The sequence below is a fragment of the Botryllus schlosseri genome, chromosome 2 (assembly GCF_051294905.1).
Source record: "Botryllus schlosseri isolate E-star chromosome 2, Bs_hap1, whole genome shotgun sequence".
Taxonomy (NCBI): domain Eukaryota; kingdom Metazoa; phylum Chordata; class Ascidiacea; order Stolidobranchia; family Styelidae; genus Botryllus; species Botryllus schlosseri.
This window is the reverse complement of record NC_137237.1, coordinates 22,342,151-22,486,329: the sequence shown is the minus strand read 5'-3', so window position 1 is coordinate 22,486,329 and position 144,179 is coordinate 22,342,151. Positions and strand designations below refer to the sequence as shown.

General features: G+C 41.1%; 7 protein-coding genes and 1 long non-coding RNA gene across 17 annotated transcripts; 5 read left to right on the top strand and 3 right to left on the bottom strand.

The window, feature by feature from the left end:
- Window positions 1–6,794: 6,794 nt before the first annotated feature.
- On the bottom strand, window positions 6,795–7,541 carry LOC145434191 (uncharacterized). Its single transcript, XR_013913288.1, has 2 exons — window positions 7,440–7,541; window positions 6,795–7,183 (listed from the first exon to the last, which is right to left on the bottom strand). It is a non-coding gene; the product is annotated as an uncharacterized LOC145434191 (long non-coding RNA).
- Window positions 7,542–7,599: 58 nt separating this feature from the next.
- On the top strand, window positions 7,600–21,510 carry LOC145434185 (monocarboxylate transporter 2-like). 4 transcript variants are annotated; one of them, XM_080311512.1, is made up of 9 exons: window positions 7,600–7,877; window positions 10,147–10,289; window positions 10,351–10,525; window positions 10,591–10,712; window positions 13,184–13,408; window positions 19,092–19,288; window positions 19,350–19,575; window positions 19,644–19,760; window positions 20,610–21,510. In XM_080311512.1, exons 1-9 carry the CDS (start codon window positions 7,600–7,602, stop codon window positions 20,960–20,962), a joined length of 1,836 nt encoding a protein of 611 aa, XP_080167638.1. In that variant the 3' UTR covers window positions 20,963–21,510. The 4 variants fall into 4 exon arrangements, with proteins under 4 accessions (XP_080167638.1, XP_080167637.1, XP_080167636.1 ...); XM_080311511.1 differs by having other exon boundaries at window positions 19,029–19,288; XM_080311510.1 differs by having other exon boundaries at window positions 19,026–19,288.
- Window positions 21,511–25,960: 4,450 nt separating this feature from the next.
- Window positions 25,961–28,288, top strand: LOC145434190 (uncharacterized). Its single transcript, XM_080311520.1, has 2 exons — window positions 25,961–26,084; window positions 26,143–28,288. Exon 2 carries the CDS (start codon window positions 26,905–26,907, stop codon window positions 27,547–27,549), a length of 645 nt encoding a protein of 214 aa, XP_080167646.1. The 5' UTR covers window positions 25,961–26,084; window positions 26,143–26,904; the 3' UTR covers window positions 27,550–28,288.
- A 13,568-nt stretch (window positions 28,289–41,856) lies between these two features.
- LOC145434182 (uncharacterized) lies at window positions 41,857–56,270 on the top strand. 2 transcript variants are annotated; one of them, XM_080311506.1, is made up of 21 exons: window positions 41,857–42,427; window positions 42,716–42,803; window positions 43,645–43,722; window positions 43,811–43,922; window positions 44,522–44,558; window positions 44,627–44,830; window positions 44,894–44,977; window positions 46,699–46,828; window positions 47,023–47,081; window positions 47,392–47,521; window positions 47,581–47,687; window positions 47,903–47,977; window positions 48,446–48,567; window positions 48,718–48,808; window positions 49,031–49,119; window positions 51,216–51,284; window positions 51,351–51,642; window positions 52,203–52,327; window positions 52,389–52,523; window positions 53,102–53,282; window positions 54,476–56,270. In XM_080311506.1, exons 1-21 carry the CDS (start codon window positions 42,376–42,378, stop codon window positions 54,754–54,756), a joined length of 2,541 nt encoding a protein of 846 aa, XP_080167632.1. In that variant the 5' UTR covers window positions 41,857–42,375; the 3' UTR covers window positions 54,757–56,270. The 2 variants fall into 2 exon arrangements, with proteins under 2 accessions (XP_080167632.1, XP_080167633.1); XM_080311507.1 differs by having other exon boundaries at window positions 41,859–42,427; window positions 47,395–47,521.
- A 1,770-nt stretch (window positions 56,271–58,040) lies between these two features.
- On the bottom strand, window positions 58,041–73,321 carry LOC145434179 (uncharacterized). 3 transcript variants are annotated; one of them, XM_080311494.1, is made up of 10 exons: window positions 72,348–73,321; window positions 70,527–70,586; window positions 70,344–70,439; window positions 68,086–68,820; window positions 64,881–64,988; window positions 64,559–64,752; window positions 61,995–63,236; window positions 61,212–61,420; window positions 60,201–60,319; window positions 58,041–59,848 (listed from the first exon to the last, which is right to left on the bottom strand). In XM_080311494.1, the coding sequence occupies exons 1-10, from the start codon at window positions 72,490–72,492 to the stop codon at window positions 59,037–59,039; spliced, it is 3,720 nt and encodes a 1,239-aa protein (XP_080167620.1). In that variant the 5' UTR covers window positions 72,493–73,321; the 3' UTR covers window positions 58,041–59,036. The 3 variants fall into 3 exon arrangements, with proteins under 3 accessions (XP_080167620.1, XP_080167619.1, XP_080167621.1); XM_080311493.1 differs by having other exon boundaries at window positions 64,881–64,994; window positions 72,348–73,311; XM_080311495.1 differs by having other exon boundaries at window positions 60,228–60,319; window positions 64,881–64,994; window positions 72,348–73,175.
- Window positions 73,322–76,385: 3,064 nt separating this feature from the next.
- LOC145434188 (tripartite motif-containing protein 54-like) lies at window positions 76,386–87,268 on the bottom strand. The gene is made up of 7 exons (XM_080311518.1): window positions 86,763–87,268; window positions 83,466–83,659; window positions 83,304–83,399; window positions 81,523–81,675; window positions 80,422–80,586; window positions 78,484–78,624; window positions 76,386–76,946 (listed from the first exon to the last, which is right to left on the bottom strand). The coding sequence occupies exons 1-7, from the start codon at window positions 86,797–86,799 to the stop codon at window positions 76,821–76,823; spliced, it is 912 nt and encodes a 303-aa protein (XP_080167644.1). The 5' UTR covers window positions 86,800–87,268; the 3' UTR covers window positions 76,386–76,820.
- Window positions 87,269–93,314: 6,046 nt separating this feature from the next.
- LOC145434152 (trafficking protein particle complex subunit 10-like) lies at window positions 93,315–124,677 on the top strand. 4 transcript variants are annotated; one of them, XM_080311465.1, is made up of 26 exons: window positions 93,317–93,652; window positions 94,316–94,536; window positions 95,076–95,278; window positions 96,000–96,195; window positions 97,431–97,542; window positions 99,400–99,647; window positions 100,740–100,931; window positions 101,628–101,765; window positions 102,450–102,592; window positions 103,489–103,629; window positions 104,028–104,174; window positions 104,870–105,080; window positions 105,404–105,485; window positions 106,004–106,113; window positions 106,747–106,842; window positions 108,250–108,444; window positions 109,236–109,378; window positions 110,326–110,480; window positions 110,537–110,677; window positions 112,570–113,015; window positions 115,098–115,211; window positions 116,572–116,829; window positions 119,237–119,398; window positions 120,153–120,306; window positions 121,174–121,374; window positions 124,444–124,677. In XM_080311465.1, the coding sequence occupies exons 1-26, from the start codon at window positions 93,628–93,630 to the stop codon at window positions 124,611–124,613; spliced, it is 4,404 nt and encodes a 1,467-aa protein (XP_080167591.1). In that variant the 5' UTR covers window positions 93,317–93,627; the 3' UTR covers window positions 124,614–124,677. The 4 variants fall into 4 exon arrangements, with proteins under 4 accessions (XP_080167595.1, XP_080167591.1, XP_080167594.1 ...); XM_080311466.1 differs by having other exon boundaries at window positions 93,318–93,652; window positions 120,156–120,306; XM_080311469.1 differs by lacking the exon at window positions 121,174–121,374 and having other exon boundaries at window positions 93,315–93,652.
- Window positions 124,678–137,228: 12,551 nt separating this feature from the next.
- Window positions 137,229–143,816, top strand: LOC145434151 (eukaryotic translation initiation factor 5A-1-like). Its single transcript, XM_080311464.1, has 5 exons — window positions 137,229–137,363; window positions 137,600–137,787; window positions 142,963–143,067; window positions 143,138–143,269; window positions 143,334–143,816. Exons 2-5 carry the CDS (start codon window positions 137,602–137,604, stop codon window positions 143,394–143,396), a joined length of 486 nt encoding a protein of 161 aa, XP_080167590.1. The 5' UTR covers window positions 137,229–137,363; window positions 137,600–137,601; the 3' UTR covers window positions 143,397–143,816.
- Window positions 143,817–144,179: the final 363 nt, after the last annotated feature.

The following is a 144,179-nucleotide window of genomic DNA, read 5'->3' as shown; positions in this document are numbered from 1 at the left end:
TTATTCACTATGCATGAAGTATTGCCTTTCTAAATTTCCTTCATTTTTTCATATTTCATCAGTTTTCGTAACATGGACTCTCTAATAACCTAATATGTATGAATAATTCGAACATGACATGCATCCCTTTCTGTATAATTAAAATGTAGATAAAACAATCGAAGTGTTGCTCTTGTGTATGATTCAGCCACTAATACAGAGATGCATCGTACTAATTTTCTCATTACACACTGTACTGCAGGGGTGTCAAACTCGAATTGTGTCGCGTGCCGGATTCAAACCCTCTTATGGCTCGCGGGCCGGACCATTCAAATGATTGAAATTCCATACCCTTGTTTTTTGCTTGAATACTAAATTATTAGGCCTACACAATTATATATTACATTATAACTAAGGCGATTTTTATACCAAAAAAACGGAAGATTTTGACCTAAAAAATCTAAATTTTCATTTACGCACATAATGTTAAAATTATACTTCTTATCTTCATTTCTGGTTGGAACTGTCTGTCCTTACAAAGTAGATTGGCCTGAAAAAACGTTTTTGGCTCAAAAACTGACAAATTTTTACATGAAAAAACTAGTATTTTAACGAAATCTGGCCCTATGAAGAATTCCAGTAGTTACATTACGTATTATGGTGGAAATAATTGAAATTTGTTGTAGTACAACGAAAGATGCTTTCCTACATTCTCGGGTAGAATGTGTCTGTCCTTACTAAGTATCTTGCCCAGAATGGAGAAAGAACGTTCAACAGCAGCAGTTGTTGACTGACAACACTGAAGTTGTGTGCACACTGCTGGTGACACACCGTGTTGCTTCATTCTGACAATGTTGTCTATATCACAATTTTTCAGCTTGCGCTTCTTGATATAAGAACCATGCAATGTCCAAGCAGTATTGCTTCAGTGAGGATATTGCGTTACGTTGACGATAAAACCATGTCACTATTTGTTTCATTTGACCGTTTATGATTCACAATGAGCAGCCGATGGGCCGTTTACAACGGTAGGCCTATAAAGTAGGCTACAAGCTGTAAAATATCAAATGATAAATTCACCGACAGTGATAAATCTACGATACAAACAAAATGCAGACGTCAAATTTTTGACAGCGCAATATCTACGATACAAACGAAATGCAGAGGTCAAAACATGTTTGACTTTGTAAACAATTTTGACAAATTTTGACCTAACGCTACAATTTTGACCTAATTTTGACTTTTTTTGACATGTCAAAAAAAATCGCCCTAACACGTTTATTAGCGAACAATGGAATCACCTAAATCAAGTATATGGCTGGTTACATATGGTAATATAAACTGCGAAAAGAGTAGTTTCAAGGACGATATACCTCATCTGTATGCGATGAAGAATACGAGAGATATATTGAAGTTGGCTCATTACTATTATATCGCGATTCTGGCTTCTACGTATGCAGGTTCTGTTAAGTCATAAGCGAAATTGGAAGTGCGTCCACAGATATTTGAATTCTATTTTTGTGTAACAATTATATTCTCCATGTAGCCTGCAAATACCGGTTTCTCACTATGGCGGTTTCAGTGCTGTGAATAACTTCATTTTGGTCCATTTTCCGTAAAACTCTAAATTGAGTGTGCATTTTTTGCATTCTCGGAATTGGACGCAAATGAAGCCTTTTTCTTGCTGATGGTGACTAGAGTGAAACCACAACACCACTGTCGGGTGCTCATAATGGACCTATGAACAATTGCACATATAATCGTCTTTTGCTATCTTGAGGGATAATGTGATGATGAAATTTCGTACAAAAAATCTCAACATTTGTAAGAAATATGCCGGATAATACCGCCATTTTTCAAAATAGCTTCGCGGGCCGGATGAAATGGTCTGGCGGGCCGGATGCGGCCCGCGGGCCGGATGTTTGACACCCCTGCTGTACTGATTACAAGCACACACCCTCACTACTAGTAGCCATTGGTCATAAACGAAATTTAGGAGGTAGTCAAATGGCATATGTCTAGTCTACTTGAACTCAGTCAAGTATTCAAGGACAAGGACTTGCATTCTTTCTAAATCATTTGTTCACCCAAGCAGCTAAACTACACCACAAATATTTTTAATTTTGTCGAGTGGGAAGGAGCGTTTGGTTGTATTTACATCAATATTACAACCAGACGATATATTTGCTCTGTCACAATATCATGGTATAATTCCAAAGATTGCATCAATTTGTGACTGCATCGCGAAGATGCATATTGCTTCATTCTTCCTATATGCAACTGAATTGTATTTTGCAAATAATGTTCAATTCTATATATGTCAGGGGTGGCCAACCTTTTCGGCTAAAGGCTGCATGAGATTTTCGAACCATAGTGCGGGAAACTTGAATGTTGATAACCTTTTTTTAGTCGCCCGATAGCAATGAACCGAATTCAGTAACATTGAAAACAAGACTTATATGACTACGTTTTAAAATTATGTCATGAAAACTCAGTGGGCAACTGTACGGTGTGCGTGCAGTCATGCCCTGGTCACGCGAAGCACGAAATATTTCAAAGGTAATGAATGAATTCGAACAATAAATATATCACTTGCACATATTGGGGGTCGCCTCTGTATAGCAATGGGCTCATTTGGCTAGGAATGTTTTATTTGGCGTTTAGAACATAGCAATATCGACGGTTTCGGTGAACATGGTTCTGTCATTTTACGCTAATGTTTCATCGCCAACGATCTCGCTTCGAGCGCACAAGCAAAGTCCCGTGTTCGACGACACGTTATCTCCTAATTGCGAGTATGGTTGGACTCGATTCCGTAAATTACGCGTATCTAATTTCTAGGAGGGTTTCCAATACTAAATGCAAGAAATGTGACAATAAATCATGCGAAGTGCTATGAAAAATTTAAAGTCAATAAATCTGCTACGGAATATTCTACTTTATGATCATATATGAAGAACTGCGCTGAATGTGGCTGGCCCCTGGTTACGCCGTGCGTCGAAAGTGATGTATTAGTCATCATCAAATTTCACGGTTAGGCTAATCAAATTTTGGTTGGCCTTGCAATTTTACCTGATGTTATATATAATTTCGAGAATTACCTCGCAGGCAACACAAAACCTTCTCGCGGGCCACATTTGGACTGCGGGGCACGGTCTGGCCGCCTCTGATCTGTATCGTTACCAATAACAGTAATTGATAGTACATAATAATCCTATTATTAGTAATTTAAAAGATATCTTTGAAAAGAAATTGTTTACGTGGTGAAGAAGTTGGAGTCGGAGTCGAAGTCGGGGTCATTTTCACTAACTCCGACTCCGACTCCAGTTAGTATTTTTCCCACGACCCAGGCTCCGACTCCATCCACCGCAGTTTTCATGACTCCGACTCCATCAAGCGAAAATTAGCCAAACTCCGACTCCGACTCCACCGACTCCGACTCCGACTCCACATGTTAAATGTCCGGAATGTCGAAGGCTAGAAGGAAGCTCAAAATTAATGCTTCTTGAAATATTTCTTTGCACTGCGCACGATTTAGTGTCGCATATATATTTTTACTATGGGTACCCCCGCCCTCGCAAAAAAATGCACTCAAAAATCTATAGCACTATATCCATCATTTACTGAAAATAGTCTAATTGTAAGAGAACGGTATGTTCCTAGTCTCGGTTAAGACCGTTAGTATGCTATGCTGGTGACGTCATATTTTGTGATTCGATTGTTGATATTCATTATAGAATGTTCTTTTTAATTCACTTTACTAGTTGGTGACGATTACCCCTGACGAGTCCCAGCCGAAAATATTCGGGTTCATTGCAATATGAATACATACTATTCAAATGTATATTGAAGTTCTATACCTCCAATTGAATAGTGTATTCATATGGAAATGAGCCCGAATAATTTCGGCTGACACTCGTCCGGGGCAATCGTCAGCAACTAGTAGAGAATGGAAAAGAACATCGTACATCAACAATCGTATCACAAAAATTGACGTCACCAGCATAGTATTCTGAAGATTACGTTAGGTGTCGGCACAGGGCAATTAACCCGTAGGTAATAATGATTTGCTCTGTCTACTGCCTTGCACTTCTGTCGGACCAGTACTGACCTCAGCTGGTGCAGATTTTGACATCTGCCCTGGGCTGTAACCAAGCGCCGAAACCGGGTCTGCAGGGTACCCCGCGCTCTAAAAACTGGTGTGCAACACAGAAAAAGTTAGAAATGACGATTTGGTGGAGAATTTAGCACCATCACAAGCGTCTAGCGAATTTCTTTCGGGGTTTTCAGCGCAATACGTTAAGTTTAAGTTAATAACACAGGCATATTTCTAGAAGTCATATTTCTGCATTTTTTCACTTTCACGCTGGCCTACCCTAAACAAATACAGGTATATTTTAAAAAGATTGACTTCGTGACAACATATAGACTCTTACCTTTACAGTATTGCTAAGCACGAAAAAATGTATGAGCGAACAGAACAAGGTCTACCTCGATTGCGCAACATTCCTGCCATCACTTCGTAGTTCGCCACAATTCCAACAGCTGCTGAATGCTAGTTCTGACATCAGGTACGTTCAGAATGAATAGCAATATCCGTGGCTTCAATTCCAATATGTTTATCTTTGCCACACAGTTGTGATTTCTCCTACTGTACTACGGACGGTTGCAACTGGGATGTGGCAGGCCGGGATGTAACGGATATAATGACTACAAGCGCTGGGTTCACATTGCTAACACCATACCTTGAACTGTTGCTCTTTGTAACAACTAGTTATATGTTTGTATCAATGTAATCAATCATGAATTTAACCACATCAAGCGCAATGATGATCAGTATGTATCGTAGTGCGATGGCCAGTAGTCTCTTCAAGTGCAATTAATGACTTTAGTAATTCCCTCTCGTGAAAGCTGCACCTTCGAGAGTTATCTTGTTATGTGTGGTCAAGTGGTTGTCCGTCTGAAGCAATGTATGGCTTTTTCCTCTCGGCTTGGACATAGTTCGAACTAGTCACTCATTGTTAAATATGAATGGTTTCCGCTATGCTCGTCAGCTGTTTCGGTAAGTTAATACCTTCTATGCGGGTGCAGTTTGAAACAATTGCGAAGTGAAGTCTCGTGGATGAAAGGGTTATTGATTTTTCTGTACTGCCGTTTCATATTGTTATTGCAGTCATGATTACATTGCAGAGTAAGGGGTCCTTGAATACGCCGAATTTACCATCGCGAAGGAAAGTTATTTGATGCGGCGCGAACGCGCGTTAAGACAAATTATACGTGAGGTGGACTTTGGACTCTAGGAATGTTACTGATTTTGCAGCATTCTAGGTGCCTATCCGCCCAATAATAAGTCGCGAAATGGCCCGAGGTGTCGCAGTACTTTTTATCATGCGATGAAAAATCTATAAAACGGTGTCATAAAATACCAACGAAGGTGTTCTGATTATTCATTGATAGTCGGAGAATAGAACTTACAGCGATTGCAGAGACTAGAACGTACACTAGCGAAGACATTTCGAACCGACCCTTGCGTTGGTGATTATGAGATAGAGAAATGATCGACAATTTCATAGGCCGTGTCTATCGTTTCGTTGTGCCTATTATTGACAGATGTCATCGGAATATATGTGTAGACATTCTTTCTCGCATTCGAAAAGCGCTAGGTATACCAGTTTACCCTAATAACGCCACTCATGGACAGCCAGTGGAAGCAAAACACTCACGACTCTCACACTTGTTCGAAATTTGAACGTTGAAACATTGTGCAGTCCTCTCACAGGTTACGTCACAATGTAAGACATTATGTTGTGATCAGCTGAGTTTTGTTGAAAGAATTTTGCCGCCTTCAAATTTTCGTCACGGGACTGATTCAAACTTTTAGCTCTTGTAAAACTGCACTGTGTGCTTTGAGTTCTGTGCTGCCTGCTGAGCATGTCGTCGGATTACATGAGACTGAGTAATACTTGCAGGATTCAACCATTTCCTGTGTGTAAATTACAATGCTTTGTTTTCGGCTACCAGGCTAGTTTTCCCTACTAGTGTAAGCTATGTGTATTATAGTTTCACTCCATTCCCATTCCATATGCTTGGCTGGAGTTTATCGAGCATCTCATTACATGGCTCTACCGGGGCCTACGATACTACCCTGGCAGTGTCAATACTCCTATTCTTCGCTGCGCCGTTGTTTACTATTCCGGTACATCGGGAGAGTGCATCGCCTTTTACGTGAGCGGGCTTGTGCCGATTGTATTCAAGGCAGTAAACAATGTGTGAGATATTCAACAGCATATTTACAATGCCATATACCGCCCATTTCTAACACGATCTATGCATACTTTTACGGGTCTATAAATCACCCGGACCAGATTACCACGACAACCATTTCCAACGGAACAGACCCAACAGTCGAGCGATGAACAACGGCAGTAAGAACCCAGCTGATGCCAGTCAGCTGTATCAAAAACAAGTTACGTCATGCAAAATTCATCGCAAAACAGCCGTTCGCCTTACGCCTGTGCCGATATCAGTTCGTCTCTTTGTTTTTGGCAACCGATATATGGCGGCAATGCCGATAGTTGTTCCTTGGATTGTTTTATTCGTTCAAGTATTCTGGACAGAACTATGCAAGGATAGGCATTTTCAGGAATAGAACCACATGCTCGCTTTAGTTAATATTAAAGTAATTGTTGGAAGGTGTCTTGAGGACTACGGCGTAGTAGAGGATAAGTTTGAAAGTTTCATTTTACTGATTGTCAGCCCGTGATGTTAAATCTGCAGTTGTATAGAGGGCTCAGATGCTAACTACTGTAAACATGTTTACTGGTAGCGCTTCGAAATATATTTGACTACAAAATGCTGTTTCTACAATCTAAAAAGTTCTTTTGACGCTTAAAATGATACAATAAATTGCTGTAAAACGGTGGGGAAGAGGGCAAAATTATGCATCACTACAACTACACGATGATTTTCAGTCAGGTACATTGCCTCCCGATTGCGGAGGCGGCCGGCGTGGAAGTCCGAGTACGGTATTGAGAAATTCCGCCCATTCGGTAGATTCGTGTGCTTGTGATGGTGCTCTGTAGGAGCCGATGTGTCAGGTGTGAATGATTGTCGATCGATTTCGTCATATTGCGCAACTGTGTTTCATATACACTCTCCTTCAGTCAATGTTTCGTAACCCGGCGATTCGTTGGGTGATTGTCAGCTAATATATAAACCGTATGGTGTGGGTATTATTATTTCAGCATGTGTGTAATAGAATTGATGGATGACTACAGCTTGTTATGGGTATTTTTTAACCAGTTAGATGATCTCACTATTCCCAGCTAGCTATGCGAGTTTACTATGGGCTCAATTGCGCTGGTATTTGATATCTGTCTGAGATTTATTATTACCGAACAAATATTTATCTCGTAAAGCGAACTCCCGTCATATGTAAATATTTACCATATAAAACTTACGCTGCCTTCACAAGGCGATCCCGAAATAATTTGCGGCATTAGCCAATTGCGCAACTGCAACCCGGCATATCACTCCGCTAGCTTTGAACCATCTTGGATATGAGGATGACTTGTTTTTCACTTTAGAATAATTGTTTTGTGATGTAATAATATATCTGCAATGAATGAGTCAGATCACGAGGTCCTGCAGGCAGATCAGCAAAAATCCGAGGTCAACGGCGCTGCGCCGATGGCGGAAGCTCAACACATCGATGAATCGGTAGCGACAGATTCCGAAAAAAGTAATTCAGAGACAAACGCCGTTGCGACTAACGAAACATCGAATGCTTCACATACTCAAGATGAATTACATAACCATGTGACATTCAACGTTGACACTGGCAATGTAGAAAAAGAAGAAGACAAGCTACTACATCAATCAGAGCCTGCAAGGAAAAGGTGCGAAAATTCATATAGAATAAGTGGTCTCTAGGTAAAACAGGACTTTAACCGTCCGTGTACGTACGTCGTACATGCGTCAGAATGAGTAATATAAATTCGGTTTGTACTACAGTACTACATATATCTCTGTTGGTATACAATGTGATTACCCTATATACGCGCACGCGCATATGCAACGTTTGGTGCACAATTTCTTCCGGCCATGCGGATTGTAAGTGGTTACGGTTATTGCCGCCAATGCCGCGTCTGATTTGTTGACGTGATCGCAAATGTCATTGCAGATTCGACGGTGGTAAATATGACTCAAACGTAAGTATCACACCCCCAACCTCGAGCGTTTCTTCGTGTGCAAATATATACATACCTAATGCTGCACAGGCACCATGCGCAATGTGCAAGTGCTCGCACTGCCAATAATATCCAATTAGCAGCATGATAGTGCACATTATCGTGTCATAATGCATATGTATAAATATTTCTTTATTTGTCAACGTTCTCAATTAGGTTTGGTTACAAGAAATCGCCCTAACTGGGTACGGTACTTGGGTAAAATATTTGCTGTAAGTTCAAATATGTATCGTGCAGACTGTGCCATAGTGACGCTGTAATTATATTATGCTACAATACCCGAAATTGATTGTAATATCGTACTTTCTTCCGCCGATCACAAGGGTAATCACGAGTCATATACTCTCCTTCCATTACACACGCGGTGCTATAGCCACGTATATTGGGGGTTGCATCCTACCTAAAATACTTGATTGTATATCATTTCATGGTGTAACGAAATCATATTCATTAGGCGGATGATAGATACTATAGAATCCTGCAAGGATTCCAAAATGAATTGAAGATTAACGGGAAAGCCCATCTTCTGAAAAGCTGATTAACATTTCAATATTTTGGTGTAGTCTATGCCTATTGCCTATACTGTACGAGCAAGGGAATCATCCAGTGACATTCATATATTGACATTTTGGACAGTCGATGCCGAGATATCACGGAATTACGAAAATTTCGATGTTGTGCAATGCCTTTTGGTGAAAATTTCATAGCAACCAAATAAATCATACACTATCGGCCAATAGTTTGGCGATTAGATCATCCTATGACGAAGATTATTATCGCGTAATAATATACTGGCGCTCCCTTGCACGGATTAGCCCTATCGTTTTATACGAATTGCTCAAATGCTTTACGTTGAAATTATATGTTATCGCGAAATGATCCATTTATTCCGAACGCGTATACATCCACACTGCGCCTTTATCGCAGCAGAAATTACACGTTAACCTCATTATGCTACCTTAACAATGGTATAAACATTGGAGTGTATACACTAAAAACGAAAATCGTGTGTTTTGCCGATTTCCACCATTGCTTAGGTACGTGTTCACTGTTTACCCATTGAAATGCGCCTGAAAGCGAAATTTGATGCCAGAAAGTGCCGATGACCTAATTTGCCGCCTGACCCTTCGGTGTAAGTCTGGTAAATACACATATTCTACGCCAGGTGTCACCAACACGCGACCCGCGAGGTCACGTTTTGCGGCCCGCGATCTGATTTGAGATTTCGGAAGAACGCTAAGTAAAACATTTTCAAATGCTGAAATTGATTTCAATTACAAAATATTGTTGTTGTTGTTTCAAAATAAGCTATTCGCCTGTGCCCAACATCACTATTTCCCACGAGCCGAAACGGCTTCGGCGATGGCAACAGCATTCCATCGAGGGAGAGTCAGCTGATGTGAATGGGCAGTGGGCAATTGGGCATATTGCCTTGACGTGCAATTACACAGACACTGCCAAGACTGAGACGGTTAGAAAACGGCTTATGGCTTCCTCACAAGATCAATCTCTAGTATAAGACATTGTTTCAGCTAATAACGTGTCTCGCTATCCCCAATATCGATTCCTTAGTCGCTGAAAAGCGTTGTCGGGTATCATGCACAACTCAAAGTTCAAAATATAACGAAGTTAGTGATCATGAATTCATGACATTTCCTGTTGTATCTTTACTTCTTCATTAAAATATTACTTCTTTTGAGAAAACGATGCACCCATCGCCCATGTTACAGAGCACAGTGTTGTATCCAAAGTTCAACTGTGTGGCCTGCAGGTATATTTTGTCGCGATATTGTATTCATGCTGCACGCACGAAATTTGAAAAGTGGCCCTCGGCCAGTTTTGTGTTGGCGACTCCTGTTCTACACCCACGTATTCACGGTGCAGTGTCAAAGAATAAAAAATTAGTACTCATTTTAAGGGGATGTGTTCAAAACGTTCGCGGGTGGCTTGTGGTTATTGCCAGTTGGATTATTATGATACCTGTGGCGGGGACGCTGTCAAGTTTTGGCGTTCTTGTTGAATCGCTAACGGAAGAGTTTAACGCGACAAAACTAGAAAGCGGTACGTACTGGTCATTTCCACGCGCTTTCCGATTTGACAATGCAACTTTTTTGCTTTGTAGGCTGGATTGCGTCGTTGGCGTTTGGTTTCACTGTGGGAACATGTCCTATCAGTACGCCATTAATCACGATATTCGGAGCGCGGAAGCTCGCCGGATTCGGTGTGATATCCGGAACCGCAAGTCTAATCGCAACGTCATTCGCTCCTGTCATTTATCTTTTTTTTTTAACGTACAGGTGGGAGAGTGATTTTGTACACGGTTGAAAGTGGCTGGGATAGTAACAGACTCGTTTGCTTTCAGTGCGATGTTCGGAATTTCTGCTAATTTCATGTATAACTCTGCCATGACGTTGACCGGTCAGTACTTTCCTTCCAAACATCAGGCCCTGGCGACATGTCTGGCATCTGCTGGAATATCATTCGGTACGTGTCATTTTATGACTGACAACGAAATCAGACGTGACCTTTTGCGTCTGTATGCCGGCTTACGTGCAGTAAAGCGAGTGTCTTGTAATAATACACGCGCGGTTTAACGTGGAGCTCTGGTTTGACCATCGTACTATGACCAATCGGCGGGCATATGCGCAGTATTGAATTTCCTAACCGCATCCAGCGTATGATTTTGCGGAAATGAGCGGCATAATAGGATTTGGCTGAATGACGTCATTTCAATAACAATTGTAAACTGCCGTATCCTGTAAACACATTGTACAGCATGACGGATATTTTGCAGCGAACCAGCCATACACTCGCGTGGGTTGGCCATACTTATTTTGTTTCTAAATAAAGGCTGCTAACAGTCCGTATATTTGTACGTTTATGAAACATTAACATTGCAACATTATCACTGATCCTTGGTAGCGAGCGTGTGAGTATGCTAATTCAAACAGATACCCACTCACTGTTATGTACTAACTTGAGACTTTATTCATGCGAACTTAACAAAAGGTCCTGACGTGCAGGGCAACAGAAACGAATGACCATCGTCGTTTACTCGACGCAGAACAACACAATTCAGTAATTGTAATCAAGTAATAATAATGTCCAATCACGATACACATCACTCACCGTATATTTATGCCGTTTCTATTTGAGAGTTATATGCCGATTACTGTCAATCATACGATTCATGGATATTGCGCTTAGTCAGTAAATGTACCAATCGTTTTCGCAAACGGGTGAGGCTCGCATTTTATAGTCAACTCGTGTTGAAATTAAAGCTTTACTGTCGTAGTGGGTTTTGAAAACACCAACGTTCCAAACCAATCCAATGTTTTATATCAGTAAACAGTCATCTGCTATAACTTGAGGTTGAAGGGCGGTGTCGTATATTTTCTAGAGGTCATCAATATTATCTCTGTACGGTCAAGAGTCTCAGAGATTTGCTTAATTCAAATTCCATCACCTCTGTTAGGTAGGCCTACGTAGCTGGCGATTTTGAATTAGGAAATAGCGCTCAACGTTAGTCAAAACGTGACTGTATTTCGTAGGGAGATACTTAGCAATGGAAATCCCTCCTATGTTTTTGTGCATTTTACATCGAATTCTCAACGGCGGCCTTATGCCGAACGGCTTACAAACTCCTCATTTTATTGTACTGAATAGGTTGTCAGGGCTGCTCAAACTAAACGCCGAACTCGAGTACAAGCCCAGCCCTGATATGAATGCAAAGTTACTCATTGCATTGCGAAGCATACTCATTTTGTTGAAATCTAATATTGAATTTTCGGTAAATCTCTTCAAGAAACCGTAGGGTTTGGGAACGCAACCCATCAGTAACGGTGCGGAAATCTCAATTCCTTCAATAAATATATGCCCGTATCATTAATCAAGTGTTTTGGAAATCAATCGTGTCCGCCAGTTAGCTCATTTAATAAAGGCGAAGAATACAATACTCTATCAATTCGTAACATTGGCATAATCTAGGCCTATGAAAATATCGTATGATATTTTATTCCTTGTATGTTGTTACTGATGGTGTCAATTGAACTACACAGCATTGGTTATTGGTTATTAGGGCTGGGCATAATGATTTGAGTACTCGAATCTGAATCGAGTATTTATGTTAATGATCCGAGTCGAGTAATAAAAGACGATTTTTTCGAGTACTAAAATTAACCACTGAAAGTTAATTTATCAACGAGAAATTTATTTTTCGATACTAATTTTCACTGATGAAGCCTTGAAACCTTAATTGGCGGTATCGTAGCTTACGAAACATATGGTACAAACCTACGAAGGTTACTGGACGTAGCACATTTCCGATGTCACGATTATTCCACAACTGTCACCAAGTGAAATGAAGTCGGTCGCGTCCAAAAAATATCTAAGTATCTTTTATGAGATGGATAACTGGCATTATATTCTTCGTGGTGGCATTATAGAGATACACAATCTCTATAATGGCATAAACGGTACACAATTGAACTTTGAAGTATTACATTCTGTTATGACGCCATAATGAGTGATACTCGATTACTCGACTCGACTCGAAGCATATTACGTGATTCAGAATCGAATCACTCAGGAACTCGATTTGCCCAGCCCTATTGGTTATGCAGCAAACACAACACAAACAGTCACTTGTTAACCGCTTATCGTGCATATATAATACAATGCATTAGTTGAACATGTTGGAACAAGTCGTCTTAGCACATGACAGCCGTGATCTTTGAACAATGCGACCCTCGTAACGGAAGGGAGGGTCCATTGTGATTCAGGCCTGAACCTCATGATGTCGCGTAAGCATTATTGCCATTCGCGCCGTGTTCATCACGCTCAGCACTTTCTTATTGACATGTTAGTCACGCGTCTAGTAACATTTCCTCCCGAATAGCAGCCTACATGACGCGTGAGATATAGTGATTGTGAAAACATCTTGTATTATTGCAAAGGTACATTATTGATGAATCCCTTCTCCGAATATATGGTCAACGAGGTGGGCTGGCGGAACACGTATCGTATCCTATCCGGAATGGTGCTCGTGGTCGGACTGATCTGCATTTGTGCGTTCCGTCCCATCAAGACTCCGGAACAAAAAGTAGCCACGAAAGTAAAGCACGCGTCGCCGAAAAACAGGGATCAAGTGCTGGAGCGGGCGTTGGGCTCCAATAGGGACTGTGAGTATCGTATAACTGTGTTAGAGAAATATGAATTGCTTGGCCGCACCAATTGCAGTCGACACTCACGACACAATTACTTCGTTTCCATGTGCGGCCGACGGACGGCCGAAAGGCCATGGCGCATGCGTTGTACACGTGCCGGCCGTGTTTCCATGATCAGGCGTAATCCGACCGTGACTTGGCCGAACTAGGTGGGCGAAACATTCGCGATGACGTTTTTGGCTTGCTTACTAATAATTTCATAATCATCACGAGATTGCGATAAAATGACTCGGTAGGAATGAGCCGATACGACTTGTAGCGGTCATTCAATCAAACAACCCGCTTTGACCTGGAACACGTAGGCTTAAATCCAACATATAAAATGGTCATGATGAACCACTTTGCTTAAAACTAACAGAAGATAAAATAAGATGGAAAAAAGATGAAAATTAGGTGCTATATCTTAGTATGTGGGCGATATAGATTACAAGATATGGAATGACGCGGCCCGATCATTTCGAGCGCAGACTAGGAACTTTTTGTCTAGTCTACCGCTACTACTGTTTCGTCGTCGTGATTCAGACGTGGACTACCAAGTGTCTTGTTTATGACTTGCTTACCAGGGAAATGTGAATAAGTTCACCTAGTTTGTGGTCAAACCGTAGTTTTTGTCCATGTAACAGAACACAAACCCTCGAAATGTGGTAGCAGCGTATATGAGCAGATCACGAAGAAGATTTCAGTAGCCTAGGGCTGATTCACAGCATTACCGGTAGTCCGGTACTACTAACTTCCGTTCTTCCGTTGCAATCATAATTAAATTCCTGGTTTCTCAATGCGTCTAAGATCCGTCCGGAGCGTCAGCCATCGTTAATTTGATATGAAAAGTGTATTGTAAGTAACACATAGCAATCAGCTGGTCGAAGATACAGCGCAAGGATGGCGGAACGACCTAGCCGAATTATTCACTCGATGGCCGACAAGTCGGGCGACGTTGGTGTGCTGCGCAACAAAAATTCTCCTGTTCGTCGGCCGACTCTCTCGAAAATGGGTCCGTCGGCCGTGCATGGAAACGCAGTAAATAACCCTACCACAGAGATCCACCGGTATATAAATTCTAGACTTCTCTTTTCTGCCTTAGCCTAGCACTAAGCCGTACTGTGCAATAAGTCAGCATTACTGGAATTTAATGAAATAAGCACATGGGCCTGGCGGAAATTCCCTCAGTATTTGTGAAAGCATGAACGACCAACAAACATCATCCTATTATGACACCCGTGGGTATCGTAGCGCCAGCGCAGCATTTCGGCACTCTACAAATATGATAATATAATGCATCGGTGAATCGGCCGTGTAAAGTTGGTGGGCGGGCGCTGTAAAACACTTTTGACTTGAGAAATAAGCTGTTCTTGTTCACAGTGGAAGATATGCGATCGGTTCGCGTTAAGGTCATAAAGTGCATATTCGAGAGTTGCCTCTCAAGCCTTTCATCCTTAGCTCCCGGCACTGAGGACAGATTGCTGAAAGTTAGGTAATAAAATCTCGTAATAACAATCTGACTATAGAATGTAAGCATTCTATAATCCTGATCCTCGTAACGTACTAAATCCCGTTGAAACAGTAATGATCACGTTCATCTTGGGTTTCTGTGTGGACATTTACTTCCCTTTTGTAGGCACACGGCATATATTGGTCGTACGTCCTACATTGACAAGAGATAATGTAAAAATTATGTGAAGCTTTGTTTTCTAAAGGATTGATAGTAGCTCAACCTATACGGTAAGGATCTTTTGCGTACACTTGCGTAAACCTTCAACTCGCTCCATCACTGGTATATATAGACCAGGGGTTCTCAGCCATTTTTTGGCTTTGGCCCATCTTCCGGTTTGTGGCCCACCTCTTTTCAAGTCATGGTGCATTTCAATGTGTGGTAGGTTAATCGCCGCCGATATGGCTATTTCTCTATAATATACGCATTTTTCTTTTATTACTGTTCAGTGTTCATACTTAAATGTCGATCTGAGGGAACGTGAAATCGCGCGAAGCAACAGACAACCAACGAGATAATTATTACCAACTTAGAGCTCTCCCAATTGTGGGTTAGGGGTGCGAAAGTTACGGCCCTTAAATATCGTAAACTCTTGCGTACATCTTCTGTTCCACACAAGTCACGAAACCCAATGATCCGATCCCCGCATTCACTGTCTGATTGGGGCTTTAATTCCACTCTGGTGGAGAGTATTATACCCATTCTGGGCCCGCTTCAAACAATTCTTTGATGAATGGGATACCAGAGAGAAGTGAAGAATACAATGTTGTCCTAATCAGGACCGTAACTGCCGCACCCCAAACTCCCCAATTGGGGGGGGGGCGAGCTCGAAGGGGGCCCAAAATTATTTCGTGAATTAGCATAAATTATAGAGTATTTTTTGAAAATTTATGCAACTTTATCAAAAACTTTTCGCGCTACGCGCGATTTCAAGTTGCCAAGTATCTTGATTTTTGGGTGCTCTTCCCCCAAGAAGTAATACACAAGATTTATAGAAATGGGCGTATCGGCGTTGGCCATTACCTGGCCACGATATACCAAGACATATAGAGTTTTAGGCCATGTAACATGCGACTCCAAGGAGTGTGCCAGATCGATTGACAGCGAGAAACCTTGGCCTAAAAGGACTGCCCTTATGATGACCGAAAACTTCGTTATATATACAAAATACACATAGGTTTAATTAGGCGCCTAAATGACTGACGCCAAATGTTCCTGTCATGGCAATCTGAACCTCACAAGACAAATACCATCCCACAGGGAAAATTATATGCCAGTGAAGAGATACCAATTGGAAATCGCGTGCGTCTTTTAGTTTAGTAGCATACGTTTGGGCGATTCTATATTTTTGATATAGCGGACAGGAGGTCACGAAATAATATCATAACAACGGTCTCTATAGTTTCCTTAAACACCTCACTCAGCTCTACCGGTAAATATGATTACGTGAGCAGAGAGGACAAGAAATGCAATTCCCGATCTTATTACCCGATTTTATCATGAATTATCGAAAATATTCGCGCTTGGCGCTGGCTCACTAAACCGTACGAATAATTAGGTGGCAAAAGCGAACACCGTGATTGGGGGTAGGTTTATTACCCTATGGGAGCCCAAGACCCAAGTTTTTTTGGGGGGCCTGACGAAGTGCTCTTTCGTTCCTGCCAACGGGTAGATGCCCGAAGATGTTTAATTATTATTGATGGGCCTACCTTTTCAAACACACCTCACTTACCTCTACCTGTAAATCTGATTACGTGAGCAGAGAGAGGATAACAATTGATAGCAATGTGTATTTCCGATCATACTGACCGATTCAATCATGCATTGTATAATTTTTCGCGCTTCGCGCGTGCAGGCGAGAAAAGCTGTTTCAGCTAACGGCCCCCCAGAAGTTCGATTTATCATCATATGGGGGCCCAAGAGCAACGTTTTTTTTGGGGGGGGGTGACAAAGTGCTATTACGGCCCTGGTCCTACTCAATACAGGTCCTGTACCTTTTGAAGTTACGATGTAATAACATTAAATCCAATATTACCACCAATTCATGTGACTCTTACATTATGTACAATGATTTCAAGGCCGGACCTTTTTAGACCGACTCCGAAGATTAATGTGCTGTGCCAACTCCTCAATTCATTATGACCCAGCCGGAATACTTGGATATTTCAGCATCAACTTTCAGTTATTATATAATCGAAATTATTTTCGTTGCTGTTGGCCGGAGGTTGTCATAGCTGGGGGTTCAAAAGCCGCCGTATCCCCATCCATTTCGACTTGTATATTCGTGACTCCATACGTACCATTAAGTCTCATCAGAGACGAATGAAAAGCTTTATGTAGCGTACGTATAATTCGATAACATCAATATTTTTTTTTAATATATGAACAAAAGAAAAATGCAACTAATCTTCACGAATCCTACAATATTCCAAATACCTCTGTGGCCCACCCAAATTACTCCTGTGGCCCACCCTTTGAGAACCCCTGATATAGACACTAATGACTGAGCGTTCGTTAGTCAGTTCTTAAGCTTTCCTTTGTTGATTGAAACATCTGTGTTTCAAGGTGCATCCGAATCGTGAATCGGTTAATCTAAGTGTATTCCAGACATGCGATAACGTAGTGCTGACCCGAGGGTGACGAAGTACTTCTATTTTTTCCGAGTATTTAAGTATACTATAGGTTATCACTACTCGTACTGTACTCAAGTGGCTATGTTTTAGGCTACGTCCACTTCTAGTTTTCAGTTAATTTAAGGCGAAACTACTTACTTATTGCACGTTGGGTTTCGTAAACTAAAAAGTGCTTTTGGGATGTGCTTTCATCGCTTTTATGAGTGAAATCATAGGACACTACGGCGAAATCATCATGGGCGGAAAGGCCCCTGTATCATGACAACTGAATATATTTTCGGAAGATTCCACCTATTCGTAGTGTCATCAGTAGGGCAAGTTTTTTCAAATTTTTTACGGCTTCCGACAGCTTCCTAAATACTCCGAATTTGTGTAGCATGATATTTTAAGATGTTTGTAGGATTTTTATCGCAACTTTTTCTATTTTTCATGCAACTTTTTACTGCAACTTCTATCAAGTGATGCGCAAAATGTATAGGAGTGTTTTAAATAACATGCTATAAAACTACTTCAAGTGCGGTTTTATTCTCTTTTATTTGCATAACAAAGAGCTTTGTGCTGCTTCTCAATGTTATATATGACGCAATGGCTGGTAAGCTCGATGTTCAACAGCGCCAACCAAGCACGACAGGGCTCGAACTATATGTAAATTGATCGCCTAATTAAATCTCTGTCGTTTAAATTTGAGTTAGTTTCATTTTATGGACGACGCGGCGAGACCGTCGACAATTACATTTTAACTAGGTTACCTTTTTTCAAGCTATTGATTTTGTTAAAGTCGCCAACACTGAGTTTTGCTGCAGTGGGTCGAGCTTTCAGACCTATGGGGTTTGTGTGTGGTATTTGACTTGTTTGGGGGAAGGGAGGGGGAAATTATCGCTTTGTTGTTTGACTTTTTGCGGGTATTTAATTCCGCATTGTGTTATTTTCTTGCTCCGTACCGGCAAAAAACGTAATTTTCGGCTGCCTCGCCTGTGACCGTTTGTGAAACGGGAAAGTACCAAAGTTGACAGCGACATGCTGTCACGTGGGTTACAAACCTAAAGTACAGTGATGTTTATCATGATCGATTGAGTATAGCCAAGCAAGAAATGGAACAGGCAAATCTTAAACTGTTAGGTTATACAACTTTCGAGTATCTCATTATAAATACAACATTTCACTGCAACTTTTTTAAAATTGAGTGCAACCTTCTCACGATTTTAGTGCAACAAAAACTTAGGCAATATAGTCTTTTGTGTTGGTCGCGAAGGCGCGTCTTGCTAATTGGAAAGTGTCCAGGTCCGCCTTCGATTAACCGCTTGAAGTATGCGACCCGTCGGCTGAATGTATTTTTTGAAACTACTTACTTGATTAGTTTTCTACATCTACTTGAAGTAGTTTAGACTACTTGCTAATTCTCCTTGTAACGGAGTAGAAATGCACGGCGTTACTTCTGCTTCTACCCCAGTAGCAACGTCAACAACGTTGACCACATCTGACGCCGACAACCCGACAATGCCCTCTTTCCTCGCAGTGGACAAGCACGCAATCAACGAATCTCTCCAAAACTGCACGGAGAGCAAGATCAGCCTCGCGGCGCAAGAGATCAAGAAGAACGTCTTCGACAAACGCATGTACGACTGTTCTGTGTGCTCCGATTTCTCGTTTATACTGTGGATGCTCGGCACTTTGTTCTGGAGCGTTTCTTTTCTGTTCCCGCTTATATTTTTAGTAAGTTACCGCTGACATGCGATTCCGACTGCGTAATACCGATCAGGTATGTTATTTACAGATCGACTACATGGGCACTATCGGTATCGACACGCAGAGTGGCGCTATAGTCATGACGGCGTACGGTATTTCGGAGTTTCTGGGTCGTTTGCTGTGCGCTACAGTGGCAGACAGACTACCTTTCGGGCTGTCTTACGTCTACGCTGTAAGCGGAGTGCTGATGGGTATCGCTAACATTCTGGCGCCGCAAGGGCAAAGTCTGGCGACCATGTACATATACGCGATAGGTATCGATTCGGCGCCCTTATCATCGATTTCGTCGCGTTTCGTGACGTGGCGCGTGTTTTGTTTACAGCCATCGGCGTGAACGCCGGGATCCTGAATTCGCTGATGTTCGCGACGACTATGCAACTGTTCGGGTTGGAGAAAGGTCGACACGTTTGGGGCTACATCAACGTGATGCTGGCTCTAGGTATATCTTTTCTGCCCTCTCTTTTTTCGTGCTTCGCCGAATGAGCATGCGACATAATGACATAATTGTAACAGTTACTTTATCTTATATAATTGAAGTCGGTTGCGGTCTGCGGACTGTTACATTAATATAATTCTTCTTCAGCGGTCTTGTTGCTAACACGTCGCTCTTCCAGTAGTCATCATACTTTTATAGCATTTATTGAACGGTTAACAATATTTAACTCGCTCTAAACGAAAATAATATAAACAAATTAAAGACAATACTTCGAGAACCGCCCATTTCCCGGGACCGTCACCGAAAACATGTGCGGGGAAAACCCCGGCACGTGACTGCAGTTATTCACCCGTTACAATAATAGCAGAGGTGGTCAGTGACGAAGTATACTTCTATTTTTTTCAGATAAAAGTAGGTTTTGGATACTTGCACCGCATACTCAAGTGTTAGTTTCTTTATACTTCTTCCACTTCTACTTTTAACAGTTTCCAGTTTTTGGGCAAAGCTAGGCCGAGAATACTTCAATTTGTACTTGGATAGAAATTTACGATGTTATGCTTGAGTATAAACGATGATTACTTTAACCACCTCTGGACATAATAGCATGTGACGCTTCAGCGTGTGGGTTAAAGATAGCATGAGGGTCTGGTTATGATTAAATTAGGGTTTAGGGTCTGGGTAAGGATTAATTTTGAGGTTAGGGTTGGCGTTATGAAGTCACATGCTCAAGCGTCTCATGGCAAAGTGTCGCATACTCCACTGTCGTTTTTCATTATGTCGCATATTCAATAGCTCAACTGTCGATCAACCAAATTTGGTGCCCCTTGTATTTTTAACACGTTTTTTCTTTAGGTATGGTCGTCGGTCCCGTGGTGGCCGGTCTCATATTCGACGCCACTCAATCTTACCAAGTAGCGTTTTACGTCGGAGGCGGTATGTTCATGGTCTCCGCCGTGACCATGTTTCTCTTGCCCGCTGCCAGGCGATTTTGCCCGGTCAAGGAAAGGGAAGCGGTCGGCAAGCGAGAACAAGAAATACCGCTCACGAAAAAGTCGGGCGGTCCCAGAAACTCTCTTCGCACGGCACTGTTTGCGAAGGACATGACGAAACGCCAGCACTCCTCAACAAAGCCTATTTGGAAGCCCGGTGCTGCTAATGAGGTCAGGGAGTTGAATGAGTTACACGAAGAATTGGGCCCTGTGTAGCATTCCTGTGCCATGTGCTTACAATATCCTTGGGAATATATCTCGTTCGTGCTGGAGGAAGATGGCTACTATGTTAGGGTTACCATACGTCCTCTTTTAAGAGGATTTGTCCTCTTTTTTGGCTTTTTTTAAAGTGTCCTCGGAGGACGCCTAAATGTCCTCTTTTTTGTAAATTGTGGTTAAATACATGGCTAAATCGACTTTGAGACAGTAAATCAGCACCCAAGTAATGCCCGGCGTGTATTTCGGGAGCTGGGCCAGTAAGTTGATCTTTTTTTCTTTTTAGTCAACCGTCCACGAGATCGAAAAAATTTACCTCTTTACAGATTTCCAAAATATTTCCAAAATATGGTAACCCCATACTATGTCCTTATACCATGCTTGTCTTTTCGACGAATGTGTGGCGTGAATTTTCCAGCTTCCGTTCTACCGAGCTCCGTTTTCGATTTTGCGTACAATTGGCTATATGTCATATGATGATGTTCTACACAAATACGATGCTACTATTTTTTCTTTGAAGTCGGAATTTAAATTCTTTTGGATTGCGATGAAGCGTTGTGGGTTTGGGATAGTGTCAGGCAATAGGTCGGTAATCGAAAGGATTAGCAAGTTATGATTACACGCGGGCGGCATCAGCTTCCTTTCCTGATGAATATGTGTTGCATGACCCAGTACAGTCATCAATTCAGCACATAGGCACTGGAACTCGCGATTATCGAATGCAGGTTCAATATTAAACGCTTGCCGTCATAACGGAAATAACATGTCCGCTCACGGCGGAACTTTTGCGGATGCGCTTGCACGATGCAGCTGTTGTGTGAGCCGTCGGAATGCGTCGTGATTATACTATTATAGGTGACCATTATATTATAATAAATAGGGCTGGACAAAATCGAGTAGGCTACCTACCTCAGTGATTCTAGTCTAAATCTAGTATTAGACGTCAAGTATTACTCATTGACACTAAGACATTATAAGAATAGGAATCGTGTGGAATGTTCAAATATACACATTTTATGTGACCACCAGGAATATAATGCCAGTTCTACATCGCGCTAAAGGTAATTTGGTGTTTTTCTACTAGTCCTTGTAATTACTTTTCGTTACAGTTGCTGCGGCTTGAACAAGATTTCGCATGCATCTCATTTGTACTATTACATACGTTGTGTGCTGCAACTATGGGTTGCATTTAAAACAAACGGTGTTTTAAAACACTTTGTTTAAAACATGTTTTAAACAAAGGCCTTTTAAAAAAAACATTGTGTTTTTTTACGTTGTAAAATTATGCCATAATTGTGTAAATGCTTTCCAAAAAACATGTTGTATGAGCCTACGGACATTTATACCACCCGATATAGCTGACGTATATCGATATGAGATGGTTGGAACTCTCAAAATAATCGGTTCAACATTAATAGTACAGATATTTTGTCAAATGAGCTATATTTACCCTATATTTTCAATTGTTAATATCAATCCACTATGACGTCACAATTGGATATTGGTGACGTCATGGCTTAAAAAAAATTAAAAACATGTTTTAAATTAGGGCCTTGTTTTAAACATGTTTGTTTTAAATTGATTTTATTTAAATACGACCCTAGCTGCAACACGACGAATCTAGGTTTTAAGACTTCCACAGTGTAAGATTATATCGAAACGATAAAAACTATCAAAGGGTGATATTAGAATAGATATTAGGATAGCCTACTATACCGACAAACCAGTATGTCAGTGATGAGCCCAGGGATGTCTAGAGTTCTAGATATCCCTGAATGAACCAGTGTATTTAGTTCGTATACAATAACTTATTGACTGGCTAACGTTGTGATAATTATTACGCTATTTTGTACACGACTTTGACACAAAGATAATAATTGTAATTGACTCATATCTAGAGGCAGTGACTTTATTTATCAGTCATGCATGGATGGATGAATTACCCAAAACTTGCTGAGACGGTATTTCCGAAATTCACAGTCATACATGCCCAGGACCGCAAACTAAGCAAGTTCTATGCTTCCAAAGTACAGTTAGTTTGACTTCAAATGCCTTGAAACTGAAATTACCTCCTTTCCTGTGGAACACACAATCATAAAACGGGATTCTGAATAATTACAGGCAAAAATGCTATTAGCATTAAAGCGGCATATGCGCTCTAAATATGATGTGGTCAAAAATTAAGGAGAATTAGTGTGAAATTTTTTTGGCAGCAACCATTTTCCTTAAAAGCCACCGCATTCAAACTGCATCAGTGTTCCTTTGCACTCTAGCTTATATCTGTGGCATCGAGGTCACCCCATAGGCCTACCTAAAAGAAAGCAATCATTGACTATAGTTTGCGATTAGAAGGCAGGCGTGCTTATCAGCTGTCATCTCAACAAATCATGTCGTGCAGCCCAAGTCATGTACGGTGATAAATGCGGATGTGCTAATATTGTCCTTTCTGTCATATCTGTGGACGTAGCGCCATTGCACCAAGGCTGATAAAATATACTATGACTTGTGGGGAAATTAATACGCCCATTATCTTCTTCGTCTGAGGGCAAGAAACTTGGCTGATTTGAGCCGTGCCCCATAGAAATGTTGTCGTGATATATTCTTCGTTTTCGTGATCCAGTTATATCAACTCCCGCGAGTAGCATTGATAGACGACTAAATGGCTTATGAAGACCCCTTATCCAACCCACAGTGCAGTACAACGGGTTCTCGAATCTGCCGCTAGATGAATGAGTTGTAGATCAATATCGCCACGAATAACGTCACAATGGATTGACATTTACAATTGAAAAATAGGGTAAATAATAAATATTGCTCCTTTGACGCAAAAGGCTTCCGACCCCAACAGAAAAAATATCTTTAACCAGGACTACATCGTTATGCAGCATTTTTACGGTCGGCGGTCATCATCATCACAACATCCATTCCTTACCGACTATACCAATGATCTGTTAAACCGACGACGATTTCGAGAGTTCTATTCATTCTATATTGTATATACGTTGACCATATAAGGTGCAAATCGTCTGTATGTTCATAATACAGGTTTTTCGAAAGTATTTACCCAATTATGGCAGAATTCTACAATTTTTGATAAAAAAAACAATTTAAGATTGTCATTCGAGAAGTATACATTTCTGAAAAGTTACTGTAGCCATGAAACATGCTGAATTGATGATAAGAATTAAAAACCCTTCGTCAGTGAATATGTGGTACAGAGTTGCGCAATATTGTAGATGATTCGAAATGATTATAAGTTACGCAATAGCTCTTCTGTTGAGTCGCTCTGTTATACGTTCATTTTTGCGCAAGTGCGCTTGATAACTAGGCTATTTTAACATTAGCACTTGATCACAGGATGTTGTTTCACGTTTTGGCGCTTTGTCGTTCTTTCTTATTAGACAGTAACATTTTTGATATTCACACCGCACAGCTCGTGTGGTAGATGCACTCAGGCAATAAGTGGTAATTGATCAAGTTAAGTGTTAATTAATAAATTGCTAGACCAATTCATACATATAATAATATTTCTGTCAACTCAAAACACCACAAGATTACGACACAAGGATGAAATACGATTACTTGGTATAACGACGTACGGCGAAAGTCTGTCGATCAAACAGACAAACATCTACTTTAGTCTACAGATGGTAATTAAAACATTTTATAGTCACTGGGCGTAGATGTTGATGTCGACCGCCCTAATAGCCTATGACTGACAATACGAATAGCACCATGGTCATGGTCATGGCCAGCCACCAGCTCCTGGTCAGGTCGAGACTTCAGCACAACTCGTCAGATCAGAATTCGGTCTTTTCACCGACTGTTCCAAGCCAAGTCATTCAAAAATACGACTCGAGTTCTCGCATACGGCCGATTAGCGCAAACTGATGGATGTCGAATTGTCGATGCTAGCCATTCAATTATTTCAAAGCAGGGGCTAATTATGACATCTCACCCCATCGTCTGTGGTGCAATACGATTACGGATTTCTCGAAAGTAGCGCCTTTAGTTGAAGAGTGCATTGTTGAGTGAAGTTTGTATATGCTGTCGTTTAACCGCAATTTTAATTAGTAAGGCTAATATTCAGTTTTGTTTCTATTCGTTGCCCCAGAGGTACTGCAACAATTACCGGCGAGACATTGAGTGGTCTCAGAACAAGGGGTGACGGGGTAGTCGTGGAAAGCGATACATCCAGGTGATCCTGAATCGCAGAATTGGTCCAAGTGGAGCGAGATCCGACAGGATTATAACATAATAGGCATCACGAATCCTGGCTATGTCATACCGACACCGACTCGAGCTAATCGTGGATAATTGCAAATTCAACCTTGAGGTGGTATAGGGTCACCCTTGTCGCTTGCCTCGGTATTTGTGCATTTACTATGGGTCGGATTCCTTGTTGCCAATCATGATGATTTTACGATACGACTAGTGTTCTCGATTCAATTTCTTGCAATCTGTTAATCTATTGTATATACTCATTTTACAAGACAGCTGGTGGATAAGAGCTATACTGTGAAATTATGATGCCAGTGATACTGTCGCATACATGCAGCAATGATAGCAGAACCTTGCACACTGCCTTAGCCAGAGGGCGAGCAAGGAGCCCTTGCCCCCTCAGAATGAAAATACAGAGTGCGTCTATGATGGCGTTGCCATATCTCCGGAATTTCCCGGTCATGTCCGGAATTTCACAGTTTAAACCGCGTACGGGCGGTAATGCTGAAATATGCCCAAATGTCCGGAATTTTGAAGGATTGAAGGAATCGCGAGCTGAAATTTTTTTTCGTTAATCAACATAAACAATATCTCGTTTTGGTAAGATTTATGCTACTTGAAATTTCTTTTTTTAAATATTTAGTGTGACTTTTATTGACTATAATGTGGGTGTAACCCTTTATCGCAAAAACTACAAAAAAACATAAATTAAAATAACTATCTTTACTGTAATAGGACTATAATGGCAATCGCAATTTTAAGAGAACCATGTATTCATAGTGTCGGTAAAGCCGTTTGGATGCTGTAGTCGAACATAGGGGTTCTTCGGCTTGGGGTCGTTCACCCTTTTCTGGAGATCGCGGAGTTGTTGGACTTGATCAGCTTCCAACACAGGCCGTGAGTAAGTGTGGGCAACGGTACTTACCATTGGTTTAGTAATCAGTTTACCGAATTTTAAGGTGGGCAACGAAACATTTTCAAATTGGAAATGGAGTCGCGACCGTAAAAGGTTGGAAACCACCGGATGTGCAACCTGCCGGTGCGGGCCGGCATTTCGGCTCATAAATAGACCTATCCGTGTGATATGAACATGACTTAGCGACGTACAAATATACCGTCCTTGCATTTTCAAAGTCATCTTCACCAGCTTTACAGCTAACTTTGATCAGGTGGACTGAGAGAGGGTAAAGATTTTATAGTGATACGCGGACGAACCAATATTATTGACAGAATCCAGTCACGCAATCGTGTGGTACTCATTTGTAAATCGGTACTTGCCCACATCACAATTCCATCCGGCCCGAGAAGAAGTCTGTTGCAGACCAAATTAGAATACCAACCCTACAATTAACATGAAGCTCAAATTCAAGATGGCCCAATAGTCAGTGAATTCACGACCTATGTTATAAAATCGACCCCTGTATGCAATTGACAGACGAAGCATTGTCGGTGTGACTTCATATGTGTTCATACCTCCTTTTGTAACCCGCTAGGAGGCGTTAACGATTCTCCGGAATTTGTGTCACGAAAATATGGTAAGCCTAGTCTACGACCGTATACGTCTATGGTCTTTTTTGTTTTTGATTGTTTCACTAAAAGCTACAGTACACATTGAAGTTTTACAAATATCAATGCAGTCGTTTATAGGTTACTGCTGTGTAGGCCCTATCGTTTGGTTGGTTTGAGCGTCATTTTTGAGCTTACAGTCACAAACAACCGATATGAATAAGGCTATGTCCAATCTGAACCTTGATGAAGAACCGAAGCGAAGAGATTATCATGAAAAACCGTCGCTGAAGACGGTTTGTCACGTGCCACATGTAATTGGCGAGAGCGAGCGTCAGCGAAGTCTTTTGTTTTCCGATTGCATCGAAGTAATCTGCTGTGATCGCGCACCAGGCAGTCTGCGCCTAGGATGTCTTGTGTACTTGACGCTAGCCATCACAGAAGAGCCGCGAGAGTATTTGCGGGCACTATCTAAAGAGAATTGTCTCGAGATATATGAAGTGGATGTGGAACCAAGACTAGTCGACGGCCCAAGGCTCACGAGTGCCAGAGAAACCGCAGAGGAACGAGTATTCGTCGACGCAATAACAGCAATGAAGGGTAAGGTCTTCAAAGTGCCGTACGATGAACGCCCATTGGGATTTAAACTGATTAAGATGTTATGGATGCAAATCATCATCTGCCTCAACTGTACCTCATCACCCGTGGAAGCACGGGCGAATGAAATCCGACGGTTGATTACACGCAAACACGAGTCTAACGACATCAGTGGTGCTGCTGCTATGGCAGAAGAGGCACTTGGTGAGATCGTTTCTATCGGACTCTCGCGATGGGCGAAAAGTCATCGTTCATATGTTTAATAAAATGGCCACTCTGAAGATCTGCGAGAATGGAGTTCGATCGACAATACTGGAGGGCGCCGAGTTATGCAAGAACAATGGTATTACGGACTTTCTGCTCACGGTGAGGCACATACTGGATGGCAGTTACAAGGAGGTGGAGGATGACATTTACAAAGCCGAGCGTGCATGTCTTATCTCTCTCAAACACTACTTGGATTCTCTCGGCGAAACGGGTCACTACATAGGGCTTGTAGGTCCCGAAGAAGTAATCAAGTTCAGCACTGGAAAATACAAGCTTCTATTCTCCTTTGCTTTGGGAGTCGCCAGGACACTAGAATCGTCGAGGGCCAGTTATCAGATGGATAAGAGCAATATTAACCAATTATTATACCAGCGAGGAGTCGAGGCAGCACAACGCCGGACCACGGGAGAAGCCACATCCTAGCAACCTCGGCTCTTCATTTTGTGTTCGTTCTTTAATCAATATATAGCATCTGATGGGCGAAAATTAGGAACAATTGCTCATCAATGCTCCCAATTGAAATAAAATATACATCAGGAGTATTCAAATTCATTAGTGGGTGGGAACAAGTAACAGTAACAGGGTATTTAAACAACGGCCACTTATATTGATATGATGGACATAACCATTAACCATAATTATATATTCATAAAATATGTCATCGTGTAGCTTGTGCTATGAATATCATTAGGCATCTGATGTCTCGTAACGTTGTTAATACAAAGTTATAATTTGTCCCTGGCTTGAATCTGTGATCACTGCCCAAGTGCCCATGCCGTAGTAGTGTCATGTTTCGTAATCGGGGTGTCGGTGTTAATCGTTATAGGTTACACCAAACGAGGTGTATCTCGGCGGGCTGGATTAAATCTTTCACGCAGCACATCGGCATAATAGTTTCATTATTATGCCCTGACACTGAGAGCAACGATACTTCATATGTTCCCAAATAGTTCAACGAATCGTGACGACTATGCTAGAAATAGAGCGATCGTACTGAGTCAAATCCGACATGTCCTGCCCAGTCTTGATGCCTTTTTATGAAGTCGTAGTGACGGTGGAAACACCTGGTAGGCCGGAACTTTGCCTGGTAGGTTATACATAGCTTGATGGCCTGAAAGCAGAAGCATAGTTAGCAGAACCGTAACTGCCGCATCCAAATCCCCAATCGGGGTGAGGGGGGGGGCGAGCTCAAAGGGGGGCCAAAATTATTTCGTGAATTAGCGTAAATTATATAGCGTTTGTTTGAAAATCATGCAACTTATTGAAATTTTTTTCACGATTTGCGCGGTTTAATGTTGCCGAGTGTCTTGACTCTTGATTCTTCGGCATACCCTTCTCCCAAGAAGAAATACGCATGATTTATAGAAATGGGCATTTCGACGTCGGCCATTACCGCGCCACGACGCACCAAGAGATATGAAGTTCTAGCTCACGTAACATGCGACTCCGAGAAGTGTGTCAGACGAGCGGCAGCAAGAAAACCTTGGCCAATAATGACTGCCCTTATGCCGATCGTAAACTTCGATATGTTTGAGTGTCCATTGGCGCCTAAATGGCTGGCGCCGAATGTTCCTGTCCAGGCAATCGAAACCCCGCCTGACAAATGCCACCCGCAGAGAAAGATAATTTTCCAGTGAATAAGTACCAATATGAAATCGTGTGCGTCTGTTAGTTAGGTACTTTTGGACGATTTCAATATATCTTTTGGTTAACAGACAGGAGGTCACGAAATAACATCATAAAACGAAGTCAGTAAACCAACGGGTCCGCCCGAATAAGTTTAATTTATTATTTACGAGTCCTACATTTTCCAAGAGAGAGAGGATAAAAATTGATTGCAATATATATGTAATTCCCGGTTATATTGATCGATTCAATCATGGATTAAATCAGTGGTTCCCAACGTGGGCGATATCGCCCCCAGGGGGCGATTTAGCTGTCTAGGGGGGCGAAAATACCGAAGGGGGTGATAGGGGGGGCGAAAACGGACGAAGGGGGCGAAAACAACGAAGGGGGCGATAGGGGGGCGATTTCGCGATAAAACGGCTATATTGGAGTCTGGACCGTAACTGCTGCACCCCAAACCCCCAATTGTTGGACCGAACTCGAAGAGAGCCTAAAATTATTTCGTGAATTAACATAAAATATTTTAGAAATTCATGCAACTTTCACAAAAAATTTTCGTGCTGCGCGCGATTTCATATTGTCATATATCTTGATTTTGGGGTACGCTACCCTTCCCTCAACAAAAATACGCATGATTTGTGGAAATGGAGACTCCGGCGTCGGCCATTACTGCGCCACGACGCACCAAGACATATGAAGTTATAGGTCATGTAACATGCAAAGAAGTGTGCCAGGACGATCAGTAGCGAGAAAAACTTGGCCGAAAAAGAATGCTCTTGTGCTGACCGAGAACTCCGAAATATATGTACATATGTAAGTGTTTAATTGTCCATAGGCGCCTTAGGGTATAGCCGATATGTAGCGACGTAAAGCCCACTGGCTGAGGGGTTTGAGGTTTGGTTTATCTCCCTATGGGGGCCCAAGACCAACGTTTTTATTGAGGGGGGGCTGACGAAGTGCTGTTACGGTCCTGATGGGAGTCAAGTCGGAGAAATAGCCTTTTTCTAGTCAACTCACGAAAATTTAGCTGTAAAAGTGTAATTTCGAGGTCGAGCCGGAAAGTTGACCTTTTTTTATTAGTCCACTCGCCGGTGACCCAAGTTTGTATGCCCATCTTTCGGTTCCCAATATTTGGGGGGCGATGATCGGTGTGGAGCTTCAATAGGGGGCGATGAGTCGAAAAAGGTTGGGAACCACTGGATTAAAGAAAGTTTTCGCGCTTCGCGCGCTTAAGCGGAACAAGCTGTCTCGCTAAACAGTACAACTAATCCCACTGATAAGTAGCGGGAAAAACGCATAGCGTTATGGGAAGTCTGGAAGCCCCCTGAGGTTTGGTTTATCACCTTATGTGGGCCGAAGACCAACTTTTTTTGGGGGGACTGACGAAGTGCTGTTTCAGTCCTGATAATTAGCCTATGGGTCTGTTTCCCAATCTAGAAGGAATGCTGGATAATTAACTTTACCTACTAGCATCGCCGTCCAGAACTTCATTCGATTCATTTTAGAGTAGAATTATCTCTCCAGTCAATACTTTAGTAGTCGTTGTCCAGTTTATGGAACCTAGATTTTCGGGATGGGGTTTACATGGTTCGATAAAATCAATACCGACCAATGAGGTTGAAGCAGGATATAAAGTATAGGCTAATAGAAGCTTATGCAAGCTTAATATGAGCTCCTACGAAAATAGGTACCATATAGTTCACTAACTTTGTCTTATATCTACTTTGAAGCCTTTATCCTACCATAAAAACATCGTGAATATAAGGAACAGTATACTATATAACTACTCTACCATATGCTACCATAGATAAGAATATTCAGATTACCTATATGCCCATTATTCAAATGCCAGAGGTTCAAATGAAATTACGTAATTATCACGGACACGGTTCCTTCATTTTTAAACGTAAACCTGGTGTTTTTTGGATTCGAAGCGCGGGGCTGCGGAATACAGAGGGGGTGAAAGTAGTCCATAATAAAGCTATTCAAGTAGAATTTGAAGCAGCGGCGCGAAAATCAACTCAAGTACTAGTACAAGTAGTACTTTTAATGTTGGGTTGCCATACGTCCGGAATTTCCCGGACATGTCCGGAATTTCACTGCTCAAGCTAGCGTCCGGGAGGAATTTCTAAGATATGCCAAATGTCCGGAATTTTCAAGACTTGACGTAGGCTCATAATTTTTTCGTAAATCAACATAAAAACCTTATTTTTGGGACTATTTATGCTTATGCATGATATTTTTCTTCGCGCTACGCGCGATTTAATATCACATTTATTGATTTGAATATGGAGACTACCAGTCTCGCAAAAACTGCAATAAAATACAAATAAAAACAACCCTCATTTACTGGAATAAGCCTAATTGTAATCGCAATTATAGGAGAACGGTATATTCCTAGAGATCGTTAAGGTCGTTTAAGTGCTTTATTCAAAGATAGTGATTTCAAGCGTGTGGGTCGTTTGCCTTTATTCTGGGGTTTGCGAATATGTTGAACGTAATCAGCTTCCGAAATAGCCCGTGAGTAGGCTAAGTCTGGGCAAAGGTGCTGACTTCTTTTAGTAATCAGCTCGTCAAATTTTGATCTGGGCCACGGAACCTTTTCAAATTGGAGATGGAGTCGCGACCATAAAAGGTTAGAAACTACTGGATCTAGGGTGTTTATGAAGCTCCGTGGTGCGCACCGGCATAAGGCTGATAATTAATCTTATCGGCAGGACATGAACATGACTTAACGATGTACAATTAAGCTTCCTGTATTTTCGAACTCATCATCCTCCACCAGCTCTACCGCTAACTCTGATCATGTGGGCGGAGAGTAGTATCGCTATAGTAATATATGGAACAACCAATATTATTGACAGAATTCATTCAAAAAATTTAACGACCAGATGCATATAGAAAGCACCCCTGCCCATAATTAAGTTGCATCGATTACCCCATAGTGTGGACTAAAAATCATTGTTTATTTGGGTGGGAAGGGGCTGAAAACATGTGCTTTCGATCCCGGGTAGACAACACACAGTCTGCATAATTACTCCTGAACCGGATCGTGACCACCTCTGGTCTGTGAGCAAAGCTTTGCTATTGTGACGTCATAACTCATTTTGAAATCCACTAGTGGGCGCTGAAGAGTGTCCGGAATTTGGGTCGCAGAAATATGGTAACCCTATTTTTAATGGCAACCTAAAACTACTTCAAGTAGAAGTATAATTGGCTGGCTTTGAATCTCTACTCAGGTAAATAAGTACGTAGCTGTGAAAAGCAGTCATAAATACCCTGTCATGGACTTTCTAAAGCGGGAAACCGAGCTACGTGGACGGTGCAGAGTACTGGCTTCGTGCTGCTGCATCCTCGGAGGCAGAAACTTTCAAATGCCTAAGAATTCGACCACATCATGGATACAAATGACAGCTTATTGCCGTGGAACAGCGGTTTTTAACTTTTGTTTGCCCGCTCAATCTCACCTTGTTGCAGAAAATGTCACGGAATGATGCCCCTTGAATTATTGGGCTCCTAGGCTCCTAGACGAAGAGCGTTACGGGGAAGTATCGGATACTACATTACTCAAACTCATCTTCGAACGTTTAGCAGGTTACCTAAAAATATGATAGATCGAAAAATGTAATTTACATTTAACTTTAAACTTTGGGAAATAGAGGCAACACTGCACAGTTTTGAACTTCAACATGCATGGGCTCCATGCAAAATACAGTTTTTTGAAAGTGTAAAATATATTTCGTGTCTTTTGTCCAGAAAATATTTAATGGTGGTCTAACAGGGTCTAATTCTCAAAAGTCAAGGACCACTTCTACCAGATAAGGATATACCATGTGCTTCTATTACGATACCTGTATAGTGTATAGTTCCAAATATCATGCTGAGCTGTATTTACTGTGAAAATACTTGTCATATGGGTGACAATGCGGTGTGAAAGGGACCACGCAACCTGCTACATAAATTGTATTGACCGATACTTTTCCAGAAATAGATTTATTACAACACATCTATTCCGCAAAAAAACGCGACGAGGAAAATTCTGGACTTAGCTTGAATTGTAAAAATTTATTTATTATTATTATTATTGTTGGTAGTCCTTGGTGGTACCTTTTCGCCAGTAGTCGGATTCAAATTTCTTCCACCGATCCCATCCGAAAAGTCATACCTTCGGCCGGTTCTGTTAGGCTACATAACGTCATTAAAGGGGCACTGCGCTCTAAAAATGACGTGGTCTCAAATTGAAGGGCAAAACGAAAGAAAAATTTTGGCCGCAGCCGTTTTCTTCAGAACGCCACCGTAATGGACAGGGATATCTAGAAGTTCTAGATATCCCTGGTAATGGAGCTGTAATGTATTGAAATTTCCAGAGTTGCATCACGCTCCAGCAGTCACGCAGAGATCAAACTTTATATAGTTGTCATAACATAACATAACATAAGGAAATAGAATACACTAGGCCCGATTTTGACATAAATCTCCTGACTGGACATCTTCCGTTGAACGCGGTATCTAAACCACCTTGGCGTGTACGACATATTTCCATCATAACATCGGCTGACAACTATATAAAGTTTGATCTCTGCGTGACTGCTGGAGCGTGCTGCAACTCTGGAAATTTCAATACATTACAGCTCCATTACGGTGGCGTTCTGGAAAGAACGGCTGCGGCCAAAATTTTTCTTTCGTTTTGCCCTTCAATTTGAGACCACATCATTTTTAGAGCGCAGTGCCCCTTTAATAGTAACCACAGTCAGTACTGCTAGCCACTTGGCTGGTCTCAGTAAAGCAAAGGCCACCAACTCAAAATGAGTCGCGGGCCACTTTCTGAACTCGATAGACACCGCGGGCCGATCGATTTTAATATCGACACCCAATATTTGCCACCTGATTAGCTCTTAGCAACGCTGAAAAGGCACAAAATCAATGTAACGTATTGTTGTATAACACGCGTTGTATACTTATTGGTAAAAGTGGTTTACCATATTTTGGAATCTAGAAAGGAGTACATTTTACCCAATCAGAAAAGTTAGTTGATTAAGACCGAAAACAGCCGATTTCGCTATTTTTGCTATGAAATTTTGTGAGTTGACTAAAAAAGGTCATCACTTTGATCCGACCCTCAGTTTACCCACTTTTTATATAAATTTTGTGGGGTTGGCTAAAAAATAAGGTCGACACTTTCAATCGAACCCCGAATTACCCGCGCGAACGTCCGTCTTCGCTGGTTGGCGTCACGGACGTATGGTAACCCTAGGTAAAAGGAATGTATATGTATTGATGATGTCCTGGCATGATTGTCATGTCATGTCTGTTGTAGATCCCGCACCCGATATCTGGCTGCTCTTTGCTGCGACTGTGCGCTGATAAGTGATAAGTAGGGCAAGTTTTTGCTGCCCTAAAATTTCGAGAAAGTTGCATTTATTTTTAACAAAAGTTGCATTTATAATTTTTGTTGAATTATTAGGGTATGAGATACTTGAAAGGTTCTGTTGTATAACCTAGTTCCTGCAAAGCTGTCATTTTTGTGACTTTGTTGCCATTTAACGCACGGTCTGGCGAAACCGCCAAAAATTACGTTTTTTACCGGCACATAGCGATAAAACTCCGCAATGCGGGAATAATTTCCCCAAAAAAGCCAAACAGCATAGCTATAGCCCACTCTCCCTAAAACAAGTCAAATACCCCACCCCGAATCCCCTAGGTCTGCAAACTTGACCAAAGGCGTTGCAGAGAAACTCACTCTTGGCGACTGTAACAAAATCTATACCCTGAATAATGTGACCCAGCTTAAATGTAATTTTCAGTGGTCCCGTCTGGACGTTTGTGAAATGTGAAACTACCTCAAATTTAAACGACAGCACCAATAAAGCGATCTATTTACATATTGTTCGAACACGGTCGTGCTTGGCGGAGTAGTTGAACTATTGGCTTGCAAGCCATTGTGTCATAGATAACATAGTGAGATGCAGCTAACTCATCATATAACTCTTTTTTATGCAAATTAAAGAGAATAGAACCATACTAGAAATAGCGTATAGCAAGTTTTTAAATCACTCCTTTACATTTTGACGCAATATTTGATAAAAGTTGCAGTAAAAATTGGTATGAAAAATAGAGAAAAGTTGCAAAAAGTTGCACTGTAAATCCCTCCAAACAGCTTAACCTTAAACCATCATATTACATAGATTCTGAGTATTATTATTATTATTATTATTACAAACATGAGTGGTGCTTTTCGCCATTTATGGCCTTGTGCGCCACGGTCATCAGGAAATTCAAATCAAGCAGTAACTAAATGAACATATTACAACTTATCACGAACTCAGCGACGGCGGTGGACAATTGCGATGACGAGAGTAGGTTGCGTATGGTGAACGGTATATGTAACTGATTGCAATAGGTTATTGTATTCTGAGTATCTAGGAAGCTGTAGGAAGCTGTAAAAAAAAGTTGCAAAAGTTGCAAAAACTTGCCCTAATGATAAGTCTTTGATTTGCAGGTGTCAAGACCGCTTGGAGATGCTCTGTCAGTCGCGAGCGTAACTCGGACCCATTATGATGACCATGACTTGCTGATTGCCTGTATGTCATCATCATCATCATTGGTTTATTAGCAATTTTTATCAGTTCAATACACCACAAAAAATGCGATACAATGAAAAGACAGGGAGGTGTCGAAGCGACAAGGAGCAGTCTATGGAATCTGACACCCACCTTGGCCTAGGCGATGTAAAGAGGAGGCATGCACACTGAATGAAAGTAAAGAAGATAGTATAGAAAAAGAAAGCGACAATAAATAGGGCGGCATGTCATGGGAAGCGAGATCGATAGGTCAGTCGTGGTCCGGTAATCTTGAGGATGGATTTAGTAGTAATTGCTTGTATTTCGACTTGAATGTGGACATGCTCGTCGACTGTCGGATGGCCGGCGGGATACTGTTCCACACATCAGGTCCGGCATATTTGATAGAGCGATGATCTTTTCGGTCGATCATATGATATTTGGACGACGTGGACGCGCGTGTGTTGTACTTGTGCGCTTTTGATTCCGAGGTAAAGAAGTCATTGAAATATTCGGGGCAACGACCGCAGTGGAACTGATACATAAACTTGGCGATTTCTAGTTTCCGCATATCTTCTATGTTTAGGACGCCGAATCTCTTCAGCAGCGACTTGTTGGATGGGCAGCCAGGCCCCTTTGGGGCCCTAGCTATGATTAGGGCTGGGCAAAATCGAGTACCTGAGTGATTCGATTCTGAATCACGTAATATGCTTCGAGTCGAGTCGAGTAATCGAGTATCACTCATTATGACGTCACAACAGAATGTACTAGGTCGAAGTCCAAATATGTACCTTTTATGCGACCACAAAGAACGTAATGCCTGTTGTCCGTCACATTAAAGATACGTTGGTATTTTTTAGACCATACCGATTTCATTACACTTCCTAACAATGTTATGGGATGATCATGACTTCGGAAATGTGTTTTTTCCAGTAACGTTCGTAGCTTTGTAATGTGCCTGATATTCTGAGACACGGCCAATCGAGATTCCAAGGCTTCCTCAGTGGAAAATAGTATCAAAACTTTAATTCTCGTCAGTAAATTAACTTTCAGTTGCGAGGACCGTATAATTTCAGTACTCGAAAAAATCGTCTTTTACTACTCGACTCGAATCATTAAAATTACTACTCGATTCAGATTCGAGTACTCGAATCATTGTGCCCAGCCCTAGCTATGATTCGGAGTACTTTATGTTGTAGTTTTTGCAGTGGCTTGAGTGCAGTTTTACTGGCAGCCCCCCAACAGAGGATGCCATAGTGTAACTTCGATTGGATTAAGGATTTAAAGAGTATCAGAAGAACCCATGCTGGCATGAAGCGCCTAAGGCTGTAGAACAGGCCGCACTTCGCTAATAATTTAGTTTCTAGGGACTGAATATGACTCTTCCAGGACATGTTCGAGTCCAGTAAAACCCCGAGATATTTGGCATTATCTGTGTTGGAAACGGGCTGACCAGCAATATTAACGGTTAGGTTATTTTTTGAATTTACTGTCAGCAATTGCGATTTCGAGGCGTTTATGCAGAGGTTGTTCTGGGCCGTCCACTCATGGACTTTGGGCATTTGGTCACCAGTCAGGGCATCCAGCTCTGCCGTCGAAGATGCTGAAGAGAGGAGGTGAGTATCATCAGCGAAAAGTGTGGTGTTCAATGAAGAGGTTTCAAAAATGTCGTTGACATATAGGGTGAAAAGGACTGGTCCAAGTACTGAGCCTTGGGGCACACCACAGGTCACCAGGTGAGGAGAGGACAAGGTGTCTGAGATCGCAACCATTTGTTGGCGTCCAGTGAGGTAACTTTTCATGAGCTCAAGTTGTGGGCCCCGAAGTCCGTAGCGCGCCAATTTCGAGATGAGAATTTTATGATCCACGCAGTCAAACGCTTTTTTTAGATCGAGAAAAATGCTACATCCCACATTTCGCTTCTCTGAGATATCATAATACTGTTCGGCCACTGTTAGGAGGGCATGTGCGGTTTGGTGTTTGTTTCGGAAGCCAAATTGTTGAGGGGAAATGACAGACATTTTGGCGAGGAATGAGGACAGGCGGGAGAGGAGCAACTTTTCGAATACAACCCCGATGCATGGGAGAACGGATATCGGACGGTAGTTGGTGACATTACTTCTATCCCCAGCTTTGTGTACAGGGACTACTCTGGCTTTTTTTAGATAGCTTGGGTAGACTCCATTTTCTATCATGAAGTTGAAAAAATGGGCCATATATTGACCGATATGCATGCTTATCATTTTTAAAAACCATGATGGGATTTGGTCATAGCCGTCGGCCTTGTGCGATTTCAGTTTGTGGATGGCTACTTCTACTTCGTATTTGGTCGTAGGTTCAAGCACAATTGACTGGGATATCGATCTCACCTCTGACCTGGCCGACACAGGTTTTGTAATAGAAGAAGCAATATTTGGGCCTACGTTACAAAAATATTCATTGAAGTGATTCGCGATGGCCGCCGGGTCTGAAAGTTTGTTTCCGGTATCCGAATTCACAATTTCCGAAACAGACTTATGGCCTTTTTTTGATGTAGGAGAGAGTTAAGTCCTGACCATGTTTTTCGAGTGTCCTTTATGTGTCTGTTGAAAAATCTCTCATTGTACTTTGCTTTTGCCTTGGAAATGAGATGCACGGTGCGATTCCTGAAACGTCGAAATCTTTCTCGTTCATGTTCTGGGCAGTTCTTGGTGTCTAATCGGTTATGCCACCGGTTACGTTTACGGATAAGTTGAATCAGCTTTGTGGTCATCCACGGATTTCGCTTCAATTTTCTTTGACTTCTCGAAAGGCGCTGTAGAGGTGCAAATTGTTCCAGCAGTGATTTGATAGCAGACATAAACTCTACAAATTTTTCGTCAAAGTTGTTTATCGAGATGTGGGGGATGGCTGATGTTTTAAATTGATTGAATGCGGCATCATCGAGCGCTTCTTCGTCCACTAACTCTCGTCGTCTGCAGAGGTGATATGTTTCAGGGGGCGTCCTTTGTTGTTCTTGTGATAGAAAACCAATATGGTTGTGGTCACTGATTTTTGCCGAAATGACAAATGGAATGATTTCCATGTCGCGCGAGTTGCAGTTGGATATAGTCTCACCGGCTTGTCGTATTTTGCGAGCACGCTGTTAGTAACGTCAACGACATTTTATAGCGAAAAAGGGTAATATTGGAAGCGTGGGATAAATATTTGCGATAACGATTCGGATTTTTGAAATATAGTATTTCAAGCTATCAGAAGACACAATAATCATACATAGTTTACAAAATCCGAAACGAGGTCACGGGACAAAAAATAATACCTGGCGGGCCGTATATGGCCCGTGGGCCGCGTGTTGGTGACCCCTTCACTAAAGCTAGGAGCCAAAAGAACCGGGGCCAGCTGAATTCGACGATTGCTATCGCGCCAGTCCTCTGGCTGCGACACTTATCAATGTCTCATTTTTTATTGGCAATGTCTTCGTCCAAAGTCTATGATAGTGCCTATCAGATAGGCCCATCTCCATATTCAAACGTGCGAAAAAACATCACTTTCCCTTCCACCATGACTGGGATACTATGTTTTGCCATTTCAAAATGTCGAAATTTGCCGCCGGAATTGGATAGTACAATGTTGGATATACAGATGTGGTCAAAGTAGTCAAGAAAGCTACTCAAGTAGAAGTAGAAGTAGCGACGCAAGAATCTACTCAAGTACGAGTAGAAGTATTCCTTTTAAAAGCATCTTAAAACTACTTGAAGTAGAAGTAGAATTGATTCAGTTTAAATATACTCAAGTAAGTAGTTGTGAAAACGATCGTAATTCGTTCGCATAGGATAGATTGTCAAAAGCTGCAAATTGAGCTATGCGAAAAGTGCAGAGCTTGATTCATATTGATGCATCCTAGGAGGTATCTATTTTCGGCAGCATAAGCATTCGTCCGCATCATGGGATGAAAATGATAGGATTGATATGGGAATGCGATACTAATCCTCCGTTTACTCGAACACCCCGATTTAGAAAACATCATGGTATGGCGCCCTCCTACATAATATGGAGGCCCGTAGTTCGAAGATTAACACGGAGAAGGGGTGTCGGATATGGTGTTAAAACACTTTAGGCAATTATTAAACGTTAATAAAAAATATGACTGATCGTAATAATGCCATATAGTGTAGCTATATTTTCGGAAAATAGAGGCACTACTATATGCACTTGCATTTATACTTCAACATGTATGTTCTCAAAAACTGAAACTAATTTGAACTCAAAGTATGATGTTGGGAATTGAAAGAGAAATAAAAATACTACTTTTAAAAAGCGTAAAATATATTTCATGTCTTTTGTCCAGTAAGTTTCAACAGTGGTCTGCTAAAACAGGTGCAAAGCTAAGAAAAAGTCAGAGTCCACTTTTCCAGATTAGGACACGCCATGGGCTGCTAGATTACGATAAGATAGGTAAATGCTAAATTCCAAAATGGTAGTTTCAAACGCTATGATGGGTCATATTTACTGTGATAAAATATTTCATATGGGCGACAATGCCGTTTGAACGGAACCACGCAACCCGCTACCTAAATTATATTCACCGATACGTTCGTGAAATCATATTAGTCTACTGTGCGCAAAACACGACAAAACTTCTGGGCTTTACTCAACTTTTTTATGAAAATTAAATGTTGGTACGCCTACTTCGTGAAAACAGCCCCGAAATTCCTCTGGCTACCTTTCTGATTAGAGGATTAAACTACTTCTACTTGGCAAACGGAAAATAGCGAAAAGTAAGTAAATAGATCCCAAAATATTACGAAGTGGAAGTAGAACTAACGAGAAATGATATCTACTTGAGTAGGCCTAAGTACCCAAGTAGCGGATAACTACTTGGGTACTTCAAAAAAGTAGAAGTACTCCGTTACTGACCACCTCTGTGGATATGTAGGCTACTATTATTCAAGAAACTAGTCGAATTTTCAATTTGGACATTCACATCTTCCGGTCGTTTGAATTGAGTTAAATTTGTTGGCACAGTTTTTTAGGGAAACCAAACAATTTAATCACCGAACCAGTGAAATTTGTAATAACGTTTTTGAACAGTCCGAGAGCGCATAGAAGGCCTCATTAGTCATAATCGGTGGTTCTATTATTTTAATCTGCTCAGACACACAATGTATAACAATTGTACAATGTAATAGCCTACACAAGACACATTGTGAATTGAACATATATAGGAGGAAGTTGAAACGACCAAAGTATGGCGTCTGAATCCGACATCCCCGTCTGCCTAAACGCTAGATGTTAGGCTGTCTTTTTTAGACACTTTTCCTTGCCGTTTTCATTCGTCTTTGACAGGGTCTTCCTCTGTTTCTTTTAGTAAAGAGGCCACTGGAACAGTGTCGTATTGGGTATACACTTGTGAAGTAAACCAATATGGTTCTTGGTCATGGTCACAAATGCAAATCCCGTTTGAAAAGTGATCCTAAACATCCTTATCCATCAATTTTAACCCCTTGCCATTGTAAAAAATGCAACGTTCAAGGCAGTGTGAGGGATGATGACATAATATAAATGATTATTTATTACTAGAAGACGGAATCGAAGTGCTCGGATAGTCCGTATACCAAAACGAACTCATCCAAACATCGGTGACCCGTATTCTGAACTCGCTATGCACTTGGAATTTGAATAAGGGCAAGTAGGGACATGTCCGAATGTCCGTGTTAAGGTCAGTGAGTTCACTGCCACGATCACTTCAAGCACAGCAGGACTTCGGTTTTTGAAATATCAAAATGTAATTACGGTAATGTGTGAAGTTTAAGCAAAATCCGTTCGCTACCGAGACGACATCACGTCACTTAATAAACATTAACCCCATATAATATCGCCTCTTGATTAAATGATTTATTTGTACTAGAAAGGCAGATACTAGTGCAGTACTTTCACTGCTACTACAGATAAATCAGCCAAATTATGTTATTACTGTACGAAGCATTTCGATTGGAGAATTTATAGCGATATTATGACGTCATAGATGTGAATGACGAAATTTTAAGTGTTGTTCGAGATAATTACCGGGGTTATCTCGCGTTGCTAGGTGCAAATATCGACGTGGTCGCTATTCGGGTTCTCATGAATTAATGTTTTTCTTATTCCAATGCTAAATAGGGAAGCATGAACAATGTGTTTATCAGAATTAGTAGAATAATGTCCAATAATACGATTACCAGTATTATATATATACTTCAATGAAATCATTTTCCGGCTAAGCCTGTGAATTGATTCGGATGTGGAATTAGTCAGATTTGCGATGTAGGTTGGATTTTCAAAGTGACTGCGACGTCTGCGATAATGGGTTGCTGCAGGGCTACTCGTCATACAACTACCAGTAGTTCGCTTTAAAATACTGGTATCCGTTATTGAAACTAAGAACCTGTATATTGGTTCTCGGTTGGGCTAGTTTCACTCGGCACAACGTATAAGCAAATTTACTGTGTCTATACGTAAGTCCCGCCTACCCAGCACTATTGTTTGATGAATGCTGGTATTGGGTTGCTATGTATGATGTTTACCTTTGGTACCTATTTTTGCCCAGAGCCTACACACAACTTATACTCGTTATATTGGCCTTCCTATAACTGTGTGTAGCACCCCACCCCTGGGAAAATGTCAGTATCTTTGACTCTTCCAGATGAAGGGAGAAATTTGGAGATATTCGGTAAGTTAAACAGTCTATTGCTTTTGTATCCTTTTCTTGAGAGGCCTGCCAGTTTGAGTGATGCGCCATAGGTAATATTATGCCTTACCACATTTTTTGTTTACTTATCAAATATACAGCGCTTGCAGTTTCATAATTTTTTGATATTTCCATGGATTATTCCACATTACTGTAATGATGATGTATAGAATCTCCCAGCATTGCAACTATACCGTATTCTCATCTTTCACTTACTCGACTGATACATGCTTGTGGTGTTCACATGAATACTATTTTCTGCATGTTTAGATGCTCTCAATTCTGATCATGCTAGAGCAGCATATTCAAGATGGTCAACAGCATCAAGTGCTGAGGAAACAATTGAATCAGCAAGCAGGTGAACTGTCTGCATGGAATAGGTGTCCTGTGCTCACACTATGTTTTATTTTTTAATTATTTTTTATTAAATTACTTTAACTAGAAAAATCATCGCTTCTCACCTGATATATGAGGCAAAATGGCCGGCGATCCCAGTCAGGGTGAACTGTAGTAGTAGGCTATGATTACCAGTATTATATGTTTAGTTCAATGAAATCATTTTTTCAACTAAGCTGCGGCCTTTGAATTGATTCAAATGTGGAGCAACTATCGTCCGTCAATGCATAATAATAGAGTTGAGGCGGTCATAAAATTGATTGCCACGATTGAATACTATACCGTTCATGACGTAATGAAGTGATTATGTTTCAAAATTGGTCTAGCTTCAAATCTAGCAAAGTAACCAAACTAATTTTTGCAAAGTTCATTCAGATTGAGTGTTTTGAGAATTTTAGTGATTCACAAACATGTATGACTAATCTATGATTTTTGACTTTCATAGGATATTTGATGTGTAATAAATTATTTTACGCATACATTAGTAATAGCTGGTAAATAATAGAATGACCTTGTGGCTGTGGTTATATCTGTAAAGATGAGTAATCTCCTTTTGTTGCAATCATAGTTGTTTATGGAATTATTAGCAAATGACTTCAATGATATTGTAATCTCAACACCCATGATCAGGAGTAAGTCAAGAGTCTGAAAATGTTTGTATCTGTAGTTTGTGTAAATTCCTGTCTGAATCTCTCATATTAATAAATTAATCCAACATATTAATATTGGCACTAGATGACTAGACGAATTCTTATGTTGAGAAATAACATATTCTTAATATTGCCAATGCATTCTTGCAACAGTCAATCAGACAAAAGTGATCTGCAAGATCTGGTTGCGAGCATTCTCAGAGAGTCACCAGCAAGTCCACGGAACAGCAGGTGAAATTTCTACTGCAAGATAGGATAAGATGAAATATCGATCCAATTATCCAACAGGAAACTGTTTGTAACCCGTGTTACTTTGTAGGGAAGATTCGGTGAAGTCTCTTAGTTGGCAACAACTCGCACAAAGGCAGCTACCAAAGCCATACAGAACTCCAACTCATAGCTACGCTGCTAACAGGAATGGAAATCAAGAGGTAAGATTTAGTTTATATTACCATACTGTACATTGAGAGAGTGTCGAACTATAGTCGTTGATGATGCTCAAGTTCAAGTTCAAATAATGCTAATTTGTGCTAATAATGCTAAAATATAAATTTGTACTCAATTACAAGTACTAGTTACAATTTTCAAGTCTTATCATAACTATTGAAGTACCGGTATAAGTAGGACAGGTCTCAACATACTTGTTCAAATTATATAGGCTACTTTATCAGTTTTACTTGACCTTACATTCCCATCTTCTCGGTCAATCACCAATTTTCTATGTTGTAACATGACTAACATCTTTCATTGTGATACAGTTTCATTACTGATTGTTTGGACAATTTTAATCAAAGGAAGTAAAAATATATCTATAAATTACTTTCTACTTGTCAGTACGTAACTTGAAAAGTAATTAGGTGGGCTGTAAAGAATGTAGAAGAGTAGAAGACAGCTTAAGTGTATAGTGCAAGTAGAGAAAATCTTCTTGATTGCTCTAAAAAAACAGAAGTACTTCGTTAAACTGACCACCTTGGTAATTTCCTGACTGATTACTTTGGTTGTCTACTGATACATTCGATTCATTTTTCAGAAGCAAAATACCCAGCAGTTCTCGGATTTCAGAAACGGTAGGCCTGTCCGTGACAATGCTGTGTAGCCTACTGTCTTAAAATTTCTCGATTTATTCCATTTCCAGACAATTTCACATCTCCCATGAAAAACAACTATGCCTTACCCCAGAAAGTACAATCTCCAAATGGACCAAAGTATAATTCTGACTTGTTTGGATTGCAAAACAACTCTGCAAACGTCCTGTCTCAACGTTCATTCAATGAGACCCAATTATCAAATAATGATGCGGCTCAAATCTTTCTGAATTCGGTTAGACAGCGCACTACAAGTACGTTTCTATACAATTTTTGATATATAATTTACTGTAACTTAACGCATTCCATTATTTCAGATCAAGAGCTTATTAACCGAGGAGCGGCCGATGTCAATGAATTAGATGGGGATACTTTTCATAAACTGATTGCCATGGCAACTGGTGTGTATGCTAGGGTCAAGAACTTTTGTAGAATTAAATGGGGATCAATCTGAGGATCATTTAACATTGAAATACAATATGGAGTTTACATATTTAATCTTGGATGTCAGTTAGATTTGGGCATATTATGGTCTTGTCCCATTTCTCATATAGGCTATGATTCAAATTACTGTCGAATAGCTTGTGCTATTCCAAGGGATTTTATCATTCTATTTAGCATCAATTCATGCTACAATTTGTGTAAGGAAAATTATTGGATACGGGTTTGTCAAACAGGCAACGTAATCACATCGAATCTGTGCCATTGTCGCCATTGAGAAATTCTCAATGATACAAAGTGTCAGAACGGACCATGTATGACAACAATGAAACTTTATTACCTTTGAGTGACACAAATGGCGTATGGTGGCTCCGCCATGCGTTTGGTATAACATGTGCACTAGGGTGGAGTGAAAAATGGAAAATTTTGAATTTCAAAACGGACACCTGATATGTGGTGCCAAATTTCAAAAAAAATAATATCTATAATAATTTTGAGCTCGTGCACCCTCTAGTGGTCGTGCAATTTCACCGCATCCGGAAAATGTTTTTTTTCTGGGAATGCTCAGTGATGATGATGAAGGCCTCAGAAGACTCGCAGTTAACAAGATTACAACTATGAGCAGATCAAACAGAATACCAGACTCCAATTGGCGAATTTGAAGGAGGATATGATAATGAACCGAAACCTAAAAACAACGTTGGCACTAGAATCAGATTGTTTAAAATCCCAATTATAAACATCAAGGCCAAATCATGCTACCAAATTGTCAACTTGAATCTAAAAGATGTGGAACAGCCACCAGCAATCAAAAACTTATCAGATCTCGAGATGGAAAATCTAAGGTCATCACCATTAAGGCTCAATCATCCTTGGCACAACCAGGCAGTGGAAAGAGACGTTAAAATGGTGACCGAAGCATCTGCCCATGTGTCGAGATTTAAACGTAGAGATGACCTCATCAGACAAAAACTGAAGTCTCGAAAGCAGATGAGATCCTTTAATACGAAACAAGATTTTAAAGTTTATGTAGACTGATACTCTGGTAGTGAAACGAACTTCAAAATATATTTTTTTTTCAATATAGAATCGGTGTTTTTGTGTTTTCAATATGGATTTGCAATTTATGTGCTTTCAATATGGAGTTGTCAGTCATAGGATCAATCACTACACACTTTTGGCATCATATCCACTGCTTCAGTGCCTAATTTTACCTAAAAACAGCCAAAAATCAATAATTTGCTTGTAACTTTTTTCTGTTCATTTTTAAGACAAAGTTCTGTGGAAGTGAGCTAGAAACTTGTTGCTTCCGCATCTTTTAAGCCCAAAATCAGCTTTCTAGCATAAGCGGTCATCAATATATAGCGAAATTAGCTATTTTGGGCTCGTTCGGTGAAATTGCACGACCACTAGAGGGTGCACGATCCCAAAATTATTATAGAAATTATCTTTTTGATATTTGGCACCACATATCAAGTGTCCGTTTTGAAATTCAAAATTTTCCATTTTTCACTCCATCCTAATGTGCACATTGATGAACAAAAATGAATCAAGAAATGTTTCTATAAAAAAAATACACACTGAAGTAAATCTGATTAGAAACTCCTGGTGCATGGATCTCAGTGTCATATTTTTTAAACGATTTTATGATACCGTGATGTTTCCTTTTTGTGTGTTACAGATGGTCTTCAAGATTTTGTGTATGACAAAAAAATCCAACCCCCTTCTGCAGCCAATGGTGATCAAACGGAAGGAGTACAGCAGTATGCAAAGTTGACCGATTCTATGGCCGAGGAATTTACGAGATATCGGTATGTACGTACCACCAAGTGAAACTCAATTACTGCAGAATGACCTATAACTCCAACTCCAAGTTTTCTAAATAAAAATTGAAGTTGGAATTGACATCTGATGAAATTACGTAGTTGTGATGCTCAATATGGTCTGTCATCATTACTGAATTGTAGAGATATGTTATTTTAATCTTAATATTCAATGATTTTAGACAAGCAATCCTTCAGAACAACTTGAGATCGCCTGGAGCATTGTATCCATTGCAACAAGGTCGGTATAGAAAAGCTTTGTATGACTACAATAGCAGACATTTATATTTACATTTGCGCGTCCATTTTATTGCGATTAATCTGTCCACCTTCTCAAGCAGTGTAAACTCAATATTGCAATTGCAATTCTCTCCCAAAATGATTGGTTTATTAATGGACTTCATGAAGTAAATACAGCACAGTGCACACTTCTGTTGATAGTGTTGGAATATTGTGTTGCTTTGGAATAAATTTTCTGTATTAATGTAATCTACCCTATGTTCATGCGTATTGAAACCATATTCCGTGCAACATACTGTCGTATCCGTTAGCAGACATTCATCATCAGAGCCAACATCAGACCAAGCTTCCTTATCCAATGCAGTTTCATCCCAACACTCCCGTGCAGCAACAGTTATTGGCAAGCCAGCAACGTCACGTCTTGCAAAACACGCTGCAAAAGTAAATCTCCGCTAACTGTGCAGCTGTGCATTTGTGTAGTAACCATTTCTTTCTATTAGTTCGATTGCGCAAGAACAGATGATTCAAGCCAAATTTCGTGAATTGGGCATCGGGAACGGAACTCCACCACCATGTCAGCAAATCAACTGGGCCATGACCAATCAAAGTATTCTTATCTTATCTGCTATTGCTAAAGTCATTTAGGTTTAGTGGGTCACATGCCCTGTCTAGAGCTAGACACAAGCACAAGTATTGTATCGTTGCTGATACTTGTATACTTGCAAATATGGTTCTTGTTACTTTGTCACCAACAACATCATACATAGCAAATCATTAATGATTGTGCCGTAACATTGATTTTTTTATTTGCATATTTTCCAGGCCCTGACATTCTTCAATTGCGTAGCCTTGATCCGTCAAAGCAACTGAACACACCAAAGAAGATGATTCATCCAGGTCTGCATTCTTGCAAACATGAAATTCATTCACAAATTCTGCCAAATTACTTGCCTGCTTGACCGTCGCAATATTTGAGGAACATCATTGTTATATAAAATTGTGATATCATTGTACGTGTAGCTAAACAAATGCTAAACAAATCAAAATGACCCAAACCCATATAACAAGATATAATATGATAATTTTGTTGCATGTTTCAGTTGGTTATTATTTTTGCTCGACCATCCGCTTCTATTTAGGTTCAGAAGACTATGATGCTTATCTTAATAATCATTTTCATTAGATGTCATTATGTTGCTATATTTTGCTATCCAACATTGCAGTACCATGGGTATTATGTTGTTCTTGTATCAATGTTTATAATATAACGTTATTTAGGAGTGCATAGTAGTGTTAACCAGGTCATACAAACTACAGAGCGATATAATACAACAACAAAAATGCTTATATATGTGATTTCTCTAGGCATGAACAACATGAATGCTTACAATCAATCACCATCGGTGGGAGACCACATTCCTACCTTGGACGGTAGCCACGCTTTTCAGCCACCCAAAGTGCAGCAGGATTCCAAATTTTTATTCCGTGTAAGTAGGTAAACTAGGTTTGGCAAAATGGATGAGATGTGGGTCAAAGTGAAGGAAATATTAGTTGCAGCCGACACCAACTGAGCTGTCTTTATGTAGTGGTCAGGTAAGGAACCTATAGTGAATTGAACTTGATACAATTTTTTTCAGCACATGGATTCTCCATGGAGTGAGCCGACAACTCCGAGTACCGATACTGGAATCGCGAGCTGTAATTCTGCAGCAGGCATCCTCTCCCCTGGTAAGATTCAGGATTTGCCCATTCATCTATCCATCTATATTTGAGGCATTAAATCTCAAGGGTGGATGGATGCCTCGCACACACCCTTCTGGTTACGTCACTGCCGCTATAAATACATTGCTAGATGACCTTTCTTTATACACTGTCCGTTCTCGCCTTCTTATCTTAATCAGAAAGGTGACAGACGATTTCCAATGATTTAATAGCTTGTTTGTATTGCAGCGTCTTTGGATACAGACAAATTCGGTAGAGAGGTTTCACCACCGTTCAGACCTATTTCTTCGCAAGGCACGTTGAGCTCTCCGTCTGAGGTATTATGTTGTTATAGCTGCGTGCTGCTATGAAATATCATGCCCTGCATATGCAATGTGTATATTAATTGGGAACTGGTTCGCAATCGACCAATATGAGTTTGCAAAGGTTGCCCGACATATGAGCATGCGACACAATGGAAAGCAACAGTTGAGCATGGGACACTTTAGCATGCGCCACTTCAGCATGTGACTTGTGACATGTGGCGGGGTTGGTTAGGCGTTGACATTCTGAATCCAACGATATATTACTTGTTGGTTTGATCCCATTGAGGTCATGTTTTACAAACTTGAAAAGTGAAGCAAAATTTTTCAGAGAAACACGCCGGTGCCAGCATCATCATCATTGGTTTATTAGCAATTTTATCAGTTCAATACACCACAAAAAATGCGATACAATGAAAAGACAGGAAGGTGTCGAAGCGACAAGGAGCAGTCTATGGAATCTGACACCCACCTTGGCCTAGGCGATGTAAAGCAGGTTAATCGTTTGGCACCGGCGTGTCTATTTTTTGACATGCCGGTACGAGAGAAGGGTACCGTAATTGAAACCACGATATATTACATATTAATAGTGCTAGGTCGTTGCTGTTCATTTCTGTGAATAGATATTGTTCGTACAAGTTCATTGATACCTTGTTATTTGATATTTATTATACCGAAGACGTCAAAATCGTATATCAAACACCGCAGATAAATATGTTGCAAAATACACTGTGTTGTCAATTCGCGCGTCATTGACCACTCTCAGATAACGTTCTGTATGTTTCGTTCTAGCCATCTTAGGGCATAGTTGTTTCATTATGTGAATAGCTAGTGTCCATACAAGTCCACACGTATCTTGATATCTGATAATAGTTACGCTGATCAAAAGCTATGTGATATGCCGCGTGACAAAAATATCCGCCGAAGCATCATTTCGCAGACACGCGCGTTCCTCATACCCGCCGTATACACTGTCGTTTATTTGGTTTTATTCGTCATAACCAGCTGTAGTTTGTTGCTATGAATAGCAATTGTCAGCTTCTGTTTTTATTTTGCCAAAGCAACTATACTAGTTAGTTCTATACCGCTCAAGGTTTCATTTGAAAATCGGGAAGCGAATTCCGTAAGACTACCGTACCAGCTTCAAGCAGATGGCTGAATACCCGTCACATAACGTGAAATATATGGTGTTCTAATAGCCATAGACCTTCATAGATTGTGTCTGTGAATTGTTGTTGCCTATATGATTCTAAATAACGACTAATGGTCAAGTACAATTCGGAATACATACAATATTACTCAGCGATTATACCTACCCAAAAGCGTGCGTCTTGGTATACAAAGAGCTGTCGTACATCGATATATATCTTACGTTGTAGTAATGATAAGCATTTGCAGTATATCATTATGGTAAGGACTGTATAATATCCATCTACGAATACTAAAATGACTGATTTAAGTTCACAACAATTTGAGTTATAAGCCTTAGAAGTTACCATACGTGCGCATCTCTCGGCGGCCTGCCGCGAGCTGACTAAAATGGTCGGTATTGTTTTGATTAAAAATTATCGCCTGCTAGACGGAGACCGTCGACTCGGGCTCTCTAGAACGATGAATTCTGTGCCTATACAATACACCAGATTGTATCGCCGTCGAATACCTATACTAAGGTTCATAAAGTACGCAATTTAGCGTGTCTGTTCCCAACCAACGTTTTCTCGGCTTGCTCTTCATATAAGTAATCAGACACGGCGTCGGTTTCGATTTGAATGGCGCAATCGGCTGCGCGTTGAAATTTTGAATCGAACGATACCTTGGTTACAGTGTTCGAATCCCAGGAAGGTACCATTTTTCGATTTTGAAAAATGAAGTAAAATTTTTCGAAAATGGCAGCCGGTGCCAATCGGTTAAGCAGCTTTGCTCTCACAACTTTGATACTGCCCTGTAATTTCTCGATTAACCATTTATCATTATACAAGATGCATATTGTAATCGTGAGATCAATCCGGAATCTAATCTTAGATTCTACTCTTAGTTGATTGATATAATCTTGCCAGCCGAATTGGACGAAAATAGGCATTCTTACCAAGACATAATGCTTGATATTGCAGAATGAAAAGTCTGACGAACAAGACGCCGGATACCAAAGCGGCTCCAAGAAAACTCGGATGCACTCCCAGGTACAATGTTCTCCTGCGAAAAGATCTGACATACGGTAACGATGGCGTTGTCGGCTTCACTTACAGGAACCTTCCGACGTCCAGCTGCTGTTGAACCCGGCAAACACCGGATCAAAGAATACCGCTGGCGGCTTTGCGGCCCCGGGTTATCCTGTGTCGTTTGCAAACACGCTTTCTCCGTTTCCGCGCTTGAAACTGCCTCACAACATAAACGTGACGCGTCCGGTGATCTGCTCGCCTAACTCGTCTTTATCGTATTCTCCTCTGCCGCGTACTTTCGTGCCGTTTCTGACCGAGAAAGGATGGGTTATGATGCCGGCGGATCAAGTCGGCAGCCCCATGCCGCCCAGCGCTAAAGGTACGGGCGGATGTTTCGACTTGGACTCTTCCGTGTCCTTGCGATCAGGGGCGGACATAATGACTCGAGTACTCGAATCCGAATCAAATAATAATTATTAATTGTAAGGATTCTAGTCAAGAAGTGACAGAATACATATTTTTAGTACTGCAATAATATGTCCCTTGCCATTGCGAGTTTATTGTATCAACGAGAATGATAGTTTCAACACGTTCTTCTCGCCGTGGAAGCCTGGCAGACAAATTATCAAGCACACGAGCGAAGGCACTGTTGTCATTAAAGCACTATGAAATTAATATGATCGAAAAATACGAAATTATCTTCAATATATTATAACTTGCATTGTATTATTTCTGGCAGGATAAAAGTCATACCGGTATATTAGAATTTTCAAAACCATTCATACTGCCATGATAGCTGGTAGGCTGCTCGACTTGACTTACAGGCTAATACTCGATTCGGAATCGAAAGCTACTCTCTTATGTACTCATTTTGCCTAGCCCTACTCTTGATTATTAGCGACCATGCTACTTTCGGTGCAGCGAGTCATTTTTTTTAAGCTGGAGAAAGCGTATCGCACGCGGAATGGCTGACAATGCAGAGGAACGTCCCCAGGTACAAACTCTACCTGTGCATGGACGAATGCTTCGAGCAAGTGAAGGCGTTGGAAAGAGAACGTAGAATGGTACGTGAATCCTTGAGACAGGTAGTGGTGGGACGCTAACGAATACGATAATGTAACGCAGGCCGAGTCTGAGCTGGCTCAGCATTTCCCCGGGCGCCGCGTGACTGGTTGTAACAACACGCCTCTGCCGCGTTTGCCCGCCAATCCATCTAAAGCTGATAAACTCATCGTCGACCAGTTGAGGGAACATAGCAGGGTAAGGAAAGTCATTTCGCTGTCGTTTTGCTTTGCGTTTGCCTCGACGAATGACAGGCGTTGTTCTCGACGGCGAGATATGAAAGGTTGCACGTCGGCATTGCTGTGGGTTGACTTGCCAATACATTTCAACTGGCCCGGTACAAATTGCAGAAATGCGATTGTCACTCGATATGGTGTGCGGCGCTTGCGTTATGACCATAATTAGCCAACTACTTGCAGAGGTGGCCAGTAACCAAGCTCTTCTACCGTTTTAAAGTACTTCAGGAGGTTTTGCCTATTTGCACTACTTGGTTAAGTGAAAATGTTTTTAGACTGCCGTGTATCGCGGCAACTGAACATATTTTCGAAAATTACTCCTGTTTTGTAGAGTCATTATACATATACCGTCGGTCATGAAAATGCGCCCTGTGATTTCAAACCTCCAACTGAATCTTCCTATCATCTATGCCTAAGAGGTTGTCGTCGCGTATTCTGTAATTTTTTCGTGTGTCCTTACCCGTCACTACTGCGAGATCTTCCCCGTGTATTTACGCCTTTTTTTCCGCAAGATAAACTCGTTCTTCCTTTGACGCCTAGGTGATGACTCTCATCGATCGCATGGAACATCTGATCGAGGGCCCGCTGCACGCAAACATCGCCGGCTGCCTGGAACGCCATTATCAGGCATTGAAGGAAGTGGAGGCGAAGCGTCGGGACGAGATGAACTCGAAACACGCGACGCCTGCTTCGCCCAGCACCCATCAGGACGGCGATAATGGTAAGTCCGATTTTACGCTTGCTGTAGCTACCGCCTATACCCGACATTTGTTAGCTTGAATCTTGCAATTTCGAAAGAAGCCACCTCCGACGAACTGCTAAAAGCATGCGAGCAAATCTGCTTTTTGAAGCTACTTACTCTAGTTGGCATTTCGTTGTCTACTTCCATTTGAAGTAAATTTAGCATGTCGTGGGAATTGCTACTTCTACTTGTTAGTAAGTGGAAATTTACGATGTTACTTATGCTTTTAGTAGCAATGCTCACTTCATTGAGTACCTCTGTATTTTATCCGAGAGATTAGAAATCACTCATTCTAGCCCAGTGGTTCCCAACCTTTTTGTCTTCATTCACCACTTCAGATTTACTCCGAGCCTTCATTCCCCACTACCCAAAATTTCTGTGATTACGGAGCAGCTATATTGCCTTGCTTGAGTACACAAGACACACAACTACACCAGTACGCAATACAATCGCCTCTAACTGCAACATAAAACGTATGGTGAACCGATACTGCTAACCCTCCAAATTTTGCAAAAGCGTTATTTCACGTCATACTGGTCGTGCTAGATGCGTTTGTGACGCCAAGATACGTTACCCGGACTTAAAAAATGAGATTTTGTCACCAACACGCAATGAAATTTTCTATATATACATTCCAGAGCAGTTAACTGGTAACGGTAGTTGCGCATGTGTCTCCGTAAATATGTAGACTGTCCTGTATATAGAGTTCAACAAATGGGTCTATTCCCCACCAAAAACCATTGTATTCCCCACCAGTGGGTAATTCCCCACCGTTTGGGAATCACTGTTCTAGCCCAACCTCAAATATATAGCGTAATGGTGGAGCATCGGGCTTCTTGATCGGTAGGCAGTGGGTTCAATCCCCGGCCTAGTCAGCGCAAAGACCTGATTAGTAACACTAGTTTCCATGACTTCTCCCCGCTTGGCGCCCAGCATTACAGCGATAGCCTAGGCGGGGTGATGCAAGACTTGGAAAGCCTTACAAGGATATTTCTGCACCTTCCTTGTCCACCGACATATGCACATCATGCACTCGTGTCTCATGGTATGCATAGGGACGGATTGTGCATGTGTATGTGTCACAAAAACATCAAGGACAAAATTATACAATATCCTATTCCTATTCAAACACTGTACCTCGCTTAGCTCAGTTCTCTGTATATTTGCCGTAGATGACATCACGAAAGCGTTAGCAGACAGTCTGGAGCGTCTGGTCGTGACGACGAGAAAATCGAGGACGGCCGTCTGGTGCGCTTTGCAAGTGACGATCGCGGCCAACAAGATAGGCGACATGGATTTTGAGGTCGCTTTGGCCATGAACGCGATCACGGAGAGCGGGAAAAATGCAGCGGCAGACGCGGATGCAGGTTGTAGAAAGGATAATGCCCGCCAGCCAAGCATGGTGGCTGTAATGGAGTTGTACGAGGAGCTAGCGACCAAAACAGCCCAGTAGAAGTGACATCCAACTCGGCACAGTCTTACCGGACTTCACGAGTCTATCTGTTCCAATGCTTGATTTATATTTGATTTTTTATTAGTTCTTAATTGTTCTTTTTCCGATTTTGAGCACAGCAGTTTCCCCGTGTCCACTTTGACATTCATGGTATTTTAGCAATTCTATTTGAGCACGCTGCTATAATATCGCAAGTGAGTGATTGTTTTCAATGTTTTACGAAATATGTATGCGAATGTCCTATTTATACTTGACGTTGGTAATGTCTGCTCCTACAACACCCGTTCTTCCTGCAGATAGTTTCTATAATGCCCCGGTGAATTATATGTTGTGCGCCCGTATTCATGACCAGTGTCGTGTCATTTATCATCATTACCATTCCATAGTTTTGACACGACGTGCTCGGTAGAATGTCTCACTGTGAGATTTAGCGTCGGTTTTTCAACATTATCCGTTACCTACAAGATCAGGGAGAATCACCTTTTGAGCAGAGGATGTGATAGCGTGTTTTATGTATTATGTACTGGCACTGTTAAGTCTTACGATATTCCTGTATGGTGGATGAACGGGCAGCTCACAGTGGTTCCAACTCTTGATAAATTCTTGCTTGCGCTGTCTGCGAAAGTTGTCTCTCGTGTCTTCATGTGAACAATCGTGTAGTCTTTAAATTTTTGAGAGAGAGAATATATATTTTATATGGAAAATTTTATAGCTTATATGTGTTCCGGATCGATTTATCGCAATAAAATTTTTGTGATACGCTTTGTAGACTCGCAGGTAATTATGTATGTGCTGTTTCTCTTGCCAGTCGTTTTATGTTTTGCTTGTACTTACATTCTTCGATACTAGGCGGACGGGTTATGCATTTGATAATTTATTATCTAATATCGGGCGTGATATTTTGCCGGCGAATTTTATGTTTGTGTTTGACCAGTGTTGGAAACTTGATCAGGATAGTCTGGTCGGCGTGGTTTTCATCTACGTGTGTGATTTTGGATTCGAAATGACCAGTCTTATTCGGTACATTCCTGAATTCATCATTCCATGGCGCGCGATTTTGATAACCTTCATTTTTATACATACAGTTCTTAATTAGATTTATCTTGTTGTTACCAAGGGAAACTTTAGAAAAATTGTTGCATTATCCCATATTGCCACTTCATTACTGCTTTGCTCACAGTTCTTTCTATTTTATCCGATCTACTTTTTTTTTAGCGTATCACTGAAAGGACGATTTTAATGATATCTCCGTGTCGATAGTTGAGTTTAAAAAAACGAAAAAAAAAGTTCAAACGCAAATGAGCGAGTGGTCCGTTTGGTTGGATATATTATGAATGCGAGTCCGGTTGGGATGTTATCACGAATGATTCACGTCGGGGCAACCATTGTGGGTGTTTTTTCTGTACTTTTCAATTTCGTTTAGGTAGTCTCGTTACTTTGGTTATTCTTCCTCGTACTTGCTGTGCTGTTATGTTGCACACTTTACTATAAATATATTGTTTGCGTTCTGGAAATGCGTGTCTTGTTTATGAGAATGGGTAGCAGTGCAGCGGGATACCGAAGTAGGCTTCGCTGGGAAATAGCCACACATCGGGTCGTAGGCCGTGTAGCTTGCTTCAACAACTAATTTTTTAGTGAGCATTCTAACATTGTCATCTTTGGTTAATACCGATGTAAAAAACTATGTATCGTCGAAATTTTCTGCGATTCCAAGTCACATGGATGCAACCGTGGGTTCGCATTCGGCAATCTTATAACCGGCGGTCACCACGCAATCGAATAAAACTGGTTTTATTCAAAATGGCCCTGCTTAGGGTTACATTTAAAACAAAAATCAATTCAGAACAAACATGATTTTTATTGTATTTTTTTAAGTCATGACGTCAAGTATATCGATTGTGACGCCATAGTGGATTGACATTGAAAACAGCAAATATATGGTAAATATAGCTCACTTGACGAAATATCTTCGTAGGCCTACTCAAACTGTTGAACCGACTATTTTGAGAGTTTCCACCATATCGTATACGTCGGCTATATCGGGTGGTAATTGTCCGTAGGCTCATACAACATGGTTTTTGGAAAGTATTTACACAATTATGGCATAATTTTACTACTTGAAAAAACGCAATTTTTTAAAGGCCTGTGCTTTTGGTGTGAAAGCCTCTAAAGCGGGCGCGGAGCTGCGGTCAACTGAAAAATTTTTCGCACTCATGGCGCGATTTACCTCGAATTCATAGTTGTGTATAATCCGGAATTCATATTATAAAATTCTCTCATCAACATTCATAACCTTCAATGTCATCAAAATTTCCGTTGGGATCGCCAGCATTACGGATGAATTCAGGATGCATGATGGCGTGAAATTTTTTCGTATCATAAAGGGGGCATCTCTAAAAAGATTTCAGAACCAATGGATTAGGGCTTCCTAATACGATCAAGCTTTGCATGGAGGTGGTCTTTCAGCTAGTAGCGTATCTCGCTAGCCCTTAAAAGCGTTTCCAGGTATCCTCCACAGCTCAGAAATCAAAATAAAATGAAATTGATGAGAGTGATCCTTTGTTGTATTTTTATTCCTTTAATGAAATATTACTTCTTTTGTGGTCACTATACCCATCGCCTATATGTTAGGTAGCACAGCGCTGTACTGACTGAGTTTTGAAACGTGGTTGCCTCTATACCGATATTGAATTCATGCGGCCCGCGGCCACTACAAGATTTGAAAAGTGGCCCTCGACCCGTTTTGAGTTGGCGACCCCTGCTCTAAGTGATGTTACAACAACATTCTAACAATTTGTAAAATGTGCAGATTAGCTATTAAATCTACGATGAAGATAAATCCGGCAGGAAAATTTGTCCATATGAACACATTTATCGGATGTGTGCGCTTTGGACCCCTAAAATTCTGGGACTAGAGACTTGTGATTGCTGATCAATTTGTTTCATCACTGTTCATGTGTGACGTCACTTTTATGTAGAATTTGTGCCCACTCCGAATTTGCATTCTGGATACACCTCCATGATTGCACCTGTCTTCGTCCACTTACAGACAGTCGGACACTGGCAGAACTGCAAAAATATTGGCGTTCGTTCGCTGCTTTCACCTGCTTGCTGATGATGACAACTTTCACTTGCAGTTTCCTTCGAGCTTAAGCAGTAGGCTACCTGCATGAATCACGAATACAACTATATACCAGTGCATAGATACGCGTAACTAAGTAATTGATTCTTACTTGACCTCGCAAAGGATCGTAGCATGAATCATCTACTAAAACAACGACAAATTCACGATCGCTCAAAGTAATAGGTATATCCTGCACTTTGAGTATTTTGGTGACGAATATACAGTAACACATCGTTAAGCGCGTACTATATTATCCCTTGAAAACTCAACGTTAACATCGAAACGTAAAGTATACAAAATCAAATTCGACTTCTCTGTCAAACATTATAAAAGGTAAGTTGTGAAATAGCGTCACATTCTACTAAGCGCGGTAATATAAGACGGTCGGAGCATATATAGTTATATGTGTAATTTGAAAACGGATTGAACAACTAATCTCAATTTATATGAAATAGTATCACGTAGGATTGAATTCTACGTTAGCATATCACAGTATATGTATAGTAGGCCTACGCTGTGGACGAAAATCGTGAGCGTCGCCGATTTCCACCGTAGCGTGCAGGGTTACCAGATTATGTAATCGGGAAAGGACGACACTTTTACAAAATCATAAAAGTTAGTTGACCGAAATTGAAAACAACTGATTTTGTAATGTTTACTGGAAATCTTGTGGTGTTAACTAAAAAAGGTCATCACTTTCATTTGTCTCACGAATAACCCGCTCGAACGTCCGTATTAGGTACCCATTTCACGTCATTTATACCGATTTTCAGTTAATTCTGTCCGTTAACCTACCTGTAAAAGATGTGTGCGAGGACGAATTGCCAAAAAGGAGGACGTATGGTAACCCTAGGTAAACGGACCCCTCTAATGCAAAATTTTGCTTTCACACCCGTTCCAGTGGGTGAAAAGACTCAAATAAACCCTTTTGTGGAGATATGTCCCAGAGAATGAGTCGTAGTACCCCCGCTGGGATATATATCTATAAGAATTGGTGTACGGTATTGAACTCGTCCACACCAGTGGGAATGGGAATGGCAATGTCGATGATCTAATTTCACACTACGCTATGGTGGAAATCTGGTGAATACATCTATTTTCATCCGTGTAGTTACAGTTTATACCCTAAAATCGATACAGGCAGCGTATCCCCGGGTCAGTTCCGTGCCTTGTCGTCGGATAAGGTACTGTTAATCGCGTCTCGCACGACAGGGTTACGATGATGTCGCGACGGCGAGGCCGGCGATTTCTTCCTGTAGTCAAATTTCGGTCTCTCCCCGTCACTCTTGCTCACCGCGCTACCAGACGAGTCGCTAGAGCTAATGCGCGCGTCGCCAGCAAACGAAACGCTCGGTTTCACGACATCGTCCTCGCGCAACTTCCATTTGCTGTGCGCCGCCTCGCTCGCGGGCGACTTACTTCGGCTCGTACCGGATTTTGGCCGCTTGTTCAAGCCCGTGTCGACCTGTTTCTTGCTCGCCAGTATGTTGTCTATCCGCCGCTTCGCGAGGCTGGATATGAGCTCGTTGTCCGCGTGGTTGTGAGCGGGCAGGCGCTTTGCTTTTTTGGTTTTCTTCGACTTCTTTTTGGTTCCCGGCGGAGACGAACGGACCCAGCGATTGTAGTCGGCTCTGTCTCCGTTTTTCGATGACTCGTCGTCGACCAACGATATTTTATTCTCCCGGGAGACATTTTTACTATTTCTCTTCTTGTTTTTCCCGTCTTCTTCCAGAAACTTTTTCAAGAAACCCTGCTCGGGTTGAGAACTGTCTGGCTGACCGCGCGTTTGAGACGGGTTGGCGGACTTTGGTCGGCGTTTCACTTCGAAATCGGCGCTTATGGAAATTCCGCTTACGTTTGCAGATTTGGGCCGCGCTTTGCGCTGTGTCGATTTTACTTCCGCCGTCGCGGGTCGAGCGGAAGAACTGCGTAATTCGGAAAACGTAGAATTGTGGTGTGAGTAATTACCTGAAATGGAACGGCTCGGTTTAGGGTGAGGATTAAGCTGGACATTGTGGCGCGGTGATCACATGCTCGATGACGGGCCGGATTGCATAGTCCACCACCAAATGATCACAACAAATAACACGTTTCGCTTACCGATATGCTGCTAATATACAATGCCTGTAAATAATGCTACGAGTTGATATAGCAATATGTAGCCTACTGTAGCGGATGTGGTAAATTCACTTACTAAATTAATCTAAATCTGATTGGGCATCTAACTCAATAACGGGTTCAGCGATTTTGTTAACGTCCGGGAATATTTGTATGCGTATCTTATGTTGAAACCGATAAATTATCTCTCTTATATTTTTACCTGGCGAACTAAAACATAAATTATTACCGCTGCGCGGGTGAGATGATCGTTCCTGGCTGATTCCGAACGATGCAGAATTCGCCTCCTTAGCTTCTTTCCGTCGTCGGAGGAGAATTTCCCTGTTCGGAAATAGCTTATGGTCATCAGATAGCCTATATGTGTAGAAATCTGATTAGGCTGAATTCGATAACACTGTGGACTTCAAATCCGGAAAATGGCATTCGGTCCCAGCACTCTGTTTCGAGCGTTTACGTTCGAAGCACCAGGATTTGGGTTTTCCTCATACTGACGTATCCGTGACGTTATTTTATCGTTGAAAATTTTTACCAGCACGTTTTCATTTCGGATACGCCCCTGCCGACTGTGCGGAAATTACTAACTTGACACAAAGCATATGATGGCAAAGAGTTATGCAAAGGGAACACGCCATTGATTGGTTGTTTTTAGTAATCATGGAATTTCGACTACTTTGGTCATTTTACGCCAGGTCGATATTATTATTATTATTACAAATATGAGTGGTGCTTTTCGCCATTTATGGCCTTGTGCGCCACGGTCGTAAGGAAATTCAAATCAAGCAGTAACTAAATGAACTTATTACAACTTATAACGAACTCAGCGACGGCGGTGGACAATTGCGATGACGAGAGTAAGTTGCGTACGGTGAATGGTACTGCAATGGGCAACAGGTCGATATTCTAAATTATCATCCCTGAGCTGCCGACTTTCGTCCTAGGCTTTTGTACGCGGTTCGATGGCGACGAGGAGCTTCTGCGACACGTAGATACATATAGTAACTATGAAGTCGACCTTTGACGCTCGCGAATCAATGAATCCAATAGCCATCGCGAAATATTCAGCTCGTAGGAGCGGTATGATTACTAAAGATGTTGCCCGCCACCAATTGACAGCGACATTGCTACCTTTGCACCTATTACGTTAAGGCGAGCAACATGTCCCAGCCGAATTCTTTGATGTGTAAATTCCCGCGATTCAGTTATGGCCCGTTACCTGTCTTTGTTCTTCTTCCATAACTCGTATTGCTTCAACGCTCGCTCGTGTTTATCCTCCAGTTCGTTCTGCTCGTCGATGAGTTTGGCGGTTTTCCGGCGATGCTGACGTACCTCGTTCTGTCGCCGCGCGCGCATCTGCGCGTCTTTGTGCCGCAGCCAGTTCAGAACCGCCGGGTTGTCGGTGTTCTTCAGCTGATGATCCGAGCCCTGAAGGAGACGCAAAGTGTAACAATTTTTTCCGTTAATAATATTTGGTTCGACGTATAGGCGTTCATTTCATCTCCCGGCGTTATTATATTTGACGTATTTAGACTCTAGAGAGGTGCTGGTCAGTAATGAAGTACTTCTACTATTTTGGAGTACTCAAGCAGGTTTTGTCTGCTGACACTGCTGACTTAAGTCGTTATGCTTTTCTGCTATTCCCGCTATTTACTTAACAGTAAACACTTTGAAGGCAAAGCTACTCACTTCTTCCACTTGGGATTTTGTAAATAGTAAAGTAGATTTGGCATTTGTTTTCATCACGTGTACGAGTGGAATTGTCATAAAGAGTGGTAGAAATAGCACTGTATCATGGTAACCAAATGCATTTTCCGATTTTATCTTTAATTTGAGACCACAGCATATTTAGAACGCAGTGCCCCTTTAATCATCCGAAAGTAGCGCCGTACGCTCCTCCGTCTCGACCAAATGCACTATTCACTTGAGTACTTCTCAGACCACTTTCAATAATTTTGTCTTGATTTCAAGATAAAGCGCACATCGCACGCGTCAACCTCACCCCGAACTTCGGCTTCTCCTCGCTGTGCGCCTTCCACGAGCATTTGATGGGGCCCGACCCGGGTCTAATCCGCGGATGGCTCGCAGACTGCGGGCTGTCGCTTCTCGAAGACGACGAACTGCTGTCGCGGGAAGCAGGTTTCTCAGTCGCTTCGCTTTGAGTAATCACGCTTTTTGTCTTTTTCCGCCGAGGTTTTTGCGGGGGACGAGGCTGAGCTCTAGCCGATGAGACAGGCGCGGATCGCAGTCTTCCCTGTCGCTTGGAATGGGATTTCCAAGCAGGCGGGCGCTTTACCGGGGCCGGTAGCAACACGTACTCCGTGTTTTCGTAGTTCTTTCTGCCCCTTCTCGACTGGGTCGACAGCAGCTGGGCTAGGTAGTATTGCGGGAACGCGTGGCCTGGTACGTTCGGGTCTTTGTAGAAGCTGTAATCGTCGCGCGGCGCACCGTGCTTCGCGGACGCCGGCGGGGCGGTCGCGGGCGGCTTTTCTCGCGTTTCCTCGCGACTTAAATTCTTCTTTTTCGGCGTCCTTTCATTTTTGATGTTATTCGCCAAATTTTTCTCTTTCCTTCTCAATTTCTTCTCGAACTCTTCCGTAAACAAAACCCTCTCCAGCGCCTTGTCGCCTTTGTTAGATCTACTTCCACTTCTGCTGGTGCGGCCCGATTCGCGGGACTTGCTCCGGATTTTTCCACTTTCCGTACTGGAGTTCCGCTTTTTCTCGTTTTTATTCCGTGACGCGTCGTTTGACGAACGGCTCGTCGAAGAAACGCTGCGCAGTTTTGATTTGGCCGTTTTTGGCCTTCTGACGGCTGATTTCGGGTGGGCCGGTTGATTTTGTCGCTCCGCGGCTGATTTATTTGATGATCTCTTTGGGGAATTCCGACTGCTAGACCTGCTTCCGCTACGGGACTCGGTTCGGGATGATTTACTGGAGCCTCGAGATCTTTTCGAGCTGTCTCTGCTCGACAGCGAACTTCTCCTGGATTCCCTGCTTGAGCTTCTGCTGCGGTGTTTGTTTTTCGCCTTCCTCGCACCCTTGTCTCCTTTGCGACCGGCGCCTTTTTCGAACGACACGGACCGCTTCGACCGCTCGCTAGATTTCGAGCTGCGTTCCATCGATCTGGAAGCGCTTCTGGTTTTCTGCGTGCCGACTTTGTTGCGGCTGTCGCCTTTGTCTCTCCCCAGGAGCATTCCCATGCTATCCTGGTTGAGGCTGAACAGCTTGCCGTCCAGGTAGATCTGGAATAACGGGATTCCGTCACGGAAGGTATTTTAGGGTATAGCTTGTGCTGTAGATTAATGTGCAACTTATTATCTGACATCTGATTTTACTATGCATGTCGTTAGGAAAATGTAAAGGGTGTAGAAAATATCTGTTAGCAAGAGTTGTAACCGCTCAATGCGGCGAGACATGTAGGTAGGCTATCAATTTCAATCATAATATAAAGTGTTTCATTTTCGAAACTATACCCGCCATGAAAGCTTTGTATACCAAGCTGCATTATATTTCTGTACCCCAATGAGTTTTTTTCCAGCATCTGGTCCGTGAACCAGTTCCGGCATTGTCAATGTTCGCATATGTGTCAATAGAATATATTATTATTAATATTAAAGTAAGTTTTATTACGTAAGAGGTTATAGGCTTTTCTATTAATTAGAGAAATGAAATTTAGAACGTAATTGATCTGCTCGTTTCGACTTATCCTCTTATGCGTCACGATGATGCATGACAAGCCTGAGGTCACTCTTTCAAGACCATTGTTATGTGAAAGGGTAGCATACTTTTGAAAGAAAATTTTACGAAATTCGACCATACATTACATCGACATTTTACTTTGTACTAGAATACAGCAAACAACGAAGTCGCATTTCTTTCGAAAGAAGCACCAGGGTCAAAATCGAGTTGGTGATTTTCATAGGACTTTGACTTGCACAGACTTCAGCGGAATTCTCAGTAAATTAAAGCTCCAATTCTTCCGTTTTCAATTGCATACAGTTGATACATACGGTTGATTTTGATTATTGAAAGTTTGCCGGCCCGCAAATTTTTTTTTTTAAATCCGCGATCTGAGAAGGTTGAGAGTCATTGGATTATATGATTAATACAATGCCGGTAGCTGTAAGTGCAATCCACAGCTGTAAACAAATAATTGATTCGGATTGGCAAGTTGACAGACTATCGCGTCGATCTTGCAACTATTTGTTAGTTGGTTTTTGGGGTATTCATGGTGTTTGTCCACTATACAATGGTCATTTACACCAGGCCGATTTTCTGAATTTTTGATTCCGTATCCGACTTGTAGCACGGGCCACTTCTGGGCTTTTTGTAAGACAACGCTGACGCGGATGAGATGGCGAGGAGGAGTCTAGATAAACCTCCAACATTTAGGTAGGAATTCTAGAATCGACCTCAGTCGGACTCGAACCCGCAACCCATTGGTGATGCAGCCGTGGATAATACCACTGCGCTATCTCGCCACATCTTCTAACTGTGATGTATACGCTAAAAATTACAACAGGCCTCTCTATTCTCGCCAAATTCATCAGGCGTTACTACTTACCCACGAAGCGTCACGTTCTTTATATTTGCGGATTTGTTTTGCCGAGAGTGGCCTTACACCTCGGTCGTATCGCTTGAATTTCGCGCCCGCCTTTTTCAATTCTAACTCGAGATGTCGCTGTAGGTACTCTTGAGCAAGAAGATTTTTCAATTTTCTCCTGTGGTAGGTGATAAGCTTTCTCAATTCCGCGTCGCCTTTTAAACATGGAAAGTTTTGTTACATATCAGCGTTTGTATAATCGTGATATTATTTTCAGTGCACTCAAAGTAAGTTATCGGCAATCATAAGTATATAGGAATAGTGAGCAATTGTCAAAACTAACCGCAGTCTTCGTTGTATGGCCACCAAAATCCGGGCTCTTTCGGCCAGTTACTTCTCGATTCTGCGGCAGGTTCGGAGTATTTCCAGAGCACTTCAGCGGTTTTTTTCTCTGTAACTAATTGCATTTGTGATTTGCGGCGCGATACAGTTGATATGCAAATAAATATTAATATCTTTTTAATCCCAATTGTAGGCTAAAATCTATATTTGTATACGGTTATTCTCATGAGTAAAATCCTAATTGAATGCTTCTCCTGACTGCAATGCAGAGAGAAGCCGCTTTTCTGCCCACCATAAGTATCTAGACCCGTACGCTGCAGTACAGTGTCATTATAGGGTTGCATTTAAAACGAATGGTTGTTTGAAACAAAGGCCTCTCTAAAGAAAACAAATTGTTTTTTTTTAAGTTGCAGGCCTATAACGATGCCATAATTGTGTAAATATTTCCAAAAACATGCTGCATGAGCCTACGGACGATTACCACCCGATATAGCCGGCGTATACGATATGGGATGATTGGAACCCTCAAAATAGTCGGTTCAACAGCTATATATATTTCGTCAAAGGAGCTATATTTACCCTATATTTTCAATGTCAATCCACTATGACGTCATAATTGAATATCGTGACGTCATGGCTTGAAAAAACATGTTTTATCCAAGTGCCTTGTTTCAAACATGTTTGTTTGAATTTATTTTTGTTTTAAATGCAACCCTAAGTGTCAATAACTTCAAATGAAACAATGCCCTGTTTTCTGCGGGTAAAAGTTTCAGAATATCGGAATCACGCCTCTCGTTTCACCGAATGCTTTCGTCCATTTCACACCCCAGTTTCCATAAAATAAATATTGAGATGTGTAGGGCGATTTCATAGACTACCTCTCGCATCGGCATCGTAATGGACAGAGGTATAGTCAAAGTAGTCAACGTCGTTATACTCAAATAGATGTAGAAATAACGCTACATATAAATACTCAATTACAATTATATGTAGAAATTTCCAAGACATGTGAAAACTGCTGCCAGTGCAAGTCCAAAATTACCGGTCTGAAAAGTAAGTAGTTTGAACTTCCGGGGTCCCATACATTTAGCAGTTCATCGGACGTTGTTACTTTCGAAATACCAAGATGTAGTATTCGCGACTAACTAAAATGGGGGCGCCGTGGTAGCGCAATGGTATATAATCCACAGCTGCAACACCAATGGGTTGTGGGTTCGAGTCCGACCGAGGTCGACTCCAGAATTCCTATCCAAGTGTTGGAGGTTTCTCTAGGCCCCTCCTCGCCACCACAACCGTGTAAGCGGTGTCTTATAAAGCCCAGAAGTGAGCCTTGCTGCAGATCGGCAGCTATACGGAATATGAACTAAGAAAATTGGCCTGGTGTAAATGACCATAGTTGTCGACGAACACCATGATTAGTGAATACCACTAGCAACAACAACGACTAACTAAAACGGCTAACGACGCTACAAATAGGAAGAATGTTCGAAAATATACAATTCAGTTCCGGAACACAGGGACAATTTCACGCCGTTCTCGCGACTATTCGACTCAAAAAGTAACGCAATGCAATCTTATCCCATGACTGCTTACTATTTTTGAAAATCCGTATTATTAAAAGTACTCTCTTAGCGAAAAGGGTGTGTATTCACACCCAAAGGTCTGAAAAAGGTGGTACACCGATAACGCTTAAAGAACCTAACCCAGAATTATATCGTGGTCATAAATATTACCTGACGACGTGCAGTATCTGCATCAGTTTAATAATATTTTCATCATTTCAAAACACCACAAAACTGCGATACAATGAAAAGATAGGAAGGTGTCGAAACGACTTGGAGTAGTCTTTGATATCAGATACCCACCTGGGCCTAGGCCAGTGGTTCCCAACCTTTTTTCACCCACGTACCATTTCGAGGTTTTATGCAGTGCTCGCGTACCACCTACATAAGTTACGCGCGCCGAAGGCGGCCAAAAATTTTGCTGTAATTTATGACGTCATAATCACGTATTTGACCTATGCGAAGCGTAATAGCAAATGCTATTAAACTAGGCATTATCAGCCAGGGTTGATGGGACGCATGGAATTGTTTTTTCACCACCAGTCACAAGAAGAACAACATAATAATAATAATGAAATAACAGCAAACTACAAACGTTAATTTTTTTTATGCGATGGCTGCATTTGTTTATTTTCCACTAGCTCAGCGATTCTTCAACATTTTTAGACACGCCCAATTTTACGATAGAGAAAAACACCCCCCCCCCCCCCTTATCGTCACATCACAAAATGCAACCAGAATGCTAGCAATCACAGCGAATAATGGTGGGTTATGATAGTTAATAAGATGTTCTCAAACATGCAATTAGGACTATACAGAAGGCAAAAACAATGAGATGGAGGTAAATCACGCCGAGCGCGAAAAATTTTTTCAGTTGGCCGCAGCTTCGCGCCCCCTTCCGATGCTTTCATGCCCCCAAGGGGAGGGAGGGGCAGTTGGAGAAACACTGCACTAGCTGGTCGATGCGTTGCATATGTTTGCTCAAAGCGCATCGAAAGTCATGCATTGGCGCAACAAGTCGGTTTCGTTTCTTCGACTTGGTAGTCATCAGAGATGAAAATCCTTGCTCGCACTCCCACGTAGAAGGTAAAATTAGCAGCTGGGGAATGGCTTGAGAAGCTAGAGTCGAGTACGAGGAGGTCATGCTAAGCCTGATGTTTATTGGAGAACAATCTTTGTGTTCAACCCCACCTGAACTAATAACTCCCTTCGATCGAAAAAAAAACAGAATCTGCTCGCGTACCACCTGGAAGACCTTCGCGTACCACTAGTGGTACGCGTACCACAGGTTGGGAACCACTGGCCTAGGCGATGTAAAGAAGAGGCATGCACACTTGTGCATACCTTCCTACGTCCTTGCATGCATGCAAAGTTTGTATTCAAATGTTGTGCACGATTTATACCGTGGTATAAGTCTGTGGCAGGTTCTAGTTTCATGTGGGTGTATATTTACACCCGTGTATCAGGGGTGGTACACGGGTGGAAATATACACTATTTCGCTAATATTGGAAGTAGTCCTCAATCAGAACCATGAACATGAGTTAGTAATGCATGTAGACAAAACTTATACTTGAGTGCTCCCAAATAATAGAGGTACTTCCGTACTGATACCTCTGGTAACGGGATATTTGAAAGAAATGTACCTGGCTTTGATCTGGTCGCAGGCCTTCCCACTCTCGTACTTTGTCTCGGATCTCGCCCGCGTCTGGTCACTGGCCTTTCCGGAGTCGCAGGCGCGCGCGGAATATGATACGGCTGCCGCCCGCGCGATATTCCCGCTGAGTCTTCCCGCGATCCGGGTTTTCGCTTCGATTTTATCGCCTGAGAGGGAACTAGCTCTTCGCTGATTAAAGTTGACGCCGACGACGAATTTGAGGACGTCGAGGCCCGACGGATATCCGACGGTTTCTGTACCGGTTCCGAGTCTGAACTCGCGGAAGTAGACGTGGAATGCTGCGGCGTACGTTTCTGCCTGCTGTCGTGACTTGAAGAGCTGGTCGATAGCTTTTTTAGCCTTGATGCCGCGCGGTTTGATGAAGTATTGCTTTTTATAGTCGAGGAATCCGACGAATCCGATGCCTTGTCGCTGTCTTTATTGCTACCGCGCGACGGAACTTTCTGCACCGTTTCCGGTTCCACCTCCTTCTTGTACTTGAGCTTCGCGCTTTTCGGCCGGTATCGCCTGTTCGCTTGCTGTTCGCGAAATCGTTGCAGCAATTCGTCGTCGGTGGAGGAGGCCCCGTCTTTCGGCGAGGTGACCTCGATGTCTGTGAGGACTCTGTCGCTGGACGAATCGCTTAGGATGCTCCTGAGAAGCTCTTTGCCCGATTCTGTTGTTATCGACGACTCATAACTCTTCTTGTCGATCTGGGGAGAATCTGTCGAGGAATAACGGGCCAATGGTGGTGAAAGTAGTCGGCGTTCGTAGTCGGTTAGAAGTAGAAGGAAAGTCGTACATTATTACTCAATTACAAGTATAAGCATAGCGATTCCCGAGATAATGTAGAAAATGAAGATATGAAAAGTGCTCAAGTAAGCAGTTTGAAGAAATAGACTTGATCGAGAGGTCGCATGATTTTAGCTGCTGGTCGGAGGTAGCTTATTTCGAAATTTCTGGTTGGATTTTCGTGATTGGCACGAAATGACTATAATGACTAGGGCGATTTTTTTACAGGTCAAAAAACTTCAAAAATTTTGTCATGATTGTAGCTTCAAGTCAAGAAACTGTCAAGGTTGTTTACAAAGTCAAAATTTTTGCAACCTGCATTTCGTCTGTATCGTAGATGTTTGCACTGTCGGTGAACTTATCATGGGACATTTAACATCTTGTAGCCTACATTACAGGCCTACCGTTGTAGACACATTGTCTGCTCATTGTGATGTTGACAACATTGTCAGAATGAAACAACACGGTGTGTCACCAATCACCAGCAGTGTACGCACTACTTCAGTGTTGCCAGCAGGCAACAACTGTTGCTGTTTAACGTTCTTTCTCCTTTCTTGGCAAACTATTTAGTAAGGACAGACACTTTCTACCCGAGAATGTAGTAAAGTATCTTTCGTTGTAGCCGACTACAACAAATTTTAATTATTTCTAACATAATGCGTGGAATACTGGAATACTGGAATACTGGAATACTGGAATTCTTCATAGGTCCAGAGAATAAAGTTTTTTCATCTAAAAATTTGTCAGTTTCTATGTCAAAAAGTTTGTTCAGGCCAAACTACTTCGCAAGGATATAGACAGTTCTAACCAGAAATGAAGATTAGTACATTGTGTGCGAAAACGCCTAATTTACATATACATGCGGGCAAAATTTTGTCATAATTAATTTTTAAGGTCAAAATCTTCCGTTTCTTTGGTAAAAAAAAACGCCCTACCAATGACACTAAAAAGGTTGGCAATCTTTGGAAATATATTCACTGACATACATACAGGGGCTACGTCGCAAGCTGTTGTGACGATTTCGTCCATCCCTAGATTCGAGACCTCTACGAAATCAGTCTGGGTCATTTCTTCATTAATTTCATACCGCGTTAGAATCACACCACTATGAATGCACACAATGTTCCTACAGCATGCTCAACTGACCATTGAAAATATTGCTCTAAAAGCCTGAAACAACTCATCAAACTTCAGTATCATGTCACTTTCAAACGTTACGATCCGGTGGAACATCTGGTATTACGTCACTTTGCCTATTCATGATGACAAAACATGGCACGTTGACTAAATTGAATATCCCAATTGATGCTGCGGCCCGCGGCGTCATCAAAAACTAGGAAATTGGCCCGCGAGCACATTTGAGTTTGAGTCCCCTTGTGTAGAGAATGAGCAACATTGTCGACTCAGCGGAGTAATCACACTGTAAGTGACCCTTTCAGATTCAGAGGCATGTACCTTGGTTCGAGTGCCTCGGAGACGCGCTGTGCTTTTGGTAGCCTTCGACTTCCTCGTAAACTGATGATTGCGTCGAGCTTGATGAGGAAGATCTGTCTGAAGAAGAGAGTCGCATTATTGTTCGACGGATTGGAAATCGACTGGAGACAACATTTGGTAACGATGATGCATATGTATATCTACCTCGGTCGTTCGGTTCCTTCGTAGTTATTGCTTGCAATTCTTCCGGAGGTGTCGTGATACCTGTGATGTGTAGAAGAGAGATTCTCGCATGTGAACATTCACGAGATGTAAGACTACCGATATTTGGCTGGCGTCTGGCTGCGTGCAAATGATCAAATGATTTTGACGCCACACTAAGTTTGGAACGTTTCGATACTAATACACGCCCAGCAAAGAACATTTATATGATCCCCATTTGAAGAGACTGCTGTATATTTTGGCCCCATGTCGCCACCCCAGTCACACACAGGTTCAAGGCTACGTTACCGACACACATTGAAGTCATTCAGTCGCGCTAGCGACAGGCTACACTGGTCATTGTCGCGATTTATTGCGATTTTGTGGTTATTCCAGTCACGCCATCCGGATTATTATTAATTCACCATAAAAACAACTCCTTCGCATAGTATCCCCGCATAAGCATGCGGTATATGCATTGGATCATATAATCAGTTACAGCCGCTTCACAGCGTATTGATTGCTCTCACACCTTATTTACACTGCTAAGTATGACGTTTGAAGTAGGTAACAGATATTCGACATTCCGTCGTCACTTTTAGTTTAGAATTTGATCAGTCCAAAACGGCACAAGATTGCGATACAATGAAAAGATAGGAATTAGTCGAAAATACTTAGAGTTGTCTTTCAGTAAACACCCACTTGGCCTGCAGATAACAAGTTAACTACATATACATATTATACAGACACAGATTTTTCGACTTAACCATATACAGTCTCTTCTCGAATGAAATTGGAATTCCGTAATGGCAATCCATGGGGTGCAATGAAGATCGTGCAATTTTACGGCTCAGCAAATGGCTATATATAAGCCGTGTACGTAAAAGTGACATTGCGCACTGTACGAGTGATTTCTTGTACGTTGCACTGATAGTATTGATGGGTAGCCGTTAAAAACGTGAGCCATCTGACTACTGGTCTTATTGTGTAAAATCCAAAGTCAAATATTAGCGAATACAATAATTGATACTGGACTCTTTACCAGATTTTATAGGGTTCAAGTGCATCTCATCGTACAGTTTATTGAACTCAAAATACGAATGCTCTTTGCTCATCGCTGTTGTTTACGTAGCCCACCACCTAACCATCCCTAGATGTGTATGGCTAAATTAAATATATCCTATATATCACGAAGATTAAATACACGAATGGCACATTTCTAGAAAGACAAATCAATGGCCCTAGATTATACACATCGTTAGTAACAACTTAAATATGACGACATGGACGGGTGGGCGCGTGTGAATGATTCGCGTAAATCAAAGACAGTTAGTTTACTCAATATTTGCTGTTGCCTGGTTTTAAGACCTTGAGCGTACAGACTTCGTTGATATAGTATTGCAATATCGTAAGAACGAATCAACTTAGTGTGGGCTTGGTCAATGGCGCTCTTGTCCTTGCTAAACTTATGATTTTGGACAATGCAGCACTACAATGCTACACACTAACCGCAACATAAAAGTGGATTTGCGACATCACAACTGAAAATAATTTATCACCCTGCGTGTATATAATATCCGTAATAGCAGCAAATGCAGTAATGCGTGTTCAGCAAAAGTTTCCTTCGAACTATCCTATCTGTGGTTTGCAAGCACTGATAGCGCACTGAGATCCTATCTCAGCAACAATCGACCTATACGACTGTTCGAATCTTACTGATATGGATGATACCTGTAGACCTCACGATTCGTATGTTGGAAATAATGAGCAGTATCCACTGACAATGCAAAACGGGTATTTACTTAATTATTATAGTATTATTACCGGAACTAGTGGAGCTGGCTCTCACTTCGTGGATATCAGGAGACGATCCACTTGTACGACGGCCATTCTTTGCCAAAACTTTGTCGCTCCTATCTTCGTTATCGGAGCTACTCGAAGAGCTGCTGTGGATCGGCTCCACATTCATGTTGCAAGACAATAAGCTGGTTGTCAACAAAGATTCTTGCTGGTTGACTACTGATGCTGGTTAATTGTTTCGGGAGTTTTACCGAACCCTGTTTGCGCGGACGGACGCTAGGATTCTATTGCAGCGCATTCTATCGGTACATTGGAGGGTTATAAATATACTCAATCTCTATACGATACAAAAGGCTCTGAACAGAAGATACCACTGCATTGTTTACCAGAATGGTAATCTAGTAATAAAACATTGTAAACTCAACAATGAGGTTTACGAATGTACGCGTCGCGGTGAACGAATTTGTAAAAACCTGGAATTATACGATCAAATCGTGCTCACTTTCCATGTATCAAATCATGAGTACCGCCGAATACGCATCACTGGTAAAATACAACTATTCGCGAGATGACCAAAACTGAAGACTCCGCTGCAGAGCTCGGCGCTAACATGGAAACGTAGAATTGTATCCGAAGCAAGCTAGCGTGCCGGTACCGTAGTACTGTTAGCGTGTAAAACTTAATCGGGAATATAAAGCACCAGATTAATTTTCGACCAGTCATATTCTCACTGTCAATTAAGGCGAATAAACTCTTCATATCTGTCACTTGATTACCTATCGTATTACCTGCTATCAGACGATAATATCACTGGGATTTATTCATGAACACGCTTGTATTTCTGGAAATACTTTAACTTACGCTTAGGCCTCGTGGCCATGGTAACGAAGGCTCAGTGAAACGGAACGAGCATACAATGCCTTCGTCTGTCACAAATGTCTCACCCCGGCAAACATCTTCGTGGGTGGAAGTATTCGTTACGGTAAGGTCTTTGTACTGGCCAGATGTGAATAAAATGATTTCTATACCTCGAATGTAATGGTTTACTAAGTAAACATAAAGTTGGCCTGGGCTCAGGTATGTGATAGTACCATCACAGCCCTTAATAACATGTTCTTACTATACTCTTAGAGACACATCTGTAGCCTGAAGTCATAAATGAGAATAAGATGATCGGTTTTCCCTTATCTTATACCGATTTATTGGATTTAATATATATAATGTATACGCCATGGTGGCACAGCCCGCTTAGCGCGATTGATGAACGCTTTCATAGTCAGTTAATCGTTTCTACAAGTAGGCTATTCTACTTGCCCTGTGTCATTTTTTGTCGAAATTTGTAATTTACACTGGTCTTCGCCATTTCACGCCATGTGAAAGCAGCTATAACATTTGTTAATGTGTCGAATGAGAGAAGTAGCATCAGCACGAGAGCGCATGGATCATTTCATCAAAATAATATCATCTGATATTTCTGAAAATCGAAGCATCAATTCATATTAGCCGTGTTATCGATAATGCAGATAAATCTGGCCATATAGGCCATCGTTATAGCATTGCAATTTACAACGTTGTAAATTGTTATGGTTATAGGCTAGTGTTACCATACGTCCTCTTTTAAGAGGATTTGTCCTTTTTTTTTTAGATTTTGTCTTTTCTTTTTAGAATGTTGGTTGGATACAGGGCCAACCTCGACTGAGACACAATAAGTCAGCACTGTAGTAACGCTCCGGCTGCTATTTCGGGAGCTGGGCGGGAAAGTTGACCTTTTTTTAGTCAACCGACCACGAAGTGGAAAAAATTTACCATTTTTCAGGATTTTCCTCCGGTTTTGCAAGTTTTAAAATTATGAAAAAGTACCCTCTTCAGATTTCCAACATATGGTAACTCTATTATAGGCAAGCGTTTTAACTACACGGTCTCTACCATATGAATGAGCGAATGACAGCCGTGAATGCTTTGGTGACATGTGATAGCATAGGAATATAGATCGATGTGATGTGCAAGGGTGGTCAAACTGAGGCTCTTTGGGTTCGAACCTTTATTGATTGCGGCTCTTCAATGACTTAACTTGAACGTGGATAAAACACATGCATTCTATGGTGTAGTAATAATATGCGCATTGTTTCTTGACTTGCCATTTACGTAACAGTTGGAAAATTCGGGGATAGAAATGAATAATTGATTACCTACCAAACCTAGTTAATATGAACGTTTCCTACACGGTAATGGTGCATTATGATGTAAGTTATTTACGGTAACACAGGACATGTTCAACTTCGGACCCGTGGACAATAGTGCACTCGATCATTCAAAACGAAGAAGAGAAATATTAGCGAAAAAAAGAAGTTATGAACAAATGTCATAATAACCAGGGCCGTTACCGGCTTAAATGTCAATATGATATCCCGTGCATCTCACGAAAGATGTATTTCTCCAAGTTCATCTAGTACGTTTGGGCGATGCCAACATCTTTTGACTAGATATCCTTTAGATACAATTCTAGCGTGAGGTCAATACACAGCATCATGCAACGAAGGAATTAATAACAATGACCCTGCTCAAAGATGTATAAATATAGGCGTTTTAACGCGTGCCCGGAAGTCACGAATACGCCTCGCCTCAATCAGCTCTATCGGTAAATGAAGTAGATTAAGATAATGCGCGAAAGTCAATCAATGGCTGCTCAATCCTGCTTAGTCTGCTGTACATGGACAGTGTCCAATGGAGGCCTCTTAGAGCCGAGGTTCTTAACCAGGGGTACGTGGACCCATTGGAGGTACGAAGCACCATTTCAGGGGTACGAGATGAATCGAGGAATAACGCTCTCCAGAGCCTAAAATTATTTTGCAAACTAACAAAACGTTGACTATTTTCTGGGCGATTTATTCAACTCGATATGTTTCATCGCGCTATTGGCGCGATTTCATGTCAATGGTATTTTTGATTTCAATATAGGTACCACCAGAACTTATGTTGAAAATGGCCATGGGGTACGAGAAATTTGATTGAAAGCGCAAGGGGTACGAGTGTTAAAATGCCAAGAAACACTGTCTTAGATAATGGATCACGTGAAGATAGTAGCCTAAGACTTTCTAGCATTTTATGCCTTGAATGCATACACAATTACACATAGGCCTATAAATGAAACAAAAGTTGTGATTTTAGATAAAATAAAACGAAAATGTTTGTAAATGAATTTTTATTTTAAGTACAACCCCCACCCGAGCCCGTATTTATCTACGTATATTCCATTAAGCCAGTGGTTCTCAATCTAAGCCAGTGAAACACTAACGCACTTAAATCAGTGTGTTCCACTTGGTTCGTCTTCATTGTTCTTGCTTTGCTGCATAATTTTGCTGTGCACACTGTGTATTGTATACCAGTACTATGCTCGGATGCTTACTGCTGATTTTCCATGACTTCTTTCTTTTGTTTATTTTTATGTCCATTGGTTAACTGTCATTATCGTTAGTATTGATCTTGCCATATTTACTCATTTATAACTCCGCTGGGTGGCGACTGAATCTAAGACCTACCGGTCCCCCGTCGTCTCCCAATCTATACCAATTTACATGTGTTTGTTGGTGAGATGAATAAAGCATACTGACTGACTGACTATCCTGTTCCCTTTCAGATACCATGCAGTTCAATGCGAGGTTTCATCTTGATATATGTCAACATCGTGCGGTCGAGACACAACAGCATGATACGAATTGCCTAATTACAAATGAGCTTACGAATATTGGAGAGGGAATTGGCATTTCAGAAAGACGGGACTACAAATTTTGAACGACACGACGTACCAGTACAATAATCGAATGTACTGATCGAGCCTAATTACCTCCAAGCGCTGAGAGACGGGAGTATCATCCCAAATCTCCAGGGAACCCCCGAGACTGGCTTTCGGAACCCCGATAGTGCTCCAAGGAAAACCGGTTAAGAAACACTGCATTAAGCCATTTAGCGAGGCCGCCAAATAAAGCATTGTATGTACAGTAACGAATTGAAAATTAAAAACTATAGCTGCGGCGCAGCAGTTTTCACAGGATCACCAAGAAATAACTATTTACTCATATATTTAATCGGCAGTACTGATGGATTTCCGAAAACTCAAGATTCATATCCGACACGAAACTGCGTTGGGCTGATCAGTGCGTATACGTAAACTCTCCAAATTCAACATTCAATTACCAAAGTATAAAGTGTATCACTTTGTGCAATATTGTTTTCCCCTCGCCATTCCCAAATATTCTCTACGCGAGCCCAATGGGGGTCATGGCCCCCGCTTTGGGAAGCTCTGCTCCAACAGATATTGGCGGCATTCAGACCATGTCCAGTCCATAGACAAGTTCATGCGTGCGGTACTGTTTCAAACCATAGCACTCATATTCTTAACTAAATGTCGATGAGAAGCAAGGTATATAGCTAGGGGGGTCGGCACATTGACGAAAGCACGACATTGGAGAACATCTTCAGTTGCGTCCGAAATTACATTCATGGAAATATTTTTGATATTTCCTCGACTTGATGAGATAGTCCACTCCCAGATAATTTCTTTAAAAATTCGGTAGGGCCGTCCGTCTCTAGAACGGCCGAGAACTTTTCAATCAGTTCTTTTGTCTGTAAGAAGAAATTTCTTCATCTTAAGACTATATCATCCTATCCGAGTCTGTGAAATAGAGTTTGGGCATCTACCTGCTACTCCAATATTAGACTACACTTCTAACTTGGAAGCTTCAATGCAGATGTTTAGTAATATTATATTACGCGACTATGGTGTCGTATGATTCGTATCGTGCATGAGGAAAAATTTCCGTCGGTCGAACGAAGGTAAACCCCATCTAGCCGCACGAAATTGTAGTTACTAATATATTGAATATAAACTGAAATGTAGTTTTTGATAGCCTAGACTCCATAGAGCAGGGTGTCAAGCTCAATTGGGGTCGCAGGTACGACTCCATCATTTTGATCGCTTGCGGGACGGGCCAGTCAATCAATGCCACAATGTTACCTCCAAATACATACCTTTGTATTTCTGTGGATTACTCCATTATCAAGCCATACATCAGGGGTGGTCAACCCGTTGCCCGCAGGTCACATGTGGCCCACGAGGTAATTTTGAAATTAAGGTATATTATCATACAGTGAATTACCCAGATCATTTTTGAACAACTTACAAGGCCAGCAAAATTGATTAGCCTGACTGTGAAATCCAGAATGTTGGTGACTAATCAGCTCCGACGCATTGGTTAATCCAGCAACCAGCCGCCTTTCTCGAGTAACTTCGTAAGTTACCGTAACGTAGAATATTTCGCAGCAGGTTTATTTAACATGAGAAATCTGCCTAGAATTGAATTCAGCAATATTCGCGATGATTAGAAAACTTGTCGTCGAACAGGCGACTTTGCGTGTTCGCGCGCTGAAAGGTCGTCGACGATGTGACCTTCGAACAGACTGATAGACCATTTGTCACTAAAACCTCCGATATTAATATGTCCATAGGCGCCGAATAGTCTTGTCCTTGCAAACTGAGCCGAGCGGTATACAGAGATGACCCACAATATACGCAAACCGAATTCACTTTAACCTTAAAAACAATTAGCACTTCGCGTGGCTAGGACATGGATGCACAATGTATATTCGTGACATAAATGTCATCGATTTTGCTGCGTAGTAAGATAAGTCTTGTTTTCACCGTTACCTAACCCCACCCATTCGCTCCTATCGCGCAATGGTTCGTAAATTGCATGCGGCCCTTTGGCCGAAAAGGTTGGCCACCCATGATATACATGATATATCCGAATTTAGTACATTGTTATTGATTTATTGCCATTGAGGTTGCTACGAATACGATTATGAGTCACAGCATAAAAAAGATCATTGAACTGCCGCGCTGAACCTACTCACCCTGAAAAAAGTGGGAGACTAATAAAATTTATTTATCGCGAGTCGCGACCAACATGTGAACATTTGATGGATAGACCAAATGGATTTGTAAGGACGGGAACCTTTTGAGTGAGTAGTAATATAGCAGAGTCATGACAAATAACTGCATTCGATACTTTAGCGACCGCGGGCAGTATGCTTAACACTCCTGCTCTTGAGAGTCTAGAGATAGATTCTAGAGCCTATACACTGAAAATCGTAGTCGACTAACTTGGTTATAGTGGTTTTTCAGGGATCGAATTTCTTCTTTTCTTTTTCTCTGTTTCTTAGCTGTTGCATTTTGAATGTCCTGATACATAGTTTTTCGGCGTATCTCGACTTGATTTGCCATTTCATCGCACTCCGCATCTACCTGTAGAACGCAAGTTATCCATGATTCATATGCATGCTATATATTTCCGTGTGAGATATATGGATGTGTGGGATATGATGTCGCGTTACTTTAATGATATCGGGATCGAAGATTTGGGACGAATTCAAATCGAATTCGCGAAGTTTGTTGAAATGAATTCTTGTTCAAAATGCGGACAGATTTCAATGATTGATTGAAATTTTAATGACCATTGAAGCAGTAATATTGAAAGTGTTGTCAAATATTTTACTCTATCCAACTCCAACATCGCGTTCTCCGTATTATAGCTATAGCATATGGTGAAGAATTGATAGGTTATCTATACGTGAGCCATTCCCTTTTAGTTTGCGCCGGCGTCATGTCCTGCTTCGACCTCATTGTCGGAGTAAGATGGCGCAAAGCGCTCGAGATGTATGATACAACTACTTTTCAAATTTTCATTTGTTGTAATAGATCGTATTCTAATTATTGTAATTAATCGTGAGTCCCGGGAGAGTAGGTAAGTTAAGGCTGTTAAGATAGGGTTTTGTGTACTTGTATTTGGCTTGCAGTTTACCATTTTCGTGACGTATCGTATCGTTACTCATTAAAGACTAGAGAAAATCCATAGAAAGTTGTGGTGCTGTTGGCCTGAACGTCGGCGTGGGCTGAACACTGAACACTGAACAGTCCCGAAACCTGTAAGCGTAACCCGGCATAATGTAATATGCCTGGAAAGGCAACAGCCCTTCTCCGAGGGCTACTCACTGTCTACGATCAGTCGCTTTTAATTCACAGAACGTTAGTAGTTCGGATGAAACTGTAAATTGCTAAGCTCGCGGGCCAGTTTAGTTGTAATCAATGACCTGATAGATTTACTGACTTACTTCAACATAATCACTCCATAACTTTAAATATACGCTTCCTTGTCAGTTCAAAATTCAAATTTCATATGGCAGAGTGCATTACAAGAGGGCCAAAGTAGCGAATGATTTGGACATGTTTTCATGGCAACTTCAAGCAACTACGCTTCAATATTAGAGTACTACACTTCTGAATGGGGCGTTTATCGCAGTTGGTAAAGCCATCGCCATCGACGCGACAGAGCCCGCGATTCCAGTATCGACAGCAGCACATTTCCAAGGGTCGGAGATTTATCTTGGCTCCTCCTTCCCAATGTATCATCGTTCTTATGGCGCCTTTACAAAAATGCTTATACTTCTAGCCTACTCTTCTTAAAATATTTTTCAGTTCTTCTTGTGTTTCAAGGTGGCTGTAGGCTACGAAATGTTCCAAGTCTTTCCAATTCGTTATTATCATGTATGAAGTTCTGAATAGATAAAAATATGAGTAACACGAACGACCGGATGATGTAATTAATACATATCGCAAACATTTGGCTGCATGACTTTAGAAGTATCGGTTTGCAGTCGAAGAGATAAAGCTTGATCATTCTGACTTCTGAAAAAATATGCGAGGGCATATGGACACTTTGTCGATATCAATGTCAGCATTCCGGTAAAAGCCTGTATTTTACTGAACTGCAGTTACTATGGGACAATCTCGTAGAAGTTGAGGAACATTATATCTCGAGGCAATCCTACAGTTCATGAGTCATACGCAAATTGCCTTTTGATTCGTGTTAAGTAGCGAACTTTAATATCAATGGATATTTCATTCGCAAAAGACATCGCTTCTTTGGCCATATGAGTTCGAGAGGATAACTTGCAAATCGTTGTGCGTTTGAAATATATCACAAATCAGCTAGATATCTAGTTTGGCTATTATATAACGACAAACTCATTGAACGGCACATACTTTCTTTTTCAAACGATCTGCCTTTGATTCAATCTTCGTCATAACTTCTTTAACGCTAAGGATGTTTCCACCGATCTCTTCCATCTTGCCAGTAAGAACTTCAGTGGCCTTTTCCAGCCTCTGTCGAACTTCTTTATATTTTTTGAATACCGTGAGTGGCGCCACCTGGTTAAAACATAATATTTATGTAAAGAGCATGGGAGGCGAAAGTGTACCAATACACTGACATAATGCCATCACAAAATATATGACATTGCTATATTTCATATAGACCGCTATAGTTTGGACCAGTATTAGATTTTTTCATGTAGTCCAGTGGTTCTCAACCTGGGGGCCGTGAAAGCATCTGAAGAGAGCGCGAAAAAGCGGTCAACTGAAAACATTTTCCGCGCTCTGCGCGATTCACCTCAAACTCACGCATTTTTCTCTATATATAGACCTAATTTCATATTTTTGAATTCTCTAATCAACAGCCATAACCTTCCATGCCATCAAACGATATGTTGGGACTGCTATCATCCCGGTTGGATTTTTTTATATGACGATAAGGGGGCGCGAGATTTTTCACCATCAAAAAGAGGGGCGTGTCTAAAAAAAGGTTGAGAACCCCTGATGTAGTCTATAGCCAATAAAATAAATAAACATTTGCAGTTTCCAAACCATGATTATGATTATATAACAATCATATCACAAAGCAATCGTTCGCTAATATATATGAGATTGTATTTTTCGGTATGTTGGAAATCTGCTCCAGCCTGTATTAATGCCCATAAGACGTATGTCGACAGCCAATGTCGGAGTTGCAGATCTCGTAGAATTCTGAACGTTTTGTAAATCCATCACACCGGAATAAACATGAGCTGTATATTACTATATCTAATATTGTAAATAAAACCGGTTGTGCCTCTCATATCAGTGGTCTGGTGCGCCATGGTCAGGAATAATGTATAACACATGATTGGACTAAAGAATATAAAAAAAGCATCGATGAATCAATTGCATACATGTGTCGCATGAAATTGAACATATATATTCCCGGAACAGAAGAAATTGGAAACTTTGCGTTAATCGAATATGGTCGCATTTCATTTTTCCACTCACTTTGTGATCCTTATGAGTATCCTCCAATGCACACAGTGGGCAAACCTTTTTGCCGCAGTCGTCGCACCACATAATTAGTTGCATATTGAATTGGTGATGGCGACTACAGTTGGTGTATTTCGCTTTACTCTCCAGTTTGAATCTCGTCACGGCCTAAAAGTTGGCGGGGAGTGTTAATTGAAAATCCGTTGAGTCCCCGTCATTGTATGATCCGTCCGCGATGCGATAATGGAATTATGTATAGCCTACCACAGTCGTAGTTATATGTCCTTTGATCGGTTCAAACTGATTAGATATAGCTGTAATTTTGCAATACGAGAGTATAAGTAGTATAGTCGATTGAAAACTTGACTTTACGACGTTATACGGCCAGGATAACAGTGTTGGGATGACTCGAGTCATGACTTGAATCGAGTCAGACTCGAGTCAACTTTTCGTTTGACTTGACTTGACTCGAGTCACTTTGCCCAAATGACTTGACTTGACTTGACTCGGCCCCTCAGAAATGTCGATTGACTCGTGACTCGAAGCAAAACTCACGAGTCAACTTCAAGTTATCAAGTAAACGGTGCCGATTAAATCGCTGTATCTCTTGTATGTTCGGATTGTTCGCGATAAGCCCGAGTCACTTGTGAGAGCAACCAGTCATTCACTGATAGTACGTTTCACTGATCCTGCATTGCTTCATCACAAATAAATTGACCGCAAACGAAATGATCACAGCTGATGTAGTCATGAATTAGTAGATTAAACTAATAGCAACGCGTCTCTGTTTTATAGACGTCTCGGTGCTTACATTGCGTAGTGCTGACCTTTACCAACCCTCTGGTATGTTTTATATCGAGCGAATACAATGTATGTGTTTATGCTCTCACGGGTGTGTAGATGGGTGGGTAGTGTACTATACGATATCAATTTGTTTCAACTTCTCGAGGCTTCGTATTCGATCCTCAATTTCGGATGATAATAACAGACTGTAGCATGTATAGCTTAACAGCAGTTACTCACGTATATTTTATTTGCCGTTCAACGTGTGCGTGAGTGATATAACGCCTTTTTGCATATATTCAACTTTATATTCGTTATTTGATTCAAGATAAATGGCGAATTAATCTGTTCTTCACGCAGTCAGCAAAATGTAATGACTATAAATCATCACTCGTACTTCTGAATAGTATATTCGTATTGAAATGAAACCGAATATTTTCGGCTGACACTCGTCACGGGTAATCGTCAGCAACTAGTAGAGAATTGGAAAGAACATTGTATATCAACAATCGTATCACAAAAATATGAGGTTACGATTGTTGATATACAATGCTATTTTAAATTCTCTAATAGTTGTTGACGGTTACCCCTGATGAGTGTCAGCCGAAAATATTCGGGCTCATTTCAATATGAATATATTATTCAATTATATATTGAAGTTCTGTACCTCCAAGAAGCTCTTCACTCATACTTCGAAAATTCAATATCACTTGAATTGTGACTTGACTCGTGACTTGACTTGACTTGACTTGACTTGAGTTACTTTCAAAAAACGAGTGACTTGACTTGACTCGAGTCACCTTCGAAAATCGATTGACTTCGAGATGTGCTATGACTCGAGATGACTCGTGACTCGAAGGTAGTGACTTGATCCCAACACTGCAAGAAAAGCCTCTCTCAAAGGTTAATCTGGATAATCGAGCCTATATAGTTATTGGTATCATTCCTCGTAAGAAGGTCAAAGTAACGAATTCAAAACTTAATATTTATTTCGAAACCGTAAATCAGTTTACCTGTTCGAGATTCACATTTCGTGGTAAACAGTCGACTCCCTCCGGTCCATATTTGATTATATTTCGACAAGTCGGGCAAATAAATCGGCTCCGTTGCTGTTGGATTAAATATTAAATATCTTTACATTATCAATAAGCCAGAAGGAATGACCAAGTCGTCACCTGCATCATTTTGTCCGATGACGAGATCAAGGACTGCGTGCAATCGCGACAGAATGTGTGGGAACAAGGAAGAAAGAGCGGCATGTCGTAAAGTTCAAAACAGTGCGGGCAGAGAAGTTCCGTTGGTATACCTATACTGTTCGAGTTGGAAAGATGATCTTCAGACTGCATCTCACAAGGTGGCTTCACATCAACTGTGAGAAAACATATTAATTACACCTAAATAAATATGTTCCGTTTCAACTTATAACGACTAATCATCTGGAATCATGGTTATCGAACCTATTGACATTATCGGGAGATATGACATTTATAACGCTGAGTTTGTTACCGTTAAGTTCATGAATCAACGTACTCGTATTGTAATCCATCGCGTAAGCTCATTCGTTAATTTAGCAAAACACCTTAGCCAATTATTTGTAATTTCAAATCCCATCTCGGAAATCGACTAATAATAAGATTTTGTGTGCTTAACTCATCGCGGTATCCTGATTAAATATGAACGATGAACCTCGTGCCTTTCCGTGGCAAAGCTCCTACGATATGATCCGATCATGAATTTACAAATGCTCGCGTAAGTTCTTAAGCACGCTGTCTTTTGTATATGCTGAGCGCCCAGAACATCATTACCACGTCATTCAGCACGTGGGTGAAATTCCTCTCGTTGCGGGTCATGTTTAAAAAGCGCTACGCCAAAGGTTGGAAAACTATGGCCTGAAACAGCTTTAAGTATCTCACACGAAAGCCTCAAGCAACAATATAATGTTACTCGATTAAACTTGTTTGTAATATATGTCATATTCTTAAAAGTAAAGCATAGTGTTCTTGACTCAGGCCAGTCGAAGTGAAATTTTTGGTTCTTGGTACAATAGCACGAATCACGGCGACCTCGTATAAGCTGTTTGGTTCCTAAACATTCCAATATACGCTAAAATGGAAATTTTTGACATCGTATCACGAATGGGATGTCATAATGGCAACTACCGGTAGCTGTTTAGCAAGCCAGAGCAAGTTATAAATGTGAATTTTATTATTACATTCCCTTGCAATTTGTCCTCGTCGAAATCGTTGGCAAAGCGAGGGACGATATTCATTTTATGGAATTATTGTAGCATTGGATTGTTCAGGTCGATACATTTGGTGGCGTTTAAAAAGTCAGCATGTAGGCCTACTTCAGCATTGAGGCCTGATTCGTCGGAAATCTAGTGTTGAAATAAGCAATATGAGGTCACGTGACGTCATAGGTTCACGTTCGCATAGAACCTTTCAAAAAGGTTCGCGTTGACACGAAACAAAACCTCTCAGGGGGTCGCACCATCCCAACGAGCATTCGGATGACTTGAATCAGAAATAGTCGACGTACACGACATGGAATGGTTGGAACCCTCGAAATCGTCGTTGTTACAACTATTATAACTCGTACAGTTATATATCATTGGAACGGAATGGATGTTCTGATGATAATGACCACAGACCATAATGATGCTCCATGACTATGGAGTACTGATCAAAAATATTTTGTGGTCCGTTAAGACCAGAGGTGGTCAAAGTAGTCGAGAAAGCTACTCAAGTACAAGTAGAAGTAGCGACGCAATAATCTACTCAAGTGCAAGTAGAAGTACTTCTTCCATAAGCAACCTAAAACTACTTGAAGTAGATGTAGAATTTGCTGAATTTAAATCTACTCAAGTAAGTAAGTAGTTTTGAATTACGGCCTTCAGTTCAGTCGAAGAGCAATACGGAGAAGTTGTATGGATACGATGTTAGCACTTTGCGCAATTTGTATACGATGATAAAAAATATGGCGTAACCTAAAAACGCCAGTGTAATTGTATTTTAGGAAAATAGACGGCGGTGCTACACTTGCTTTTAAACATAAATATGTATGTTCACGAGACAAAAGAACTGAAACTAATTGGAACTTTAAGTAATGATAATGCGAATTGAACGAGAAATACCAATACTACATCAGAAAGACATAAAATGTATCTTATGTTTTTTGTCGAGACATTATTAATGGTGGTCCGCTAAAACAGATCTAACGCTCAAAAAGTCAGAGCCCGCTCCTCCAGATTAGAACGCGCCATGGGCTTCTATAGATTACGATATGATGGGTGAATGCTAGATTGCAAAATGGGGTTTCAAACGTTATGATGGGCCATATATACAGTGATGAAATATGTCATATGGGTGACAATGCGGAGCAATGCAACCTAAATAATATTCACTGTCTCTATATCTACTTGATGTGAAGCTCGACGGGAATTATGGGTTTGACATAAATTTTCTTAAAATAGAAAGTTAGAACTCCGTGAAAACAGCCCGAGAATTCCCCAGTTTCTCTTTCTAATCGGGGGGGTGACACTACTTCTACTTGACAAACTAAAAATAGCGAAAAGTAAGTAAGTAGATTACAAAATAATATGAAGTACAAGTAGGAGTAGCGAAAATTTTTATCTACTTGAGTAAGTACCAGAAGTAGAGGAAAACTTCTTGAGTACTTCGAAAAAGTAAAAGTACTTCGTTACTGACCACCTCTGGTTAAGACGGGTCGGAAACCTTTTCCTTCAAAGAAGCCATATTGACCCTATGCTTAAAAACAATAACAACATGTTTTAAAACAAGGACCATTTTCGAAACATGTTTGTTGGAAATTCTGTTTTAAATGAAACCCTAATTTTCATCCTTCTCTTCGGATCTCGTGCTCTCGTCACTATATCGGCGATGGATATAGCTTCCTCAGTTTTAGGAATAGGTTGGAAAAATTTTAAAAAGCCAGCATCGCCGCATAATGCTCACATGCTCTGTAAGCACCTAATAAAACTAATCGCCTAAATGACCGAACTATTGACTTATATGCACAGTGAAACGAAAACTTCCACAAGTAACAGGAAATGCTGTACGCCCAACTGTATTTACGTGTCGTTTTCGCACATTTTGATCATGAACAAATATTAAAACGGTTGCGAATGTACCCAAACCTACATAATCAATCAATTTTTACAATTGCAACACTGGCTCAGTTTTATCGTGGAATTGAAAAAATAACTTGGCAACGATACACAATAGCCGGAAATTCCAGAATTGTCGTATTGCAAATCATCCTGTCCCTGGTGAGAATTTGAATTATAAAAGATATTTATGTCTTTCAATACTCCGGGGTCTATATTTCAATATTGCTCAAACTAAAGAAAAAAAACATTGTCACCATATAGGAACGGGAATGTGAACGCCCATTCAACCGGTTTTGGAAGTTGCAATATAATGGCTTCCTCTTCAACACGAATAATAACATACCCGAAGCGAGAAAGTCGTTTAGCAGCATATCGCTCATCCTTCTCCACAAGATTCCGTTTTCGGCGGCACGGAATTTCCTTTATGCGATTGTCATAGAGCTCGTATATAAAATCGAAAACTGACAGAGCTTCTAAAACACCCAAACAAGTCTCAAATCAACGATATTATCATTCTTGCAGAACCGGTTGAACGAATTTCTGATGACGGAGGGATCTTTAACTCGCGCACAGTTGGCGCAGAGATAACTTAATACCTATATTTTTCCATTGGTCTGGGACTTGCAATTAGCCTGATTGGAGGATAATGTATTTATCTAAACTGGTGCGATGATCTGATCACAAAATTTGCGATACAATCTCATGTAATCGCATTTTGTTCGCCTACTCGTCTGATTTTCTAGACTGACTATATATCTGCAGAGCTGTTGGTAGATCTATAGCTACATCGAAATAGTAAATATTAAGTTGAAGTACGATGACTCCCAATATCGTCTATTTTGCCTTGACTAGATGCGAATCAAAACATCCGACAAGGTCCTATATATCCACGCATCATATTTATTTGCCGCTGGCGATAACAAGTATATAACCTCTATCTCGTCAGACGGGTATCGATATGAGAACTTTTCAGACGAACGACTTCACAATGTCATACTATAAAACAGGAGTCGTCGACTCAAAATGTGTCGCGGACCACTTATCAAACTTCGTGGGCCACAAGATTGCAATATCGAGAAAAACTAGGCCACACTTTAAGCATCATTATTTCAGTGCAACGGTGTGCTCTCTAACATGGGCGACGGGCATAGTTATCACAAGAGAATTATTATTTTTATGTAGAAATACAAATATAACAAAAAGTATCATGATCATCAATTTCATTTTATTTTGAACTATGAGCTGCGTACGATGTCTGATAACATTTTTCAGTGACTAGGGAATCGATATTGCCGCTAGCGAGAAGCGGCACTAGCTAGCTGAAAGACTATCTCTTCGTAACAGTGTTGGGATGACTTGAGTCAAACTCGAGTCAACTTTGCGGTATAACTTTACTTTACTCGACGCTTCAGACAAGCGGATTGACTCGTGACTCCAAGCAAACTTTACGAGTCAATTTCAAGTCATCAAGTAAACGGTGTCGATTGAATAACCCCATCTTATGTATTTTCCGATTATTCGCGAGACGCCGCTGTCAGGTGTGAGAGCAACCAGTCATTCACTGATTGTACGTTTCACTAATCCTCGCCATGGTTACATCACAAATAAATTAACCGCAAACGAAACAATCGCATCTTTCGTTGTCGTCGTAGTAGTAGTAGTAGTAGATTAATCTAATAGAAGTAGCAACGTATCTTTATTCATTATACTGCTCAGTGCTCAGTGCTTACTGCTTACATGTCGCAGTGCTCAAATTTACCAACCCTCTTGTATAATTTACATCGAACGAATATAGTTTATGCGTTTATATTCTCACGGATGTGTATACAATGTACGTGTACGCATAGGCGCCGAGTTACGGGGTGGCGGGGTGGCGCAGCCACCCCATGTCAAATTTATGGGGTGGCGGCCACCCCATCCAATAAGAATAAACGCCAGCCGTCTGCGATTTCAAATCATCAGCGCTCTCAATTAGCCAGTCCGTGATAGCGCGTAAATGCTAACTATATTACCATTAACCGATAGGAGCGCGAATAATTGAATACGCAGCTTCGTTGGCGACAACGAACTAGTGCTTAAAACGCCCCAAATAAATTTTAATCCGTGATTAGTAATCACTAATCTGACAACCGAAGCAATCTCGTTTACAACGTCGATTTCAACACGCTTGCGCTGATAAACACCATCTTCTCTCTCGACCAGACGAGCGGATTCACGTTCTCCTTCTCTTAATTAAATTGTGTTTGCGCCCATATTCGTTTACAAAATAATTCTTGTGTTAGTTCCGTGATAGTTTCGTTAATTGGAGGCTTGGAGCGCGAAATAGGACACAGTGTGTTCGTGTATGCCTGCGAACTGAAAGTCATTCCTGCGCAAAGTGCGCATATTCATTACTCTAACAAGGCTTTGCCAACTTTTATCGGGAAATGCAACAATGCAGCTCAAACTTCGATATAATGAGCAAACAATTGTCGCGATGTCAGACTTGGAACCCCATTGTACTGTACGCAAGTTGAGGAATTAATGATTAGATGCAGGCTTTCTCGTTTGCTATCATCTGTAGGCTACTATAATTCTTGTCAGCTTTATACACTCGTATTCCCTCGATGTCACTTGTCAGTGTTTGATTTGTTATTAATGCGGCGCATTGTGCGGTGCACGGCGTTGAATTACGTTGTCAAAAATTGATGCAACACGAGATTCTCGGTGGCGCAAATTCTGCATTTATTCGATTAGTTTGAACGGGAACCTTCTATGTTTCAATAAACTTCATTGACTCTATCGAGCGCAACCATATCGCGGATCGAATTTAAAACCATTGGGATATGTGTTTCCATTGATTAGGTGGTCGCGGCATGCGCCCATATTGCTCTGCAAATAACACGTGGGGAATTAAAAGCGCACCATTTTGCGATCAAATTCGACTGGCTGATCCTGGGGCTTACGTATACAGGCCGTAGGCCCCGGGCTGATAGTAACCAGCGCGTTGTTGGCATAAAAACTCCAGGTACGTAGCCAGAGTCATTTATAACTAGAAATCCTCTCCTTTTGAAATACCAATTCACTAATTCGTATTATCGATGCTGCGTATTGCAAATTAGCGAGAATCATTTGTATGAGAAATGGGTCATCAATATCTCATATGGACTGTACACTTGTGCAGTGCAGTTGTGCACTATCGTCGGTGGTTTGATTTAGCGCGTCCGCATGCAGGCCTGCTACCGTACGCAGAAACACTTTCGACAAACAGTAACAATCTCGGAGCATCAGGGCTCTTCAAAAATGACTTTTTTTATCAAATCGTACTGGCTACTTGATAAAATTGTTAGGGTACCTAATTTAAGCCTACACACAAAATTTGGTTCAATTCCAGCCGGTAACCGCTTTGCTACAGGAGAAGATAGTTTATATTTATTAAATAAAAAAAACAATAAAAAATTTGAAAATTTTCTGTTCACCCCATGAAAGTGTTAGGCTGTCTATAGAAACGATCCTCACCAAATTTGGTTCAATTCCAACCAATGGAAGCGGAGTTATTGCCGTCGAAAAATTTTGATTTGAATAAAATAGTATTTCTGGTGAGCACAACTATAATAAATAAACAAAGAATCGGTCACCGTAAATATTATTTTATTCAAATCCAAATTTATCATATTCGTTGGGAGTTTGTTTAGTGAATCAGCCTTTGTCGCCCAAGCGCGCGAAGCGCGGGAAAATTATAGAATTCATGACTGAATCGGGCAGTCTGATCGGGAATTGCATATATATTGTTATCAATTTTTATCTTCTCTCTGCTCACGTAATCAGATTTTCCGGTAGAGCTGAGTGAGGTGTGTTTGAAAAGGTAGGACAACTCAATAATAATTAAACAACTTCGGGCGCATACCCGTTGGCAGGAACGAAACAGCACCTCGTCAGGCCCCCAAAAACGTGGGTCTTGGGCTCCCATAGGGTGATGAAACGACCCCTCCATCACGTTGTTCGCGTTTGTCACGAAATCATCTGTAGCCTACTGTATTGTGAGCCAGCGTGAAGCGCGAAAATTTTCCATAATTTATGATAAAATCGGTCAATCAGATCGGCGATTGCATATATATTATGGTAATTATGCTATCAATATATTTTCCTCTCTACTCACGTAATTAGATTTACCGGTAGAGCTGAGTGAAGTGTCTTGAAAACAGGAGGGCCCATAAATAATAATTAAACATCTTCGGGCGGGCGGACCCGTACATATGACTTCGTTACATGATGTTATTTCGTGACTTCCAGTCTGCTATATCAAAAAATATAGAATCGCCCAAACGTAGGCTTCTAAATTAAGAGAAGCACACGATTTCAAATTGGTATTTCTTCACTGGCATAAAATTTTTCCCAGCGGGATGGTATTCGTCTTGTGAGGTTCAGATTGCAAATATAGGAACATTCGGCGCCAGTCATTTAGGCGTCTATGGACAATTAAACCTATATGTATATTTTGTATATATAACGAAGTCTTCGGTCAGCATAAGGGCATAGACCAGTGCTTTTCAACCTTTTTGAGCTTCATTCGCACTTTTTTTGAAAAATAAATTTCATTCGCACACGCCTACCGAAAATTGCTCTACAAAAAGAAGATGAAGATGCATAAGAATATTCTATTCAGATGTGCAACATACCATATAGCTGTTACGCCGTTAAGTGTCTCATTAAGGCAACTCTTTTCACTTGTTTTGATTTCAACTATCTCACAAAAATCTGAATTTTTGTGGCGACTCGCAACCCGAGCCTCACCTATGAAAAGGAATTAATTTTTAGTATTAGAGTAGTATGCTTCGATTTTACGAGCACGTATGACATACAGAACGCGCGCACCACAATTCTACCAAACACAGCTCTGTAAAATATGTCTGACGCACGGGATTTCAAATTATGGTGAAGGAAATTTCTCTGCGTGTCGCATTTGTACTACTGTCTACTCAGATTGCAAGAACGGGACTATTCCGTGCCGACAACGGAGCATATCCATATCGAAAGGTTTGGCCATCCAGCGACGGTGTTTTTTGGCCAAGGTTTTGTCGCCGCAGATGTTTTGGGCACCGTATTTTATCAGCGGCTCCGCATTTCATCAGCGGTATGTTGGCCAAAACTTCACGCTTTCATGTTATCCGACGCAAAAGGTGTTGGCCTCAAAATGAATGAATCTCATAGGCCTAAACTCGCTTGTTGCACACCCCTGCACTATTTCATCCCAACGGTCTTCGTCCATGTTTTCCAGAAGAAGAAAAAATCGGACAAATCTTATCATGAATTCAAACCAAATGTCCGCTTAATCTTATGGTCAAGCCATATTTTCTGCGTGTCTCGCTTATTGACTACAGTATACCCAACACAGTGCCCTTGGATATGTAAAAACTATGACAGGATCTTTGCAATAAATTCAACAAATATAACTGTATGTCTGCAAGTACACCAGCTTCTAAACCAGGCTTTTGATTACGTAATAATTATAATGCGAAAGCTCTAATTCATTACGGCTTGTGAGGGCTACGATTAGTGGTGCATCAAATTAAACATTTTTCTACAATTGCGTCTCAACTACAACAGTAACACGGTCCATGCATTTTCTATTAGGTTTATTTAAATTATTCCACGTCAGAAAAATGAACAATTATTAACTATTTTCATTCGCACTCTTCCGGATTTTTCATTCGCACCGTTCGCACCACCTTCGTCATTCGCACTGCAATTTTTTTCGTTCGCACCAGTGCGAACCGTCACACAGCTTGAAAAGCACTGGCATAGACCTTTTCGGCCAAGGTTTTCTCGCTGCCGATCGTTCTGGCGCACTTCTTGGAGTCGCATGTTATATGGCCTAAAACGTGATTCTATGTCTTGGTGGGTCGTGGCGCGGTAAGGGCCCAATACCCAATAATAAAGATAAATGGCCTTGGCCCCTTGAATTCGCGCGCAGCGCGAAAAAAAATTGAAAAGATTGCATAAATTTTCAAAAAAATACTCTATGATTTATGCTAATTCACGAAATAATTTTGGGCTCCCTTCGAGCTCGGGCCCCCCCAATTGGGGGGTTTGGGATGCGGCAGTCACGGTGCTGGGCCTGGTAGGCTAAACACACTGAACCTTGAGTAGCCTAGTGATCTGATAATACGTATATGGGAATCCATAAATAACAACTTGCAATGCAATAGCGCCAGCGATCGAATCTAAGCACGACCCTCGGTCGGGAAGTGGGTGTCTGCCAAACATGTGTAGAGATTTGAAAGACTACAGATATTAACTATACTGTCCTTAGATATAGCTAGACATCGAGTGATTCTTCAGATACCATTTATGCAACAATAATGATGATGGTGATGGTATCCTTTGACAGCAGGATTCTCTGGATGCGATTTGGGTACCTGGCGTTAGACATGTACACAAACCCGGTTTTCCCGAATCCTAATCCATGATAATCTCTGTCAACTACAACATAATGTGCACTGTGCAGTGTGCGTGCAGCGTGCAGCTATATAAGCGGCTGCCGGATCCGGATCAGTGCAGACATCTAAATTTCTAGTCATAGTGTATGAAAGTGATTTTCTGTTTGTTTACTTCGGTGTTCTGTATGAACTTATACTCAGCTGGCTTCAGCATTGCACCATAATTTCGAAAAATCCTTCAATGCATTTCCAAGGAGTAATTAGAAAAATATCGACGACAGCGGCAATATATACTCAATTGCTCAACCTCATGCAGGATATTTTTGGATCCGCATTTTAACATTTACGATGGAAACAGAATTCGTGTTGGATCAGGATCCCGAGAAACCATGATCCGTGCATCTACTACCCCTCTGTCCTCCTGTCTACTCAGCGGCGATGTGGACATCCGGCTCCGGCAATGTGCCACCGGTTCCGACTCCCATCATCTCTGTTTACAGTTCTTGTTTCGGTGGACAGGTTTATTTCTATTTTATGCAGCTGTGTGTGCAAGCCGCTGTCATCCAGTTGTTTACATTCATGTGGTATACCGACGGTACTATGGGCTGATTCGATTTTACGGTTCTATGTGATATCGTAATGTGGACATCAGACAATTTCTCTTGAAGACATAATTTCTTGACGAAAATCGGGCATTGCGCTGTTGCTCTCTATCTGTCCCTCCGTACCGATACGCTCATTATCGTATTTGACTTCGTCAGGCTTTCCAATCCAACCTTTCCCATCGCGATGGAATATAAGCCAACAGTAACTTGTAAGTATACAGTCGAATTGTTTTGAATGTATTCGCCGTATGCTTGTACTGCATAAGCTACTCATCCTATGCAGCTGTCGCTGTGCAGCCTGTGCTTACTGCTTGATGACATGTATGCACGACGAACCTCAGACCTCACCTTGTTTAGTGTGACATTTGCACGTATGTTAAGAATATAAAATGTCAATAGTAAGGGCAATGCGCTGTTCAGATGAGTTATATATCTATTTATAACAAATCCTGAACATATATTTATTGTCTCGATTTTGGAGAGACGGTATCTTTTAATTGTTTTTAATTTTCGTAATTTTTCATGTATTCTTTATTCATGTATGCTTGGTATCATGCAACCAAATCAATGGCTTATAACCCAAAGTTGCCCTGTTGTTTTGAGAGATTTCCTTGGTTAAAAGTCAAATTATAAAAACATGTCTAAACTTTCTGATCTGGTCTTAGAAAATTTCATAACACGACTTTTTGTATATCAATATAGGCCTATTAAAATTTTATGCATGATCGAAAGATTTTATGGATAGCAATAATTTTCCGAATTTGGGTCTTGCTAATAAAGAAGGAACGACCGAACTTCCTACTGAATCATCTGTTGTTGCCGCTTTGGTTGAAAATTTTTACTATGAAGCCCTCAACTCGTGTGTTTTTCAGATTCCGCTGACGAAAGCTTTGATGAAAGCCTATTCCTCACGTTGATCACACACTTGCGGAAAGTTCTACAAAACCAACCGGTCCAATGGATACGGTCATACGGAAGATCTCCGCACACGTTGTCTCTCGATATAAAGTTTCTACCATTGACGAACGCGTTGCTCAACAGAACTGATCTTGTTACCAGGCCTTACTACCATCTGTTTTGGACAGAATGTAATGTATGTACCCGACTATTATTCAGTTGGTCAGTAATAATTTAGTGTCTGTTTTTTTTAATACTCCTATAAATCACCTCCGCTTGGACACTTACCTGTGAGGTTCAATTGTGATACAACATTCATATCAACTTTGGCCTCTTTGAAACTCTTTGCTGAGTTCCAACATTTCAAATTTTTAGATAGTAGTTTCTTTGTGCATATTTTTGCATCATTTTCGTGACCGAAACTGCCGCAGCTGATAGTTAATGTGGTCCCAGTATCAAGATTGTGTAGAATGGGTTCAAAATTATCAGTGTTGCTCCTGCTTAGATTTGAGTAGCATTATCGAGTCTACTGTGTTGAGCTCTTTGACAATGTTTAATAAGTTATCAATTCGAAATGAAATTACAGCGTCCATTTATGTGGGCGTGTTCATCATTAATTTCTGATTTAAATCAGAGTAGGCCTAATAAAGAACTTGGATTACGAACTCTGAGCCGCTGTTATGAATCTAGAATTGTAAATATACTGTGATTGAACTGCCAATCATGTTTATTCAGGACATTGATATGTATCGACAATGGGTGAGGACGGAAATCTCAACCTGGCTGGACCAGTTGAAAGCGCTTGAAATTTCCAATTGGATGATTGTCGTTGTGATGGGTGATGGTTCTTCAAAACTGAGCAAACCCAAGATACCCTTGGTCAGGATCCCTGTGGCGGATAAGATCAAGACAGATTTCTGTTCTAAGAGCCCGGAAAAGTAAGTGGGGCCTAATTACTAAACCCTAATTTCTACTGTAGGCCTAGCCTACAAGATTTCAGCTTTTCTCAAAGTGAGAACCGTGCGTATGTACATTTAATATTGATCAGACGATTAAGTCTGTCTAGACTACTGTTTATCAAAAATGTCGTTCAGTATGAATGAAGAATAATTGATTATAGATTTCACCCACTGTTATTCACAATGCCATGGCAAAATTTGTTCAGGGGTAATCGAGTGTCAGCCCAAAATATTCGGGTTTCATTTCAATATGAATATACTATTCAATTGTATACTGAAGTTCTGTACCTGCAAGAAGCTCTTCAATCTAATTTTTATTCTTTTTTACTAGGGAAAGCATGAGACAGTTCTGTTTCGTAATTGCTGAAACTTCAGGACTCACATCATTAGAATAGTCGTCTGATATAAAATATCCTGCTGTCCTAACTCATTCCAATTGCCAATAGCCTAATGAAATTTCTGATTTTTTTCTAACGTCTCCCAATGAAGGAATTAAAACCTCGCCACAACATCCATTCTCTCCTATGATATGCATAACCACTATTCCAGAATAACTTTAAGATGAGATGCTAGATAAAGATGACAATAGGCTGGGCGTTATACGTTCATTAAATACTGTTTCTCAATGTTGGTGCCATATATGTTGCAAACACCAACCTTCCTCGATATAGTCTAATTTAATTTTTTCAACTCCATACAGAATTGTCATCTTGCACGATCCCCTGAAAGAGTCATCAAAGACCGCTGATTCGTGGGTGTCACTCGCTTCAAAGCTTGCAACTTTAACCATCTCGTCGCTGGAGCAAGCAGTCACAAAATACGAAGACCGTGTCAGGACTGAGAGAGAACGGCGCAATGACAAATCATGGAATTTCTGCAGCTACTTTATATTACAAGTACTAGCAATGTGATCTGTAATCCCCGTTTTGCAAGCATGTGTTCCGCCTAGCCACCAGAACCAGCAGTCTGCAGTTCAGCATGCGTGCAGCGTGCATTATAACCAGCATTGGTTCGGTATGATTTGCTGTCCCGACGTAATCATGTGGCAGACTTGCAATCAAGCGTATACTTGGATGTTCTCTTTGGCAACTGAATGTGTCATCTATATCAAAGTGACTGTGGTCACTGCGGGGTGCAATATAATGAGTCATAATAACTGTAACTTATCCAATCCATCATGTGTGTGCTAAACGGTGCTGCACTAAGGATAACATCTCATTGTTACTATCTGATGCAGTCATCTTGATTGAATAAGGAAGGATCTGCAAAAATAGGCTCATGGTGTTGTTAAAATGGCAGTAAACATTCAATTATGTTTGAGAGTTGATGACAAATTGTCCCTAAGTAGTAGGATACAATATTCCAGTGACACTGTCTTGAATGTTATCTAAATTGCATTTCAAGACAACTTCGATATGCCAGTACAAACCATATCGCTCGAATTTTTAGATATGATACCCAATTACCCATGATACATCTCATTCCATGGTGTTATACTTACATGTTGCATCTTGATTATATTGGATTACTACTTGACCAGATGTCCACTCAGAACTGTAGGCTACATTGTTATACATACACACACACACAGTTATGTGATATGGTAGGGATAATGGTTTATTTTGCACAGTGTTATATTGTTAGGGGGAAGTTGTTGACCAGATAGCGAATCTCAAGTATACGATATTGGATGCTCTATGCAACATTGCAATGCGAAGTTGACATGATACCAGTATCGTTTTGGCCTGTGTAGTTGCATACTCAGTTTCAGTGTTGCTCATATATATTACTGGGTGATGGGAAATATGAATCATTGACTTCCATTTTACCAAATAGCAACTGGCATTGAATTGATTGAAGGTACCTGCTACTTTACTGTGACTGTATAGTGTATACCCTATGAAAATGTCATCACAAAGCCGTTCTTCGGTTATTGCAACTCTACATTGTTTGAAGTGATTAAGGCAGCTGTGCAATACAACATGCGACTGTCTAAATATGAAAAAAACTTTCAGTGTCAGGTCAGAAACAATTAGAAATAACCCTAGTCGCGTTATATTTTCCATGTATATTGTTACTAGTGGGCTGGTGAAGGAATTTTCACTGGGACCATTTACCTTCTTTCGTTCAGGAGGAATTGGCGTTCGTTTACGAAATGCTTTCGCTACACGAAGTGGCCTTGATTCAATACGACGAACTGGACGCAATGTTCACGCAATACCTTCTAAACGCACACGTCGGAGGTAACTAGTACTTGCAATATGGAATCATAGTGTGTGACATTTTTGTGGGCGATTCGAGTCCTGCAAGATCGTGCGATACAGTTGATTTCATCTCTAGCTCTCCGCACTAGATTGTCATACTGAGTGTCAAACGTTATACTATACTCGTACACAAATATTGTTCAAAGAGTTTGCTCAATGTGTTTGATGATTTTTTTATACATGCTGAAGATGTTCACTATCAAGATGGAAGATTTTCGTCAAATTGCAATATCTACCGACTCCAGCCTAATTGTTACTCAACTAAGAGGTCTATTGCCTACTCAAGACCCATGATTTGGAATTCACTACCGCAGTATCAGGGAATTGTTGTATCATGGATTTGAAAAAGATTTACTCGATTATCTCTTATAGTCACACTGTTTCCATACTTTGATACTTAGACTTTCTTTCTAATTTTATATGTATTGCTGCTATGAGTTATATAGTATTACTGTTATTTTTTTTAATAAGATTTCATACAAACCAGTCCTTATATGTGATCTATTCATTTATTTACAGTTTTCGCAACCAATTCGTGTATAGAAAGTATACTTGTTTGATAGTAGTGGGGCCAGACTAGTTAACCTCTAACTCAGGGGTGGGCAAACTTTTGGGCTCGCGGGCCGCATTCAACATCTGAATCCATTCGCGGACCGCACTATATAAAATCGGGATTATAAACCAAAATGCAATATTGGTACTTTACTATAGTGAGGACATGGAGATAATATATATGCTTATTTAAAACAAATCAAACATTGCTTTGGTGATATCGTAAACGCGTCAGGAAAAGTGGCGAGATTTTATAGGCTGGTCGACATCAATGACCAATTTGTCACAACTATAGAGATGAAAGTCGGTTGTCCCGATTCTTAGAACAGGATTGAAATTTAAATCTGTGAGCAGCGATCGCTTCATAGATTTACTAATTCCGCTTTTGGTTCAGTTCCAGGAGACACATTGCTGACAGCATCATAACCATGATAGCTTTAAACACGCTTCTACTATTTGTAGATAAAATATAAATACCATAATTCTACGCATGAGATCGAATATACCTAAGACACGCGCGAATCGTTTTTTATAAGCACACCACTAGAATAATTGAAACTGGAATGGCCATTCTAAAATCACACTCCTGATTCGAATTATGTCAATCTCGTTTAGGATATCTGTGATGTTTAGCAGTTGAAACCTTTCAAACTACGTGGGCCTTGAGATGGTCGCACCAGAAATTAAACATAAAAACATCGTAGGAAGTATTTACCTTGGAACAGTGGTTCTCAAACTTTTCCAAGACATGCCCCACCCCCCCCCCCCCCCCCATTATGATGGTGAAAGATTTCGCACCCCCTTATCGTCATATCACAAAACGCAGCCATGCAGGATGCTAGCAAACCTAACGGATAGTTTGATGGCATGGAAGGTTACGACTGTGGATGAGAGATTTTTAGATATGAAATTCATACTATAAATACAGATCAATAATAAGGATTTGGGTGTAACTCGCGCGGAGCGCGAAAAAAATTCTCAGTTGCGCTCAGCTTCGCGACCTCCTTCAGATGCGTGCCTCCTGCATTAATTCGATATTTAGTACTCATTTTATCAATATTTTCAATAAATTTCTTTGGACTCTCGCGGGCCGCACTGAACGGTGTTGGGCCGGGCCGTAGTTTGCCCACTCCTGCTCTAATTTGATATCAATCATTTCTATTCGATACACAATACTGTGTTTGCTTATATTTTTGTATCATTATCACCATCATTCTGTTTGATTAAGTATTTAGGTTGTGTGAAACTAAAGTCTCCCTCCAAGTCGTGCGTTCTCTATGCCAGATGTCGCCCATTGGCTGTCCTCGTTCATGAAGCCCGTGACGCGCTGGCGTTCTCTCTCGCTTTGGAGACGCATCGACGGGGAATCGAGGCATCGTCTCGTCGACGGCACCGCGAGTTTGATCGACGTCAGGAACTACTTGTTCTCTCGTCATTTTCACTTACTGTCCGCAATCGGAGACGCGAGGAAGATCACGGAGCTGATGCACACCTTCCTGCATTCTTCGACGCTGGAGCTTGATATATTGGAGGCGAGACAAATGTTTTGTTTCTGGTAAATCAACCAAGTTTGGCAAGAATTCGCATTGCGAAATCTCAAACGCAGAGTCTAGAACAGGGCTTCCCAAACTTTTTATGGTTTTGCATCAGCCATTTTCCTCTGAAAGACGCCGTATTCGAACTGCAGTAAAAAGATTTTCACGAGGGTTCCTATCGCACTTCATCAATCTCTGTGGTGTATGAGTGACAATGCGTCATTGCTTGACTCTGTGATATTTCTGCATACTATCATCTGATCACAACCTAAAATTTCTGGCAACTATCTGAAGTTCGTTCTGAACGCAATAGGACCATGGTGAAAGTATTTTCGCTGCAAATACCGTGATTTTCTTTAGGCTTGGCAATGGCTGGTGCCAAACAAAGATCGTCGTAGGAACAGAGTGAAATAGCTCCTGTAGGCCTATCATTGCGTTAACCAAGTATTTTGCATCTATTTATAGTGCCGTTATTTTGTGGTGGCTGCGCAGATTCACTGTGCATTTTTGAATGTAGCCAAGTCTGCAAGTTGTTTTAGCATATCTTGGAATTCACTACTTCTACTTGTAATTGAGAAGAAATTTACAAAATTTCTGCTGTTTGAGTAACCATGACCATTTTTACCACCCAAGACTGCCAGTGCCCATTAACACTACTTGCGTATGAAAGTACCTTTGCCTTAATCCAGGGGTGGGTCGGATTCCTAAATCGATACAGTAATCGTTTATTTATCCACCCGTACAAGGAATAAATCGTATATAATGTGAATTTTAAGTTGAAATGTACTTCAATAGCTGTTGAAGTCAATGAGATCTGTGGTCGATCAAAGTTGTTGACAAGTTCTATGAACTCTGGACGTAGAAACCCTTGGTAAAGACTCAACCTTAGCATCAGTTGTATTGGAATGCAGCTTTATCTGTTCATTTTTATGGTTGAAAATGTTTGCTGGCATTTGTATATTAACCCGTACAGAGCAAGTAGTTTCGTGGTCGCCGGCCACATTATCATGGAAGATAGAAGACTCTCTGCAGGCCGCTGAAAATTGTTCTCATAAGCGCCGGACTATGACCGTCAACGTTAAATTGCAGATTGATATGCCGCCCGGCGCCAAAGACTGTTGGGTGTTCATGAATTGCATGGAGATAACACAAAGTCTGGAGAGATTGAAGAGCAAGTACGACAATGGCGTTTGGAATGGAGGATTGGAGGGCGGTATGAACATGTCCAATAATGACTTGCAACTGGAAATAGCCAACTTGTGGAATCTGGCAAGATCAAAGGTGATTTGAAATACTATACGCCACCCAGGATTCAATAACTGATTATGCCAATGCCTTTGCTTCCCACTATACATCATGGCGGTGTTACGGTGCTAGTCTCAAACGTGCAGACTGCCACAATATTTTGCAATGCATTGCCATTGTCGGTTTCGATTTCTTTCCAAATTATGGCACAAACTTATCACTCATCCATTCTTGTGCCTTGATTAATGTGCTCAGATTTACTTCGGTTGTTTTTATCAGCTTCACAAGTGTCATCTCACCACTGGACAGCATGTTATACAGTCGATGTAGGCGCTACGAACCCCCTCGATAAAACATATTTGATTCGTTGCACATTACACATTTTTGTGTTGATCTAATTTGTTGGCATCCTGATATACATTATGTACGCTATGACAGATTCACACTTGTAAGAATTCTAGGAGAATCACAATCAGTGAAATCAAGCGTACAAGCAATTTCTCTTCTAAATCACCGTACTTCGTTATCGTGCGATATGCGCTTAAAACTTCATAGTCCTTCGTAGTTCCTCCATAGGAAATTGTCACTTATCATGTTGTTATAAATATAAAAAACTTTATGTATTGATCCTAATTGGAAAGTGTCGATGACCAAGTATATGGGGTTAGGAACCTCTTCAACCCCACAACGCTCACCCGGAGTCACAGTGTCGAGTGCGCAAGTTTCGTTCAGCTTTTGAACCTGGGTGAACTCTGCGGTTTAATGCCGGACGTCGACACGAGCTCGGAAAATCTTCAGGTTGTCGTCGATCTAATCTCTGGGATGGGCGATGAAGAAGAGAGAGACGGTCTCGCTAAACCTTCTTCGTTGGTGAGTTGAGTAAGATTGTAGACCCTTGTCAAGTGTGCCTGTGCTATCTGGGCGTAAAGTCGGTGGCAACTTTGTGCTTTTTTGCAGTATCCGAATAGGCCTTGCCTCGTGCATTATCGATGCATAGCTTTTGTCAGCGCCGTCGTCATATCAACCAGACGAATTAGCAAATGTATCACTATTGTAGGGAGTGTCGTCATACATTTTGCGTTAGTTGCATGGACGAGTCTTGTAATTTTGAAAGTGTCTCACCTCTGACTGGCCCCTAAAATCATACACTGCTACTTGAGCTACTTACCTGAGCACTTCTTTTACCTTTCGTATTCTTGTTCTAATTGATGTAGTTTTGACTTGCCTTGAAGATCAGCTACAAAAACTATCAAGTAGATTTGGAAGTAGTCTAAAAATATATAGACATCTGCATAAAATGAGAACGTAAGCAAAATCTGCTCGAGTACTCCAAAAGGTAGCACTACTTCTGTTGAAAACTAGAATGTTCTAATGTTTCGATGCTCAAATTTGGCATGTTCAAGTATCAAGTATAAAAATTTGGTCTCGAATTGCAGAAATAGGCATCGTTGTCAGCATGGCGTATGTGCGCATGCTTAATCTTGAAGAGTTTGAATAGATGTTGATTTGCGTTGAGAACGATCACTATTGCCGACACCAATTGTTGTTTTGTAGATTCTCCGAAACGCCTTGTCGTCAAAAGAGAACTTTCGTAAAGAGTATTTGGAACTGTCGGAACTGGCCATGGGAACTTTCAAGCATACCGACAGATACCGGTTTGCGCGGAATTTGGGCAGAGATCTCGCAGAATTTTATATGTAAGACTCCTGGGTGAAACGTTGCGCATCTAGTGTAGGCTTTGTTCAGGATTTCCGAAGATTTTATCCACTTGTGTGTTTGTGTCAGGCAAGCTGGCATGACATAATGTAAGGTAATGCCTCAATGATCGATCTAGCACGTCTACCCAGTTCTTGATTGCTGTTCTATTGTTATCATCAGTTATCGATGTAATACTGGAAACTCCTCACTCGGGGTGATACCATTTGAATGTTTATAATTTTGAATTTGATAATTTCCTCAGCAATGTGTCGAGCTGAGGTAAATTCGATACAAGCCAATTTTTTTGTCGCCACTAGGGCTGGGAAAAATTGAGTTTCTGGGTGACTGGATGATTCGATTTTGAGTAGAGTGTTAGAGTACCACCTATTTGACATTGTAACAGTAACAATGACTTAAAAAGTGCAAATACATACAGTATTTGTGGCCATGAGAAAAATAAATAATAATGATGTGAAGAATAATATTGTGTTTCTGGAACATGACTCCTTCGTAGCGTTTGTGACTATTGTGAGGGTTGATCACTACTTGACAGAAATGTAATTCAATAAGGTATACGTTCTAGATTTGCACTGGAAATAGTAGACTGAATACTACATAGTATCAAGTACTATTATCATACTAATTTTGCAATGTCAGGTGCTAATAACAGATGTATCCACCCACGTCCCACATTCCACAGTCTGCACAGATATCTTCTCGCCATTTGGTGGTGTTTGGGAATGAGAGATCCAAACCAAGGCTTCTGTGTTTTTTGTTGCCGAATTTAACTCATTTCATATATCAACCAATATTTTGTTTTCTTTGTCGACACTTGTGCTGACCTTACAGAATTGCGTGTGCACTAATGTATGCTATTCGCATCGTTGATATTCAGGAGATCGGGGGAGCCCGCTAAAGCCGAATCGTTTTTCTTGGATTGCGTTCGAATGTATCACAACGAGGCCTGGCCCAGATTGAACGCGGACGCCAGCGAAAGATTGGCCAAGTGTTACAAACAGATGTGCAATGTTCGGAGGTATTTTGACGACTATTCTTTTTCTTACGGCTACGATTTGTTCGTTTTCGCTGCAGAATGGTTAAAATCGCAACGTATTTTCCAACAGTTGACCGTGAAAATATGTCGACTTGGCAGCCAAATTTCATGGTCAAATAATGCAAAGAGCAAGTTAGGATACGACCGGAAAACAATAACATTGTTAACGTAACCATTGTTACCATAACATATGACTATCGGGGCAGTTAACTCATTATCGATTTTCATACAAAATTGTCATTCCATTCAAGGTGTCACTAGAATGTTAGAATTTCGAGTCAAGCCCATTTGACCATTGAATCGGGGAGTTTTGTTTCGGAGGCTTGGTGTGATCTGGCAACCCCGCTCTCTAAAGTCACATTTCAAGTTCCTGTTTTTAGGTACGTCAGGATGTGTTGCATGCTGATGTGCAACCCGTTTTTGACGGAAGAGAAGAAGTCGTTCTATTGCGACGAGCTGTGCTCACTTTCGACGGATTTCGGCGACAACAATTTGCCGATATTATTAGCGGTTTTTGCTTCAGCCACGTAAGTTTGTGCGAATGTCAATCATGTGGTATTGATTTTACTGGCTCGTAGTCAGGTGCTGGTATCAGTTATCGGCCATATTTACGATGGACTGGCAACTGTTCAATGCGATGTTAAGTATTTCAAGCCCATACCCACTCTTTAAGTCAAGAGACAGGGGCATACCAGTATGCCGAGGTGGCTGTTAGATCGACCAGAGGTTTTCACGGTCCTAGTCATCAATGGCACTCAAGTAGAATTATAAGTCTCGTAAATTTCCACCCAAGTACAAATAGAGATTTCCAAGGAAGTAAAAAGGTAAGTATTCCACGCCTACATCTGTCTAAAATACGGAAAACAGTGAAGTAGAAGTAGTTGAAAAGCAACCACGTGAAGTAAGTGTGTAAGTAGGCAGACCCTTGATTGTTCTGGAAAAATAGAATTACTTTGTTGCTGACCACCTCAGCGATTGACGAACTAACGCTTGGTCGTTTCCGCATCTATTTGTGTTCAGCATAGCATTGTGTCTCGTGTATCGCAATGTACATTGTGTGTCTTGAGCAGATAAAATAATAGAACCGCTGATTATGGGCTACTGCTACTCATTTCGTGCCATCGCCATTTGACAACATGTCAATCTCAAATTTTGCTTCAATTATTAATTATTTTATATGTTCACTTATCGAAATTCATCCGTCTGCCACAATTCAATTCAGATCGATCCAGTTCAATCCAGTACAAACCAGTATTCGTCACAAGACCCGTCAGCATATTTTATTGCGCGTACGCTCCAAGGCTCCCAAGCCAATGCACTTTCACTCCTTACAATTGAGCCTCCGGCACCAGGCGCTCTCCAACGACGACAAATCTCCCGTCACGGAAACTCTCGACGAAGAAGAGGAGAGAGACGCCCTGACTTACACGACGGTGAGATATGTTTGTTATTTCTAGCGCTGATCAAAATAGGGACAGCAGAGATGTTGGATCTAGTTTGGAGTGGGGTTTCAAACACTGGATCTGGAAATTTAGGTTGGGTTTGGAATTTTCAGCTATCTTCAGTTTTCATGTGACTTCTGGAAAAAATCCTTCATAAGATAAATTTAGACATACACATGGCCCATGCTCGTTTGTCATGAAGTTTTGATGGTGTTACTGGTTGTTCGTGTAGTTGACTATATTTCTCCTCTAGTAATAACACGCACTTTGCAAAATGGAGTATCCCAGTGACTTATTTTATATCAATCTCACAGATCTCCTCTGACGAAGAATCCAACAATGCAGAATTCAACGGCACATCCTCTGCCAAGCAGCCGTCCAATGCTTTACGTCGAGGTATTGCGTGCATATCTGATATGTTAGCTTGCGTCAGTGCGTGGTGGGTGTATGATTAAAAGGCTACTCCAAGTCGTTTCGGCACCCTCTTATCTTTTCATTATATTTCAATCTTTTGGTGTATTGATTTGATAAAAATTCTAATAAAATGACGATGATGATTGTTAGATATAATTGTTGTTAGACTGAAGTTTGAACGTTCTACCATTACCTATGTACGACTATTTCATTGATTTACGTTGCAGACATATTGGGTAGATGTTTAACTGATTACTAACAGCCCAAACACCTCGTACACTACGTTTATATGTTGGGTCAACTTTGTTACCATGGAGAAAATGCTTACCTACTGCTGGTTTTTGGCGGTTCTATGAATTTGGCTTTGATCTTGGTCTAATTCTCAGCTCAAGAGTGGTGTCTGAAATTTTATGTTATTTGCATTTAAATTTTGTATTGTAGAAAGTTAGTTGCGGTATCAATGGTTAGAAACTGTGTTTTTCTTTTCAACGACTCCGCAGCATCCATGCCCAAGCCCCCACGACGGAGGCGGTATCTATCCGGAAACAGTTACGACAGTCTATGTGCAATATCGCAGAAAACACCACTCGGGCCCGATGGAACAATACAGGTACTGTTGTGGTCACTTGCGTGTATAATCATTAATCAATCATCACTTCTGCACTTAGATATTAACATATTAAAAGAAATTTTACCAATAATATGGACTAGGATCGTAGTGATGTGTGTGTACAAATTTTTGTGCTCTTTATTGAGAATAATGTGTGCTATCTGGAGTTTTAATGTTGGTCATTCCCAACCAGAAATCGTCCCCAGTGAATACTGAATCTGCAATGAAACATTTATTTTCCGGTCCAGTGTATTCAGTAGCCACAAATCATCTTTGTTTCAATAAAAGTTGACATCAAACTACCAATAACATAATTTTTGACGCTATTGAACAATATGGTCAAGGTCAGCATATAAATATTAATATTTTTATCTCTTCTCTTAGCCCACTTGAGATTAGTTCAAACGTACCAGACTAAAGGCTTTATTGCAAACAGATTTTTCGTGCCGGCTGTTATTAAACATTGTAACTTAGTCAGCACTATTTTCTTGGTGAACTGCAGGTTACAAGTGTCCCTTATAGGCCACTTCACACTAGAGCGTGACTATTTATGATTTGCACTGGGTGAATGCTTGCTGGCGAGTTTCTGATGAAGATTATAATCAGTCTGCCTAATTTCTCTGAATAATTCAGTTGATTCCGATTGAAGAGCCATTAACGGAACCTTCGAAATGTCTTGCCAATCGTTTGCCGCGAATGATTCACATTTCGTACGAGTACGAAGAAAAGGTAATTGCTGTTCACTGTCGGTTGCAAAGCATGGATTAGCGGTAGATGCTTGTTAGCTACGCCACAGTTGCACATTTTTTGGCGTGTCGGCAAGTTGATACTAATTGTTCATTTTGCTTTCGTAACTGATTTTTGCTCCAGAACCTGAATACAGCTGTCAAATGTATGTATCGTATTCATCATTATGTTTTTCGCCTGTTGTATTTTTTACGCACTGTCTCTTGCCAACGAATCTAGTATATGTTGTTGTGAACATACTTGTGAAAGCTTGCCCAAACTTAATGCGCGGAGGGTATGTTTGCATACAATTGAGTCTGGCCTGTATCGAGAGAATCTTGGGCTGGTTGTCACTGATTCGGTCTGTTCTTGTGCGTTTATTGGACGCAGTTGAAAAGCAATCGTAATTTGAATTGCTTTGCAATAGAATTCCCAGTAATCGTTAGTGTTGATCAAAGCAGTGAAGTGTTGCTACTCGTGTAGAAGTCGAAGTAACGTTGCAAATTTCTATTCAATCACAACCAGAAGCAGAAATTTCTAAAACATGTCAAACTTGTAGAAGCAGAAAATCAAAATTGGAAAAATAGTTTTAAAAAAGGTTTGATCGCTTATTTTAGCAGTCGAGGGGTGGTGGCCATTTTTCAAAATATTCTGTTACCATGGCACCGCTGCTCGTTTGCCCAGTTGCCATGCCAATTTTTTTCTCATAATAGTGATGCGAGCATATCGCACAACTAATTTCTACTTCACAAAATGTGAAGTGTAAAAGGGTCACTAGTTTGGTCAAAAACCGATGAGTGGAAGTCAAAAAGCATATTCAGTTGAGTAATTAGTACGAGTACACAAAACCTAGCTTAACGAGTAAAACTACAGTATAAGTATACGAAACCTAGCTGAAAGACTAAAACTACTTTGCTTCTGTTCCCGCCGGGTAATTGCGGTATGTAGATGTGATATTAGATTGCAATAACGTCGTGACCCGGGACCAATCCTTCGTTAATCAGCATGATCATTGGATTCTACATATATGCAATTACGTATGATTTTCATACTGTTTTCTCATTGAATTACGGTTTTCAAAGTTGGTCGTTGGTGTCCTAGAAGGGGTCGCTTGTGTCTTTTATGTTGCTATTTAGGCTTTGGAAACTAGTTTTGAGTTCAGTGTGGCAGACATCAAATATCGCACCATGTTATTCTAGGGTGAAGTGAAATATTTGAATTTCAAAAAGTGTTGGTCTCAAATGAAATAATTTTATCATGATTTTGGGTTCATGAACCCTCTAGTGGCTGTGTAATTTCACCAAACGTGCCAAAAACAGCTAATTTAGCCGTATCTTCCTATCTGGTCATACTAACTTATGCTGGTTACCATGTATAATATTATAAAGTGACGTGTCAAATTATTTTCAGGAGGACAGCATCCTATGGGCGGGCATCACCTGCCGTTCGGCCAGGCAACTGCTACGCAGGCAGGACAGTTACCAGTCTGTATGCAGCATTCATTCGAGCACCACCAATATCGTGATGGAGGAGTACCTTGACAATTTAGAAGTGACGAACGTCACCCTTTGTCCCGGCGACAATGTTATTGAAATCCCAGTGAAAGTGAGTCAAACGCTGTGATGTAGTGATCGACGTCAAAGTCAATGCGGTCAAGTTGGCTGGTGCGTTTAGCCTATTTCGGAAATGTGTCAAAAGTCAAATGTTTTAGTATTCACTTGCAACTAAGTTGATGGAATTTTTATTTCCATAACCCGTTGAGACATCGTCCCAACAACGTGGGGTGGCGGACGCTATCCTGAAGTAGGGGTATCGCTGGTCAGTTGTACTCAACTGAAAGTAGTGTAACTTGTGGATAGAAATAACGTAATGCAATATTGGACGTATTTGGAGAGCTTCTTGGAGGTACATATCTTTAATATACTATTGAATAGTATATTCATATTGAAATAAACCCGAATATTTTTGGCTGAACCTCGTCAGGGGTAATCGTCAGCAACTAGTAGAGAATTGGAAAGAGCATTGTATATCAACAATCGTATGACAAAATATGACATCACCAGCATGAAATTTCAAACGAGAGAGCGTTCAATGTACTATTTTCAGGTGGTACACAAACTCCTTTTGTTGACAGAGTTTGGGTTGGTGTATTTTGATAAAAGTCGACTCCAAGGCACACAAATGGAAGTGTGAACGGCCCCTCCCAACGACGCGAAATCTGTCGTCTCGATAATTATTCGCCCAAATCGGATTATCTAATAGATGTTTGCCGATGGCAGAGTGTCAGCTGAAAATATTAGCAATATTTTCCCATGGAAATTCCAAAACTGTGGTTAAAATGATTTGCTACAATAACAATATCTCCACACTGATTTTTGTTTCTTTGTATTTTTCAGACTGCCAAGCCAGGACATTATACGTTGCGTCAATTGAGATTTTCTATTAATAAAATTCATTTTGTACTGCCTCGGATATTGCCTGTCGTCTTTTACACTGTAACTAAAGATAAGCCTAAGTTAACGCTGACACCGCCTTCAAGGTGAGTCTTTATTTCTGATTTTCTTCCTTGAAACATATGCAGTAAGGACGATTATGTACACTAGATAGACTTAGACGGCTGCAATTTTCATCTTGAGATGAATATTTTCCAGCAATCCGGCTTCATAATATCAACAGATATGCAAGTTTATCCTATTGAAAGGATCGATACTCGTTCTCATTTACGACTGTTCCGGTTGATACCGTAATAATGCGGTTGTAATAATGGGGTTTGGAGGTGGTTATTTGTCTTGAAAGATTGAGTTGTTGACACTAGAGATACAGCTTGCACCATGCTTGCAGCTGTGTAGCTTATGCACTTGAATGTCGCATGCCTCAATGGGAACCCGTTATTACAGTGACGGACTGGTTTTTGCATACGTTTGTCATACTTGGACTAATTTCATTTTCGGAATACATTTGAATAATATATTCGCAGTTTATTACTTGAAGCTTATCGAGCCATCACATGAGGGATTACTGTCAGCTGTTACTCCGACATTCAAAAACTGTCTTAAGCAACAATCAGTAGCTAATTGTGGTGTGGTATCTCACAGAATTCAATTCATCGGTATGAGAGACATATAACACGGATGCAAAGAGTACTAGGTATAGTTGATGCGCGATTTTCAATAATTAACAAATCCTTTGCGGTCAACTGCTCATAGAATAGGTTGACAAATTTTAATATTTGTAGAAGAACAGACTGATGAATTATATTGTGACCCTTTATAAAGATGTGTAACTTATCCTCTGGATTGTAGGCAACACTTGTTTTTTTTGACATGATAATTAGCGATGCAGAATAATGTTATACGAATTCGTGTTATTGCTCGCGGTAACCCTGATGAGTGTAAGCTCGAACAGCTTTAGGTATTGAAATATGAAAATATCATTCAGATGTATTCTGAGTTTCCGCGCTCGTAACGATCTCTTGTTTTTATCCAGAATATACTGCAACATGGTACAAGATATAGTAGCAAGATTGTCAACCGAAGATTACGAACTCGGTGACGACCGAGAAAGTCGCGTTGTGCTCATTCATTTTCCCAAACATTTAAGTATTATTGATGTAAAATTTCTATCAACGCAGGGAAATGACGGTAAGTCGAAATATTTCAGATCTGAAATCTGTTTTCAAAAGCCCTTTTGTTATCAGGTGCCGAAATTCCGGTTCCCGATCCCGATTTTCACGTCGAAGAGACAAAGTGTTCTGTCACGCTGCCGAAAGCTCCTACTCAATCCGTGATCACCATTTCAATATCATGCATCTGTGCGCAGCCTGCCACACACGAACTTGGTCAGTAATTGCTCTGTTCGTTAACGTTTCCGGGTCCGGCCCGCAGACAGTTTCTGGTCTTGCATGATAATGTGACTCGTGGCCCCAGTTTGCCGCAATCCATCGCTACTGGCTTACTACGTCGAATTATTTTTCGATCAAGACCATTAACAAGACGAAGCTTCGTTCCAATTATAGATAACCAACCTACGAATAGATACGCAACACCCGTCGTCACGCTTGCTTGCTCAGTGTAAATTACTGCTCAGCAATCTGAAAGCAACATAATTGCTAATCCCACCATAGCTGACGACCCAATCGCTCAAATTAACTCAAGTTGATATTATCTGAAAGCCACTGTCGCGCTGATTCCAAAAATACACATTAAAATCCGATCAGGACAATGGAAGTTGGAACTCCCTCGAAATACATCTCGAATTATGAAAATCGGCATTGTTCTGAACAATCGCAACCACGCAAGGGTCATTGTTATGGTCATTGTGCTGCGTCGCTGCGATTGTTCAGAACAATGCCGGTTTTCGGACTTTGGAGGCTATTTCGGGGTGGTTCCATTGCCTTGATGAAATTTTAATGAATGACTTCGGAATCAAGCACGGCAGTAGCTTTAAAATAATATCAACTTTATTTAATTTGAGCTCTCTGGTCTTCAGCTATGGGATTAGCAATTTCAGATTGCTGAGCAGTAATTTACACTGAGCAAGCAAGCGTGACGACGGGTGCTGCGTATCTATCCGTAGGTTAGTTATCTATATTCTAATCTGGTGTTCATGTGCAGTCTGTACTAAGGGCTTCTACATCCGACATGCAACCAGAATTCATAAAACTTGTAGACAAATCAGATCGACCACAGATTTCTCATTGACGTCAGCGACTTTTGAAGTACACTACGTTGATAAGTTGATAAATTCATTGAATGCTCTTTTTGATCTTTATGGGTTGAACTTGAAGTTTACATGAAATATGATACATTCCTTGGGTAGTTGGATAAATCCAAGATTAATGTATCGATTCAGCAATCCGGCCCGCCATGTAGGCTACTCAAGTCCCACATCAGGCCAAACCCACTGGAGAAGTTGCCCGTCCCTGTTTTAGGAGTACTCTAGTAGGTTATGCTGATTTGAACTGCTTACTCTGCTTTCCTTTCCTTCCTGAGACTACTTCTAAAAATTTGGATTATCAATAAAATAGTATTTACGGTGACCAATTCTTTAATTATTTATTATAGGTGTGCCCGCCGTAAATACTATTTTATTCAAATCCAAATTTTTCGACGGCAATAACTCGGCTTCCACTAGTTGGAATTGAGCCAAATTTGGTGAACATCGTTTCCGTGGACAACCTATCCCTTTCATGGGGTGGACAGAAAATTTCAAAATTTTTGTCAAAATTCATTTTTATACAATAAATAGAAAGTTTCTTCTCCTGTAGCAATGCGGCTACTGGCTGGAATTGAACCAAATTTGGTGTGTAGGCCTAAATTAGGCAACCTAACAATTTTACCAAGTAGCCTACCCAGTACAATTTGAGAGAAAAATCATTTTTGAACATCCCTATTGGACACTTTATTCGTAATCGAGTTCTTGGATCGTTATGCCCTAATTGTGGAGACTCTTGGAGGTGCAGAACATCGTTATGCAATTGACGAATGTATTCATATTGAAATAACCCCGAATATTTTCGGCCGACACTCGTCGGCGGTAATAGTGAGCAACTAGTCGAGAATGCCCCTTACAATTCTCTACTCGTTGCTGGCGATTACCCCTGACTAGTGTACAATTCGGTATGAATATTGTGTTCGATTGTAAACCTAATTGTGATTGTCAAGCGCCGTTTGCGAGCACCAGTCGATGATTTTTTACTACCGCGAATTAAATTTCCACAATGATAAACAGCTCGCCGCCACCACAGACGAACGCAAAGCGCGCCGCCAACCACCATTCACAAACACGTTCAGTCCGAGCATGTCTTGCTCCCGAACGCACCACGCGCCGAGCACGTCAGAACGAAAAGCTTTGCCAACCCCGACATCCGATTGCCTCCGTCGCCGTTGTCGAAGCGCAACGTGGAATCGCCGGTGAAAAAATTTCTGTCTTTCGTCCGCGAAGTGGCGGACCGAGCTGAAAAGAAGCCAAAGCCGGAGAAAGCCGATAGTTCTACGGAGAATGGTAATCGTTTGGAGAACGATGAGTTTCTGGAGGTTATTCTCGATGAAACTGACGGCGGGCAATGGGACGGTGGCAGCGACAAGGACTATTTGTCCGTAAACAGTGGTAGCGGGGTGTCGCCCGGCTATTCGATGGAAGACGTGATCAACGTCAAGAGTGTGACGCCGGGAAAGGTGGGTTATTTCTGCACGAGGTTTCTGTTATGTCATTTTAAAACTTTGAGATCTTCCACGCACCCAACAAGCTGTTGTGCTAGGTTGTTGAAACGTTTGATTTCGGCCATGTCATTTTAAAACTTCGAGTGCTTGCCTGCACCCAATAGGATGTTGTGGTATGTTTCTGTTGTTTTAAAACTTTGAGCACTTCCACACACCTAACACAAGCTGTTCTGATCAGTTGTATCCACTCGAGGTTTCTGTTGTGTTTTGTGACTATCAGCGTTTTTACACGACCAACAGCCCTGTTCTTTCTCGATGTAATCATCACGGAAAGCGAGTATTGTTTGGGTTGACATTTGGAGACGCAAGTACACTAACATCAAGCTATATTTGGGCGTAAATAATGAAAATATTTTGCGACCAAATTCTCTGCAATATAGCACACAGATTATAATAATCGAATTGCGACAAACAAGTTTGGGACTGATCGCAATGTGCATTGTGTATATGTTCCGTCATATTTTCTAAAACTACTACTCCTACTAGAACAGGGGTTTTTAAACCCTTCTAGATTTCAATTTTAGAAGCCGATGACTAAAATACAAGCAAACGATCATCACGTCAAGCTCAACTCCATTTATCTTATTTAATGCCTAATATAAGCAAACGGCATCATTGCCAAAGGATAATAATAATCTGCTTTTGTAGTTTCTTGATGATATAGTTGCCCTAAAACCGCTAAAATTAGTTCACAGACCTCTAAGGCATAGGCGCCGAACGCCGAATTTTCCTTAGGTATGCGGGATCGATGACGTCACAAAGGAATGACGTCATAATGTGACGGAATTGAAAATTAGGGTTAATATAGCATCGATTCATGAGGGTTATAAGTGCATGCGGAAATGCCGATTATACAATCACCTCATATTAACGAACTTGCGCGTATGATAAGCTTGTCAACGAGTTCGGAAGTGCTGTCAATTAGCGTGATCGCTAGCGAGCAATTAAATATAAACGCGTATTACGTAACCTCGGCGACGCTTTCTGCAAGGCAAAATGTCCGAGTTGTTCTGGAATCTGTTGTATAATGGCACTGATTTCAGGTTGTTGAAACCTTTCTCATCTTTTACAACTCAAGCCTTGACAAACATCTTCTTATGGTCATGTTCAAGTATTAGCGGAATTCAATTATGCATGCACGGCGCACGTACAATCGCGCATGTCTTCGGAAATTCGATGTCATTCAGTTTGGCGATGTCACTCGATTACTAATCAGCATACACCTATCGGCATTGTCTCCAAGCCATCGTGAGATAGGAGCCAACGCATGCTAGGCTCGAGACGCGATAGTTAGCCAGCTATGATATCTTTTGTACCAGGCCTGTTGCAGATGCGATTGTATAGGCAAGCGATGATATCGTGCGCACCAATGCAGATGCGATAGTGCATGCTAGCGACGGTATAGTGTGCACCGGGCCTACTGCAGATGTGATTCTTCAAGCCAGTGAAACTAGGCTTGTTGGAGACGCGATAAATCAGGCAAGCGACGATTGCCGAGCGCACAGCAATCAATAACATAATTTCGCGATCATCTCAGCGGGAAATCGCGTTGCGTTACATTTTGCACAGACGAATCTCGCTAATTGACATCACGCTTCTCGCTAATTCGCCGCGCGCAACGGGTTACTTCGCTCACGTACGCAGCAGCAGGTAATGTCGTAAACGGATATACGGTACATTGCGATTTGTTCTAAATCACACAATCGGGGGTTTATGCCGAAATATGCCAAACCGAATTCTAGGTATGCCGCATACCTAAAAATGTCTAGGTATGCGTGGCATACCTTGCATACCCAGGTTCGGCGCCTATGCCTGTACTATCCTACTAGAAATACCTATGATTAATCAAGAACAAAGTACAAAATCACGATCCCTTTCTGGCGTCATTGGAGAACTAGAAATTGGCCGTATCAATCCTTGCGTTTGACCGTGAAGGTTCGGTTCATTACAGCAACCCTGCTACTGTTGCTTGCGACAATCAATTTCTTCATTTAGAAGCCTCGTTTTATAATGCTGACATATTTTCACTCGCGACAGCTGTCGGCGTCATTGCTTCGCAACGAAAGCACAAAATCCAGCGTTCACCAAAGACGTCCACTTGTCGTTCATGACGAGAATCCTGAGGACGATGACAACAAAGTTGTGTGCAATGTAAGAAGCTATGTAGTAGAGCACGATCGAAATGTTTAGCCGACACCAATATCGCTCCAACTTTTTGTTAATAACACCGGCGTTTTCTACAGATGTGAATACGTGACTGGCGACACTAGAGTTGACTGAACATGAATATTGCTTCCAAGCCCTCAGTAGTATCCTTTATTTACTCAAAGACTTTTCGTGTGCCTCTTATCGAGAGTGGATGTAAGAAGAGCAAACATATAAACAGACGTCCAAATACAAAACTATCTGTAGCGTGCTTTTAGAAATATCATTCCTGTGCCATGCTTTGCCATTTTGGTTTTCATTCTATTCTCTGGTTTTGTGATTGCTGTTGTGCTAGTTACTCTTGATTTACAAAATTCGTTGTTTTTCAAGGGGCTCTATCCATGAAAAATTTGATGATTTTTGAATGTCTTCCACCAAATTCTATGTCATTATAAGTACAATCAAATCAACATGTTATTGTCATTTGCATCTAAATGGGTGTGTGAGCAGGAATGAAATTGAAACTGTAACCGAAAGACATTACTAGGAAAACCACGAAATGCGGGTATGGCTGTCAACAATTAAACCTCAATCCAATTGTATAGCCATTGCATTACCACATGAATGGAATTCTTCGAGGAACTTTCTTGTCAGTGTGCTGCGAGCGTTCCATAATTTTTCTAATGCCCAACAAGCCGAAAAAGTTTAGGCAGTATATTATGCAACTATGAAGGTAGTCTTGAGAGTGAAATAACAATGTGACGTCTTTCAACTGGAACTTCCAATCAGACGGCAATTATAGCAGACGATAATAATAGGTCCAGTATGAACCTCATTTAATTACAATCAAACAGCTGCTGCGTGACAAACTAGTACTTCAGGTTTGATAGGCGTTTGTCGTAGAACTCTTTCAGCTCTATTAAATCAATCCAATAGTACTTATGGCCCTCTCTCGCTCGGAACAGTTGTAAGAGCGATGACGTGATTGGATAGACGGCATTAGGCATCGCAGAATATACGAATAGTCCAACGCAGTGCTTTTCAACCTTTCCGAGAATCATCCGCACTATAATTTTCCAAAGATATCATCCGCACAAACCCATCAATAATCATTAAACAAAAAAAAGAACAGATTCAAAACGTTTTTAGTCAAATGATCAACAAGTAGGCTACCACTTTATCAATGACCTTCCACGACAGAGCAGTAGAAATAAATATGGAGAATATTCATCCACACTGCAATTTTCTCATCCGTGCAAGTTGGTTGAAAAGCACTGATTCAATGTTATCATACTGTCGATAGTAATCTTGCATTCCGCCACTCAGCCGCGCCATCCATATGATCATATCTCTGTCTGCGTTTCAGATTTCTTTCAACCTGCCTTGGGATGAAGTGCAGCCTGTAGCGGCCTCAGTCAATTTCCTCAAGCTGATGCGTTTCAGCAGCCGGTCTTTGCGAGCCTACTTGAAATCTAAGAAGCCCGAATCGCCGGGCGCCTTGCAGTGCGTCGTCAGCGTGCAAGTTGAAAACTGTTCGCCGCACTCTTTTTCTCTGGCCGATTACGTTTTGAAACCGTCGGGCCGTGGCTTTGCCGTGTCTGGATTGCAGGCAAACGAAAAGAAGGTAGGCGTCAGCCGAGAGAAAGGATATGTTGAAAACAGACAACATTCTAAAATTTTAATAACCCAACATCGTACATTGTTTGTGGAAACAGCGTTTTAATAAACGTGTCGTTTCTTAAATCTATGAATTGTTCTTCTGTAAAAAATTGCTTGATTCATTGCTTTCGAACGGATCAACTACCGTCTAAAATTGTCAGCACTTCATTCTGAGAATGTTGCAGTGCTAATTAGAAGTCCAGACAATATGCTCATGTTTAGGTGTAGCCAGAGGGCGAAAGGGACCGTGGACCTGACAAAATGTTTCGTAGATTTTCCTAAATTAACATGAAGTTGACTATTTTCAATCGGATTGTCTTAACTTGAAATTTTTTTGTGTGTGATTAAGGGCGGAGATAATAAAGTTAGGTTATCCGGGAAAATGCTAATCATGTGATTAAAAACTACTAATCGGGACCCATTTTAGGTGGAGATAATGAAGTTTAAAGTTCGCTGATCCGGAAGAGTGCTAATCGTGTGATTAAATCCTGCTAATCGGGACACATACAGTTGGAAAAGGTTACGCGCGATGGTTTTAGTCGAGGTGTCCCGAGTTTTCAATCAAGCGGCGTGTTATCTGTTGCGTCATAATGCGTAAAGGCGCTCTTATCGCTAATCCAACTTTATTATCTCCGTCCTTAGTGTAACTAGATTTCTTTCGAAGCCCCCAGATGTTACGCCGATCACCCCATGGGAGGCTAGGATCGTCTTTCATTCGGGTGAATGCAGTGTCACGGCAGTGCTTAAGCAGAGACTTCAAAGTTCCCTTGGAGTTATGTTCGTTCATATTCAGCCGAGATAACTTTTTCTGGGTACACTGGTGCTTGCGGATCAATTTGTTGTTGATAAGTAGATTCATTAGGAGCTGGAAACCAATCAAATACTATCTTGTAAGCATTGGCGTTACACTTGCACAACATCAACTTTTTGTCTAATGATCATAATTTTTCTGTGGCTGAAATAATATTGTCAGGTGGTCCTCGGACACTCAAAATTCAATCTGTTCAGTTTTTCAAATAAGTCAGACCGATACAGAGTGTCAACCCGCCATCTTGTCTGCATGCTTTGTTTTAAATATATCAACAGTTATTTTCTAAAATTCGCGACACACCTGAGAATCTGTAATGGGAAACACTAGGGTGCTGCGGCACACAGTTTGGGACTCACTGCGTTGTAGTGTCATTAAGAGGATTGAACTGGCCTTATTCAAGGGCATTTGGCCGCAGAGATGACGTGTTTGACCTTGCAATCTCAGTGTGTATCCGTAATCCAGGCGACCATTACTCGGTAAACTGCAAGTATAAGTTCATGTTTTGAAATCCAAATTCGGCACCTGCATTCACTTCCAAATCCCGGAAATTGCGGACTGTTGTCAGTGCTGAGATAATTCTGAGGATTTCTGCCCTGATGGGAATAATTCTGGGTTATATTCAAAATTCATGTATGAACGTACCCAATGTAACTTGTGGTATCCACGTTGATATGGCGACCGTTTTTGTTTCCAGTGAACTATTCTGTTTACTCTGGGTGTGCCAGTCGAGTTTTAATTGTCGTCGCAGACAAATATTGAATCTTGGCATACATCGTATGCTCCTTCTACCTATTCAAAAAATCCTCCAGTCAATTTGAAACGTGATTGGTTTGCAGGAAAACAGGCAGTATGATTTGCAACCTGATTGGTCGTTCGGTCGGTGTTGTGTCGTTAACTTTGAAGGCTCGCACTGAGTTGTAGCAAACCCTTTAACGGCAAATACGTTTTATGGGTCTTATGACAGAGGATGACATGATCGGTTATTGATAATGTTTTATGCTTGGTGTAAGAGAGCTCTGAAATCGATATGGTCATGAAACTAATTGTCACGTTGACCTAATTGCAATGCAGAGGTAAAATTGCATCCAGGCTGCTGTATCATATTCATACGCGGATATATCACTGGTCCTCGCAAAATCGAACATGATTCATTGGTAGATTGAGAAGCCATGAATTAGATCGTGGGGCGAGTAGAATTGAGAACATTTCTTCACACCATGCACCAACACTAATCATAGGTTACGATAAATCAAATTGGCAATATTGGCACCAAATTGACCAATCGGGGTAACAGTAAAATGCCATACTTACTCCAAAGAAGTAGTGATATGGAGAAAGTGAATACAAGCTGTGTCTTGTATTTTTTATAGTCTGCCGAGGGTAGCGTGGAACTTGAGTGTCTTATAGTAGTGAAATGTAGTGTAATGAATGATGTGGACTGATTCAGACATTATTTCGCTATGAATTTGAGTGAAGAAACACTTTGTTTGGTACTACACGTACCTACCGAATAGCGTAAATTTGACACATGATTTTATGTATTGAACTGCTCTCTTTCCAGAAAATTGCCCCAGCACAGAAGGTCACATTTGCGTGGAAAGTCGTATATTCGTCCACGTCTCCTCAGGACTACAGCATTCATTTCCATGCCGAAGTCTTATCGGACGATGCCCACACGCATGCGTCCTCGGTCACCTACAAGTTCGAGTCAGACATTGTTGAGGTCGGGCACGGTCCATTCAATTTGATGTGGCATGTACTGTTTGATGTGTACGGAGCTGGCTGAGTGCTCACTACTCAGTCATCCGCGACTATGTGTACATGTCGTTATTACATCACAACAACAAAATTCTTTCCATATTTCGAGTTTGATTAACCGCAATTACTGATGTTCCCTCCCTACGAGAGTCAGTCGAAAAGCTAAGAGTGGAGGAATTTGGCATTATGAAATTAGTGTTTGTTCCGACGTAGAAGTTTTGTACTTCTAAAAGCCTGGGCTGTAACCACATCCCAAGGTTCCGAGTCACAAGTCAATCTCACTATCATAGTTTTGACTCAAGTCAGGTCGAGTCATTCTCAATTCACCACAGAGTCCAAGTCAGCAAGTAAAGGGTCGAGTCCGAGTCGTAGTGTTGGGACTCGAGTCAAAGTCATTATGTTCACTGTTCAGTTTCGAGTCCAATCCACGTTTTCAACTCTGCTCGAGTGATATAGAATGGCTCGCATTCGTAATATAGTAATTTTCCTCAGTCTTAACAGTTTCTGGCCCTATTTTCTAAGAATCATGACTGATAGACGAAATCAAAATAATGTTGGAACTTTACTATTCTTCGAAGTTACAATAAAATTTCTTGGCCGTCCTTCTCGGGTCATATGACTAGGTCCGAGTCATGCACAATACGTATCTGGAAAAATCGATCACCAAAAAATCGCGACTCGAGTCATTAGATTTAGTGACGATGTAATCGTTGTTCCAGCAGCCTCTGTACACGGTGTCATTGAATATCGGCGCAGACGGGCATGAACTTGTGGTTGGTGAAATGACGACTTTGAATATTACTGTGAAACGCATCCGACGCGATCCCGAACAAGAACATACTCGCGGCAGTCAGCAGTTGCTCATGTACCACGGTGAGTGAATGTCAGCGTGTGGCTTTTTCTACTCTCTACTGTCCTACCTCTACCCTGCCGATCAAGACATTGGGATTCAGAATGCTCAAAATGCCCTTGCTATCTTTTCATTGTATTGTAGTGTTGAAATGATGAAGTTTGTAATAAACTGATACGTCGGCGTTCAACACAATAACACGCGGCACTTAACCTGATTGTATTGGCCTGGCAGAGTTTACCAATATTACTATTGAACTAGAGTTGTGATTAGAAGAGAACTGGGGCCTGCCAGATATGCAATCACTCACGGTTGCTGAAATATTTCAACGAGAAATTTCTAAAAATTCAATCCACAGCAATTATGGCGGAAACGCGCTGCCAGTAATCAGACCTTTCCGGCAAAATTTGAACCTTTCTGAGATGTTGGTGACCTAATTAGTGACACTTATTAAAACTGTTCTCAGTCAAATAGGTCAATAGGAAGTGGCTGCTTTCAAAATTGCCAGATGTGTCTACGTGACTAACGCAAAATTACAAATGACACTGCAAATAGTTACAATCTTCGAAAATATATTTAGTTGGCCGTGATGTGAGGCTGTTTCACGCGGTTCTTCCTTCTTATGACAATTTCACCCAAAACTATCTTCTACTTTTTAACACACAATGTGAAAAAAGCATGTAGTTTTGAATAAAAGACCATCAAGTAGAAGTCGGAGTAGTCTACATATATAACATCGTGAGTAAGTAGTACAAGTGGGCAAAACCGGCTGGGGTGCTCGGAAAAACTACAGCTACTTCGTTACTGTCCACCTCGAGTACGTAATACGAATCGAGTATTAATTATAATGATTCGAGTCAAGTAAATGTTAGGCAATCGTTTCTCCGCAGTAATTGACACTCGCGGACGGTGGGCTGTCTGCGGCAAGAGCACGGGCGTGATATCGGTGCCTCTCTCGTCCATCGAAACCGCGGATCTGGGTCCGCCTGTCGCGAAAGCCAGTTTGGAGATCATGCCGCTTGTCGCCGGCTTCCTTCATCGCCCGGTCATAACCCTGCAGAGATATTTGAAAAGGCGCTCCGGAGAATTTGGTACGTGGAACGTCAGATGATTACCGGCAGCTAGGCATAATCCCTGAATGCCGTCACTGGCACCGGCGTTATTAGGGTTTTGAAGAGATTCTTGGAGGTACAGAACCTCAATTCACAATTAATAATATATTCTTATGGAAATAATCTGAATATTTGTATATCGACAGTCATAGTTGTTGATATGCAGGAAGAACGTCCTTGCGTGTTACAGGGATAAGATGGGCTGCCGTAAGTTGCACCTACTGACCGCAAAGACTGTTAACATGCAAAGTTGTTAAGAATTCTCTTCTAGCTGCTGACGAATACCCCTGACGAATGTCGGCCAGAAATATTCGGATTATTTCCAATATCAATATATTTTTCAGTTGTTAGGGTATGCTTACCATATTTTGGAAATCTAAAAAGAGGACACTTTTTCAGAAATTTGAGACTTGCAAAACCGGAGAGGAATTCTCAAAATTCGGTGAACTTTTCCCACTTTGTGATCGGTTGACTAAAAACAAAAAAGGTCAACTTTCCGGCTCAGAGCCCAAAATACAGTTTCTTCTTCCACATTACCGGGTGGTTGACTATAAAAAAAAGGTCATCTTTTTGCTCAGAGCTCAAAATACCGTGCTAATTTACGGCATATCACTCGCATTTTGCTCTAAATATGACCTCAATATTTAAAAAGAGGACAAAAGGGCGTCCTCCGAGGACACTTTCAAAAAAGTCAAAAAAGAGGACAAATCCTCTTAAAAGAGGACGTATGGTAACCCTATGTTAGGGTTGCTGGGGATTGACCAGGATCAGATATTCCTTGCTTTCTGCCAGTTTTCCATGCCTGATACCCTGAAAACGTCTTGCTTTGTTTCCGTTTCTAACGTGTGGAGGCGGTCAGTAACAGAGTAATTCTACCTAACTGAGTCAGATATATTGACAAAACTAGGACTACCATACATACTTGGAAAACGTTGCTTCTACTCGTCATTACTTCCGTCCTCGTCATTACTTCCGCTTGAGTGCTAATGATGGCTACTTTGACCGCCTCTGCTTGCATTCAAGCAAAATAGCAAAAATAATCTGTATTCCACCCGATGCGATTTTGGTTAGCCTTCTAAATATAATATATACTAGGGTTGGACTATCCGGATAACGGTTAACCGCGTTTTTTTTTATTATCCGATATCCGGATATAAATCTGCCGGTTTACCGGATAAGATAGTATCGTTAATAATGTGCTTTAAACTTTCAGGAAGCTTCAATAAGTCGTATTATCAGTGTTTCGCGCGGCCAATTAGCGAGAACCGTGTCACCAATTAGCGGGATACGTCAATGCACTGTGTAACGCGACGCTATCTCGTGCTGAGAAGATCGCCACAATAGCTCATTGATTGCCGTGAACTCGGCTATCGTTGCTGGCCTGATTTTTCGAGTCTTCAGCAAGCCTATAGTTCCGCTGGCAGAATCACATCTGCAATAGGCTCTGTGGACATTATACCATCACTGGCCTACATAATCGCATCTGCAATAGGCATGGTACGAACGATATCATCGCTGACGAAACCATAGTCTCGGGCCTGGCATGCGTTGGCTCCTACCTCTTGGTGGCTTGGAGACAATATGCCGCTGAGATTATTATGATCAGCGATTGTGATTAATGAGTGACATTGCGAAACTGAATGACAACGAATGTTCGCATTCCGGAAACATGTTCGTGCGTGCAAGCGTAATTGATTTCCGCTGATACTAAATTCGAAAAAAAATCGAAACCATCTCGTTTTATTTAAAACACCCCCCTTATTTTTCGGCTGGCTACGGGCCTGATCATGTGAATTTCTCATGGATGAATTAGAGCGAGCTATCATGTCGGCCTCAATTCCGGTATCAGCTACTCGTCCTTCCAGTACTGGACACCTAAACAGAAGAATGGGCAAAAAGGAATCGCTGCTTACTATAGTTCAGCCCATTTTGTGGAAGCAGAAAGAGCATTTAATACGTCTGGACTCTTTGTTACAAAACTCCGGTCCCGGCTACAGGATGCCACAATTGATGCGGTGTGCTTTATAAGGAGAGAGCTGCAATTACATTGTGTAACGATTTTGCGATCCATTTTTCATGCAGACCTCGTGAAATCGATTATCTCACTTAGGATTCACTATCCGGTTAACCGGTTAGCTAAATTCCAAATATGCGGATATATCCGTTATCCGGATAGTGAAAATTATTGATATCCGAACTAACCCTAGTTCCCACAGCTGGTGTAAACAATGAAACGGAGGTTTGCCTGTTCGAAACTGTTCAGTTAGTCGCTTTCACTGCTTACTGCTTTCGTAATCATCAAATGTCGTAATGCCGATCGCTATTTCACAAGATGCGCCACAGGAATACAACTGTGAACGCACCATCCAGTCAGAGGTGTATTACAGATATTGAAGAGTCTGTTGAAACGAACCAGAGAATATTGTAAAATTTGGGCGTTGCTGCGAGATTGATAATACTGTTCCACTATTGATTCCACAGGATCCTAATTTGTTATAGTAATCGAGGCTGGCGTCTCGGTGGTTTTGCGTATCATTGTGCTGGAAGTCATGCTTCGGAGAAGTGTCGGTGACAAGCTTAATGTTTGCTGGGGCGTCCATTTTGGTAGCTTTAACCTAATATGTTGCTGTGAAATCTAAATTAGGAGAAGGCAGGGATGTAGCCCGAGATAAAGGCGAGCCAATAGTGTGTAAACGCTCTCGTGGAGGCCTAACAGGACTCGTTTATTTATTTATTAGGCACTCTTCGCATTTCCTTGATTGAATGTTTTTTAGAACTTGACCATAGTCCAAAAATGACTCGTCCGAGGGGAAATACAGACACTGCAGTAAAAAGACGTATGAATCACTCCCCATGTAAATGGAATAAAAGCATGGTATTCATTGATGACCATGAAGATATTGAATTAGCCCGTTCTATTCTTCAGTCCGTAACCTCAAAAAAAGCACATAACACACCCCGTCGCACTCTGATATCTCCGAAATATGAAGCAAAAACCATTTCCGCTCTGCCGATGTAACCCCGCTTTTACGTTTACGTTCCATTCAGACGAGCAGCTTAGCTCCACTGAGAGTCCTGTGCTGAAACCTCCTAAGCTGATGGACTTTCGGCCTCCGGAAATCGTACACATCGACGAGTACAAGCAAGTCCGGATCGTGGAAACGGCGTGCCAGAAAAGTCTCACGGAAACAGCTCAATTTAAGAAAACGAAATTTTAACTAATGCAAGCCGTCATGAAGTGTGTGTGCGTTGGCAGTATTCGAGTAAATTATCTTATCAGTATTTGGTTAAGTCTCTGCGAGTCGTGTAGGGATCCGTCGTTTGCGTGTAGAAGTGGGACCGGTTTCGTTACGATAGTTCGAACATGTTGTATGACCGTGCCACACTTTTCATGTAATTGGATACACTCAATGTGGAAATATAAAACAAAATTAGCGAGTTTAGGCCTACTGCTTTGGTAGGATCTAGGAGCGTTCTGTCTCAAATTACTGAGCAGGGAATTTTCTACATCTATATATTTATTGAACACGAGCGCCGCACTTTCACGCGTTCTGCATCTTTTAAAGATTTCGCCGGCTACTCACCTATCGATACACTCGACAGCTTGTGTAATGCTATCAAAAATGAATAAATAGACAGAATATAAGTTATCACTTTACGTCGTGGAAACATTTGCTCTACATTTGGAAATGATCGGGTAGCTGTTGACTAAAAATGTATCGTGCGTTCGCCTGCGATAACTTTTGAGTTTAATTGAGCAATTTGGCCAGTGTCTTTGCGATAGGTCAAATGCTGACTCGGATAAAGAGGTAAAACACTTGATCAGTATCAGTTTATCAATATTTTCATCATTTCAAAACTCCGATACAATGAAAAAAGATAGGAATGTGTCGAGATGACTTGGAGTAGTCTTTGAGATCAGACACTGACCTTTGACCTAGGCGAAGTCGAGTGGAGGCAATCAATCAGTTCTATTAGTATTTTCATCGTTTCAAAACACCACAAACTGCGATACAATGAAAAGATGGGAAAATGTCGAAACGACTTAGTATTTGAGAGACTTGGAGTAGTCTTTGAGATCAGACATCCGCCTTAGCCTAGGACAGTGGTTCTCAAACTTTTTCGGAGACGCCTCGGCATGGTAGGTAGGTTATGACTGTTGATGAGACAATTCTCAAATATGAAATTCGGACTATAATCAGAACAATAACTATGAGTTGTGGATGAATTTCATTTGTCCGAAGTCCCCCCCCTTACATGCTTTCATGCCCCCCAGTTTGAGAACCACTGGCCTAGGCGAAGGATAGAAGAGGCATGCACACCGAACGAAAAGGAAAGCGACAAAATGAGTTGGCTTGTGGCGAAAGAAGAGATCAATGTTAGGTCGTGGTCCGGTAATTCTGAAGGCTGACGAGTAGGCTTAGGCCTATTCATTTAGAAGAAATTGCTTGTATTTCGACTTGAATGTGGACAGCAGTGATGAGCGGATAGTGCTTTTCGAGACTCCGAATCCCTCCGACAACTTTAGTGTCTGAGGAAAACTCTATCCGATTCCGAAGAGCTCAATCCCATACTCCGATGAATCTCGTCAAGTATCCGAACCAGGGGCAAGCATGGTACATGGTACAACATGGTAGGCCTACATGTGATAATATGTTTGGCCTCATAGTATTGTTTACTCTCCAGTCCCCAATTGCCAGTGGCGGCTCGTCCTATAGGGCAACTGGGGCATTGCCCCGCCTAAAATTATGTTCAATAACAATTCTTTACCATTTATAGACGCACAGCAATCTATATATACCAAAATCACAGCGAAAATCGTATCCTTCTTGTCCTTTCGCTTGTAAGTGCCCAATGCCCATATATAGCGAAGTCTCTGCAGAAAATCGAATTCTCTTCAGTGTTTTCGCTTTGCGAATGCCTAGCCGGGGCATGCCCCGGTAGCGCTCATAACAAGCTTTCACTGTCTATTCTCTCAAAGCCGCGCACAATAAAGAAACGGTGATTTACTCTCTCCTATTCATAAAATTACCGAGCAACCGGGGCAACATAGCCTAGTTGCCCTTAAGGTGTGATGTAACAATCGTATCTATATCTGAACTCGGTTACCGTCGTATGCGTTGAATCGATCTTTGCTGGTATAGGTCGATTTTGATGGTGTTTCATTCCCTGATAATTCTTGAAGCTTGGTATGTCATGCCGTGATAGTGGTATCTATCACGGTCTCAAGTTTTAGGGTTTCTACTCAAAGTTTAGGGTAGTAATTCCGTCTCCGAAGTTGAGTGTGTGCTGATCCGTCATGTATCGCAACCAGATTTTACTCAAAAGCCGGTATTGGTGTCCATTGATTTTGACGATGTTCCATACCGAGATCGGTCATGACATTTGGTACGGTAAGTCTTAATGTTAGCATCGAACGCTGTACCAAGTTTCAAGTTTGTCACTGGACTATGTTAGTTATAATTTCGTTTCCTAAGTCGAGTGAGAGCTGAGTCGTCATTTATCGCAAACATATTTTACGCAAAGCCGGTATTAGTCTACATTGATTTTAACGATGCTCCTTAGCTAGATCCGTCATGAGCTTTTGCATGGTATGTCTTGATTTTAGTATCGAACGCTGTGCCAAGTCTCAAGGTTGGTACTCAATGATTCGGGCAGCAATTTCGTTATCAAGGTCAAGTATGGTAGAGATGTGCGCTGATCCGACACTATAGCCTACCTAACGCATTGCGGATTTCACGCAAAAGCCGGTGCATCTGTGTTCCATACTGAGATAGTTGATGAGATGATGATATCATGAAACAGTTTACTAACATCCTCGGTTTGCATTCAAATATTTAGTTTTATTTTATATTCTTCAATGTCAATTTCGCCGTGAAATTGTGGCCTTCAGGCCATTTGCTTACAATTACAACCCCTGTCATACGCGATAGCTGTTTCGTTTTCGATGGCGGCTAACAGCTGATCGCTTGATCAGCCTATTCCTCAGTAAATTTTACGCAAAATTCGGTGTGGATCTGTTCGTAATAATTTTGACAGTGTACCATACCGAAAACGGTCATGAGGCTACTTCTCGATGATTTCACGTAACAGTGTACCAAGTTTCCGGCTTTCAATCACGTATTTATTCGGTAATATATTTTCCAAAGGCGATTTTGCAGCAGACATATAGACACTATAGCCCGTAAGCCGTATGTCCGTGTGACAGTCTCCAGCCTCAAGGCCAAAATCTCCTATGCTGTACTGGGACCGAATTTCCGAGGCTGCTATCCGTAGTTCTTCAGAATGATGTTTTGTATTCAATATGACATGTCCAATCTATGAGATAACAATTGCGTATGTGTCCTAACTCGTTGACCTTTCCAGTTAGGCTTACGCAATCTCTCGAGTTATAGTCATTTCCATTTCTGTAGATAATTAGTCAGGTGTAGTGCGAACATGAACCGTGTCGAATCATTGTTCCGCACGCCGTTTACGCAGTTACCACACTTCAAGTCACAGCTCACCAGCAGACCTCTCGCGGCACATACGTTAAAATCACTGTTGTCGTTCGTGTTACCGTACCACCAAGTTACTTGTTTACTTTGGAAAACGCCATTGTGACGTCATGATGATAAAAAGTCGCTTGCAGCCCTTGCCCCACCACCCGATATTGTCACGAGCCGCCACTGCCAATTGCAGTGCAGATGGCTGATTTTTATGCCCTTGGCAATCATTTTTGCATGTTACCCGTCATAATTACAACTTTACAAGGTGTCAACTGTCTGTGTTTTGGTTTGTAATCATAATCAATAGTGTATTCTGGTCAGAGCTATCCAAAGATGTCGGGGACAAAAGTTACAATACTCTTAAATTCTCCGAAAAAATATCTGTAGTAAACTCCGACTCCGCTCCGACTGTCACAAAATTGGCAAAACTCCACTTCGAATCCACTCCGACTCCGCTCCGATGCTCATCACTGGTGGACAGGCTTGAAGACTGTCGGATAGCCGGCGAGATGCTATTCCACAATTGCGGTACGGCATACTATTTCGTCCTGATCATATGGTAGTTGGTTTTCGTTGACGCGCGTCTAGGCCTACCGCACTTACCCACCAATCAAGGATAATCCGAGAATTTCAACGACAAACTGAAATAACTCCGTATCTACAAGTTGGATTTGAGTCAAATTTGTTTTGCATCGTCTTTGAATCAGGGCTTTGGAGCCGGAGCCCGGAGCCCCGGAGCCGGAGCTCTACATAAAATTCAGCCGGAGCTCTACATAAAATTCAGCCGGAGCTGGAGCCCGTTATTTGAGGAGTAGCTCCGGCTCCGATGTATTTTATAAGATGCTATATAATATATGCAACAACCACATCTGCTGATTTATCATTATTAACACTAGAACGATCAAGTGGCTTTTTTGACGCATTTTCATTTTTGAAGAGCAGGCATTCAGTCAAATCTTACGCTGTTCGGCTGAAACTTCTTTGACTTTTATTTATTTTATGTAGGCCACCTTACCCATGATTTTCATCACTCATCTAGTACAAATAAAAAAGTTATACACAGAACTACCTAGAACTACCGAGTGGCTTTTTTGACGCATTACACTTTTTCTACCTTCAGGCATCGCAGTTTCATATTCTTGAAAGTGGTTATGTATCTGATAAACGCAGAAAAGCCGTTTGTAAAAACAGAACTTTGTTAATATCGACTCGGTCTAACTGTGTAAGCAACAAAATCCCTTGTAATAGAAGGCCCTGGATCTTCCTCGTTCGAAGTCACCAAAGCTCTGTAATATTATATTTCTGAAGCTCAGCGTGTTACAGGACATGAAATTTTGAATGTACCATTAGACCAAACCGACATCTGTATTGTCCATACTAATATACTAGGGTTGTACAAGGGCAAAGGGCCTTTGCTCCGGTCTACGAGATGGATCTTCGGGGGGAGAGTGAGCTGAATCTAGTGAATTGAATGCATATGAGGACTGAGGGCATGGGTGCATTATGTTTAGTCAGGCCCTCTCGAAGAACAGGTTTATGGAAGTCATGAGCTTCCCATTGACATAAGGAGTAAAAAAACGGTGTGGACTCGATAAAGATAATATTGTTTTCGTTCATTACATGGTCGAAATGCCAGCAAATAATTGGGGTATAATGTCAGATGGTGGACGCTGCTGCTACCAAGTATCTGTACATTGTACAAGGGCGTCTCATATTTAGGCAAGGATAGGACAGGACACCTCTTCCATAATCTATACATTTGCCAAGCATAGTAATGTGAAGAGTCTGATGTAATCCATGTCGAAACAATGTTACGTGAATGTGATGGCTGTATACGCTTGGAGAAGCAAACGAAGTCCCAGTTGACACTATTGTCAAAAGTTGCTTGAAGCTACCCAGGACCAGAAGGAACACAGGCAGCTTCATGTAGCCACACTTTTCAAAGCTATCATCTTGATGATAAGCGTAACGGCGAGATGCCAGTGTAGAGATCGAATTTGTACACATATATATTGAGTTCACTGCAACCTGAGGTAACTGTTTCTTTCAAAAACAACACAAACAAGAAACCAGTGACGGTTAAATGTTATAACGAAACAAAACCAGGGAGATATTATTGGTCAGGTTGCAAGGCAGTATTCTATGAGGGTACCAACAAGTCGACGAAGGTCCGTGCATGTTTTCTTAGAATGTGAATGATCGTCTACTTGCCAAAATGCCGATACTCTAAAAATATGCAAATCGAGGATTAGTTGCAAAATTGAATTATGCAAATCTTATCTGATAAGCTTTATGATATGTCAGCAATAACCAACAATGATGATGTGGCTAAAGCGGATCTGGAACCTACTCTAAATTTTTAAAGAACGTGCTCAAATACCAAATGCGCACCAGAGCAACACTTATATGTTACACCAAAAAACGGCGATTTGTATTATAAGTGTTGACCTAAGGTGTATGTAAAATATTGCAAGTAGCTCTGAGCGCAATAAACAATGGTTTCTGATACCGTTTGTTGAGATTTGTGCTGATTTTTAGCTCCGATAAATGCATTTAATCGAAGAAAATTCAACATGCGTCAAAAAAGCCACAAGGTAGTTCTAGGTAGTTCGAAGTTCCGGTAGTTCTAGTGTTAACAGCGGGCTTGAATTTTAATGCTGTGCACAGCAATGGCGTAGAGCAGTGCTTTTCAACCTTTTTGAGCTCCAATCGCACTTTAAAAAAAAAAAATTCATTCGCACCATTCAGCCGAAATTTAGTACACGAAAAGAAAATGATGAAACTTATCACTTTTGTATTCGAAGGGCTTCTTGGAGGTACAGATCTTCATTATTTTGCATTCAGCGTATCGCATTATTGACTAATCAAGCACTAAAATCACTGCAGCAGTAAAATCACAGATATCGCATTCCCGTTGTTCTCAAGAAATTCGTCGCATTTTCCGGGGATATCGTGCAGTGATTTCCCTGGAAGCTTAAAGAGCGGACCCAAGAACAATAATCACTCGCAACATTATCACTTTGCCACTAAATCCACATGTTACGTCATCGCGATGTGAATGTGTTTGCATTTAGAACGCACAAAATAGTGAAACTGCACTTGAATCGTAGCATCAATGTTGCGACTAGCACCTTTGGAAAAGATGCTTCGCGTACTAAGGTATGTTAGATAGGGTGACCATGACCATACGTCCTCCTTTAGGAAGATTTGTCCTCCTTTTTCGGGTTTTTTAAAAAGTCCTCCGAGGACGCCTGAATGTCCTCCTTTTTGAGATTTTGTCCTCTTTTTAGGAATTTTGGTCAAATTTATAGCAAAATTCGACTGAGATGCCGTAAATCAGCTCCGGCGGGTATTTCGGGAGCTGAGCGAAAGTTGACCGTTTTTTTTTGTTATTTTAGTCAACCGACTACGCAGTGGTAAAAATTCACCACTTTTTCAGGATTTTCCACCGATATTCTGTGTTTGAAAATTTTGAAATAGTGTCGTCCTTTCCCGATTCCAAAATATGGTAACCCTAATGTTAGACCAGAGGCGGGCAACATACGGCCCGCGGACGGTTTTCTGTTTTATATGATAATGTGGCTCGCGGCCCAAGTCTGCCGAGATTTCCCACTACTTGCTTAACGTCAATAAGTATGAGTAACTGGATGTTATTATATACGTGTGTGCGCTGCGTACGAGAGTGGAGCTTCCGCGTTAGTTCGTCGAAGCGACACTTGCGTTATTGGCATTAACGATGTACTCAAACCCAATGAATTAATACATTGGTTAATTTTGGGTACCAGGCTTAACGAACGCCTTGAAATCTTGATTAAGGATTGCACCGTGTGTTAAATGATCACAGAGTAGCAGACATGGCGGCGGCTGTATGACAATGCTGTTCTCAAATCCACATTGTCCTAGTCACTTATCGGCGAGAAATGGCTTTGAAGTGACATTGCTGTCGTTAAAATACATTAATTTAATACGATTTATTCCTTGTATATGAGGATAAATGGGCGAACATTGTATCGATTCAGCAATCCGGCCCGCCAAGTATTTAATTTGCCTATATTCGGCCCGCCGACTGGAGAAGTTGCCCGCCCCTGTGTTAGACGATTGGATGGTACGGTGGGCGTTAAAATCAGGAATGCATTGCTATACAAACCCGCACAATCCGAGTAATTGATGACTGTTATTTATGGATACGCTTAGGCTTCATTCACTTCATATCCATGCAGTACACAAATCAACATATCTTTCAATAACAACGTTCGGCATCCTTGTGTTGTCAAAGCCAACACTTTCACCTTCTTGAATAATTATTACAGTACTCACATAAGATTCATGATTAACACACAGTTATATCGGCCCGGGTAGCCAACTGCGGGATGGCTCTTAGGTCAATCGAACAATATTGGAAAATTGACTGAAATAATGCCAAATTATCTTTACTATCCCATATATCCTTATACATAAAGACTAATAAGGTTCAACAGTCTAATTAAGCTTAAATTAGGCTGCATAAGAAATATCGTAAGATATACGGCTTGGTGGATTTGATTTTGCTCTGAAGAGGGTGCTCATGCTCACTGCTCAGTGCTCACTGCTCATCTGCTCAACCTAAACCGGTAGAGTTCTGAGTATTACAAAGTTTGTAGTACACAGGCGGTACGAACACGAACCAGGCAGACTTTTCCTATGGATAAGCAAGCTTAGTGGAATCACCAATATGTTATATATATAGGCCTTTACGATCTAGACTTGGCCTGAGATGATCAGTCCGACAACAGGAAAACGTGTCTAAGCCTAATTTATGGAGTTCGCGTTACAAACAGGCCATTGCACTGGTCAGTAGATAAACTGCCCAGTGACTTAATAATTCGATGTGATGCAAGATAAATATTCATTGGACGTAAGACACTAATGTGCTTACACTAATTTTATTTATAACATCCTCTAATCCTTGGTTAGGTACACGAATAAACATCACTTGTTATAGATCTAATGTGCTAGTTGTTATGAAGAAACGCTAAATTCTGCTGTTAACCAACACGAATGTGTGCCACTATTCGGCATTCAAATATGCCAAATGTCAACATTGGCATCAACTACTATTACCTACATTCCTACAAGGTCCGTATACAACAATGGTCGGGAACCTATGGCTCGCGAGCCATATGTGACTATTTCGGGTATAAGATATGGCTCTTTGCCAAATATATATTTTTGTTCTGAATTGATTAATATTGCAGCGACTTGTTGGTAAATTTTCATAACGGCCAAAACAGTTATTCTCGTGGCAGTATAAGCATGTCTTCGAGAGGTAATGACAATGCCTTCTTCAGGTTTAGGGGCTCGGACCCCCTCTCTTCAAAATTATCAAATTTAAGTTACAGTCACGCCGCCGGCCAATATCACTCGCGAATTCGATGCGCCAGTATCAGTATTGTTTGTGTTATACTGGAGCCGAACCTCGGCTGCTGTTAATTGGCAGGCTATTGATTAGTTCTCCGATTGCGCTGTTTATTTAGTTGCCTTATATAACGACTACTCGTGCTGTTAGGATGTCTCTTCAGTAATAAGCGTTTATCGTGTTTCGAGATCGTTTCGTGGTACAACAGGGAGTACAGGCTCTGTATCCTGGCGTGATGGCAGCAATGGGATTCGAACCCATGCCATTGAAATGATTGGTGATTCAAAGCTCCTGGCGATGTATCCGAATCGAAATCTTGAATTGTGCGATATGTTGAATCAAAGAACATAGCAGGCTTTGCGACGCTCATTTCATAACGCAGTTCTCAAATTCACATTGTCTTCGTGTTCTACGGCGCGAAATGAACTGTTATGAATGTGACATTATAACGATTACAAACTCGAATTACAAACAACGCCATAGCTATATCCACGTTCCACGTTCGCTACGTTATATGTAGTAACGGCGCCAAAATATATGCGTGTAGCGCAACGTTATGTCAGTATTTAGATTTTCGGAATCAGTGTGACAGTCACAGTTAAAATAAATTCTAAGCTACATACGTTATCATTGGTGAGGCTTGGCGCGTCTGCGTCTTACCTCTCGTTTCGAGCTTTATTTTCGAACAATAAATACCAGTTTTTATAGAGAAAATGTGGCGCACACGAGGAATCCCATGTAGTGAGTTAGAATTCGTGCTACCATGACGTCACGAATTCCAATCGTGACGTAACAGTTGATTGGAATGTATGGCTCTTTGGGAGTTAAGATGGAAAAAATAGGGCCAATATGGCTCTTCGGACGAAAAAGGTTCCCGACCACTGATCCACACACGGTGGATGTTTCCGAGCAAATGAGCAACTGATACCGATTCAATTCCTTCTTTTTTCCATGCAGTGACGTAATCCTCTCGCGCGGAAATATTATCTCAAACTTTGCATTATACACGCATCGGGAGCGTTCTCACTTGTGAACTAGAAAAGCCTAGCTACCAACAAGTTTTTAGAATTGCTTCCAAACGACAAAATTTACGGGCTCACGGTACTTAATATCGTATTTATTTGAATTATTCCACGTCGGAAAACGTGAGAAACATGGACAATTGTCATTCGCACTCATCCGGATTTTTCATTCGCACCATTCGCACCACGCTCGTCATTCGCACTGAATTTTTTTTCATTCGCACTAGTGCGAACCGTCACACAGGTTGAACAGCACTGGCACAGAGTAAAGTGCGTTCTAGTGCAAGTATGATGTTATCGACAATTCACAAGTAATCCTTATGACGTCACAAGCCGGCACGGCGGCACCTATATGTCTTCGTTGCTACATCGGATGTTACTGACGGCTGACAGACTCTAGATCAGAGGTCTCAAACACGCGGCCCGCGGGCCGCATGTGGCCCGCGAGACCATTTTGCGCGGCCCGCGACGGTATTTTGGATTTCGAAGTATTCGACAATATTTAACTCCCAAATATCTTTTTTTTAATTTGAAAACTGGAAAGTCGCCCCAAAACTACCCCAGAAGCCTGGAACTACTCATATAACTTCACTGTTACATAGGCTTACCATATTTTGGAAATCTAAAAAGAGGACACTTTTTCATAAATTTCCAACTTTCAAAATCGGAGTAGAATTCTCAAAAACCGGTTAATATTTCCCACTTTGTGACTGGTTAACTAAAAAAAAAAAAAAAAAAAAAAAGGTAATCACCGTTTTTCACCCGTCGGAGCTTCACGTCTGTGCTAATATGTGGCATATCACTCGCAATTTGCTCTAAATCTGCTCTAAATCCTAAAAAAGAGGACAAAATCTCAAAAAAGAGGACAAAAGGGCGTCCTCGGAGGACACTTTCAAAAAAGTCAAAAAAGAGGACAAATCCTCTTAAAAGAGGACGTATGGTAAGCCTACTGTTACATCTATTTTCGAAAGTTACCACGCCGTGGAAGATCAAATAATACTTCGGCGATTGGACATTTATATTGCTCTGGCACAGAAATCATTATATTCAAGTGGTTATAGATCTGTTCAATATTCGAAGGTAAATCTAACGCTGATTTGATTTGACTTAGGTAGTCACATGATCATTAGCCTTCAGGAGTATGCCCGAAACCCGTATTAGGCTGTACTGCTCCAATGCTCTGATATGAGATAAATAGGCCTAGTTGTAAAATTCTAAAATATTCTACCTATAATTGTGACACGTCAAATTTCCGCTAACTGTAAAATTTTAACGCGACAGCTTTTACGATATCCTGATGCATTTGTACTCTCGCATGGTATCTACAACTAAATATACAGCAAAAAAAAATTTATAATATTTCAAAATGTTATTTTTTTCGTGCCAGGCGTGAATTCACTATAGTGAATCACATTTTCAAAATGCGTGTGGAATGTCAGTCTGCAAGGTCCCGTCAAATAAGGCCTATACTCGCAAATATATTGTATTTTCCTATTATTGGTGCTGCGGCCCGCGGCGCCATCAAAAAGTAGGAAATTGGCCCGCGATCACATTTGAGTTTGAGACCTCTGCTCTAGATGACTATAGATAAGTAACCTATGGGTAGATTGGTAATCTATATAGACCAGGAATGGCCAACTTTGACTAAAGGGGCACATGCAATTGACGAACGAGTGCGCGGTCCACTAGCCGCGGCAAGCGGGTAAAATTTTCAAAGTTTATAAATAAACTATAGGTCAATAATATTATTACTTGAGTATATTGCGGGTCTACTGTATACCGCCCGCTAGGCTCAGTTTGCAAGGACACGACTATTCGGCGTCTGTCCCACATCAATATCGTAGGTCTCCGATAATATGCGACAATCATTTTGTGCCTACATTTCACCATCGACTATCTTTATGCGAGCGCAAACGCGAAAAGACTTTCTCCCGTAATTGCGAGTAGAGTTAGACTCAATCGGGTAAATTAGGCGTTTTTTTTCATTTTCAGTAGAGGTTAGGCTACCAAGCAAGAAATCGTGTGACAATGAAACACGCCAAGCTAAAAGAAAAATTTTCACTACTATTTTAGTTTATTGTGATGTACGACGATCTACTGAAAATGTGACTGGACCGTGGATGTGATGCGAATGCGTCGGAACTGATATTTTAGTCATCAACATCCCAAGTGTCGCAGCCAAATTTGTGGAAATTTCAAGACATTACAGCTCCATTACGGTGGCGTTCTGAAGAAAACGGCTGTGGCCAACATTTTTCTTTCGTTTTTGCCCTTCAATTTGAGACCACATCATTTTTCGAGTGCGCAGTGCCCCTTTAAAGCCTATTTATGTCAGTTTTACAAACTACTTACTTACTTACTTGAGTAAAATTAAAGGAGGTTCAATCTACTTATACTTGTAGTCGTTTTAGGTTGCTACTCGTACTTGAGTAGATTTTTGCGTCGCTACTTCTACTTGAGTAGCTTTGTTGGCTATATTTTATTCACCTCTGGTATTAGCTCCACGGGATCAGACGTTAGTATAATCGAAGTTCATCTACATTTTTAGTATTCTAGTTGTCCATGTCCATTGTCCATCTCCATTTGAATTACTCGGGTTACTCAAATCGTTCAATTTTACAGGGATCCCGTAAACTATCGTACTCCTTTCTAATGAAGTCGAACAAATTGTAATGTTGGCGCCCAGCGTGATTCAAATTACTAATGAGACGACTATTTAACCAACCACGTGTTCCATTATCATGTCAGGGTTCCAGCGGTTTCTTACTGAAGCGTGACTAAGCACATTTTCTCCTGTTTTCCTAATATATCAATAAAATTAAAAAATAATAATAAAGTTAGCGCATAAAATCAACTTGAGTCACTGAATAACCAGTCACATTTTGATTGTCCAGCATTGTGCTACATAATTTTTGCGTTGCGATATATGTCTCACAAACACCAATTCCAATGACGTATGCGCTTTTGTCAGGTCCCTCCTTTCGTGATCGTGGTCGCAATTGACTGTCATAAAAGCGTGCTGATACTCTTTTAGCTAATCACTTGGTCGCTCGCTAAATTCAAGTAAGTCAATGCATTAGTACATCACTTCTTTATATTCAACTACTCAAATTGAAGAGATATGAACAAGAACGATAAGTAGATGATGTGAAGACATTGAGTCATTGAGTATATTCACCAGATCGCTTTCCAGCATAGACTTGGCTTAGGTTAGGTGTTGGAAGTTTAGAAGTGTCATCATCTTGCTAAGGTATCATCTCTATAACCTTACTCTACTAAAATTTTGTTCTCCACTGAAGCAATGCCAAGAGGAGCAAAACCCAGCGGTGATGACGAAACATTCGAAGACACTGGAAGTGGAGCAGCTGAGGTGGTTCCAAAACAATGCTCTGCACTGCGTAAAGGGGAAATGTGTATGATTAAAGACAAACCGTGCAAGATCGTGGAAATGTCTACCTCCAAAACTGGTAAACATGGCCACGCAAAGGTAGGTATCGTGCTCATATCCAGACAACCATGTTATTTTATATAAGATGTATAAGAGTTTAACCACAATCGGACTTTTTCAAAAGCTGCTTTTGTATAGCTGTATGACCATACAGTACTGATTTCAAATGTATTATTATTATGGTCACGCAACTGAAACACAGTCCAGGTTGTCCTCAGTGTTGGAATTTTTCATTCCTGTGGGTAATCAAGTGTAGTGAAACTACATGTTTATAGTCTAAGGTGGTGGCGTAGACATGGGGTAGAATCGAAGAACCCACTACCTCTTTCCAAGCTCGACTTTCAGGAAAGGGGGCTTTCATTTAAAATCCCTTATTGTTCACACGGAGAAAGTAATCCCTAATCCGCCTATCGCTTATTCTGAATACTGAATGCATTCGCATATTGTCATTGCTTCTTCATGCTGTTGTTGTGCACTGTCGTTCTTGTCACAACCTAAATCATTATAATTAACCATTCGTCATACTATATTATGTCTCTATATTCAGTCATCAATAGCTCACCGACTTATGTTTGTATTTCACTTCCCCTGCCTTGTGAGTGAGTCATTCACGTCGGTACTGAATTGAATAAAATCTATCTTTATACCGTAAAGTAGTGGTTCCCAATTCGATGGTTTCTGGTGGGGAATAGACCCATTTGTTAAACACTATATACAGGACAGTCTACATATTTACGGAGACAAATGTGCAATTAACGTTACCATGAGTCCAGAGTGGAATTGGTGGCAAACGTCACGCGCATCTTTTCATTTAATTCTTTAATTATTCTATGGAAGAAACCCTTCTGTCACGCGCAACTTATTGACGAAAACAACCACTGATTCCAGTCTGGCCATGAGTTAACTGCTCTGGAAGATTTCCAGTAAACTCGGCCGTCGGTAAATTCGGCCCGGTAAATTCGAATGGTCACTTCGGCCGTCGGTAAATTCGGCCAGGGCCAGAGTTACAATACCATTACCTAACCTGAACCCTAACCCTAATCCTAACCATAATCCTAACCCCTACCTACCTACCTAACCTTAACCCTAATCCTAATCCTAAACCTAACCCCTAACCTCCAAATCACTTGATAATATTATAATTATGTAATCTAATACACATTATTAGTTGGTAATACAATTTCACACAAAGTTCTCCGAGGGCCGAATATACCGATTGAATTCGGCTGTCGGTAAATTCGGCCCCGTAAACATCTGCATATATATATATATACATATATATATTTATACGCATAACCTGTTCTCCAAATCACTTGATAATAATATAATTATGAAATTAATTCACATTAATAGTTGGTAATACATTTTTATACAAAATTCTCCGAGGGCCGAATTGACCGAGTAAATTCGGTCCCTGTGAATATCCGCGCTATCTCCCGCATTTACGCGATCTACGCATGCCCTGACATCCAAATCACTTGATAATGGTATAATTATGTAATTCATTTATGTTAACGGTTGGTAATACATTTTATTACAATATTCTCGGAGGGCCGAATTTACTGATGTCATGGGCCGAATTTACTGCGGGCCGAGTTTACTGGCAACCCTCTGGAATGTATGTATCGAAAATCAAAATGCATGTTGTTTGCAAAAACTCATTTTTAACTACAGATAACCATTCACGGTGTCACAAAAGCACCCAACACGACTGGAATGACGTGAAATAATGATTTTGCTAAATTTTGAGGGTGCGTTATGCGTTCAAAGTTGCAGTTATAGGCGATTGTCTTGCGCACTAATGTGGTTGTGTGTCTTGTAACGAGCAAATAGCTGTTCCTTAATGACAAAAGTTTTGGGTAGTGGGGAATGAAGACGAAATGTTGAGAACCACTGAAGTAAAGTGTATAGAGGTGTCTGACTGCCATCGAAGTCCTACTGGAATCTCAGTATGTTTTGCCTGATATAAAAGGTGAGCAGCGATGCTTCTCCAAATTGAAGTAATTTAATGAAAAATAATGAAAAAATGAAATATGATGCGACCACAAGACACTGATTCCATACAGGCATTGAAAAGGCGCCGATTATTCTATGCAGGGAACCCTTATGTCACTCACAACTTTTACCAAAAAAGCACTGTTTCCTGTCTGACCACAGCCCTAATCTTGTGTTCCCCCAACCACCCTAATCTTATAACTCCCAGTTGCAATTTTACGATATCCTAACCGCTACTCCTGAACTAATTAGGTACACCAAAAATTTTGACATGTTTATGGGAAACGTTGGTTCGCGATGGTCGTGCAGTTGTGCATAGGAATAATAAGCACCATCCTGCATGTTTCCAGGTACATGAATGGGGTCCGTGGTACGCACAATCACGCAGACACATAGTAGCATAGGCTTACTGTAGAATAAATCGTCTGGTGCACCTGTTCACCGTATCGTGTCCTGTGCATCAGATTGTGCATTGTGTCTTGAGCGGATAAAATTGATAAAACCATTGATCATTATTTTTATGCTGTTGCCGCAAATGTGTAATGTGTAATTTCCAGTAAAGAATCGGTGCCCGAGACACGCGAAATCACAACGAATTTGTCAACTATTGCTTGGGATTATTAACTATTGTTGTTATGTGTCACGATTAGGTTGGGTTTGGGACGGTGATTCCCAACCGAGGCTATCAATGATCGAATATCCGATATAGAATTTGTAGAAGTCTGTGCATTGGTGTTATTATTCACCTGTAGCAGGAATTAATGAACATTTTGTTATAAATTGATAAAATTATGATCATTTTGATCAAATCAAAAATAATGTCCCGCACAAACTAACTTACATTTTCGACACTGGTCCAAATATAGAAAAAAAATTACAATTGACAGGTATTCTTTGCTACAAATTTAATCTTTGACTTTATGTGGTTTTGCACTTCTGGTAAAGTTCTTCCATCAATTTGACTGCCATTTCTGTTGTGCCAGAGACATCTGCAACTGACATATCTGACTTTCTATGGGGTTTTAAGGCACTTTATCGCTATAGGACATAAGCGCAAAGATAGCAGAAAGTTATCCTTGGTATATTCTAGAGCCCGACCGATATTAGATTTTTTGGTCAATACCGATAAAACAGATATCTCACACCTTGACCGATGACCCCAATACATTCAGCCGATGTTCGAAAGAAGCTGGATGTACATAAGCACATTTTCAAAGCTTCAGAGCATGTATTTGAACATCTTCACAGCAATTGTTATACTTGAACATGAAATATAGTAGAAAGGCTGCATCTGGACACCTGTTAAGTGTAAGCTATATGAGATATATCAATATTCTCAGTAAAGCGGTCAAAGATTATAGTTTTCTGACTTCCTACCGCCATGCTGTGACGTCACGAAAATTGGCGATAATTTTTCAGCTCCAATGGCCGATACCGGTAATTCTTTCAAAGTGCGATATCGTCTCGATATTACCGGCATAGCGATAATCGGTCGGACTCTAGTATATTCCATTTTAGACGTCTGGTTAGAATACCGGGCTGCCTGACACGCATTTGTGATAAATAAGCAAGATATCTCCAGAGTTACTTTCCATTTGGGGATTTTGAAGTACGCAATCATGGTCCTATTTCCTTCTGAAATTCTGGCTTAGTTTTTGTACCAAGTTTTTGTAGTGTTTTACCACATCTCGAAATTTGTAGCTGAGAGTTGGATTTGTTGAAGACATTGGAATGAAGAACTGTGATATATGCTTTGCGAATTGATAATAGGATGTTGGCAACCAATATATTTTGATTTATGAAAACCCTTGCTCATGCTCATCATTGCACTTAGCAGTTTCACAATGCCATTCCGCAGTCCGGTAACAACAGATGCTGTGTCACATGATATGACATTTTCAAATTTTTTTTACTCGTCATATTCCTCTAATTGGTTTTCTAGACCACTGCTCTACTTTTGCCTTTTCGTAGAGCCAGTTTGATTTGTGTCAGACAAATTGATATACGATATTTGCAGTCTACATCTAAAATCGAAATTAATAATTTTTATTAATTATTTAATTGTGGTGACTGTTAACAAGAACACTATAGGATAGGATTAATTAAATCTGGACAATCACAAATTACCAAAATACTATTTTAAATCTTTGCAATTGGAATTGTGTCAGTTGTATTTTGATCAGTCGCTATATATACAATGAAGACTGGAAAATTTTCGTGCAGGTTTTTGTTTAAACAGTCTCTAAGTTTTGGTGAATTTTGAAATCAGGACACAAAACTTCATCATTTGTGACTGCAGGACACACAAAATTTTAATGTGCATGCTTTAGAATTAGCTGGATGGTGAGATCAGAGATAGGTTAGCTACCTTATAAATTTTCGTTTTAAGTAACGTACTTGAGTGTTTTCATGCGGCTCCATAGGTACTCTGAAGTTTGAAATGCATCTCTGACATCAAAAAAGGTCAGGAACCACTTAGTCAGCCCACTAAAAAATTTGGTTGCAAAAGTGGGAAATTCGACATCGAGCCGAAAAGTTGACCTTTTTTTTAGTCAACCTGCCGATGATTCCAGTTTGTACGCCCATTTTTCGGTTCATAAAATTTGGGGGCGATGATCGGTGTTGAACTTGAAATGGGGGCGATGAGTCGAAGAAGGTTGGGAACCACTTGGCTAGGGTATTGTAGTGACCCCCCACCCTAATATGAATGAACGCATGTAGTTTATCAGTTGAGCAGACATGTTTGAACCAAGACCGTTGCAGCATATTCATCCTCACTCACGAACGATGTTATATCAAGCAATGGGAGATGCGGCTGAACGCCGACATTTCAACAGGATCTTAGGCACTATTTGTTAACTGAACTCAGCTGTGAAGTGGTCTTTTTAATTTGTGATGAGCACCGAGCTGGTCTCCGTGAAGGAATGTAATAGAAGTCGGCATAATGAAACAAATCATGTAGTTGAATGTACTCGCTCATCTAATGCACACCTGCTCGTGGGGCTAGCAAAACGATAAAGCTATTTTATGAAGCCACACAGAGCTAGGGATACAGCTTAATATTGACGCAGCCACTTGGTAACATGTGTTAACAATGTAATTGACTGATTTCAATTTAGAAATAAAACTGCTCGCCGCTGATTCGCTGAATGTGGTCTTAACATTTTTCTCGGCCCGGCAACGTATTTTCTGACTTTGACAGTCCTGGTTTTGCTTTAGGTGCATCTGGTTGGAATCGATATATTTGATAACAAGAAGTTGGAGGATATATGCCCTTCCACTCACAACATGAAAGTGCCTAACGTCAAGACCCTGAACTACCAAGTGAGTCGCAGCGCGCATGCTAGCGATATGCGTACCAGCAATTGCTTACCATCTCGAAACTTTCTTTCAGCTCTTGACTATTGAAGACGGCTTTCTCCAGCTCCTTGATGACAACGGTGCACAGAAGGAAGACCTAGCGGTCCCAGCCGGCGATCTTGGCGATGAGATCACAACAAAATATGATGAAGGCAAAGAACTGACAGTGAGCTATTGAGCCCTTTTCAAATTTCCCGCATCTGGTATTTATGGAACTCTTTCCGTGACAGATAACCGTCATCACGGCCTGCGGTAAAGAAAAAGTCATGGGGTACAAAACCATCACCACCTAAACACCTAAAACCACTTCTTTGTGGAAACTACTGCTCTCGAATTTACTGAAATTTCCAAGGATTGAAGATTGTAGCGTTTCGGCCCATGCATTAGTTTCCTTGTAATTAATTTTGCTCGACCTATCGACGTGAATAGTCTTTGAAATTCGTCTTCTCGTTCCGATAAACACGACTCGTGATTTCATTGCCCCATGACATGATCAATCTCTGTTGGTAGGTCATGTCTGTCCTGCTCCAACATGCTGATGTATGGCTGGAGACGGCCTGTCGCGTCAAATATTTTTTTGAGTTGAAAGTGTGGAGTTCATACAATTTTTTTGATGGTGATATATGGATTGTTTGTTGCATTGGCATCACATGATACAAGCTCTTTGAGACGGTCAATCTTCTCGGCTATGGCAATAAACTTACTGGAACGCATTTTTCTACTGAGATTTTGTGGCGACGTAAGGTAATTTTAAAACTCCATATACGGAGATGGTCAAGATATCGAGAAAGCTACTCAAGTACTAGTACAAATATTTTACTTTTTAAAAGCAACCTATAACTACAGGTAGAATTGGTTGACTTTAGATCTACCTAGGTAAGAAAGGAGTTATGAAAACAGTAGTAATGCGTTCGTATGGACTGAGGATTGAGCTATGTAGAAATTGCAGACAATGCAGAGATACTGATGCATCCCAGGAGGTATGAATTTTCGACCACATGGGATGCACAGGATAGTTTTGCAATGGAAAAGCAGTTCTAACACAGTTTAAGAAAGTGGTCATGGCTCTTGATATA

Bases quoted from the DNA above. Each gene is read 5' to 3' on its own strand.
- LOC145434185 (XM_080311510.1), top strand. From the start codon at position 7,600: ATGAATGAGTCAGATCACGAGGTCCTGCAGGCAGATCAGCAAAAATCC. The intron at 13,409-19,025 runs GTGAGTATCGTA...CTTCTACCCCAG, and splicing joins GTTGGGCTCCAATAGGGACT to TAGCAACGTCAACAACGTTG. The intron at 19,761-20,609 runs GTATATCTTTTC...TTTTTTCTTTAG, and splicing joins CAACGTGATGCTGGCTCTAG to GTATGGTCGTCGGTCCCGTG.
- LOC145434190 (XM_080311520.1), top strand. From the start codon at position 26,905: ATGAATAAGGCTATGTCCAATCTGAACCTTGATGAAGAACCGAAGCGA.
- LOC145434182 (XM_080311506.1), top strand. From the start codon at position 42,376: ATGTCAGTATCTTTGACTCTTCCAGATGAAGGGAGAAATTTGGAGATA. The intron at 42,428-42,715 runs GTAAGTTAAACA...CTGCATGTTTAG, and splicing joins GAGAAATTTGGAGATATTCG to ATGCTCTCAATTCTGATCAT. The intron at 43,923-44,521 runs GTAAGATTTAGT...TTCATTTTTCAG, and splicing joins ACAGGAATGGAAATCAAGAG to AAGCAAAATACCCAGCAGTT.
- LOC145434179 (XM_080311493.1), bottom strand. From the start codon at position 72,492: ATGAATGTGGAGCCGATCCACAGCAGCTCTTCGAGTAGCTCCGATAAC. The intron at 68,821-70,343 runs GTACATGCCTCT...ATTCCTCGACAG, and splicing joins TCCGAGGCACTCGAACCAAG to ATTCTCCCCAGATCGACAAG. The intron at 64,753-64,880 runs GTTAGTTTTGAC...CATGTTTAAAAG, and splicing joins GCCATACAACGAAGACTGCG to GCGACGCGGAATTGAGAAAG.
- LOC145434188 (XM_080311518.1), bottom strand. From the start codon at position 86,799: ATGAGCGATATGCTGCTAAACGACTTTCTCGCTTCGG. The intron at 83,400-83,465 runs GTGACGACTTGG...TTAATCCAACAG, and splicing joins CATCGGACAAAATGATGCAG to CAACGGAGCCGATTTATTTG. The intron at 76,947-78,483 runs GTTAGTCGACTA...TTCTTCTTACAG, and splicing joins TGAAAAACCACTATAACCAA to ACAAAAGAACTGATTGAAAA.
- LOC145434152 (XM_080311465.1), top strand. From the start codon at position 93,628: ATGGAATATAAGCCAACAGTAACTT. The intron at 97,543-99,399 runs GTAACTAGTACT...TCTCTATGCCAG, and splicing joins TCTAAACGCACACGTCGGAG to ATGTCGCCCATTGGCTGTCC. The intron at 110,678-112,569 runs GTCAGTAATTGC...AATGATAAACAG, and splicing joins GCCTGCCACACACGAACTTG to CTCGCCGCCACCACAGACGA.
- LOC145434151 (XM_080311464.1), top strand. From the start codon at position 137,602: ATGCCAAGAGGAGCAAAACCCAGCGGTGATGACGAAACATTCGAAGAC. The intron at 137,788-142,962 runs GTAGGTATCGTG...GTTTTGCTTTAG, and splicing joins GTAAACATGGCCACGCAAAG to GTGCATCTGGTTGGAATCGA. The intron at 143,270-143,333 runs GTGAGCTATTGA...TTTCCGTGACAG, and splicing joins ATGAAGGCAAAGAACTGACA to ATAACCGTCATCACGGCCTG.